We start from the raw sequence: 144,179 nt of genomic DNA on the forward strand, positions 1-144,179 counted from the left end.
TACTGTAGACACCGCCTCATGCTACTGTACCTCTAGGGGTGAGAGCAATGGCAAAATGAAAAAGTGACCAAAACAACAGCCAAAAAGGATGAGAACAGAGAAATGGTCTGTGGTCACCACCTGCAGAACCACTCCTTTATAGGGGGTATCTTGCTAATTGCCGATCATTTCTACCAGTTGTCTGTTCCATTTGTGCAACAGCAGGAGAAATTGATTCACAACCAGTGTTGCTTCGTAACTGGACAGGTAGATTTCACAGAAGTGTTATTGACTTGGAGTTACATTGTGTTGTTTAAGAATTCCCTTTATTTTTTTGAGCAGTGTATATGTAGCACCCCGAGGGCTCGGCTGCTACAGGGGTATTGCACCTCAAACCAGAGGTGTGATATTCCACTCCCAGGTAAGGATGGAGTGTGGACCAGGACTCGTTAGGCTGCATGCACCATACACACCCCATTTCCAAGGGACAGGTCAACGGTGCTCCCACTAGACAGAAGTGCAGGCACGACAGCATCTGTTCCTGGCTGGAGTGGGGAGGGGGTGGAATACCCAGTGGTGTAGGAGCAGATAGGGGTGGGTCTCTGGGCATAGGTAGGAGCCCATTGGTTGCTAGTCACCTGGGCTCACACATAGAGGGAAGTATATAAGGTGGGCACCATCTTAGGACAGGGTCCAGTTCAGTGCAGTCTGTGAGGAGAGCAGACAGGGAGCAGCAGCTCAGGCTGGGTGCTGCTCCAGAGGCAGGCCTAGAGAAGAGGCCGGAGCCTGAGAAGAGAAGGAGAAGTAGGAACTGGAACTGGAACAGAAAGGAGATAAGGAACAGCACATTAAGAGAGGCCCATAGACACGAAGGAAGAAGGAACCCCATAGGCCCAGGAGATTGCGGGTGACGGGTTGGCAGAGCAGGGTACCGGATCCCAAATTGGTGGAGGCGACTGATCCTCAGCCAAAGACCGGCGGTCGTGACTATATCTAGGTGCGACCCCTCACTACACCTACCAGGAAGGCACACCACATAGGGTCAGGGACGCAGAGATCAGCGTACCAAGAGAAGGCCCGAGGCATCCGGACAAACGTAGAGTCACTGGTGGGGCACGGCCAGAGAAGGGAAGAGAAGGGAGCCCTGTGCCACGCTCTGGAATTGCCTGGGAGTTGGTCGAGCCCCTTGCCTGGTGGACGCAGCACGGCTTGGGCAGTCACCGCCGGTACCGAGGTGACTAGGACCAGTAAAGAACTGTGAGTAAAGCATTGGAAACTGCAACCACACGTCTCTGTGCTTCTTCGCCGCACCAGCACTACCAGTGCTGGGACGCCCGTGCACCATCACTACCATCATCCACACTAGCTGCCCTGAGGCAATACTTCTCCTGTGGGGAGTTATCCCATACTCAGCTGCGCAAACAAAATCAGCCTCAGCGGTCGGCAGCGCAGCGGCGGTCCCCACTGACCGCAATCCACGGGTGGCGTAGTCGGACATTGTTATTACTTAAGACTGCCACTGAATTGACCACCCTGGGCACGGACCGGGTCAGCGCCACGGAGACTACAACCCCCAGCGATCCGGCTCCGGGTATCCCCTACACAACACAGGCCCAGGGGGCGCGTCATATATATACAGTATGTAACTATACTATAAAATGGCATTCCTTGGCTGGCCCCTCTCTTTATATTGGTTGTGTTGATAGCCCCCCTGATTGGTTGAGCTAGACCATGTAATCTGATAGTTGAAGTGCATTACAAGAAAGCCTGCAGTGCAACACTTGATGCTATTAGCACAGTCACTGAGTCTTCAGCAGTGTGTCAAATAGCGCCGGGCATATACAATACAGACCAAAAGTTTGGACACACCTCATTTAAAGATTTTTCTGTATTTTCATGACTATGAAAATTGTACATTCACACTGAAGGCATCAAAACTATTAATTAACACATGTGGAATTATATACTTAACAAAAAAGTGTGAAACAACTGAAAATATGTCTTATATTCTAGGTTCTTCAAAGTAGCCACCTTTTGCTTTGATGACTGCTTTGCACACTCTTGGCATTCTCTTGATGAGCTTCAAGAGGTAGTCACCGGAAATGATCTTCCAACAATCTTGAAGGAGTTCCCAGAGATGCTTAGCACTTGTTGGCCCTAGAATATAAGACATATTTTCAGTTGTTTCACACTTTTTTGTTAAGTATATAATTCCACATGTGTTAATTAATAGTTGTGATGCCTTCAGTGTGAATGTACAATTTTCATAGTCATGAAAATACAGAAAAATCTTTAAATGAGGTGTGTCCAAACTTTTGGTCTGTACTGTATATATATATTTTTTTCAAAAATTGAATAGTGTTCGAATTTGGGTGGAAATGCGAATTTCAGGAATTTCGACTCGGCAAATCAATTTGCTCATTTCTGTCGAAGATATGGTAGATCTTAATGACATTGGCTGCATGTTTGGGGTCAATGTCCTGCTGCTGAATAAATTTGGAGTCATTCAAACTCCTCCCTGATGGTATTTCATGATGGATAAGTATCTGCCTGTATTTTGTAGCATTGAGGACACCATTAATACTGACAAAATCTCCAAATCCATCTGCTGAAATGCAGCCCCAAACTTGCAAGGAACCTCTACCATGCTTCACTGTTCCTGCAGACACTCATTATTTTACCGCTCTCCAGCACTTTGGAGAGCAAACTACCTACTAGAACAGACACATTTTCCACATTATAACTCAGTCCAGAGCACTTACTGCCATTATTCTGCACCTATGTTCTTATGTTTTCATGTGTAGTTGAGTCATTTGGCCTTTGGTGTTTCAAGACAAGTATCCGTCACCTATGCCAATTTTTTGAAAATTGGATGAACATTCACCCAGAGAGCATGTAGCTGGACCAAGATGACAATTTCATACCACAAAAGTGTCGCACAGCAGCTGAAAGATATGCAAAATTTATTAAGAGGTAACCACCACTTAATGAATTTGGGCATTTTACTCCAATGCTCTGTACATCAAGACTGAGAAACAAAATGCCAGTCTTGATGAGTTGGCAGGGGTGGAAATAACGGGTAGATGGGGGCCCTTGCAGGGCGGCTAATACTGAGGGCAATCTGGCCTTTTTTTCAGAGCCCAAGGCTTCGGGGGGCCCATGGCCAAATTGCCCTCATCATACATGGCGAGCAGGGAGCGATCCCTCCAGCTCCACTGCTGACAGGAGGAAAATGGCAGAGGAGCTGAGGGATCCATCCTATGCTTCCTGCCCTGCGCTTTCTCGTGGACACAGGCTCACACAGCTTGATGACATCAGCTTGCAGCGTGCACCTTTGTGAAAGACAAAGTTGCTGGCAACAACGATGCTGCGGGGGAAGTGGCAGAGAGTGTTGTTGTTTGTTTTTTTACTACTACACTGGGAAGAAGTCCAGGACAATGAGGGGTGGTGGGGAAAACAATGATGGAGGTGGAGGAGACAATGATAGGGATGTGGGAGATTACAATGATGGGGATGAAGTAGAACAATGTTGATGGAGGTGGGGGAGACAATGATGGAGGTGGGGGAGAACAATGATGGAGGTGGGGGAGAACAATGATGGGGGAGAACAATGATGGAGAGGGGGGAAACAATGATCGGTATGCGTGAGATGACAATGATGGAGGTGGGGGAGACAATGATGGGGATGGGGAGATGACAATGATATGGATGAGGGAAAACAATGATTATGGAGGTGGGGGAGACAATGATGAAGGTGGGGGAGAGGACAATGATGGAGGTTGGGAGAACAATGATGAAGATGGGGAGACAATGATGGGAGTGGGGGAGATGACAATGATGGAGCTGGGGGAGAACAATGATTATGTAGGTGGGGGAGACAATGATGAAGGTGAGGGAGAGGACAAGATTGGAGGTGGAGAGCAATAATGAAGGTGGGGGAAAGCAATAATTGGGATGGGGAGAACAATGATATGGGTAGGGGAGAGCAATGATGGAGGTGGGGGAGAGCAATGATGGAGGTGGGGGAGAGCAATAATTGGGATGGGGAGAACAATAATATGGGTGGGGGAGAGCAATTATGGAGGTGGGGAGATGACAATGATGGAGATAGACGAAAGCAATGATGAGGGGTGACAATGATGAGGATGGGGGAGAGCAATGATGGAGGTGGGGGAGTTAACAATGATGGAGGTGGGGGAGAGCAAGGATGAAGGTGGGGGGATGACAATGATGAAGGTGGGGGGATGACAATGATGAAGGTGGGGGAGATGACAGTGATGGGGATGGGGGAGAGCAATGATGGAGGTGGGGGAGATGACAATGTTGGAGGTGTGGGAGAGGACAATGGTGGAGGTGGGAGAGAACAATGATGGAGGTGGGGGAGAGGACAATGATGGAGGTGGGGGAGATGAAATTGATGGAGGTGGAGGAGATGAAATTGATGGAGGTGGAGGAGATGAAATTGATGGAAGTCGGGGAGAGGACAATGATGAAGGTGGGGGAGAGGACAATGATGGAAATATTTTGATTGGTGCGTGGCTAATAGTATATTATTGGTGGGGTACATATCTGTATTCAGGGGCGCAGTGCGGGGCAGACACAGATTTTTTTATCGGACAGCACACAGACTCGTGGCCAGACTCGTGGCCACCGCGACCAATCAGCGAGATGGGCGGCAAATTTAAACGCCGCTGTGCTGATTGGTCGCGGTGGCCGGCCGCGACCAATCAGCGAGATGTCAGGCAAATTTAAACGCCGCTCAGCTCATTGGTCGCGGTGGCCGGCCGCGACCAATCAGCGAGATGGCCGGCAAATTTAAACGCCGCTCTGATCATTGGTAACGGTGGCCGGCCGCGACCAATCAGCGAGATGTCAGGCAAATTTAAACAACGCTCTGCTGATTGGTCGCTGACGCCAGACGCGACCAATCAGCATTATTGGCGCCAAATTTAAACCCCGCTCTGCCGTGACCAATCTGCGAAATAGTTGCCAAATTTTAACACCGCATTGCTGATTGCGCCCGGTCGGCCGCATACATATTCTAGAATACCCGATTCATTAGAATCGGGCCACCATCTAGTCTATATATATAATCGTCTTATCCCGTCCGTCTGTCTGTCTGTCTGTCCAGGAAATCCCGCATCGCTCATTGGTCCGGCAGCGGCCAATCAGCGCCGCGGAATTTCTGAAAAAAGATGGCGGCAGATAGCGGCTCATCTGTGGGACGGAGATGCAGCCGGGAGATGAGCGGCGCGAGGCGCTCATCTTCCGGCCGGTAGCAGCGGAAGGACCGCCAGCGTCGCTGACACCCATGCGGAAGGGAGGACCGGGGAGCGGCGCTGCGGGTCGGGATACTTCTGCTGCGAGCGCCCGCTCATGTCCCGGGTTCTCGCTGCAGAAGTACCCGCACAGGCAGCGCCGCTCCCCGGTCCTCACCAAGACGATTCGATGATTGGTCGCGGTCTTCGGACCCGACCAATCACTGATCTTGCCGCAAAAGTTAAACACTACTGTGCTGATTGGTCGCGGACCCTTAAATTGCACAGAATGCAAACAAGACAAAAAACCAAGCAATGTGAACTGAGGTCTAAGATGGTAGACATGCAAGAAATAGGAGCATGTTCACACTAGCAAAAAGAAGCAAAACCTACAAAAGACAAAAATATATCTCATACCCTACCATCATTATATATAAATGTAAAGCAAAGTTGCATAATAAATATAGGGTACTTAGTGAACTATTTTTGATCAAAAAAAGTATACAAGCCGTCCCACCAGCGGCAAGGTGACCCTAAATTGGGACGGTACCTATACTGCCTATATTAAAAACCTTACTGTATATCAAAGTTGAAGTAATGCATATAAAAGGGTAGACAAATAGGACCAGGTCCCAACTCCAGACCACCTAGGCCCGTGGTAAGCTACATATATACTAATCAGCTCAACAAAGGGGATGCCACACCCTTAAATTGCACAGAATGCAAACAAGACAAAAAACCAAGCAATGTGAACTGAGGTCTAAGATGGTAGACATGCAAGAAATAGGAGCATGTTCACACTAGAAAAAAGAAGCAAAACCTACAAAAGACAAAAATATATCTCATACCCTACCATCATTATATATAAATGTAAAGCAAAGTTGCATAATAAATATAGGGTACTTAGTGAACTATTTTTGATCAAAAAAAGTATACAAGCCGTCCCACCAGCGGCAAGGTGACCCTAAATTGGGACGGTACCTACCTATACTGCCTATATTAAAAACCTTACTGTATATCAAAGTTGAAGTAATGCATATAAAAGGGTAGACAAATAGGACCAGGTCCCAACTCCAGACCACCTAGGCCCGTGGTAAGCTACATATATACTAATCAGCTCAACAAAGGGGATGCCACACCCTTAAATTGCACAGAATGCAAACAAGACAAAAAACCAAGCAATGTGAACTGAGGTCTAAGATGGTAGACATGCAAGAAATAGGAGCATGTTCACACTAGCAAAAAGAAGCAAAACCTACAAAAGACAAAAATATATCTCATACCCTACCATCATTATATATAAATGTAAAGCAAAGTTGCATAATAAATATAGGGTACTTAGTGAACTATTTTTGATCAAAAAAAGTATACAAGCCGTCCCACCAGCGGCAAGGTGACCCTAAATTGGGACGGTACCTATACTGCCTATATTAAAAACCTTACTGTATATCAAAGTTGAAGTAATGCATATAAAAGGGTAGACAAATAGGACCAGGTCCCAACTCCAGACCACCTAGGCCCGAGGTAAGCTACATATATACTAATCAGCTCAACAAAGGGGATGCCACACCCTTAAATTGCACAGAATGCAAACAAGACAAAAAAACCAAGCAATGTGAACTGAGGTCTAAGATGGTAGACATGCAAGAAATAGGAGCATGTTCACACTAGCAAAAAGAAGCAAAACCTACAAAAGACAAAAATATATCTCATACCCTACCATCATTATATATAAATGTAAAGCAAAGTTGCATAATAAATATAGGGTACTTAGTGAACTATTTTTGATCAAAAAAAGTATACAAGCCGTCCCACCAGCGGCAAGGTGACCCTAAATTGGGACGGTACCTATACTGCCTATATTAAAAACCTTACTGTATATCAAAGTTGAAGTAATGCATATAAAAGGGTAGACAAATAGGATCAGGTCCCAACTCCAGACCACCTAGGCCCGTGGTAAGCTACATATATACTAATCAGCTCAACAAAGGGGATGCCACACCCTTAAATTGCACAGAATGCAAACAAGACAAAAAACCAAGCAATGTGAACTGAGGTCTAAGATGGTAGACATGCAAGAAATAGGAGCATGTTCACACTAGCAAAAAGAAGCAAAACCTACAAAAGACAAAAATATATCTCATACCCTACCATCATTATATATAAATGTAAAGCAAAGTTGCATAATAAATATAGGGTACTTAGTGAACTATTTTTGATCAAAAAAAGTATACAAGCCGTCCCACCAGCGGCAAGGTGACCCTAAATTGGGACGGTACCTATACTGCCTATATTAAAAACCTTACTGTATATCAAAGTTGAAGTAATGCATATAAAAGGGTAGACAAATAGGACCAGTTCCCAACTCCAGACCACCTAGGCCCGTGGTAAGCTACATATATACTAATCAGCTCAACAAAGGGGATGCCACACCCTTAAATTGCACAGAATGCAAACAAGACAAAAAACCAAGCAATGTGAACTGAGGTCTTTGATATACAGTAAGGTTTTTAATATAGGCAGTATAGGTACCGTCCCAATTTAGGGTCACCTTGCCGCTGGTGGGACGGCTTGTATACTTTTTTTGATCAAAAATAGTTCACTAAGTACCCTATATTTATTATGCAACTTTGCTTTACATTTATATATAATGATGGTAGGGTATGAGATATATTTTTGTCTTTTGTAGGTTTTGCTTCTTTTTGCTAGTGTAAACATGCTCCTATTTCTTGCATGTCTACCATCTTAGACCTCAGTTCACATTGCTTGGTTTTTTGTCTTGTTTGCATTCTGTGCAATTTAAGGGTGTGGCATCCCCTTTGTTGAGCTGATTAGTATATATGTAGCTTACCACGGGCCTAGGTGGTCTGGAGTTGGGACCTGGTCCTATTTGTCTACCCTTTTATATGCATTACTTCAACTTTGATATACAGTAAGGTTTTTAATATAGGCAGTATAGGTACCGTCCCAATTTAGGGTCACCTTGCCGCTGGTGGGACGGCTTGTATACTTTTTTTGATCAAAAATAGTTCACTAAGTACCCTATATTTATTATGCAACTTTGCTTTACATTTATATATAATGATGGTAGGGTATGAGATATATTTTTGTCTTTTGTAGGTTTTGTTTCTTTTTGCTAGTGTGAACATGCTCCTATTTCTTGCATGTCTACCATCTTAGACCTCAGTTCACATTGCTTGGTTTTTTGTCTTGTTTGCATTCTGTGCAATTTAAGGGTGTGGCATCCCCTTTGTTGAGCTGATTAGTATATATGTAGCTTACCACGGGCCTAGGTGGTCTGGAGTTGGGACCTGGTCCTATTTGTCTACCCTTTTATATGCATTACTTCAACTTTGATATACAGTAAGGTTTTTAATATAGGCAGTATAGGTACCGTCCCAATTTAGGGTCACCTTGCCGCTGGTGGGACGGCTTGTATACTTTTTTTGATCAAAAATAGTTCACTAAGTACCCTATATTTATTATGCAACTTTGCTTTACATTTATATATAATGATGGTAGGGTATGAGATATATTTTTGTCTTTTGTAGGTTTTGCTTCTTTTTGCTAGTGTGAACATGCTCCTATTTCCTGCATGTCTACCATCTTAGACCTCAGTTCACATTGCTTGACCAATCAGTACAGTAGTGTTTAACTTTTGCGGCAAGATCAGTGATTGGTCGCGGGCCAAGACCGCGACCAATCACCAATTTGTGCGGCACATTTAAATAGCGGCCACGACCAATTGGATGTCAGTGCCGCTCCCCGGTCCTCCCTTGACACCCTAGCCGCTGATGTCCCCACAGTATCCGCATGGTGTTACAAAGGTCCGGACATTTGTGTTAAAAATCGCTGATTGGTCGCCGACGCTATTTAAATGTGGCGCCAAAATCGGTGATTGGTCGCGGGCAGCGTCTGCGACCAATCAGCGATTTTTAACACAAATGTCCGGACCTTAGTAACACCATGCGGATACTGTGGGGACATCAGCGGCTAGGGTGTCAAGGGAGGACCGGGGAGCGGCGCTGCGGGTCGGGATACTTCTGCTGCGAGCAGTCGCTCATGTCCCAGCTTCTCGCAGCGGAAGTAGCCGCACAGGCAGAGGCGCCAAATTTAAACAACGCTCTGCTGATTGGTCGAGGCCGCGGGCCGCGACCAATCAGCGATTTTGGCGCCAAATTTAAACCCCGCTCTGCTGATTGGTCGCGGTTGCCGGCCGTGACCAATCAGCAGTATTGGCGCAAAATTTAAACCCCCTCTGCTGATTGGTCGCGGAGGGCAACCGCAACTAATCAACATTATTGGCGCCAAATTTAATCCCCGCACTGCTGATTGGTCGCGGTTGCCGGCCGCGACCAATCAGCAGTATTGGCGCCAAATTTAAACCCCGCTCTGCTGATTGGTCGCGGTTGCCGGCCGACATCAATCAGAAGTATTGGCGCCAAATTTAAACACCGCTCTGCTGATTAGTCGCGGTTGCCGGCCATGGCCAATCAGCATTATTGGCGCCAAATTTAAACCCCTCTCTGCTGATTGGTCGCGACCGCCGGCCGCCACCAATCAGCGATTTTGGCGCCAAATTTAAACCTCGCTCTGCTGATTGATCGCGGTTGCCGGCCGCGACTAATCAGCATTGTTGGCGCCAAATTGCCGGCCGCGACTAATCAGCATTGTTGCCGCCAAATTTAAACACCGCTCTGCTGAATGGTCGCGGCCGTGACCAATCACCATTATTGCCGCAAAATTTAAACCCCGCTCCGCTGATTGGTCACGTTGGCTGGCCGTGACCAATCAGCATTATTGGCGCAAAATTTAAACCCCGCTCTGCTGATTAGTCGCGACCGCCGGCCGTGACCAATCAGCGATACAGTCACCAAATTTCAACACCGCTTTGCTGATTGGTCGCAGTTGCCTGCCGCGACCAATCAGCGATTTTGGCGCCAAATTTAAACACCGCTCTGCTGATTGCGCCCGGTCTGCCGCATACATATTCTAGAATACCCGATGCGTTAGAATCGGGCCACCATCTAGTCTACTATATAATTGTCTAATCCCGTCTGTCTGTCTGTCTGTCTATCTGTCTGTCTGTCTTTCTGTCTGTCTGTCTGTCTTTCCTGGAAATCCCACGTCGCTCATTGGTCCGGCAGCGGCCAATCAGCGCCGCGGGATTTCTGAAAAAAGATGGCGGCCGTTAGCGGCTCATCTGCGGGACGGAGGTCAGCGGTGATGCAGCGGGGAGATGAGCGGCTAACGTCGGAAGATCAGCGGCTTGGCCCACTGATCTCCCGACAGCAAGTGTGAACGGAGGACCGGGGAGCGGCGCCGCCGGTCGGGATGCTTCTGCTGCGAGCAGCCGCTCATCTCCCGGCTTCTCGCAGCAGAAGGAGCCGCACAGGCAGCGCCGCTCCCCGGTCCTCGCTAATACGGAGCCGCACAAGCAGCGCCGCTCCCGGGCCCACACTAATACGACGCTGATTGGTCGCGGTGGCCAGCCGCGACCAATCAGCGAGATGGGCGGCAAATTTAAACGCCGCTCTGCTGATTGGTCGCGGTGGCCGGCTACCGCGACCAATCAGCGAGATGGGCGGCAAATTTAAACGCCACTCAGCTGATTGGTCGCGGTGGCCGGCTGCGACCAATGATCGAGATGGGCGGAAAATTTAAACGCCGCTCTGCTCATTGGTCGCGTTCGCTGGCCGCGACCAATCAGCATTATTGGCGCCAAATTTAAACCCCGCTCTGCTGATTAGTCGCGACCGCCGGCCGTGACCAAACTGCGATTTAGGCGCCAAATTTTAACACCGCTTTGCTAATTGGTCGCGGTTGCCGGCCTCGACCAATCAGCGATTTTGGCGCCAAATTTAAATACCGCTCTGCTGATTGTGCCCGGTCGGCCGCATACATATTCTAGAATACCCGATGCGTTAGAATCGGGCCACCATCTAGTATACTATATTCTGTAAGTAATTTGGGGCATTTGGATCCTGCTATAAAGGGATATTAATAATGGAGTTAAAGTTCTGGTCTCCGGTGTATAAGAAAGACATAGCTGAACTAGAGCGGGTGCAGAGAAGAGCGACCAAGGTTATTAAAGGAGTGGGGGGTCTTCAATACCAAGACAGGTTATTACACTTGGGGTTATTTACTGTGGAAAAACGAAGGCTTAGGGGTGATCTTATTACTATGTACAAGTATATGAGGGGACAGTACAAAGACCTGTCTACTGATCTTTTTACTCTGAGGCCTGAGACGGGGACAAGTGGGCATCTTCTACGTCTGGAGGAAAGAAGGTTTAATCATAATCACAGACGGGGATTCTTTACTGTAAGAGCAGTAAAACTATGGAACTCTCTGCCGCATGATGTTGTAATGAGTGATTCACTACTAAAATTTAAGAAGGGCATGGATGAAAAGTATAATATTACAGGTTATATACACTAGATTCCTTGATAGGGCGTTGATCCAGGGAACTAGTCTGATTGCCGTATGTGGAGTCAGGAAGGAATTTTTTTCCCCAATGTGGAGCTTAGTGTTTGCCACATGTTTTTTTTTTGCCTTCCTCTGTATTAACATGTTAGGCTATGGGTTAAACTAGATGGACTTAGTTTTTAAGATTGAAGGAAGACTATGTTACTATGTTAAAGGGAATCTGTCAGCATTTTTTGCAATGCAATCCGAGAGTAGCACAATATAGGGACAGAGATCTTGATGCCAGTGATGTGTCACTTACTGGACTGTGTTTTGCTGTTTCAATAAAATTTGTGTTTCATCAGCAGGAGATTATTATTGGGGGACTAGGTGTCTTCTGCCTACTGGTCCAACCACACAGCCACCACTGATTAGCAGCTTTCTGTCAATATACACAGTGTACACAGAAAGCTGCCAATCAGTGGTGAGGGTGGGGTTCTACACAGCTCAGCATTCAGAGAACTGCTAGAACTGCAGCAGAGAAAACTGTCATTCTATCACAACTGCTGCACCCAGTAAACTAAGTGATATATCACTGGAATCAGAGTCTCTGCCCCTACCTCATGCAGCTGTGAGATTACATTGCAAAACCTGCTGGCAGATTCCCTTTAAAGGGTACTGCCAAAATAGAAAGCTAACACATATCAATTTGGTAGGTACTAATAACTTCTAATCATTGTATGTCCAACTGTTGGGAGCCCAATCAATCCCGAGAATGTGGTTCTGAAATGCCACCTTGGAATGGCGTGGTGGTCACATCCTTTCTCTGTGGGACTTTCTAGCACTGTGAGCAATCTTCAGCAATATTCTCCAGAATAATGAATCAGTGACCTACATGCTCCATTCTGATTGAGCATTTCAAAATTTAGTTCCTGTTAGGGTCTTACTGCTGTGGATAGGTAATAATTTTCAGTGTTGAGAATGACCCTTTAAAAGGAGTTTTCTCACAAATAAAGTTCATTTTAATCATCAGATCTTGGAATAAAAATAAGTTTCACAATTGGATGTGTTTATAAAAAAAAATGTTCCTGTGCTGAGATAATCTTATATACAGTATGTTGCCCTGCTATGTACTGTGTAATGGCTGTGTCTTACCATGCTGGAAGATGGTCTGATCATACCACAGCTCCTGGGCTCTGTGACCGCAATCGATAACCCCTGCCCACTGCTACCTTAAAAATAACTTCTTGTACAGTATTAGACTATGTAACATCCCTGGCGGTGTGCTTGCATAGTGCACCACCTCCCACTATGCAAGACCGCAATCTTACCCATCAGTCCAGCCTACAAACCTTGCTCCAGTTCATGCTGTGTGCATGTCTCTTGTCTGATTGCTTAGGGCGGCGGCCGGGTTACTTCCTGATTCTTATAGCTGCTGTGGGCGCGCTCCTAATGCGTCCCCAGCCTATTGCTGTGAGTCACTGGATATTTAAACCCCCTCCACCCAGAAGGAGGAGCCTGAGAAACTCCTTCACTCAGTTGTCTTTGCAACTAAATTGTCAGGTCCTGTCCTGTATCTAGTCTGTTTCTGCCACTCTGGGGGCTGCATACCCAGACCTGTTACCTGTGACTTCTAGTCTGTTTCTGCCACCCTGGGGGCTGCATACCCAGGCCTGTTATCTCTGACTTCTAGTCTGTTTCCACCACTCTGGGGGCTGCATACCCAGACCTGTTATCTCTGACTTCTAGTCTGTTTCCGCCACTCTTGGGGCTGTATACCCAGGCCTGTTTCCTGTGACTTCAAGTCTGTTTCCGCCACCCTGGGGGCTGTATACCCAGGCTCGTTCTTGTATCTCTTTGCAGTATCAGTTCCTGTCTGAACTGTCTCCTAGCCTGTTACCTGTTTGTCTCTATGTCCATACCTTCCCTTTTCTTGCAGTGTCTGAACCTGCACCTAACTCCAACTCATTGTCTCTGTACTTCTGTTTGTGAGTTTTGTGTCCACTTGCTACTTCATAGTGTGAACAGAGTCCTGTTCTCTCTGCCTGCGCCTTCAGCCCTGTTTGGCTCTGCTTGCTCACCGCGCCCGCGGTTTCCCTCTGCTCTAACTTGTCCACCGCTCCGGCGGCTTCTTTCTGCTCTGCCTTGCCCACCACTCCGGCGGTTCCTCTCTGCACTGCCTTGACCACCGTTCCGGCGGTTCCGGTCTGCTCTGCCTTGTCCACCGCACTTGCGGTTTCGCTCTGCTCTGCCTTGTCCACCACTCCGGTGGTTCCTCTCTGCTCTGCCTTGACCACCGCTCCGGCGGTTCCTCTCTGCTCTGCCTTGTCCACCACTCCGGCGGTTCCGCTCTGCTCTGCCTTGCCCACCGCACCTGCGGTTTTTGCTCCGCTCTGCTTGCTCACCGCACTGGCAGTTCCTCTCTGCTCTGCCTTGTCCTCCGCTCCGGCGGTTTTGCTTTACTCTGCTTGTCTACCGCATCTGCGGCTCTGTTCCGGTCTTCCAGTCTGTACTGGACCCTATCCAGCCTGCGCTCCAACCTGCTAGTACCTCGCTGTCTGCACTCCAGCCGTGCTTGCCAGTATCTCCCTGTCTGCACTCCAGCCGTGCTTGCCAGTACCCACCTGTCTGCATACCAGCCGTGCTTGCCAGTACCCACCTGTCTGCATACCAGCCATGCTTGACAGTGCCCACCTGTCTGCACACCAGCCGTGCTTGCCAGTGCCCACCTGTCTGCATACCAGCCGTGCTTGCTAGTACCCACATGTCTGCATACCAGCCGTGCTTACCAGTATCCACCAGTCTGCATACCAGCCGTGCCCGCCAATACCCACCTGCCTGTATGCCAATCTAACCTGCCTGTTCCTGTATTCCCCGGTGTGGGTCAACAGCTGTGACCGGGGTCTGACCTGGAGTTGCACCTGGTCCCTCTGCTCGGTTCCTCCTTGGTTCATGGAGTCGACTGAGCTGCCGTGCGACCATGGTCGGATCGGGTTGATACTTACTTACGCCCCTCCAGGCACTCCTCGGTTCATGGTACAGTGGGATCACTAATCACGCTCACGCCAGTCAGTCCGGGCGCGAGCGTAACAGACTAAATGTAAGGGACTGAGCAAATGAACTTGTTACGTAGCTCACAATCACTTGTGGATTGTTAGTGACGTAAGGAGCGGTCTATGAAGGGCTATTCGGATGCAAGGGCCACCATACGATTCCTGAATAAGGGCCATGTCTGTCTCATCCAATATACGGTATATTACCGGTCAAAAAGTTCACAGAAAGTGCCTTAATTCACCGGGATTTTATGTCTGTTAATATTACTTTGTAAATTGCTATGAAATGTACAGAACAGAGTAAAACTACTGATGGATTCTGTATTTACAGGTGATACTCGAGCTCCCTCTAACTTTTGCCCATCATTTTGCAAGGTCCTACTTCATCGCACTGGAAGTTTGGCAAAAACTTCCCCATACTGAAATATCTCTGACTCTAATCATTGTATATAGGTTGTCGTCCTTGGAGCCGACTGCCGCATCTAAACAAAGGAAAATTAAATTGGTTGCAGCTTCTTTGTAAGGTAACAAGCTCGATACTGGCTCCCAGCTGCCGACTTATCTCAGGTCAAACAGAACTTCCCATTTCCTGGACCATACAGTGTCCGGAAGACAGACGTCAGGACTCAATCAGTGGCAGGAAGTCAATGAGCTACTCTGTTGAGTCAGAACGCAGCCGCATGATTTATGAAATCGCTTCTTTGTCTAGTGCTACAATTCATGATCTCTCTGTTGTGTGTGCATCATACAGTATGTAGCCTGGTCTCTAGGAGAAATGGGAATTCTTCATAGCACTTGAAAATGATAGTTGCTCCAATATATCTGCAATATCTTTCATATCCGGGTAAATGGAACTCATGCAAACAAATATTCAGGAGGAAATATGCAAAATTTGGTGCAGCGGTGACTGTGCAAATAATTACCGGTGCAATCAAAATTATTCAGTCCTCGCTGCCAATTAGATTTATTAGCAAAAGTTACAAACGTTGTGCTGTTTGCAATAAACCAATCAAATAGGAATAGTATACAGTGCTCAGCATAAGTGAGTACACCCTGTTTGAAAAGTAAGATTTTAATCAATGTTTCACTGAGCTCAAGACTGAGTTTCATAGAACATTTTTTGAACCATATCAAATAAGGAAGGCTCATAATATAACTTTCATTACAAAAGCTTCAGTTTTCCTCAGATTAGTTGATGCAGAAATGTATAAACCCCACGTCAAAAATGACTACATCCAGTATTTAGTGCTGACCTGAATGTCATACAAAGTCTTCTAGGCAGGGAATGGACAAATTGGCATATTGCAACATCTGTCTGTAACAGAGTGTCACCCTAGCCTGTTTTCATGGACCATACTGTAATCAGGCCTACATTAGCTTTTTCTGTCCTGCATCTGGTGGGGTCCATGTGTTTCTTTGTTCCTCTCTGCAGGGGGCCTCCCTAATAAACAACCATGCAGACAGGCTGGAGGCTGGACTTTTGGAAGCTTCTTCATCCTTTAAGTTACCTGTAATAAATGTTTAAGGCGGTGGGTTGTGAGTATCTCTGCCCAACCAGGGGGCTGATCCCATGAGAGGGAGAACAATAAACCACATGTTTGGTTTGTTCGTTGATGCTGTGTCCTGTGAAGGGTTCTGCTGTCCACATGTATGGACCATTGGAGATTGGGAATCAGTTGCCACACGGTATTGTGATGTCTTGCCAACCCTGCTAGGTTTGAGGATCTAGGCTAAGGACTGTTGTTGAATTTTCCTTGGTGTCGGATTACAGGGAGGTGCCCCCCCCGAATTTGTTTCTTTTGTATGGCCACATTGCAGACTCTAAGGAATCTATGTTTGGTGTTATATTCTCCCAGTCCCAATAAAGGTTGTTGGATTGTTCATCTGCCTGCTGTCCCTGCCTGCTTTCTCACATACCCCGTCACACTATCTTTTACCATTCTTCAAGAACGACTTTCTTCTAGAGCCTGGATGGAGAATGATCATCTTGTCTCCCTAGAATTCCCCAAGGTGTCCGGTTGAATTCAGTTCAGGAGATACTTGGCCACTGAATCACTTTCACCCTCTTTTGATGAAAGTGACTGTACATGCAACAAAGTCAGATAGCAGTGTGAACCAAGCCTTAACCACCATGAAAACATCTACTTGTTATTTGCCTGCAAGAATAAAAACTGAATCCAATTTGTATCCATTTTTAATTTGTGCGTCCGTTTTTATCATCAGTGTGGCATTTGTTTTTCTTGTGTGCATAAAACCCCCCAAACATTTCTAAGCTTCTCCTGCTTCTCAGATAATAAAAAATGGTCATCACACTGATGACACATTAAAGGCAGCCGAGCGCTGTTTGATTTTTTTGAGGGTCTGCAAAATAGGCATTTGATCCATAAATCTGTCCACAGCTCCATGGAATGAAATGGGTACAGGTTCTATACATAAAGAAAATGCATAGAAATGCACGTGAAAAATGAATGGGTGCATGTGGCCTTATTAAATGGAACCGGTCACGTCGTATAACACTATCTACTTCCATAGATAATGTTATTTACCTGCAAATTAACCCTATTAAGGTGCCCAGCCATCATACTGAAAGTGCAGCTCCTGTGGAGAAAGCGAGCTTTATTGCTCCCAGGAGCCGCCGGCTTTCAGTCATGCAGGTGTGACAGTAGCCGCCGGCTTTCAGTCATGCAGGTGTGACAGTGCGGATACAGTCACCACTCAGTACACAGTGAGCGGTGGCTGTAAGCATAGTAAGCAGTGCAGAACTTGCTGTCACTCAAAGTGCTGGAGCCAAGCTGGCACGTCTGCATGACTGAAAGCTCCTGGGAGGAATGAAGTTAATTTTCTCCCAGAAGCCGCACTTCCAGTACAAAGGCCAGGCCCCTTTCTATCCCCATTTACCTGAAGATTTACCCCAATATCTACAGATTAATAGCGTTATCCATCGTGACAGGTTCCCTTTAAGTAGATTTGATGTTTAGTGGTCTAAGTCGGTTTAGTGGGGCACTGCGGCCATCTTTGTTTTCCAGCTCTTTCAGTAACTTTATTTTTAAAATGTTCGTTTCCTATATTAAGGGAAATGTTATTTAAAGAGCATAATGGCATTGTGAATGACAGGGTAAAATACAGGGATGGATGCCGTGCAATTATAGTCCTAATCACCATTTGTTGTAGCCTTCTACTCGCATAATGTTATTTAAGGTGTTCACATACTTTGTTTGGGGAAGTGGGTGTGGGGAGAAGGAGATGAATTTCCTTTCTATTTTAAAGCACAATTTTCTATTTTTATCAGTTTTTAAAATGCGAAGGCAGCTGAGGGTGGGCGGCATATTACAGCTGGATGTAAGGAAACAGCTCATGTAGACAGTTTAATAATTCCATGAGGGGATAAAAAAAAAATGCAAATATAATGAGAAGACTTAAATACCAGATATGATGACATCTACGGTACTTAGTTGCATGTAGAAGGTCCCTTTGGATTAAAAGTATGTGCACTCCTGCTGCCCAAGAGAGAATACTAAAGCAAGTATCTGTCACGGGTGCGTCAGGTGTGACAGACAGTCGCTCTGGATCCGGCTGTAGAAGGTCACTGCGCTTGCAATTGCAGACATCTTCTTGATCCTCTCATCTCTGTAGTGTAGCGATATCCTTCTCCCTCTAGGACCCAGCAGCGACCCCCACCTTCTGCGGCTAATTAATACACCCTTGCTTAGTAGTTGAAAACTCTCAGTGTCCCCAGAAAGTCACCGGTAATAGTTCTATGTTCATCTGTTCATGCCTGGAGTACTAGTAGTCGGCTAATTTCTTCTTGGAATTCCCTTGCAGGACAGTTGGCGTTATCTCTCTGGTGTCTTCTCAAGCTAAGCATATCTTCTTTGTTTACCTTGTTGTCTTTAGTTACAGTGGGGCCTGACTAGTGTTCACACCATCCCTTCCCTACCTAGGGCCTAGCTCTAGGCACATTCAGGGATTAGGATTCCTGCTCGGCGATAGGTGCGAAACCTATATAGGGACGATAGGCAGACCTAATATCACCCGGACTACCCTAAGAGTCTCCACTCCCCCTTTCCCTAGTTGTTGGGCTCCCTTCACCCTCTTCCCATTGTTGTGCACTTATTCCTTCCCTCACCTTGTGTGACAGTATCAGTAGCTGGAACTTAATAAACTGTAAAGCTGGCAATACATCAAAGAAACTGCTCTCTCTTGGTTCTTCTCTGACCGCTCCTACAGTGTATCATTTGCCTTCCTCTTCCCCTTACTGTCCAAGTACCTCAGGGACCTCCAATGACCCCTTCTTTTCTCTCTATACACGGCCCCTATTGGACAAACCATCAGCAGATATGGTCCCAATTTCCAGTACAATCTGTATGCTGATGACACTCAAGTATACACATCTGACATCACCCCCACCTTAGGCTATGTTCACACAACTTGTTTTTATCAGCGTTTTTTGATGTTTTTGTTACGCAAATTTTCAGCTGCATTTTGCAGTACCAGCAAAATCTATGAGATTCCAGATATCTCATGCACACATCATGGTTTTTTTTCTGTTGAAAACTTTGTGCTTTGCATGGTTTTTTGCAAGATGAAATGCAGAAAGAAGTGACATGCTGTTTCATCCATCGGAAGTAATGGGTGTTGAAAAAAAACAAGTGTCAAGTTTTCATTGTTTTTTCAGCATTTTTTGTGCCTAAACCAGAAAGTTTTTTTTTTTGTTCACTGAACTTTATGTACATGCATAACAGAGATAAAAGGACAGTGAAAAAAAACACACCAAAAAAAAATAAATAAAAAAAAATAAAGCAAGATAGCAAGAAAACAGCACCAAAAATCCTTCTGGCAAGAGATCAGGTTTTGCTGCAGAAAATGAACGCAGAAAAAAAACATGATGTGTGAACATAGCCTTGACACAAAACTCCAGCTATGGTCTGTCCGCTATCTCTAACATCATGTCTTCTCACTATATGAAACTGAATGTCTCCAAAACCGGTTGATGTGTATGGGATCTAATTTTTTTTTTGCACACCCATAGACTAGTGTCATCCGAAATATGGAGAAGACTAGTGCATACCGCAGTTTTTGGCATTTGGATATTTGGTCGGTAGAGAAAAAGAAAAAAAAAAGAAGAAAAGGTCATCTGAACAGCTCAATTGAATAACATGGGTCAGAGTGGTGACAGTTTTTCTTTTTTTTCGGACTGAAATTACAGTTGTGTGAACTTGGCCTTTCAGGCATTAATATTTTGCAAATTTTTTTTATACCAATTCTTAAAAAAAAAAAAAGTTGCAAAATCTTGGAATTTCTGTAACTTGATTTTATTGTTTCCCTCCGACCCTATGATCACATCAAAATATTTTTTGGATTGTAAATTCTGTATTCTAAACTTAACTCAGATCACTATAGGGCCCAGAAGAGGCAAAAAAAAAAAAAAAAAAAAAAAAAAAAGAAGTAATGAATGGCCGACAATCAGAAGCTAAAAGGAATCAAGGACGATACAGATCATGGTCACACTCAGTTTTATTGCTGGAGAAAATATATATAAGCACACTTCTTTTTCTTTTAAATAAATATCAGATCACACTGGCATTTTACAGAAGAGATCATTCGGAAGATTTCTTAAATACTAAATGCAATTTATTAAAAGAACTATTCCTCTATTTTATCTGATCTTATTAATTGTATCTATGTTAGCTTTATAAAATCCAACTACTTTGGTCTTATTTTTCTCCAGAATTGAAAAAAATCATTCCATCACATGATAATCATTACTTTGCTTTATTAAAACAGTGACTTTTTTGTTCTATACAAATATTAAATAGGCAGGAGTGACTTGCAGTACCACATCTCACCATATTGCTGGCTGCAATGTTCATTGGAAACCATTGCAACAGCGCCACTGCTCATTTTATTCTGGAAATTTTTTTTTTTTTTTTTTTTTTAAATCTATTAACGCTAAAATAAAAGGACACACACTTTAATTGAAGGGATTATTCAGGACTATATTAATTTTTTACTGTTGGCCTAGGAACTAACAAGCAGGTAGTTGCTAACTACCCGCGCCGATCGCGGCCACCGCAGAGTTGTCACTGATCGCTCCTGTCAGGGATTCTGTGGTTTCCTCTGACATCAAGTCGACAGAGCAGCGGCTTCTCTTATGCTCTACTCCGTTGATGAGGCATGACGGACAATGTCATGCTAATTTACAGCAGGCTCTCCGCTGTCTAGCTGCGGGAAGCAAGCAGGCATTAAGAGGAAGAACTACTCTGTTGACATGGAGCAGTTGAAATTCCAAGCAGGAGCAGTCATTGACTGCTCTGAGCCGGCGCCAGATAAAACAAGTTTTTTGTTTGTTTTTTTTTTACTATGAATTAAAAAACTAAAGTTAGCTCCAGAAATCCTCTTGGACACGTCCTCTTCAACTCATGGAAATGCTCTTTTATTCATCTTACTTGTTTTAGTAAATACTTAGATCTCATTGGACACAATGCTAAAGCATCTTTTCTAGAACTCTGTTGTACCTCTATTATTCCTACTGGAAGGGAAGTATAGAAATAAATTGGCATCAAAGCATGACTACCCCACCCCCATGGTCAATCAATAGCATTTGTCTCTTTACAGTCTAAGGCCGCGGTCCCACCAGCGTTGATTCTCATATGTGAGAGAATCGGCTCAAACTCTGATCAGAGTGTCCGCATACTGTGATCCGATTCTCTCAGATGAGAGAATTAGAGCACAAGTGTAAAGAAGGTGGAGAACTTAATAGCTCCATCTTCTCCATTGTCTGCAGTTGTTTTACTGCACTCAGATGACATTGAGTGAAGTCTAGTGTTTTACAAGCACGCAAAGACTCAAATGGGTTAACGTGATCCGATTTGCAGAGCCACTCGCAGCATTCTACGATTTTTTTTCTCAGCACGAGAGAAAAGACACAGGTCGGCACTACCCCATAGTATAATGCTGGTCTGAGTGCTATACGATAAAACATTGCATATCACTCGATGTATGCACAGGTGTGAGTGAGCCCTTAGGGTCCGAGAGAATCTGGTTGATTATGCCAATCACAATCTAATCAAACTCTGATCAAAGTGATGATAGTGTGATCTGATTCTCTCAGGTGAGGAAAAGATGGATATAAAAAAAAAAAAAAAGTCTCCATATTCTCCCTTCTGTCAGTCCATAAAAATGGGACTGCACTCAGATGTCATCCGAGTGCAATCTAATGTTTTCCACTGACTCATTGACTTGCATGGGAGAGTGCGATCCCATTTTCATGTAACGTGCCGGGGCATAAAACAAGTACCTCACTAACGACTACCGCCCCGCGCAACATTACACTGGCACTGGAATTGGGGAGAGGGAGTACTATCTGAGTTGTTTTCTTTTGTTGCTGTTTTTTTGGGTGGGTACTATCTGATTTTCTTATTTTACATGAGAGGCAATATTTGGGGTCCATTTTTCTAACAGTGGAAAACCCCTTAAATAAGATGGATGTTATGAGCATGTGGAGTAGGAGACTCTGCTGCTATGACCTGGAGACAGCCTAGAAGTACGTGATGTACCGTAGCTCTCTAGGTCACAGCAGTGGAGTTTCCTTCCGCCCGTGCTCAGGGCATCGGTCTTCCGCCCGTGCTCAGGGCATCGGTCTTCCGCCCGTGCTCAGGGCATCGGTCTTCTGAACATTCCAGGACAGGTTCCTGCCAGTGTAACAAGAATGGTGGCTGTTATAACCTGCTATAATTACCTCCCTTGACAAAACTAGTGTGTTTTGCTTATTAAATACGTCATTTTTTCTATTCTTGGAGAACCCCTTTAAATAGATCTTCAGAAGCTTTGTTCAAGTAAAAGGCCGAAGTCCCAGATTCTCACCAATGATAACTTTGATAGATTGGTCTTGGTTGTCATTTTACAAACTGTAATGTCAGACATACAGATTAAAAGGGAATCTACAACCCCATGTAATAGTTTCTAGTTAGTGACCGAGAAAGTCTTATTGCTAGGAATATAAATCCTAAGGGACATTACATCCTGTGTTATGGTTCTTTGAACCATTATGTTGCGCGTTTGCCAAGAATGTTCCCTTAAAGAGGACCTGTTACTTGCCATAAAAATTTAATTTTTGACCTGGTGTAAGTGCTGTTGTTTTTTTTCCTTTTATTTTCCCCTCTGTTCCTGAGATAAGAGTTTCTTACCCCAGAATACAAATCTAGTCTTTTTAGCCAAGTGGGCGCACTCCACAGCTCTTCGTAATGGGAGTCTTTTTGAGGATCACACTCCGTTGGCTAAAAAGAACTGGCTTTACAAGTAGGAAAGAGATGGCCATATCTCAGGAACAGAGGGGCACAGGAACAAAAGAAAAACAGCGCCAGGTTCAGGAGAACAGCGACATTCACACCATGTAAAAAATTATGTCATGCGATAGGTCCTCCGTAAGGTCATCACAATTCGGAGCGCCATGAAGACTAAACCAGGCAAATCTCAAATACAAAAATCCATAATGGTCTCCAAACATTGGGAATATAAGTATGAAACATTCCTTAAAGTCTTTGGCCCTGATTCATCAAGAATGGCGATTTTCACGCCGGTCTTGAGAGGAGGCGTGCTGGAGTCAGACACTCCCAATTCATTGAGACGAGCCACAAATCTTACTCCTGTCTTGTGGTGTAAAGAACATCGCTGCTTGTCTTGAGTTTGACGAGCGGTGGTCGCCATGCCCCCTATCCCATCCAACTTTGTGGGACCTGAGTGAAAATGGTAGGAACATGCCATAAGTCACAAAATTGGAGCGCAATGTAGCATTGCGCCCAAATTTTGAGTCTTTGAGAAGCGTTTTTACACCAGAATTCTGCCTTGAAGAATCTGGCCCATATAGTACTGTTTTTATTAGTAGATTGTAAAAGTGAGCAGGACTGGAAGTCATCAAGGGTTAGTTGCAAGTACTGGACTATATTTTGTAGCTGAACACAAGAATTCGAAAAACCATCCTATTGTTTAGATCAATGAATAGTAAAAGTGCCTAGGAATCCTTGGCGAGGCCATCTTCATCGTCACTGATGTGCGTCCTCTCTTCAGACACTCCGCTTTCATCTATGTTTTCCAGCTCATCCGCTCTCTGGATGGCCAAATCTTCCAGATTAACAGTAGGTAGCGTGTTCTGCTCCGGATACACCCAAGGCTTGAAATGAGGGTCGTGCTTTCTCTTCCATTCCGGATACTTTAAACCGGCCTTGTAAATCTTTTTCATTGCCTGTACAGAATCAGAAATAATATATAATGTAGAAATGTTACACTTCTTCACTATGTCTCGCCTCGCTTCAGAATGGTGGTCTAGGCTAAACAATGATGTCGGGAGCATTAATAACAAACCATAGAGATCTGTGCCAATATCGTACTGAGGCAAAACACCATGTAAGTGCATTAACAGCTATGTACACCTTCACACACAATTTGCTTCCTAAATACAAAAATTAGGAGGGAATTTGTCATCAGGCTTTTGCTTCCAAATCTGAGAGCATCATGATGTAGGGGCAGATGCCCCGATTCCAGCGAGGTGTTACTTACTGCTTGGCTTTCTGTCATTTTCATAAAATCAGTGTTTTATCTGCTGCAGATCTACCAATCTCTGTATAACTCTGCCCACACCACTGATTGGCTGCTTTCTGCTTATGCACAGTGTACTCAGAAAGCAGCCAATCAGTGCTGTGGGTGTGGTTTGACTACATGGGTGCAGGTTTGCTAGTCCTGCTGAGAAAACAGTGATTTTATCAAAACTACAGCAAGAAGTCCAGTAAGTGATACACCGCTGGAATCAGGGTCATCAGATTCCACTTAAAAGGAAATTCAGACTTTTTAATTTGTAGGTGTGCCACTATGGGCTCCCCCATCAATCAGTGGAATGGGACAACGCTGCGATACCATAGAATACGCATGCAAAAGTCCCGCGTGTGTAAAGATGAAATACAGCTTGCCACCGCAGCGCAGTACTCCACTGTCTCCAGCAGGTTGTCTGTCCAATGGGAAATGAATGCAGTGAAATTTGAACATGTGCAACTCAGCTCCATTTAGGTCCCTGCGTTCCCTTTAAATAACAACCTCTATTTATACAGCCACCCTAAACCTAAAGTTTTGGGAGTGCTGAAGGTTTCGTCTACAGACGGATGGTGAAATAAGATATACAGTACAGACCAAAAGTTTGGACACACCTTCTCATTTAAAGATTTTTCTGTATTTTCATGACCATGAAAATTGTACATTCACACTGAAGGCATCAAAACTATGAATTACCACATGTGGAATTATATACTTAACAAAAAAGTGTGAAACAACTGAAAATATGTCTTATATTCTAGGTTCTTCAAAGTAGCCACCTTTTGCTTTGATGACTGCTTTGCACACTCTTGGCATTCTCTTGATGAGTTTCAAGACGTAGTCACCGGAAATGGTTTTCACTTCACAGGTGTGCCCTGTCAGGTTTAATAAGTGGGATTTCTTGCCTTATAAATGGGGTTGGGACCATCAGTTGTATTGTGCAGAAGTGAGGTGGATACACAGCTGATAGTCCTACAGAATAGACTCTCCTTCTTGGTCAAATAGCCCTTACACAGCCTGGAGGTGTGTTTGGGGTCATTGTCCTGTTGAAAAATAAATGATCGTCCAACTAAACGCAAACCGGATGGAATAGCATGCCACTGCAAGATGCTGTGGTAGCCATGCTGGTTCAGTGTCACCAGCAAAGTGCGCACCATCATACCTCCTCCTCCATGCTTCACGGTGGGAACCAGGCATGTAGAGTCCATCCGTTCACCTTTTCTGCGTCGCACAAAGACACGGTGGTTGGAACCAAAGATCTCAAATTTGGACTCATCAGACCAAAGCACAGATTTCCACTGGTCTAATGTCCATTCCTTGTGTTCTTTAGCCCAAACAAGTCTCTTCTGCTTGTTGCCTGTCCTTAGCAGTGGTTTCCTAGCAGCTATTTTACCATGAAGGCCTGCTGTACAAAGTCTCCTCTTAACAGTTGTTGAAGAGATGTGTCTGCTGCTAGAACTCTGTATGGCATTGACCTGGTCTCTAATCTGAGCTGCTGTTAACCTGTGATTTCTGAGGCTGGTGACTTGGATAAACTTATCCTCAGAAGCAGAGGTGACTCTTGGTCTTCCTTTCCTGGGGCAGTCCTCATGTGAGCCAGTTTCTTTGTAGCGCTTGATGGTTTTTGCAACTGCACTTGGGGACACTTTCAAAGTTTGCCTAATTTTTCGGACTGACTGACCTTCATTTCTTAATGTAATGATGGCCACTCGTTTTTCTTTACTTAGCTGCTTTTTTCTTGCCATAATACAAATTCTAACAGTCTATTCAGTAGGACTATCAGCTGTGTATCCACCAGACTTCTGCACAACACAACTGATGGTCCCAACCCCATTTATAAGGCAAAAAATCCCACTTATTAAACCTGACAGGGCATACCTGTGAAGTGAAAACCATTTACGGTGACTACATCTTGAAGCTCATCAAGAGAATGCCAAGAGTGTGCAAAGCAGTCATCAGAGCAAAAGGTGGCTACTTTGAAGAACCTAGAACAGGGGTCTCAAACTCAGCTGGGTATATGGGCCGCACACAGAAAAACATTTAATTTGGGAGGCCGCATTATTTGCATGACAAAGTGACATTTTTAGTGATAACATTTTATTTTCTATACACCTTTTGAACTGGTCCCCCATACTGCAGACATGGTCTCCCCTCCAGGTCCAGCATATTGCAGACATGGTCTCCCCTCCAGGTCCCCCATATTGCAGACATGGTCCCCCATCCAGGTGCCCCATATTGCAGACATGGTCTCCCATCCAGGTGCCCCATATTGCAGACATGGTCTCCCATCCAGGTGCCCCATATTGCAGACATGTTCTCCCATCCAGGTCCCCCATATTGCAGACATGGTCTCCCATCCAGGTCTCCCATATTGCAGACATGGTCTCCCATCCAGGTCCCCCATATTGCAGACATGGTCTCCCATCCAGGTGTCCCATATTGCAGACATGGTCTCTCATCCAGGTCCCCCATATTGCAGACATGTTCTCCCATCCAGGTCCCCCATATTGCAGACATGGTCTCCCATCCAGGTGTCCCATATTGCAGACATGGTCCCCCATCCAGGTTCCCCCCATACTGCGGTCAGGGTCCCCGTCCCCCCCATACTGCGGTCAGGGTCCCCCTGTGCTGTATTTCACATGGCAGAGAAAAAAAAAAAAGAAGATTCTCACCTGTCAGCTGCTGGAGAGAGCCGCGATCATTACGGGGTCTATGTGTCTGTGGGCCGCAAGAAGCAGCCGGAGGGGGCCGCATGCGCGTTTGAGACCCCTGACATAGAATATAAGACATATTTTCAGTTGTTTCACACTTTTTTGTTAAGTATATAATTCCACATGTGTTAATTCATAGTTTTGATGCCTTCAGTGTGAATGTACAATTTTCAAAGTCATGAAAATACAGAAAAATCTTTAAATGAGAAGGTGTGTCCAAACTTTTGGTCTGTACTGTATAACATACACACACACATATATATATATATATATATATATATATATATATATATATATATATATATATATATATATATATATATATGTATAATTTTGATCACTGCATCCTTGGATTTATTTTACTGCTTTAGCACTATAATATATATTTAGTTATGAAACCTTCTTACCTTTGGAGCCACAAATTGAGAAACTTTATTCACCACCCACTTTGGTAATGATCCTTCAATATAAAAAAAAAAAAAAAATCACACTTTACCCACAGAACTGTAAAATCCACCAGTTCTGCCATTTTTATACGTTGTAACATGTTTTTAGACTGTGAAATACTCTACTACAGCTTCAAAAAGTCTACAGGGTTGTGTTTTCTTCAAATCAACAGCACCACCTAATGGACAAATAGGTTCACTGCATGCTACAATCTGCAGACTTGTAAAAAAATTATACCCAATGTGGGTACTTTGCTCAAGATTTTCATGGCGGCCAAAAGTGCAACTAATACCCCAATGTTTATTATTTTCAGTAAAGCTTTTTGCTGTTGGGTCATAGGGGAATGTCTGTATTTAGTTTGGTATAGCCTCCATGAGTAATTGTATTGGCATCACTGACTGGCTGTAGAATTGCATATAACACGTGACTGGCATCTCATGCAAGTCTTATGTATGTCCAATTATTAGGGTGCAGTCAGACGGAGCAGGATCGGAGTGCATCATCATGGGAGCCAACGTGACACAATGATGCATGGGGTGAAAGTATTGTTTCCAAAAGTCTTGGAATCCCAGATTCACAGCTCAGCCAATATATCATGTTGTCCATGAGAACCTAAAAGTTATTTATCAATGCAAAAATATGGATTTTACAAGATTTATTATTCTTTCTTAGAACCAATACTGAGCCATGAAACGGATACAATGTCACATTACCTTTCGGGTCGACTTGTGTAAGGTAGTAAAGAACACAACTATTGTCTCCGTTGGCTTTAATTAAATATCCAGTCTGCAAGGAAACTGCTCTGACAAAGTCTTTTCTTGGAGGATGTTTCTGTAAGGGAATGGAAGTCATTGAGATAAAAGTATAGAATAAGTAAATGTTGCCGTTCTCCTGAATCTGCCGTTGCTTTACATTTGTTCCTGCGCCTTTCCATTCCTGAGATATGGCCCATTTTCCCCACATTAAAAAAAAAAAAAAATCTAAGCTGTTTGGCCAACTGGGCGTGGCCCTATACAAAAAAAGAGGGGGATAAAAGAAAAACTATCAGATTCAGGAGAACAGCGGAATTTACACCAGGTAAAAATAAAATCACAAAAGATCTTCTCTAAAGGGAATCTGTCAGCAGGTTTTTTCTATGTAATCTGATGGCAGCATGATGTAGGGACAAAGACCTTGATTCCTGCAATGTGTCACTTAGAATCACTGTTTTCTCTGTTGCAGATCTAGCAGAGCTCAGAAAGCTGAGCTTTGTATAACTCCACCCACATCACTGATTGGCAGCTTTCTGTGTACACTGTATATTGATAGAAATATGCTAATCAGTGTTTGTGGAGTGGTTAAACTAGGAGGCATGAAGCACCTAGTCCTTTAGTAATAATCTCCTGCTGATAAAACACTGATGTTATTGAAACAGCAAAACACAGCCCAGTAAGTGACATCACTAGAATCAGGGTATCTGCCCTTACATTACATGTTGACAGCTTTTTTAAAGCTCATTTGTCACCAAAATATGTTTCCATATTTATTTGCGCCACACATCATAAGGAAAGGCCTAGTGTAATATTCTCTCAATTTATACCAAAACACAGAATACTCATTAGGCATCTAGTGTATTTTCCCAGCCAGCTCACCATTGACTGTCATAGTGTATAGAGACAGATAAATAAAATAATATATCAGTTGATTTTTCTAGCTTTTAATTTGTCGATACGCGATACCATAGAACAAGAAATTCATGGAATTGGGTACACCAGAACAGAGAGAAGGCAGGAGACGGCAAGGATTAAGCAGTACACCAGAACAGACAGAAGGCAGGAGACTGCAAGGACTAAGCGTTACACCAGAACAGGGAGAAAAGGCAGGAGACAGCAAGGACTAAGCGTTACACCAGAACAGAGAGAAGGCAGGAGACGGCAAGGACTAAGCGTTACACCAGAACAGACAGAAGGCAGGAGACGGCAAGGACTAAGCGTTACACCAGAACAGAGAGAGAAGGCCGGAGAATGCAAGGACTAAGCGTTACACCAGAATAGGGAGAGAAGGCCGGAGACTGCAAGGACTAAGCGTTACACCAGAATAGGGAGAGAAGGCCGGAGACTGCAAGGACTAAGCAGTACACCAGAACAGACAGAAGGCAGGAGACGGCAAGGACTAAGCGTTACACCAGAACAGAGAGAGAAGGCCGGAGAATGCAAGGACTAAGCGTTACACCAGAATAGGGAGAGAAGGCCGGAGACTGCAAGGACTAAGCGTTACACCAGAATAGGGAGAGAAGGCCGGAGACTGCAAGGACTAAGCATTACACCAGAACAGACAGAAGGCAGGAGACGGCAAGGACTAAGCGTTACACCAGAACAGAGAGAGAAGGCAGGAGACGGCAAGGACTAAGCGTTACACCAGAACAGGGAGAGAAGGCAGGAGACTGCAAGGACTAAGCTTTACACCAGAAGAGAGAGAAGGCAGGAGACAGCAAGGACTAAGCGTTACACCAGAACAGAGAGAGAAGGCAGGAGACTGCAAGGACTAAGCGTTACACCAGAACAGACAGAAGGCAGGAGACGGCAAGGACTAAGCGTTACACCAGAACAGGGAGAGAAGGCAGGAGATGGCAAGGACTAAGCAGTACACCAGAACAGGGAGAAAATGCAGGAGACGGCAAGTACTAAGCAGTACACTAGAACAGGGAGAAAAGGCCGGAGACAGCAAGGACTAAGCAGTACACCAGAATAGAGAGAAGGCAGGAGACTGCAAGGACTAAGCGGTACACCAGAACAGAGAGAGAAGGCAGAAGACGGCAAGGACTAAGCAGTACACCAGAATAGGGAGAGAAGGCAGGAGATGGCAATAATTAAGCGGTACACCAGAACAGGGAGAGAAGGCAGGAGACTGCAAGGACTAAGCGTTACACCAGAACAGAGAGAAGGCAGGAGACGGCAAGGACTAAGCGTTACACCAGAACAGACAGAAGGCAGAAGACGGCAAGGACTAAGCGGTACACCAGAACAGAGAGAGAAGGCAGAAGACGGCAAGGACTAAGCGGTACACCAGAACAGAGAGAGAAGGCAGAAGACGGCAAGGACTAAGCAGTACACCAGAATAGGGAGAGAAGGCTGGATACGGCAAGGATTAAGCGGCACACCAGAACAGGGAGAAAAGGCAGGAGACGGCAAGGACTAAGCAGCACACCAGAACAGGGAGAAAAGGCAGGAGACGGCAAGGACTAAGCAGTACACCAGAACAGGGAGAAAAAGCAGGAGACTGCAAGGACTAAGCGTTACACCAGAACAGGGAGAGAAGGCAGGAGACTGCAAGGACTAAGCGGGACACCAGAACAGGGAGAGAAGGCAGGAGATGGCAAGGATTAAGCAGTACACCAGAACAGGGAGAGAAGGCAGGAGACTGCCAGGACTAAGCGGGACACCAGAATAGGGCGAAAAGGCCGGAGACGGCAAGGACTAAGCGTTACACCAGAACAGAGAGAGAAGGCAGGAGACTGCAAGGACTAAGCGTTACACCAGAACGGAGAGAGAAGGCAGGAGATGGCAAGGATTAAGCAGTACACCAGAACAGGGAGAGAAGGCAGGAGACTGCAAGGACTAAGCGTTACACCAGAACAGAGAGAAGGCAGGAGACGGCAAGGACTAAGCGTTACACCAGAACAGGGAGAGAAGGCAGGAGACGGCAAGGACTAAGCGTTACACCAGAACAGGGAGAGAAGGCAGGAGACTGCAAGGACTAAGCTTTACACCAGAAGAGAGAGAAGGCAGGAGACAGCAAGGACTAAGCGTTACACCAGAACAGAGAGAGAAGGCAGGAGACTGCAAGGACTAAGCGTTACACCAGAACAGGGAGAGAAGGCAGGAGACGGCAAGGACTAAGCATTACACCAGAACAGACAGAAGGCAGGAGACGGCAAGGACTAAGCGTTACACCAGAACAGACAGAAGGCAGGAGACGGCAAGGACTAAGCGTTACACCAGAACAGGGAGAGAAGGCAGGAGATGGCAAGGACTAAGCAGTACACCAGAACAGGGAGAAAATGCAGGAGACGGCAAGTACTAAGCAGTACACTAGAACAGGGAGAAAAGGCCGGAGACAGCAAGGACTAAGCAGTACACCAGAAGAGAGAGAAGGCAGGAGACTGCAAGGACTAAGCGGTACACCAGAACAGAGAGAGAAGGCAGAAGACGGCAAGGACTAAGCAGTACACCAGAATAGGGAGAGAAGGCAGGAGATGGCAATAATTAAGCGGTACACCAGAACAGGGAGAGAAGGCAGGAGACTGCAAGGACTAAGCGTTACACCAGAACAGAGAGAAGGCAGGAGACGGCAAGGATTAAGCAGTACACCAGAACAGGGAGAGAAGGCAGGAGACTGCAAGGATTAAGCGGTACACCAGAACAGGGAGAAAAGGCAGGAGACGGCAAGGACTAAGCAGTACACCAGAACAGAGAGAGAGAAGGCAGGAGACGGCATGGACTAAGCGGCACACCAGAACAGGGAGAAAAGGCAGGAGATGGCAATAATTAAGCGGTACACCAGAACAGGGAGAGAAGGCAGGAGACTGCAAGGACTAAGCAGTACACCAGAACAGGGAGAGAAGGCAGGAGACTGCAAGGATTAAGCGGTACACCAGAACAGGGAGAAAAGGCAGGAGACAGCAAGGACTAAGCATTACACCAGAACAGGGAGAAAAGGCAGGAGACGGCAAGGACTAAGCAGTACACCAGAACAGAGAGAAGGCAGAAGACGGCAAGGACTAAGCGGTACACCAGAACAGAGAGAGAGAAGGCAGGAGACGGCAAGGATTAAGCGGCACACCAGAACAGGGAGAAAAGGCCGGAGACGGCAAGGACTAAGCATTACACCAGAACAGGGAGAAAAGGCAGGAGATGGCAATAATTAAGCGGTACACCAGAACAGGGAGAGAAGGCAGGAGACTGCAAGGACTAAGCAGTACACCAGAACAGGGAGAGAAGGCAGGAGACTGCAAGGATTAAGCGGTACACCAGAACAGGGAGAAAAGGCAGGAGACAGCAAGGACTAAGCATTACACCAGAACAGGGAGAAAAGGCAGGAGACGGCAAGGACTAAGCAGTACACCAGAACAGAGAGAAGGCAGAAGACGGCAAGGACTAAGCGGTACACCAGAACAGAGAGAGAGAAGGCAGGAGATGGCAATAATTAAGCGGTACACCAGAACAGGGAGAGAAGGCAGGAGACTGCAAGGACTAAGCAGTACACTAGAACAGGGAGAAAAGGCAGGAGACTGCAAGGACTAAGCGTTACACCAGAACAGGGAGAGAAGGCAGGAGTCGGCAATGACTAAGCGTTACACCAGAACAGGGAGAGAAGGCCGGAGACGGCAAGGACTAAGCGTTACACCAGAACAGAGAGAAGGCAGGAGACGGCAAGGACTAAGCGTTACACCAGAATAGGGAGAAAAGGCCGGAGACGGCAAGGACTAAGCAGTACACTAGAACAGGGAGAAAATGCAGGAGACGGCAAGGACTAAGCGGTACACCAGAAGAGAGAGAAGGCCGGAGACGGCAAGGACTAAGCGTTACACCAGAACAGAAAGAAGGCAGGAGACGGCAAGGACTAAGCGTTACACCAGAATAGGGAGAAAAGGCCGGAGACGGCAAGGACTAAGCAGTACACTAGAACAGGGAGAAAAGGCCGGAGACGGCAAGGACTAAGCAGTACACTAGAACAGGGAGAAAAGGCCGAAGACAGCAAGGACTAAGCAGTACACCAGAAAAGGGAGAGAAGGCAGGAGACGGCAAGGATTAAGTGGTACACCAGAACAGGGAGAGAAGGCAGGAGACTGCAAGGACTAAGCGGGACACCAGAACAGGGAGAAAAGGCAGGAGACAGCAAGGACTAAGCGTTACACCAGAACAGAGAGAGAGAAGGAAGGAGACAGCAAAGACAAGGAGTTTCATCAGAACAAGGAGAAAAAGCTGGAGACTGCAAGGACTGAGTTTTATTCTGTGGAGCCTAATTTATGCCTGGGCACTAAAGCAAAATCTGTTAAAGTTGGTTCACTCCTACCATGTGAGATTTAGGGTTCGCTCACACTGATGAGTAGCCAGCGTATAACTCGGACGAGTGCTGTGCAAGGTTTCATCGGATAGCACTAGCTCCAATGTTATGCTAAGGAGCAGTGCCGACCAGCGTTTATTTTCTCGTGCAGAGTCCGTATGAGAAAAAAAATAAATTTGCCGCAAGCTGCGATTGTCAGCGTATGTGAAACGGCACACACCCATACAAGTCTATGAGTGTGTGCAAAACATAGGACTGCACTCTGATGTCATCCAAGTGTAGTCTGATATAGGGTGACTCACACAATGGAGAAGATGTAAAAATTAAAATTTCTCCATCTTCTCTGCACCTGTAATCAGATTCGCGCATGCGAGAGAATTGGATTACAGTAAAATGACTCTCAGCTCACGAGTTTGAGCCGGGTGTCATTTGCATATAGCATCCAATTCTCTACGCTAGTCTGATCATACCCTTCTAGTACTGGTGCCTTCTCATATGGTAGAGAGGTCTATAAGCCCCTCGTGAACCAGGGCCAGGCTTCAATTGGCTCCAGGAGATGCAGAGGTAGCATTGTTCTGTCTAGGTAGCTTTTGTTGTTCAGGTACTCCAATATACACCAATTTAGGGAGGTGGGTTTCATAGGTTGTGCATCTTTGTGAAAAATTAAAAATAGGCTACCAGTCAAATAGGAATTTGGGCGCGTGGAAACTTTTAATCTTGAGAATGTTTAATTCATTCTTGGCTACTTGAAAATTCTCAAGTTATTACAGAACTGTGACGAAACTATGCTAGAAAAAAACTGGTTTCTATATGAAGCAATGTGACACCTCCTCCTTAGCATGCATTGACCTTTATACTGATCTCATTAGATAAATGTAATGAGTTTCTACAAGCTTGAAACCATATTCAGGTCTTACCGGGTGCTTCACTGAGTAATTGATTATCATGTAATCACTTCCAAGTGGCAACCAGGACCTCAGGGTCACAAAATCTCTGTTCTTAAGTGGACTTGGACACTTCCCTGTAATGAAGGAAAATAAGATGATAGAACAGAGCAACATGGTTCTGGTGTTTCAGTCAAGATCATTGCAAACATGTGTATAAAATCAAGCACACAGTTATGTAATCACCATGAAAAAAGTTGGCAGTACATAAGAGTTCCGGAATTGTCTCTCTTTTATATGATGCCACCTCTGTTGCGTCAGACCTTGAAAGTCTTGTTCTGCTAGATTTGCCCCTGCCAAGTATAACTGCGTCAGACTGCACAAAATCACAGAATTGTGCCGTCAAGTGTGGATATGTAGGTCATGCAGAAATCTCCAATTTCATTACCTACTACAGAGTTACTACTAAATGATATAAAAGATAAGTCCTTTGCATCAAGCGTTTCATGGTCTGGTAGCTGCACACAAGTCAAAAATTATCATGCTCAAAACCAAGCATAAAGATGGAGTGGAGGAAAACAAATAGCCTGTGGCTTAACACCTTAAAATTGCTGATTTTTTTTTTGTAATCCTTGGGTGGGGCCACACTATTCACTCCTCCTGCTGCCTTCCAGTTATAAACTGTACTTATCCTGGTCTACTGCATGCTTTTGCACTTGTTTTTATCTACTAGTTTTAATTCCTGACTTTAGCTTCTATTTTGACTACCTGTTTCTCAATTTTGTCGCCAACTCCCCTTCTGGATTTGACCTGATGTCAAGATTATTCTGCTAGCTCACTACACCGACCAACAGCCAGATGGTGGATGTAAGCAAGGGGTTTCTGTGTAAGTAAATTTCTCTGTATTGGGCATTAAAAGTTTATGGCCATGGTTTGCCAGGAAACTGCTAAGAGAAATGTCTTGTGTAAAACCTGTCGTGAAAACCCTGATAAATTCATTGGACAGTGAACTTTGAATCGGAGTTTGGCAGATGCCAAGAATTTGCCACCTATTGAAATGCCTAGTTCCTAGCGTACAATTTGGTGGAGGAGGTCTAATGGTACCAAGCTATATTTCAGGGTTCGGGTCAGAATTATTACTTCTATTTAAGGGAATGCTTAAGTTTTTAATATACATTTTTCAATATACCAATATATTTTTGAGAATTGCAAGTTTCAAACTTCGAGCGAACAGTTTAAGAAAGGCCTTTTATCTGCTCAGCAGTCCAAAAAACAAGGCCTAAGAAAATATAGTTTGACCAGTTTAGTGTGGAGATACTTAAGTGGTTCACTTCACACCATCAGAAAACCCCTTGTAAAGACTTGGAACACTGACTACTAGTCAGGCCCTCTTGTCCAACAGCAGTGGTCACACAAATGGTCATTTAAATATACATTTTTACACATACTTTCCAATGTCTTGTGGAAAGTCTTCCTATAACAAGAGAAACTCTGAAAAAGGTGGTTCAACTCCATATTAGCCCATGAATATTGGAACAGAAGGTTGAATATATAGGTTCGGAATAAGCTCTTACATGAGTAGTACCCCACATCAGCATTGACCGTGAGTCTTCCAATGTCATAGGTATCGATCATGTTTGTATCCCATTTCTTGCGGTAGCTGGTGTCATGGAGCACATCATAGAGAGCTTCTGCTGAGACATCTTTGCAAATAATACGCATCTGTAAAAGGACAGTAGACAGGAACATTGTTTAATTGAGTAGAACTTATCTAGCAACTTTTGAGTTAAGAATCCATATCTGCAGTTTCAATTTTTGGATGCCCCTTTAGGGTCACCATTTTAAACTGTCGGGCAAACGCAAAATTTTTAGCGTGGCACTGGTCAACGTTGGCCCCCCTCAGGCATCAGATGTGAATGCTACCTTTACACCCCCTATAAAACTTTGCTTATAGCCTTCTCATGTGCTTCTTATCAGAAACTTAATAGAGAACGGTTGACTTGCGAAACCTACTTCCAGGCAGAACATGCTTCATGACTTCTAAAGGCTTTGTTAAAAAGTTGCTTTTTTATGGTTGCTCAAAGAGAAAACCTTTCCTAAAACAAGTAGTAACCTATTAATAATCTCAGAGACCTTAATGCTTGTAAATGCTGCCATATTTCCAATCTAAACCAACGTATAACTAGGAACAATAAGAACAGTCGGACCATCAGACCCCAGAGTAACTCACTGGGTCATACTCCGGTCATTGCCTGCTCTGAGGCTGCATTTCATGAAGTAGACATCACAGCAAGAGTTGAGCTCTGAGGTAACCAGAAACCATTACCTAGTAACCCAAACCGGTCCATGATATCAAATCTTCAGAGATGGATTAAATAATTCATGAAGACCTCCTCCTCTGTGTCTCTGTATCCCTCGGAGCAGGAAGTGACTGCTTGCGCAATGAATGGAATGTCAGCGGCCGTCATTAGGGTCACTTGAATATTTAATGAGCTCCCGGCTCTGATGTGGAGTAATTAGAGAGCTGCCCTTTATTTTACTGGCGTCCACTTTGTTTTGATTATTTCTCACTCTTATTAATGCAGCAGTTTAATCTCAGTGGGTGAGCGGCTGAGGATATGGTTGGAATATCAGATGCCTGTGGAGTGCTGGGAGAATAGATGACAGTTTTTCTAAGGCTCCTGACTAAGATTGGGAGGTGGGAAATGCGGGAATATGAAATATCTTAATAGAAAGTGTATCTAGAGTACACTACTATGTAAATGTAAAAAGTCACAACTATGCTCAATACTTGGGTTTAACCAAACATATTGGTAAAAATATTAGAATTCTTCCTGAAGTTTTATGAAGTGAAGGTCCAAAAGGATTAATGTTTGGACCTTCCATCAAATTTTTAACTTGTCACACGATGTATTAGTGGCTGAAGAGCGGAATAAAACTTTTAATGGTTAGCTTTTTAATGTTGCTTGTCCGTTGAGAAGAGACTTTGATTTGCTAAAGTATTTGGCACCTAATGAGTTAAAAAAAGTTACGCCCAAGTGGCAGATGGTGGAAAAACTAAGGGTGTGTACTTCTTCATAAAGAAGTTCCTCAATCATAAGCAGATAGCAGCACTCAAACGAAAGAAGAACATGCCTCTCCACCTGAGTTTAGCAGTGTCACATTACAAATCCTTATATCTGCTCTATTCCTCTCATAGCATTGTCAGTTCTACTGTATTTCCACTTTCCCCTACATTGCCAGTCTGGAGGAGAGTCACATTTTTATCTCTTATGCTCACAGCATCTTGTAATCGCTCTGCAGTGAGACCAGAGATGGATGTCATTAAATCTCACAAATGAGTAACTTGTTGTGCTCTCACTGAAGAGCGATTACAAGTTGACCTTAGCACAGGAGATAGAAGTGTGACATCTCTATTAAGCTAGGCAGTGCGCGGGGAGGAGCTGTACAGTAGAGCTGACAGTGCTATGAGAGGAGAGCTGATAGAAGGGTTTGTAATGTGACACAGCTAAACTCAGCTGCATTTTCTACTCATGAAGGAGGATAAACCAAGAGATCAGGGCTGTATCATTACATTTCACACACTAAGGAACCTAAGCTATTGTATAGGAGTGTTCTTTTTCTGCTGCGTTGCTGCCTGCTTATGATTGGGCAACTCATACAAGGAGAATTAAACACCCTCAGTGAAAATGATCCAATAACACCCACTGGCTTAAAAAAGTTAACCAAATGGGTATCAAATAATACCTTGATTGCCAACATCTCAGCAATGGAGAGTCGAAATTAAAAAAAAATAAAATAATTGGTTTAAAAGGTTCTATTTAAGGAGAGCTCCAAAATGGCATTGGTAGACTTTGAGGCCATTCAATATTTGCGGGAAAATAATATATGCAAATGGATTCTTTAGAGTAAAAAAGGACAGGGTCTCCATTGCCATCTACTGGATGTGGTGATCAAAAAACTAGTACACTTACTGCTAAAATTATTCTGCTGCTGGCCTGTTCAGTACATGCATATGGCTAGATAAAGCAGCAACTACAGTAGCATTACTGACGGTTTATACATACTTACTATATCTTTATATTTATTCGCCATGCTTTTGTATAAAAAGAGCTCATAACTTTGTCCACACAAAATCACAAGATAAAAAAAATAAAATAAAATCGATAAAGAAAATGTTTTAACTGTTTTGCTTTAATAGACATTCTTGGCATTTCCATTTTTCTTCTAAATAGTTTATTTGCTGGAAGTAATACAATGAGCAGAGCTAGCCAAGTGCTTCCAAACAAGTATTTTTGGCCAAATAAAATCTCTGGAGCTTTCGGGAATTGAATGATCCAACAAAGTTACAGAAGTTGGAGGGAACTTCCTACCCAGGGCTGCCTCTGTATAGGCCGGATACATAGTGTAAATAATTCAATTGATGTTTAGTCAGAACGCCGCTTGTTCTTCTCTCCAGTAGGATTACTATGATGGTTGTGTGTTCAGTGCAATGCACACAGGTACCTAGCAAATGGATCTAGTAATAAAAAGTGGAAAAGTTTGGAGAGACCCAAGCAAAGATGGGAACTCCATGGAAATGTATTTTTATAGTTGGCTGGTATTGCTAATTCATGTTAAAGGGTACATCTACAATAGGGGTGGAGAACCTTTTTTCTGCCAAGGGCCATTTCGATATTTATAACCTCTATTCAGGGGCTGTACAAAATTATCAACTTGAAATTTATTCTGCTATATTTGGTCAAACATTTAATTAACTCACCCCTAATGTGACGGCTGGAGCTGCTTCTCTTTGGTGAAGCTGTGATGTTAGGTGGCATGGATGATATTGCTACTCACACCTGCTTTTCCAGGTTTGCATCGGTCTTGAGAGCAGTCAACTCTTTTTGAAAAAAACTCAGAGTTTTGAACAGATGTACAGTACAGACCAAAAGTTTGGACACACCTTCTCATTTAAAGATTTTTCTGTATTTTTGTGGCACCCTGCTGTGCACAGGTACCACAGGACCCAGGGTGCATGGACGGACTTCTCCACAAGAGGCCCTCATTACATACAAACACCTCCACCCTTCCACCTCACACCACCAGAGGGAGCCCGTTAGGGATATATATATATGGAGGGTGGAGACAGGCAGTCAGTTAGTAAGGAGTCAGACAGAGTCTGAGAGCGTGCTGACGCTGAGAGCAGCGAAGACGCAGCTCGTCTGCTGCTGAGTTCTGAGGGCACCGAGTGTGGCCGAAGGCAAGAGGAGACAGGAGAGAGGAGTTGAGGGGGCAGAGGAGCGTCATAGGCTCACCCCAGTATACAAACCGGACACTGGGTCCGCGCCTACATGGTCCCTTTAAACCCAGTAGGGATCACCGGCATTCCAGGAGGACTACAAGTCCCTGGACGACCTGAAGCTAAACCCTTAACAGGACCAGGAACCACGAAGGCCCCAGCGTTACCAGGGATAGTGGTTGCCAGCAGAAGGTCCCACTACCGAGCGACAGGTGAAGGAACAGCACGACACATAAGCTAGGCCCAGTTGCAGGCTGGCCAGGAGCATACAGAGAGGCAGACACGAACCAGGAGGCCTTTTACCCGCTCACTGGCGAGAAGTCCTGAAGTGCACCCATCCTACTGAGTACCCTGGACCGTACCCGACATCCGCACCAGTAAAGGTATTGAAGCGAATCCCCTGTCTCTGTCAGTTACTCCCATCCCACCTGCACTACAAGTCCCAGCATCACCACCCACCAAACTCCACACTGCCCCAGGGGCCCACTCCGCCTGTGGGGAGCAGAAACATCCCAGCTGCCATCCCATCACCCCCCGGAGGTCTGCAGCAGCGCTGGTAAACCTTACCAGGTACCACAGGTGGCGTCACAAACTATTTACTTTATTTTTATCTCTATCCAAGTTCCAATCCCCCTTTTTGGTTGACAGCCCTGGGCCACGGACCGGGCCAGCCACTGTGACATATACCCCCCCCAGCATCCATAGGCCCGGCTGCAGAGTACCTCATTGCCCCGGGGGCGCGTCATTTTCATGACTATGAAAATTGTACATTCACACTGAAGGCATCAAAACTATGAATTAACACATGTGGAATTATATACTTAACAAAAAAGTGTGAAACAACTGAAAATATGTCTTATATTCTAGGTTCTTCAAAGTAGCCACCTTTTGTTTTGATGACAGCTTTGCACACTCTTGGCATTCTCTTGATGAGCTTCAAGAGGTAGTCACCGGAAATCATCTTCCAACAATCTTGAAGGAGTTCCCAGAGATGCTTAGCACTTGTTGGTCCTTTTGCCTTCACTCTGCGGTCCAGCTCACCCCAAACCATCTCCATTGGGTTCAGGTCTGGTGACTGTAGAGGCCAGGTCATCTGGCGTAGCACCCCATCACTCTCCTTCTTGGTCAAATAGCCCTTACACAGCCTGGAAGTGTGAACTGCTCCCCTTGCTCCCCTGAGCAGAACTCTCTCTAGAACCTTCCACCCTTGCTTTTGCTTTTATACTCTTACCCTCTGTGCTCCACTGTTCTTCCTCCACCCACCTCCTCTACCTAGTTCCACCCTCCAGCTAGGGACCAGGGACTGTGCTCTCCCTTAGGAGCAATCTCGCCCTTCCCTACTGAAGTGGAGAGTATTGGATGTGGGTGTGTGGGTCCCGGGTAGTACTCCCTCCTTACCTGGGAGTGGGGTACCACACCTCTGGGTGAGATACAGTACCTCTGTGGCAACTGGACCCGCAGGGGCGCCATACATACGCTGGGTCCTTCCCATACCTAGCATGACATTAACACTGCGTGAGCATGTTCAGTGTGTCAGGAGCAATTAAAGGACCAGCGGCTGGCGTAAAGGGAGGCAGAATCTGCCCGGGGGCTGGAGAAAATTACTTCGCTGGCCGCAAACGGTCTATGCTCTGGAGGTTCCCCACCCCTGGTCTACAACAAAGCAGATATGCAGAGTAAAATCCACACCAAATCCTGCAGGTTTTTTTCTGTTGCCTATTTTACGGGCAGGATGTTGCCGATTTGCCAGATATAGAGGTGGAAATCCGCAGTGAAATTTATTTTAAGCACATTTGCTCAAATTGGCCATCAGATTGGATTTGCTTAAAAAAATTAGACCAAATCTGCCCCCAAAAAAGATTTATTATACAGTGAGGTCTCTCTAAACCCAAAAGCATATTAAAATCAGTGGTCTGAGAAAAGGTTCTTGAAAAAAAAAAAAATATAATATAGGAATATACTTGGCAGATCTCCAGCTGCTCTTCTACTCACTTCAGCTAGTCAATGCCTGAAGATCCTAAGCCTCAAGTGGTTGCACCCCAAGTGACCACACAAGGCCTATTCAGGTCTTAAAGATCCAGTCAAAAGACCAATCCAAATTGGGTGGAGGACCAAATGTTGAGTGGCGGCTAGCTTGACAAGGGTCGGGGCCTAGAGCAGGAGAGTATAATAATATTTTTACTATCATTTTAACCCCAATGACCATATGAGCTTATACTCTACAAGAAAGACTTACCCAGTGACTCTGGGGATTGAAAATTACTCTGCTTTGCTGAAAGCTGCTGATCTGTGATGGTCCAGGTACTGATCACCACTGTACAAGGTATAATAACTCGTCAAATGACATGGCTGCTGGGAATTATGGAAAGGATACGCGATAACACGTTAGCCCACTCTCTGATGCTTCAGCAGTGTGGGAAATGGGGCAAGGTTTTTTTTTTTGGCTACCCGAATCTCAAATCATAAAGTGTTCAAACTCGTGTGAAACCGTGAATTTCAGGAAACTAGACTCAAACGCAACCCTCAACGGATCGATCCATTCAATCATTCATTTGATCATTTCTTACCTAACGGCTATCATTCATTTTGAACCTTAGGAACTGAGATTAGGGGACATTCTAAATCCCTTGCCTTCAGCTCCAATAGAGCTTGTCCCACCCATGGAAGGGTTACCGATGGCTCGGAGACCCATGCCTATGTTGAGGATCATAATAAGGTGTGAAAACTAATTAACAATGTATGCCAACTACATATCCCCCAACCATATAATCTGTATGATAATAGCATTGTAATCTAAATATACACCCAGCACCATTGTAGCGATGATTGACGTTATGCAAACGAACCGCTTGACCACAATTTTCCATCTCGTCGAGTGAAACCCCTTTGTTGTTACATCAATGGGGGAACCGAGTCTTGTCATCTCATTATCTTTCATCCATAATTAAAAGGAACAGAAAACGAGTCGTTTGAAAGCGCGGGCAGCATCTTGAGCAGCTATTCACAGCCAAGAGGAGACATTACAGAGATACAGAGAGTCAGTGTAGAAAGCTATTAACCCCTTACTGGCTAAGGACAACAATGGTTAACCACAGTACATGCAAAAAATAAATGTAGAAAATGTGCGCAGTTAGTTTATTTTCTCAGTGACTGATGGTAAAACTGTAAAGTGACCATCATGATATTTTTGTACTTGCCATGGGTCTAACTGCACTATTGCAAGATCCCTGATGCCAATAGTGCAAAACACTATCTGAACCAACAGGGGCAAACTGATTTTTTCAACAATACGGAAATGTCCTATTGAGGGGTACAGACTGGGGAAATTTGTGAAGTTTCACTGTGTGACTCACGCGCGTCCTCTGTAAGCCCTACCCTGGGAGATGGGGGACTCGGAGTCGGGTCCTGAGATGTAGAGATGGGGTGCAGCCGTGGCCCTGACCTGCTCCGTGCCCAGGGTCGTCACACTAAAACAAAAGAGATGGTATGGGCTTATCCGGGTTGAGTGGCTGATCTCGACTACGCCACCTGTGGCACCTGGTGAAGGCCACCAGCGCTGCTGCAGTCCGCTGAGGCATGGTGTTATGGCAGCAGTTGTTGCTACTACTCCCCACAGGCAGAGCAGGGCCTCAGGGCAGAGGGACATGATGGAGGGGGTAGTAGTCTAGGAGGTCTGGTGCTGCGTAGTGCGGTGTAATGCAGAATAAAGAGTCCGGAGGACATAGGGGTTAACTTCCAGGGTTTTTTACTCACGTTGAAGAGTACAGCTGCAAGGCTTCTCACTGCTCCTCGCGGAGTTCTGCGGTCACCAGAGACGGGGGGGGGGGGGCCGACAACCTCCGAGTAAGTCCAGTGTTCAATCAGGACCCCGCACCAGAGTGTTCCTAGACTTCAGGCCGAGTCCTTTCCTGTCTGTGTGTGTGTAGATAGACCGGGTCTCCTTCTGAACTCCTCTCCGAAAAAGAGTACGGGTGGCAGCTCCACTCCTTCCGATACCCGATGGGATCCTCAGGACCCACCGGTCTTTCCTGACCAGGACATGGAGTAGCAAGGTCAGGTGTCGGGGGCCGGTACCCCTCTTGCAGTCGGAATCCATCTGAATATATCAGGTTGGCGAGGACAGGTGGCGTATACCGCTCCGTCTGCATCCTCCCTGGGATCCATTTGCGGTGGAGCTACACTCCTAAGCTCCGGGCCGTCTTGGTCATGGTCCTTGACCGGGCTGAGACATAAGTTAACTCGAACCTGCCCCTCGACCCAAGGCCAGGGTGCGAGGGCCGTGTCTCCATCCGCTGCAGGTCCAGACAGGATCCACGTTCAGGGAGGGAGATGACAATCAAGAACAGTCAAAGAACCATCAAAAGAACCAAGACTAAAGACCAAGCCACATAAATTGGTTCCCCTATCTCTTGGTTCCCCTCTCTCCCAACTCCAGTAGGGGCAGCACTAGTGCATTCTAGCCCCCTCTGGTGGGAGAAGTGTGGTGTTGGATATGGAGGTGGGGTCCTGACCATCACACTGTTCTTACCTCAGAGAAGGAACACTACACTCCATTAGAGAAGTGCAGCATCCCTGTGGCGGTCGAACCCTCAGGGGCGCCACATCACATTAAAAAGGTTTTTAAGACTTATGATATTGATGACCTAGTCTGCACTGAAGTGAATAGGAGCTGAGTTGCAGTACCCAAGTATGGCCACCACACTTCATCGCTGTTGACATCCACCTGCCAGAGCTGAAAACAGCAGATTGTAGGGGGATGCGGAGTTTTGGACCCCCATGGATCTGATATGAATGACCTATCTTATGAATAAGATTAAACAACTGTTACCTTTCTTTTGTGTTTCACTCATATTTTATATCATTGTTATTGCTTTATGCATGAATATACAATGCTGGCAACTTTGGGGTTCTAACAACGCTACTCAATTGGGAGCAACCTGAGGTATCACAAGAACTGTTTCTATATAAAGTACGGCTGGTTTATTTCAGTCCTCCTAAACCACATCACGGGAAACTCAAATACCGCCCTTGTCAGCCACAAAGTAAAACAAAATATCAAGTCCATACAATAGTGCTGGTTAGCCTGCCTGCCTTACAGGCCAGCTTCTTAGTCCTTTAGCAAAGGCACTCCATCCAGGAGATCTGCACACCTCCATAAATACAGGCATGTGTGAGACAAATGGGTCTCATTGTGCCAAATGAACCACACCCAGGGGTGGGTTATGGTGAGCAGCCATTAAGCTGCTCATAAATCAACCTGTCATGGCCGATTAACCCCTTTTAGTCCTATATGTACTAAAGCATTACTTCAAGTTTATCCCCCATCCACTATTTGTCCAACAACCAGCTTACAGAGTATATAGTTTAAACTTTTTTAAATAGAATTTTGTCTCCAGGTTTCTGACAAGTAATTCAAGAGCAGAATAATATAGGACATGGAGACCACGATTTCAGCAATGTGTCACATACTGGGCTACTTGCTGTAGTTTTGATAAAATCAGTTTTATCAGCAGGAGATTATTACTAGAGGACAAATAAACCTGCTGCCATGTAGTCCTCCATATTCTTGAGCTCTATGTAACCACGATCCCAACACTGATTGGCAGCTTTCTGCCTATGCACAGTGTACTACACAAAGCTGCCAATCAGAGGTGTGTGTGGGTTTATACAGAGCTCAGCATTTAGCGAACTGGGGGATCTGCAACAGAGAAAACTGTGATTTTTAGCACAATGACAAACAGCAGTCCAGAAAGTAATATCTCTGGAATCAGGGTCTCTACCCCGACGTCACACTGCTCTCAGGTGGGATAGCAAAAACCTGGTGACCAATTGCATTTATTGGGTGGGTAAATAGGTAAAGAAACAATAGGCTACAACATTTCTGGAGGTCACAATCTAGGGATCTGTGACGCCCCGAGGGTTCGGTTGCCACAGGGGTATTGCACCTTAACCAGAGGTGTGATATTCCACTCCCAGGTAAGGATGGAGTGTGGACCAGGGCTCAGTTAGCTGCATACACACACTCACCCCATTTCCGGGGGACAGCTTGACGGTGCTCCCATTTATGCAGGCACGACTGACTAGACTCGACGGTGCTCCCATTTATATATATGCAGGCACAACTGACCATGTCCCTGGCTGGAGTGGGGAGGGGGGAGAGAACCCAGTGATGTAGGAGCAGAATGGGACGGTTTCTGGAGCATAGGAAGTAGCTCATTGGTTACAGGTCACCTGAGCTCAGATACAGTAAAGTAGATAAAAGGTGGAAGCCATCTTTAGTCAGGGAGTGTTCAGAGAAGTAGTTCAGCCAGAGAGAGCTGACAGGGAGCTGTGGCTCAGCCTGAGCTCAGCTCCACAAGGCAGGCCTAGGGTGAAGGCCGGAGCCAGAAGGGAGAAGAGGAGAAGGAGAAGGAAGAAAGGTGTAGAGAAAGAGGAGTAGAAAGGCTCCAGAAACAAGAAGGCAGAAGGGTCCCTAAGAACCCACGAGATATCGGGTGAAGGGTCAGGCCGCAGAAGGGTACCGGATTCCCAAGTTGGTGGAGGTAAATTATCCCTCAGCCAAAGACCGGAGGTCGCGATCATCTATTGGTGCGACCACCTGCTACACCCACTAGGAAGGCACCACGTAAGGTCAGGGAAACCAGCGACAGGTTTCACCAAGAGAAGGCCCGAGGCAGCTGGACAGAAGTGTGGTCACTGGTGGGGCACGAGAGGCCAGAGAAAGGATAGAAGGGGGTCCTGTGCCATACTCCTGAATTGCCTGGGGGTTGACCGAGCTTCCTCACCTGGTGGACGCAGCACAGCTTGGGCAGTCATTGCCAGCAGAACTGACTCGGATAACAACTGTGAGTAAAAGACCCTGGACTGCATCACTGACTCTGTGTGATTTCTGCTGCGCCTGCACCATCACCCCCAGCATCCATTACACTGCCCTGAGGCTATACTCTTCCCGTGGGGAGTTACACTATCTCTGCTGCACACACCATCAGCCTCAGTGGACTGCCTTGCAGCGGCGGGTCATAATAGCCGCAATCCACGGGTGGCGTAGTCGGACATTAAATCATAAAAACCCTATAAAACAGACGGCCACTGGTCTGACCACCCTGAGCCACGGACCGGGTCACCGCCATGGAGACTACAACCCCCAGAGACCCGGCTCCGGGTAACCCACACGCGTGCACACACGGCCCAGGGGGCGCGTCAGATCAAATATTTATTACTTGTCTTTCTTGACTAGGCATGAGTCAATTAGAAACGGGGCCAAACTGATAGTAATACTGTACGTGCGGAGGGCTAATAAGCGCTTACCATTGGGGCCACAGAAGGCAAATGATTCATTGTCCATCCAAAAGTTATCTTGGGTTAAAGGTGTAGGGTGCACCAAGGTCATGTGCCTTCAGTGCCGAATACCAGGAGAAGGGGACATAGGATACTTTGCTTTGTCCAGAGTATTTAGATAAAGGACTAGAGCAGCATATTAACCCTCCTATTAAAAAGATACCCCCTGAGCCATAACTAGGCTAATTCTGAATACTGCCCGAGAGCCAGAGGTGGCTCCTAGCTACTAGTTAGGGAACATTGCCCTGGACAGTTAGCATAGAATTGTATGAAACATGGTGCAGGAGATTGAAAAAAATATAAAAGGAGAAGCACTCACCACTGGTATATAAAATATAAGCATTTAATTAAGGTCTTCATATGAGGAGAGAACACGAAGGAGTAATTGAGCGACAGCTGTTTCGCATAAACTATGCTTCTTCTGGGGGTTAATAAAAGTGCTGATATTTTATAGAGCAGTGGTGACTGCCACTCCTTTGTATTTTTTCAATCTCCAGTACCATGTTTCAAAATTGCATCTCTATGAACTGAGCACCACTAGATCTGGTGGCCCTCTATAAGATTTCGCCATATTGGGCTTCCAAACTTATCTTTTGTACAAGTGTGGCAGCACCGCCATAGTTTTCTGCCTTTTTTGTTATGTGTAAGAAACATATGAAGCTGTCACTCGGGTGGGGAGAGCTGCAGAGGTCCGATCTCTGTCTGATTTACTCAGCCATCTGACTGCTCCGTTAGGGGAAAAATTCTTTCCTGACTCCAGATACGGCAATCAGACTAATTCCCTGGATCTTGAGTCTTAATAGATTATAAAATTATATCATTATAAAAAGGCCATGGCAGAGTTGACGCGTTTTGTCCGTGCAGCGGTCTTCCTCATAACTGCAGCCAATCACTGAGCTTGTGCCATCAACTTCCTTTGGAAGTGCATTGAGGTGAAGGGTACATTGCTGGAAAAGGAAAGAAAAAAAAAACTCTTTAAATCTCTTAGTTTGCGAGTGTGAACGAGCTGCGTGTGTCCGGAGCGTAAGTGCGAACGAAAGTAAGTGTGTGACTTGTTTTTCAGTGACTTTGGTTTTAGGGAGTTTGGAAGGGAGGACTTAGGACTGAATTGCTGACTGTATTTCATCTTTCTTTACTTTACTTTTTACTTAATTAATCCACCTGACCTACTTATCTGATTCCCCCGTCCATACTTGATACTTAATTGATCCCCCGCTGATATCTAATTGATACACTTGCACATCCCTAATTGATCCCCGTCCATACACCTATATATAAATAATTGTGTTTTGTACTTGTATATATATATATACTGACTGTATCCCCATATTTAGAATGACGTCCATTTTGGCCGGAGCCGTGCAGTGTACATCTTGCGCAATGTATGCATTCCGCGAGCAACCGCTCGAGGATCCATACTGCTGCGAGAGATGTGAGCATATCGTGCACTTGGAAGCCCAAATTCTGGATCTAAGTGCTCAGATAGCGGTACTGAGGAGCATCGACAACATGGAACGGAGTTTGCTGCTCACCGAGCAGACACTCAATGGGTCAATACTGGGGGTGGAGCATAGAGGGGAAGTGCAGGCTGAACAGGCAGGGAGCTGGATAACAGTTAGGAGGGATAGAGGGAAGAAGTATAGAAAGGCTGGTTCAGAACCGGCATTATTGGAGCACGACAGATCCTCTGACCGCCGGGGGAGTGTATACTCCAGTAATGAGGGGGAGGGGGGGAAGTGTAGGGCAGGCAAGACAGGTTCTGGTAGTGGGTGACTCTATTATTAGGGGGACAGACAGGGCAATCTGTCACAAAGACCGGGATCGCCGAACGGTGTGCTGCCTCCCTGGCGCTCGAGTCCGGCACATCGCGGATCGGGTTGACAGGTTACTGGGTGGGGCTGGCGAAGACCCAGCGGTCATGGTCCACATCGGCACCAATGACAAAGTGAGTGGTAGATGGAGGGTCCTTAAAAATGATTTCAGGGACCTAGGTAGGAAGCTTAGGGCAAGGACCTCCAAGGTAGTTTTCTCAGAAATACTACCAATCCCGCGAGCCACACAGGAGCGCCAATGGGAAGTTAGGGAGGTGAATAAGTGGCTAAAGAGTTGGTGCAAGGCAGAAGGGTTTGGGTTCATGGAGAACTGGGCCGACTTCGCGGTCGGCTACAGGCTCTACCGTAGGGACGGGCTGCACCTCAATGGGGAGGGTGCAGCGGTGCTGGGGAAGAAGATGGCTAATAGGTTGGAGGAGTTTTTAAACTAGAGACGGGGGGGGGGAATCAAGGAAATAGGTGGGATGTGAGGCAAGCAAGGGGGAAGGGGAGAAGTGAATATAATGAGGGTGGAGAGGGGGGTGGGGATAGTACAGTTAGATCGTTAGAGAAGAATAGGATGCTAAATAACCCCAAAGTTTTATCTTGCATGCTGACCAACGCAAGAAGCCTGACCAATAAGGCGGATGAGCTGCAGGCGCTTATATCGGAGGAGAGGTATGACATCGTAGGTATAACAGAGACTTGGCTAGACGATAGCTACGACTGGGCGGTAAATTTATTAGATTATAGTTTATTTAGAAGGGACCGGAAACAGGGGAAAGGCGGAGGAGTCTGCTTATATGTAAAGTCATGTCTAAAACCCAGACTAAGGGAAGATATAGGAGAGGGAGAAGAGGGGGTCGAGTCCATGTGGGTAGAGATAGAGGGAACTAAAAATAATAATAAAATATTACTGGGGGTCTGCTATAAGCCACCCAATATAACAGAGGAGAATGAGAATCTGCTATTAGGACAAATAGACAAAGTAGCAAAACATAATGAAGTGATTGTAATGGGGGATTTCAACTACCCGGATATTGACTGGGAAACAGAAACCTGTAGATCTCAGAAAGGAAAAAGGTTCTTGACAAATATGAAGGATAATTATCTCTCCCAACTAGTGCAGGAACCAACGAGAGGGAAGGCCGTGTTGGACTTAATATTGACTAATAGGCCTGATAGAATAACTGAGGTACAGATAGGGGGGCACCTAGGTAATAGCGACCATAATATTATAGACTTCAAAATGCCCTTCAGTAGGGTTATCAATAAGGGAACAACAAAAACATTAAACTTTAGGAGGGCGAAGTTTGATCAGCTGATAGAAAACCTTCAACTTATTGACTGGGACAAAGTACTTAATCAAAGGAATACGAATAGTAAATGGGAAACCTTCAAAAGAATTCTGAATACTCAGTGCGAGAGGTATATACCGTATGGGAATAAAAGGGCCAGAAATAAGAGGAAACCAATATGGTTAAACAAGAACGTAAAAGGGGCGTTAAATAGCAAAAAAGAGGCATTCAAGAGATTAAAACAGGAAAACAGTAAGGAGGCACTAATGTGTTACAAGAAAAAAACGAGAACCTGTAAAAAAACAAATAAAAATAGCGAAGGAGGAAACATAGAGACGTATTGCTAGGGAAAGTAGATCAAATCCCAAACTGTTCTTTACGTATATAAATAGTAAAAGGATTAAATCGGATAATATTGGACCGATAAAAAGTGAGGAAGGCAAAATCATAGAGAAAGATGAGGATAAAGCTAATCTATTAAATAATTTTTTTTCGACAACTTTCACAAAGGAAATAGAACTAACAGGAGAAATGAGAAGTGACAAACTTAATCCTCCACTAAGTATGACAAATCTAACCCAAGCTGGGGTACAGAAACGCCTCAGTAACATTAAAATAAACAAATCACCTGGACCTGATGGCATACACCCACGGGTACTAAGGGAACTAAGTAATGTGATAGACAGACCGTTATATCTTATATTTAAGGACTCTGTTGAGACTGGGTCTGTACCACTTGATTGGCGACAGGCGAATGTAGTGCCAATATTCAAAAAGGGAGCGAAAAGTGACGCCGGAAACTATCGGCCGGTGAGTCTGACGTCCGTTGTGGGCAAAATTTTTGAAAGCTTCATTAAAGAGGCAATTACGGAGCATCTTGATGCGAATAATCTTTTAATCCCGAACCAACATGGATTCATGAGGAATCGCTCCTGCCAAACAAACCTGATTGACTTCTACGAGGAGGTTAGCTCTCGAGTAGATCAGGGGGAACCAGTGGATGTCGTGTATCTCGACTTCTCAAAAGCGTTCGATAGCGTGCCACATAATAGGTTGGTATACAAAATGAGAATGATGGGGCTGGGGGAAAATGTCTGCAAGTGGGTAGCTAACTGGCTAAAGGATAGAAGGCAGAGGGTGGTTATAAATGAAATATACTCAGATTGGGTAAGCGTCACTAGTGGGGTACCACAGGGGTCTGTACTAGGCCCAATGTTATTTAATATCTTTATTAACGACATAGTCAACGGGATAAATAGTAAAATATCAATATTTGCAGATGACAAAGTTATGTAAAACAATTAATACAAAAGAGGACAGTGCAGACCTACAGAGGGATTTGGATAAGCTGGGTAGGTGGAGCATTAAATGGCAAATGAGGTTTAACGAGGACAAATGTAAGGTCATACATATGGGAAGGAAAAATGGAAGTCACCAGTACTCGCTGAATGGGAAATCATTGGGGAATTCAGAGATGGAGAAGGACTTGGGCATCTTGATTGATAGCAAACTAAATTGGAGTGCCCAAAGTCAGGCCGCTGCTGTAAGGGCAAACAGGGTAATGGGATGTATCAGAAGAGGTATAGCTGCAAAGGATGAGAACATTGTTCTTCCACTGTACAAAGCACTGGTCAGACCACACTTGGAATACTGTGCTCAGTTATGGGCCCCAATATATAGAAAGGATATAAATGAGCTTGAAAAGGTACAAAGGAGGGCAACAAAATTAATAAAGGGAATGGAGGGACTGCAATACCCAGAGAGGTTGGCAAAACTAGGACTATTCAGCCTGGAAAAGAGAAGGTTGAGGGGGGACATAATAAATGTGTACAAATATGTTAGGGGACAGTATAGAGATCTTGCCCGGGATTTGTTCAAAAGGAGGGATATTACGGTAACAAGAGGGCATTCACTAAGACTGGAAGAGAAAAGGTTTCAGCACCAGCATAGGAAGGGGTTCTTTACGGTAAGAGCAGTGAGAATATGGAATTCACTGAGTGAGGAGACGGTAATGTCGGATTCACTACACCAGTTCAAGCGGGGACTGGATGCATTTCTAGATACCAGGCAGATTTCAGCATATACTTAAAAATAAAATAAAATAGTAGGTTGATACAGGGATTTATTCTGACTGCTGGTTTCAGAGTCGGGAGGGAATTTTTCCTCAGGTGAAGATTGGCCAAATCATTTGGGGTTTTTGCCCTCCTCTGGATCAACTTTAGCAATCACAGAACTAACAGGTCGAACTTGATGGACGCAAGTCTTTATTCGGCTTTACAAACTATGTTATGTTAACATCAGCAGAACTACTGAGCACAGTAATTGGTGGCAGCAGTGATGTCACCACTCAGAGACCAGAGCAGCAATGGAGAGTTGGCACTGGACCATGGGAGGGCGAGTACCTGTGCTTGTTATGGTTTGATTACAAAAGTGTTTGGGTCCAATTTTCTTAAAGTGGAAATGCCCTTTAATACACACTGTTTTCACAATATGTTAACATGTTGATTGAATTAATTTCTAGATTCAAAGTACTGAATCTTCAAAATGGAGAGCTCCCGGTTACTATTCTTTCCATTTCACACTTCAGGAGCGCCTCTTCTGCTGACTCCGCACTTCCATCCACTCCTCTTTGTACGAAGAAAAATAAATGAGTAAACTTGTTTCTAATTAGAAGACGAGCGGTTTCTGCCAGTGCTGCAGTTATTTGGCTACAAGCGTAGACATTGGGAAATATCTCTTCAGAACATACTGTATATAGAATTAGCCTCTGGGGGAAAAACAAAACAAAAAAAAAAAGTTTTCTTCTGTAGAGAACTATCTTCTGAGACGCCCAAAGCATGATCCAAAAACTGGTCGAAAGGCTCCCTGACCATCTAGAATACACACCTCACATAATATAGTGACGTGATGATATACGTACAGCAAAGATGTCGAAGTATACACATTTAGTAGTCAGGATTAAAAAAAGCAGAAACACCGTTGTCAGCTCGGCTGATCTGGATATGTTCTTACAGGCAGAAAAACTGCTTGAGAAAGACTTTACACCTCTCAGGTCGGGTCCAGTTGTCCACACTCCCTCGGTCAGCTTTTACAGCAAGGAAAAACTGCTGCTCCTGTACATTTCATTTTTTCATGCAGTAATGCAGAAAAAAAAATGAAATATTTCATGAAAATTAATCTTTGCATCTCTTAACTTAAAAAAAAAAAAAAAAAAAAAATCAGCCTATACCCCAAAAATAAAAAAATCCGGTCCCTGGTTTGCAGTTAGAGTTATCAGTTAAGCCGTTTGCAGTTATCTCTTCAAGCTGACTCTTATCACCTATCCATTAATTACTTATTATTCTGCTCATTGGTTGGGTTTGACCCCTGAGACCGTGACCATAGAGAATGAATGGTGTCGGACCCCGGTCTCAGCAGTCAGGCTCCAGCAATCCTTACTTAACTCCTATCTAATGGATAGGTTATAACTTCAGAAAACGAGCAAAAAAAATTGTACACAAACTAGGGGTCAGTTAAACCAGAAACCATAAAGAAAATCCCCTAAAAACAATACTGTATTATGATTTTTTTTAAAAAACAAAACTAAAAAGCTATAGGTATATACTCCCAGTTAGAGACATGTGATGATAATGTGTAACAGACTGATATATATACTGGTATGTATGCACTCCCTGTGGACAACTGGACATCCAATTGTGGTCTAGTGACTATTCAGTCATTTCAGGTTGTTGTCTTTAATCATCCAAAGGCCTGGGGTAGATTCAAAATATATATTGCGTTTTTTTGTTACTTGTTTGGCACGTGTTTGTATTTTACTGGTTGGGGCCAAAAAGGGCCAGATGACGTGGAGCGGGGGCGCCACTTCGCATATTTAGGGTGCCAACCTCCACTGCAAGGTAGGGTGAGCTATTTAGGGTCATCCTAGGTTAATATTTTTACTCCTAAAGAACCCCTACTAATTAGTGTTGAGCCACCCCCGTAGTGTTCGGGTTCAGTTCGGTTCGGTTCGCCGAACACCGGCATGTTCGCCGAACGGTTTGCTGAACACCGTTAAAACCAATGGCAGGCAAACAAAAACACACAGAAACACATAGAAAACACCTTCAAAAGGTGTCCAAAAGCTGAAAAACTGCTCAGAAGACACAACTAACACATGGAAAAGTGACAAGTACATATAGTCATGCGAAAAGAAACGAGGTGGAGGAGTAAAAGGAGGAGGAGACACAGATATAGGCATGTCATGCCCTTCTAAAATCAAGAAAGGCTGGAGTAAAAATCTAAAATCAGCCTACCAACACCTAGACGTCGTGACAAGAAAATTAAAAAAAAAGAAATATCTTTAGGTAGAACGGCGGTTCCATTCAGAACACTTTCCTTACAAGACGTAGTGGTATCCCCGTTGGGAGTCGTGCCAAAAACGGAACCCAATACATTCAGACTAATCCACCATTTGTCATATCCAAGGGGCAGGTCAGTAAACGGCAACATCAACGCGGAACCAAGTACAGTAGTATATACTGTACCTCCTTTGACAAGGCAATCAGGCGGGTCAAGAAGTTGGGAAGGGGCACCCTAATGGCCAAAATAGACATTGAGGGGGCGTTCCGGTTACTTACTACCTGTGCCTCTGAATAGTGTCCGCCTATTGGGCTGCTTCTGGGAAGGAGCATACTATATAGATCGCTGTTTGCCTATGGGGTGCTCCATATCCTGCTCACTATTTCAGGCGTTTAGTAGCTTCCTCGAATGGGTCGTCACGGACGTTTCTAAGGGGGCACACATTATCCATTACCTCGACGACTTCTTATGCCTGGGCCCAAAAGATTCGCCACAGTGTGAATACACGCGGTAGTCCACCTGTGAGAAGGAGAGAGCTGGAGGGAGAGCGGACACCACAGAGCCGAGGGGTTAGATGGAGAACGGAAGTAGTAAAGAGGGCGAGGGAGGTAAGGGAGTACGGTGGAAGGCCGACCTGAGCTCCCCCACGTTCCTGCTGGGCGGGGAACAGCCCTGGGAAGAAAAGCCGCTTGCGCATCCCTTTGGAGGTTACAGGCGTGAGTGGGCAGAGGGACTAAGCTGGAGTGCAAAGCCGACACGGCCAGGCCGTTCCTGCCCGTGCGACCTCCGTGTCGCTGGGTTTGTGACAGAGCGGCGGTGGACCCTGACGGCCAGCCCCCTTCTCCCAATACTGGTGCCTGTCCGCTGGTGGGTCGAGACCCCCCGCGGTGGAAGCAGGGCTAAGCTCTGTAATTTTAATTGGCTCTGTAATTTGAATGAGTACACTTTCAATCCTTTTACAAGGATCTATTGGAGGGCAAGTCTTGTGCCAGCAGCCGCGGTAATTCCAGCTCCAGTAGCGTCCACTAAAGCTGCTGCAGTTAAAAAAGCTTTTATAAGGATCGAGCTTGGCGGTCCGCCGCAAGGCATTCTGCCGCCAGTCCCAGCCCCTTTGCCTTGGGGCGCCTCCCCAATGCTCTTGACTGAGTGTCCCGGGGGCCTGAAGCGTTTCCTTTGAAAAAATGAAGCGTCCAAAGCACAGGTGGTGTAGCTTGCTTAACAGCTGGGCTACTCCGCTGACTAGCAGACACTGCTACTAGGCCCAAAGTATTGCCTGGGCTAGATGCAGTAAAAAATTATTAGATACACAGGCGGTGTAGCTTGCTTCACAGCTGGGCTACTACGCTGACTAGCAGATACTGAAGCTTTGGAGCAGACCTCTGATTCCCAGGCTATAGTATGAGTAAACAGCTCTGCAGACTCAACCATCTGTGTTACCCCAAGCCATAGTGTATGTAGTTTCTTACGGTTAAAAGGGGGGGAGGAATTGACGATGCCAACGTCACGTAAAACACAGCAAGGGGACGCCAAAAAGAATCTCCAATTTTTCCAAAAATTGTGGCACTGACACCACTTAAGTGGCATCAATTGCCCCAGAGTTGCTTAAAATGGTTGGTGAGGTGATTTTCCAAAATCCTCAAGCTTTTAGTCTCCCCAGGATGACACAGGGGTAGAAAAGTCCTTGCTCCTTGCGGATCCATGATTTGTTCAACTTTATGAACGCGAGTGTCTACATTATCAGTGGACAACCGCGTGCGCTTATCTGTCAGCACACCACCAGCAGCGCTGAACACACGTTCAGAGAGAACGCTGGCTGCGGGGCACGACCAGATCTCCAAGGTGAGAGTGGCGAGCTCAGGCCATTTTTCCACATTGGAAGCCCAAAATGAGCAAGGGCCCAGTGACACAGTCATGGCTTCGATGTTCACTTGGAGATACTCCTGTACCATCCTCTCTAGGCGTTGACTTCTTGTCTCCTGTGGCCTTGCAAAGGATGGTCTAAAAAATTGGTGAAACGATTCCACAAAATTGCTGTTACCAGCAGATACGGTGTTACTGTTATGGTTTGAGTGATGAAGACTCGACAGTCCCACGGTTGGCAAGTTAGAACTGTGAGATTCACTACGTGCACCACTGGTGTTTTGTGGAAAAGCACATGTAAGATTCTGTAACAGCCTCTGCTGATACTCCTGCATGCGTGAATCCCTTTCTATGGCAGGAATTATTTCGGCAAATTTACTTTTGTATTGGGGATCTAAGAGTGTGGCAACCCAGTAGTTGGGATTACTTCGAATTCTGACAATCCGAGGGTCATGTTGCAGGTAGTTCAGCAAGAAGGCACTCATGTGTCTTGCGCATCCAGGAGGACCAAGTCCTTGTGTTGGTGGCGAGGTAAGAATCATGCTTCCTTCCTCTGCCTCTCCCCACAACCTCGCACAACAAATGTGATCAAGGTCTCCCTCATCTGATGAGTCTTCCATACCCATCGCCAGTTCGTCCTCTACTTCTTCCTCGGCTCCTGCACCTTCTTCAACAGTTTGCCTGCTACCATGCGCCCTAGTTAATCCCTCTCCCCCACCCTCCCATGCCTGCCGCCTTGGTGCTGCCTACTGACTGGACGTTGGAGATGTTATCCCTTCCGCATACAACTCCTCCTGTACTTCCTCCCCCTCCTCTTGTCCCACCACCTGACTCCGAATACTGTTTAAAGTGTGCTCCTGCATGTAAATGACCGGAATGGTCATGCTGATAATGGCATCGTCAGCACAAAACATCTTCATCGCCATTTCAAAACGGTGCAGAAGGGTGAATAGGTCCCTGATCTGAGACCACTCCTGCAGCGTGATTTTCCCCACCTCTGGATCTTGTTGGCCCAGGCTATACATCATAACGTATTGCACCAGGGCTCGTCTGTGCTGCCACAGTCGCTGCAACATGTGCAGATTTGAATTCCATAGTGTCGGCACATCGCATTTCAGCCGGTGAACAGGCAGGCCCAACAACTTCTGTAGAGATTTAAGTACTTGAGCTACGGGATGCGAACGGCGGAAGTGAGCACACAGCGACCATGCCCTCTGCAGAAGGCCATCTAGTCCGGGATAGTGGGCTAAAAATTGCTGGACAACCAGGTTCAACACGTGAGCCATACAAGGCACGTGTGTGATATTGCCCCGGCGAAGGGCCGCAGCCAGGTTTGCAGCATTGCCGCACACGGCCTTCCCTGGCTGCAGGTTCAGTGGAGACAACCATTCATGAAACTCGGTCTCCAGAGCTGACCACAACTCCTCAGCTGTGTGACTCACATTTCCCAGACATTTCAAAGTAAACACCTCCTGATGCCGTTGAGCCCTGCTGCCAGCATAGTAAGGAGGTGTGCAGGATTCCTTCTGCGCAGTTAGAAAGCGGGTGTCATTACCAGACAGGCTTTTGGTGCAGGTGGAGGACCGAGAGGAGGTTGAGGAGGCAGAAGCAGTGGAGGAACTTCTAGATAAAGAGGATTGATGTACAACTCGTGGGGACTGCAAGACTTGGACAGCAGCCCCTTGTCCTGCTGTCATCATAGTTACCCAGTGCCCAGTCAGCGACATGTAACGCCCCTGTCCATGCCTACTCGTTCAAGTGTCTGTGGTGAAATGCACCCTGTCACACACAGAGTTTCTCAAAGAAGCGGTGATGTTGTGTGCGACATGCTGGTGTAGCGCAGGCACAGCTTTCTTTGAGAAGTAGTGGCGACTGGGCATCTGGTACTGGGGCACTGCGACGGACATAAGGTCTCGAAATCCTTTGTGTCCACCAGGCGGAAAGGCAGCATTTCTGTAGCCAACAGCTTGCAGATGGTGAAATTCAACCTCTTAGCTTTGTCATGGCTAGGAGGAAATGGTCTTTTACTTGTCCACATCTGAGGGACCGAGGGCTGGCTGTTGTGCTTAGACGGGGTTGAGTAGGGTGTCCCCGGCAAACTGCCGGTCTGTGAGGAAGATGCAGGCGGACACGTTATGTTGCCTTGATCCAAAGGTGGTGCTCTTGATGACGGAGAGAGCTCAACACCAGCAGGTGTTTCCACTTCCAAATGAACTGACGCCCTGCCAATCACACTGGCTGTTGCGGGTAAAGAGGTGGCAGGTCTGCGTCCAAAAACATGTGTGACTGCTGTCCCCCCAGTCACAGAGGATGAAGAGGCCGCGGATGCACAAGATGGGGCAGACGTTGGTTGGCCCAGCCCGCTAGGTCGCATTGTAGCACAGTGAGCTTCCCACTGCAACTTATGCTTCATATCCATGTGACAGTTCATGCATGAAGTACTCAAACTATGGAATTTTTGGCCTCTACTTAGCTTTTGGTGACAAATGTTACAGATAACATGAGTTGGGTCATCCTTTGCGATCTCAAAAAATGACCAGGCTATGCAAGGCTTAGAGCCCATGCGACCTGAAGAGCCACCATGACTTGTGGTCAGAGGCAGAGTTGTGGTTGAGGATGCAGTTGTTGACGTGCTTCCAGTACTCCGTCTCTGTCCAGGAAGGCGCAACCTAACCTCGTCGTCAATAGCATCCTCCTCCACCTCCTCTGCTGACCTCATAGTCAACCTCATCCAACCGCGTCATCATCACCCTGTGTGTTCTCACACCCGTCATCCTCAGAGCCAACCTGTTCCTGCCCTGACAAAAAACTAAAGTTGTTACTCCAATCAGGTATTTGAGTCTCATCATCGTCTTCCTCATTGTCTCCACCAACAGGAGTTACAGTTTGGGAACGAGGGTCTACATTATGCTAGGAACCTTCTTTATCTGGGCATCAGTGCAGATCATTTCCTCGTCTGGATTCACAGAAGCTCTGGAGCAGACCTCTGATTCCCAGGCTATAGTATGAGTAAACAGCTGTGCAGACTCAACCATCTGTGTTACCCCATACTCAGACGGGCAGCTGGAGACTTGGGATCTGTGAGGAAGCAAGTGCGATTGGGGTGACACCTCTGAGGACTGGAGTATTTGTGATGTTGAAGTTGAGGTGGAGGAGAGCCCACTTGAAGGAGCACTTGATATCCATTGAAGCACCTGCTGTTTTTGTGCCTCATCTGGAATTTGTAGCGATGGGCGTGTCCGTAAGAAAGGGATCATATCACATTGTCCACGAAAAGAAGTAGACATCTTAGTTTGGCTGGAAGATGGTCATTCTTCTGCAGATGTTACTGTTGCTTTACCACCTACCCCACGGACACAACCTTTTTTTCCCTTTCCACCAGCAGCAGGCCTTTTGCCACTCATTTTGGTGGTTAACTAATTAGCAACTCTGTAGTTGTTTGCACATAAAACATTGGATGGAAACCAAGCAGATCTGAGTGGCCAAACTGTGGTACTAGCCCAAAAGGATTTCCTGGGTTAGATGCAGTAAAAAATTAGAATTAGATACACAGGCGGTGTAGCTTCCTTCACAGGTGGGCTACTCCGCTGACTACCAGACACTGCTACTAGGCCCAAAAGGATTTCCTGGGATAGATGCAGTAAAAAATTGGTATTAGATACACAGGTGGTGTAGCTTGCTTCAGATGGGCTACTCCACTGACTACCAGACACTGCTACTATGCCCAAAAGGATTGGCTGGCTTAGATGCAGTAAAAAATTGGTATTAGATACACAGGTGGTGTAGCTTGCTTCAGATGGGCTACTCCAATGACTAACAGACACTGCTACAGGCCCAAAAGGATTGGCTGAGCTACATTTTGCCAAATGCTGTGAAAAACACTTGCACAACTCTGGCACAGAGCTGCCTGGCAAAAAGTGCTATGAACTGCTGTAACCTAGCCCTCATAAGGGCTGCAATTAGAACTAGTCCCTGCTGCCTAAACCTATCTCTCTATGTAACTGTAAATTCGCTCGCAATTCACACAGTTACACTGTATAGCGCCCACAGCAGCAGCGGTGCCGTCTAACACTCAGCTGCAGCAGTGAGAAAATGGTGGCGACGGGGAAAATGGCTGGGTCATGTGACATACACAGCCAATGACACATGCCCTTGCTTGTGTGAAAAAAAGCACTTCGCTGTGTGTGTGCGCTGCTGATAGGCTGACAGACTGCACCGCCCCACTCTAAATGCGGGAAAGAAAAAAAAAAAAAATGGAGATCGGCATTATTTCTGCAGAGATCCATCCCCTGCCCCTCCCCCCGCCCACTCTACACTGAAACTGTCTATTAACATTGATTAACAGTATTACTGTGGAAAAATCCAGATACGCTTTTGGTGCATGAACAGTTATCGAACATAACCTCGAACAGCCGAATTTTGAAATTGGCGAACAGTTCGAGTCGAACACCGCTCATCTCTACTACGAATATACCTATTATTCTGTTACATGTGATCACATGTCTCTAACAGGGAGTATATACCTATACCTTTAGTTTTTAAAAAAAAAATAGTAATCAAGTATGGTTTTTAAGGGATTTCTTTTATGGTTTGTAGGTGATAACTTCTAAAGATGGGAATAACCCTTTAGAGCGAAGCGGTCATGTTCCAAAATGCTATTTGCGTGCAGATAAATAAAATATTGCATGGCTACCTTATTGGAGCAGCAGCTACAGGGAGAAAAATGTAACTTATATTCTTCCTGTAGCCGACAGTACAGAGAGCTTTTAGTCATCTCCCTTGCACTTTGATTAGCAGCAGCACAGATTTTAGGATGTATAACAAAAAAAAAAAAAAAGATAAAAATCCCACGATCCCAATGTATTGCTACCTCTCTATGAATCACTTGTGAGGCCACATCTAGAATATGGGATCCAGTTTTGGGCTCCACATTCTACAAAAAGATATTCAGAAGTTAGAGTTTGTTCAAATGCGGTAACTAGATTACAAGGCATGGAGGCCTTTCATATGAAAGACTGTAAAAGTGTTGGGAGGAAGGTTAGGTTAGTAGCACCTATGCAACATGGTGCTACTCTGCCCCTTTCAATAAGGTGTATTTCTCTACTGTGCAGAGTTTATACACCCAGTAAAAACTAATAAGACCAAAGTTAGCAACTTTGTTTAGATTTCCAGGAGGAAAATCAGAGTGACCCCATAACCAAATTCTGCAGGTTAATAGCGTTCTGAATCCGCCCGGTGCCAGTCAACAGTCAAGTGGGTGGCGCCGGCACGATTTCAGTCACTGCTCTGTGTATAGAACCCCGGCACTGACTGGTAACAGACCCTAATGCTGAGTCTGTTGTCAGTCAGCGCTGGGGGCACAATTACAGTGGTCGCACACTATACACTGAGGGGTGATTGAACCTGCACCTGTACCATCCCCGTGACTGAAACCTGAACACTACTGGGGGGGAATAAAGTTCATTTTCTCCAGACAGCAAGGGTTAAAGTGCCAGCGCCAGGCAGGTTCAGAACGCTATTAACCTGAAGATTAACATATCTCCAGGTTAATCGCGCTTTTTCAAGTGACTGGTTCTGTTAAAGCACCAGGGTTTATTTTTTTCCCCAGTGGTGGGATTAATGTAAGTTACCTGCCCCTTTTCTTATCAGCCGCTGTCTATAATTTCATGCCAAGAGACTTTCTGACCCTTGTGAAGCACAGACAGGACACCTGACTCAGTAGGTGGTCCAGATTTAAGTGAAAAAGTTCACCCCCCCTCCCCCCACCCATCAGCAGCCTAGCTGGTACCAAGGCCCTCCTGGCAGGATGAACCCCTGCTGGGAGCCCAAACTGCTTAACTGCTTGAAAAGGATTACCCCAGACAAATAGGAGCCATAATTTCATAAGGAGTTATGGAGTTATCGTATGCCCTAGCTGTATACCGGTTACATTTTTGAGATCTCGGGAATGGGCAGAACGCCTGCCTGGGTCTCAATCCATTCTAGCGCCCCTGGGTGGGAAGATGCATAGAACGGCTAGTAGAAACCAGGTAGTGAACCAGTGGTTGGTCTCCAAGCATAACTAGGGCCGGCTGCATCCAATGGTGCCAAAACCACTGCCCTATGGTCTTCAGTAGAGAAGTTATGATCCATTATAGGTTTTGGAGTTTCAGCTACCAGAGCCGGGTGGAGGGAAACTAGGAGCATCCCAGGGGCATGAAAGGGAGTGACTGACCAAGGGGTTAAGTGCTCCTGCAAGGCTGTGGCCCTTCGTTCACTTCTAAGGTAGGTCACGGTGTGTACAGTGTTGGAAGAAACTGGAAACAGCTGGCACCCCACACCTCCCTTGTGACTGCTGGCACCAAGGCCTACCATCAAGTCAATAACTTACTTGTGCATCATCTGCTTATACATATTGTACTAACACCTGTATTTACATATCCGACTATTGTATATGTATAACAATTGTGTATATAGTGTTTGCCTAGTGTGCCCTTAAGGTGCTTAAATATCCAATTTAACCTTGGCTGCTCTTTTTTCTTGATCCACAAATCCACACGGTTTAACATCACATGCTACCGGGGCTGGTTTGTGGCTCATTATAATCCCACTACTGTACCGAGATTATATCCCACGAGGAACTGATGGCAGTCCTACTGCGCTAGCAAGGCTCTGTTTCACTGGTGCTAGGGAAAGGGGTCTGTCAGCCTGCAAGGCTTGTGAGCGAGTGTTATGCCACACCAGCAGTTGCGTGGGCCATCCTCTCTCACTCCCTGAGGGGACAGGTGGCGTCTGTGTAAAACTGTGCCAAACTGACATTACGTATCCCCAGGGGGTGCGGAACGTCAGGTTGGTGAAAGTGGGGAGACCTATGCACATGTGCGCAAGAGAGATACAGAAGGGGGCGCGCAAGAGAGATACAGAAGGGGGCGCGCAAGAGAGATACAGAAGGGGGCGCGCAAGAGAGATACAGAGCATTTCTTCAAAATAGCACAGACACAGTTTGAGCAAAACAAAATGCTCCTATTTTGTATTTGAGTGTTTTTTTTCCCCCTCTTAGCGCGAAATTGCACCAAAATAACCAGTGTACACAACAATAACTTCAGACGGGGATTGGAGTAAATTTGTGCCAAATTTTGCAACTTTTTTTAAAAAAAAAAAAAAAGTCATGTAGTATGAATAGGTCTACTACACAGCTGTAAAAACCACATTGACGCAAAAATCAGAAAACGAAACAAAAGACAACTTTAAAAAAAGGCGCAAATCGTTTATTGAGTTTGTTGCAAAACAAAAAGTCACTAATTGAGAGGTAGTCACACCACAAAACTGGCAAAAATGCAATGATGAATCCGGCTCAATGAGATTTCTTTAAAATCAAACTGGGAATTTTTTCACCAATAGACAATTGCTCAAAAATTCCAGTTTTTTTGAAAAGTAGCATTCAAATAAATTGGAAAAACGGAAATATAACAACATCTCAGTGGAAAAGGCAGAGTTGCCTGAACTGCACCGACTTCTCACACAGCTCTACGACTTGTTAGAAGAGAACACTGCACAGATACTAAAAACTCCATAAAGATAAAGGCAAAATGTATCAGCTGGATCCGTACATCTAATGAAACATACGCATCTATGTAAGCACCAGCCCGTGTGGGATACACAGCTACACCAATTCCCTGAACAGTCCTGGGAACGTGACTCTGATCCTCTTTTCTGGGGTGTTTGCTTTGCAGAATATGCACAAGGAGCAATTTAATGATTTCTCGGAAGAAGCTTTTCTGCATATTCAGTGAATTCACATTGTGCTGCACTGCAATAATCTGCGACTGGACTCCTCTTTATCTGCAGTTTTCTAGGTGCATGCCACTTTATAACACTTACAGAGTATGAAGATTTTAAAGGGAACCTGTCATTTTGTCTCATCATTTTAAAGTAGCTGACACATGATGCCAAAACCACAGGCAGCAGAAATCAAAGTCTGGCTGTACTATTGCAGCCAGGAATATTTTTCTCTGAAATGCTCCGATGTGTCGGAGAGGTTGTAGTCTAAAGATCAATCAGGAAGAGACAAGATCCTGTAGAAAGAGATGAGACTAGTCCAGCGCTGCCCCTGGATGGCATTTTTCAGGACATTTTAGGTGATGGACTAATGTCTGGCTAAGTACACACATGGGAGAGACCTGTCAATCACTTGGAGAGCGTTGGGAAAAGCCGTCCATCACTTGCTTCGTCTCTCCCCATAGTCTCCGGCTGGACCTTCAAACTATATCTTTACTGAAACGCTGGAGCGTTTCAGAGAAAAATATATCAAGCTGCAATCCTGCAGCATGGCTCGGATTCATGCTGCCCGTAGTTAGTGGAGCACAAGTCAACTGGCAGATTACCTTTAAACTTCTGCCATCACATTTAACCACCTCATAAAAAATAACTGAACAACATTTGCTAGTGCTGAGCTGTCTATTAGGCATTTCCAGACCATCCTTAGTGCCAGCTGTGAGCCTGCTACGCCAGCCTCTACCTCTGATCATCCATATGAGATGTCATCCACATCAGACAGAGGAAGACTTAGCCAAGATTGTCAACACATGCCCATTTGACCACTCGGCACTCATCTTTGGAGATATTCCGGTCTGAAGTACTATAATAAGAATGTAAAGAAGTGATGAAAATGACATGTAGGATGTATATTAAATGGGTTCTCCAGGAATAGAAAAAATAATAACTAAAAAGGAAATGTCAAGGAGATGAACTTTTCTGGTTGACCGCGCTGCTGCTGGAAAAGCAGTCGTTTCACGATGTGGTAGTATTAAATAGTAGCTTTATTACGGGTTTCAAGTTTATACTGAACTCATTAAAAAAAAAATAATTAACTAAAGGAAATGTCAAATAATTTCTAAATAAATTTAATTAAGAAATCACAATCATTTTGTCTAGAGAGGTAATCAATATGGAATTAAAATGGCCGCTGCCTTGTTTCACGGAGATAAATCTGTCCTAGAATGTTAGGACAGGAGCCTGTGAGCATGTGCAGAAGGAAGCTCCGCTGCTGTGACCTAGAGATACTTATTGTTATTCAGATAGACAGGGTGGACAGCAGTGTGAGCAGCCTCTTCTTACCTCAGCACATCTGGTATCTCCAGTATTAGATCAGATAGACCGGATGGACAGCAGTGTGAGCAGCCTCTTCTTACCTCAGCACCCCTGGTATCTCCAGCATGTGAACAGCAGTGTGAGCAGCCTCTTCTTATCTCAGCACCTCTGGTATCTCCAGCAGTATTAGTGGAGCTCCTACATATGAGGAGGGTGAAGCTTCCTGCTGCACATGTTCACAGGCCCATGTCCTAATATTCTAGGACATTCTGTCTAGGATTGGTTTCTGTCAGTGAAACACGATGGCTGTCATTACTATACTGATGGCCACCTGAGATAAAACTATTATTATTTGTGACAAATTTATTTAGGGATTTAATTATGACGTTTCATTTAGTTTTTTTTCTATTCCCAGAAAATGCCTTTAACATGCATTCTATATATAGTCTTCATCACTATTTTACATGTGTATTATACTCCTGCAGCCCATTTATATCTCTGTAAATAAGTGCTGACACAACACAAATGGGCATGTGTTGACAATTCTGACAGCACAGAATGTGTCACGTAGTGACTAAGAATTGTGGGCGCCTACATGATCCCTCTGCCCTAGTCTATCCCTGTCCCCCAGAAGGTGGAGGCGCCGGGGTCACATACCTTGCTATGCTCCCATCTTAAACCTTATCTGTTTCGCCCACCCAGGGAGGTGTTAGGCTGAAGTGTATAGTTTACCCTAACTAGACAGACAAGGGTAGACAGAAAAGGATGAAAGAAAATTACAATCATACAAATATACTCACAAAACAACAGAGTGGAACACAGGGGAGGGATAGGTAGGAGAAACCAAATAGGAGAGGATGAGGATAAGCATGCAAACCAACTCCAAGCAGAAATGTTCTGAACAACTCTCTGACCGCATATTCCAAACACTGAATTTCTCCAACACCTTACCATGAAGTAGAACGATCACTGGAAATTACCAAGGGCCAGTAACTAGCATATATACCAGAGAGGAATGGCCAACACTGAACAGCTGAGACAAATCAGGAAGGAGAGCTCCAGGAGATAAACTGCTCTGATTAACCCTTGCCATGACAGAGCAAGGGAAAAACCTGCACTGTTTAATAGGATGGTGAAGCAGTTCTAATCAGTGCAGGAGTACGTGTGACCAGAGGCTGCGATCTTCTGGCCCCTCTCTGTTGTAGTATCCCCATGACAGAATGACTGTTCAAACCACATACAGGTGCTCGGTGCACCCTTGCCATAGCCAAACAGTTCAGTGCACCTTTCTACCTACTTCCACGGCTAGAGAGACCACTAACCTGGACCATGGTTACACAAAGTGTTCCACTCATCTCTAAGGCCTAACTTAATTGCCAGTATTTCATCAGTGTTTGTATGCCAAAACCAGCAAGGTCTCCAAAGAAGACAAGATCGAATAAGAATGGCTGGTGGCCCAAGATTCAGTTAAAATACAGAAAGGAAGCCGGTTTTGCTGCATATGGAGCCCGGAGGATTGGCAAGTACGGCTGCGAATTAGTGGGGACCATGAGTAAGCAAGGGAACTAAGGCAAAGTGTTATGTTGATAAAGAGCTGAAAGTCTACTACATAGATATAAATTAAGTCCTTTATGACCACCATGCTTGAAATTTTATGGCGGCTGTCAAGGGTGCTTTTTCTGATGCTTCACTTTTTTTTTCTTTTTTTTTAATTTTTTCTTTTTTATTTTAACCGATTGGTAAACAGCAAAAAAAAATAAATAAATGGAAATATAAAGACACACACACACACACACACACACATCTATATTTGTATTTTTTTTCCCATTCACACCCCGCCCCCAATTAACAATTAAAAAAGAAAAAAATAGCCCTAAATAGCATACATAAAAAAAAATAACGGCTCTCATGATACAACTCCTTAATGACTTTTTTCAAAATAAATTGTTATTTAAAGCCTATGAAGACTAGCCTATCCTGACCTTAGTAGCCTTGTAGCGGTAGGTGGCACAACACTGCTGCTGGCAGTGACTGGCTGCAGTGTTGTAGAAGGGACGTCACCCCCTACAGCTCTGTAAGCACAGAACTCCAAGAAGCAGTAGCGAGGTGTCCCTGGAGCAGCCGTCGCTTCAATAGGCAAATATTGTGTTATTTTTTTTCCTACCCATGGCCCGTTTTTTTTTTTTTTTTTTAAACAGATAAACCCTTTTAATTCATATTTATGCATAAGCTTTTGAATTCTGTTACCAAAGAATTGACTTGTATGAAATTCGATAAGAGATTGATCAGCCCAAAATATGCAGTGAATTCTAAAAACAGCGCCACCGTTATCCATGGGCTAAGTCTGGTATTGCAGCTTAAGCCTCTTGCAAGTGAAGATTAGGTCTTTGCCTAAACTTACATACAACTGTAAATTCAAGGGATTTTGTTCTGTCTTGACGGGAACATTAGAAGTGGAAGATGTTGGTCAATCTCTTATATGTGCAATCTCAAACTCTTTGTGTAATGTACTTGATGTTAATAAGAACATCTCTGGTCGTCGTCCCAGTCAGAGTTAGGAAAATCCCTGATGATGACGTCTTTGTAATGGTCACAGATAATTTAATCAGTAGATGAAGTCTCCGCAGCTCATCAGACAGATGAGACCTGTAGCATTTCATCAGCAACAAGATACCCCTGCACCATTGTTAAATATTAAATCTAGAACACTAGAAGACGGCAGCCATCTCCTGTATATAATCTGATGACTGCTGCTTGTAAAACACTCCAAGCTAACAAGATCATGTGATCTTCCCAACACTGTACACAAGATCCTAATATACAGTAGACATTACCGTTCTGTAACGACATGTACAGGACAGAAGAGGATTAATGATGAGTGAACGTGCTCACCACTACTCAGTACTCACCCGAGCATCACTGTGCTCGACATGCTCGGCGCGTATTTCCGGGTTGCTCGGCGGGAGCTCGGGTCCCCACCCTGCATGTTTGGCGCTCTTTACAGAGCCAATGAACATGCAGAGATTGCTTGCCACGCACTGTAATGCTGTAGCCATGTTGGTTGTGGCATTACAGTGATTGGCTGGCCGCATTGCGTCATCGGGTCTATTTAAGACCTGGCGCCGCCATGCTCGTCACAGTCTACCCTGAAAACAGTCAGAGTAGGGAGAGATGCTGTTGCGTCAGGGAGAGATTTGCTTGTTTATAGTTTGTGTAGGTATTCCACAACATATCTATATATTCATCTGAACTAACAGTCCCTCTGAGGAGTAATCCAGCTGCATATATTCAGTGGTGATAGCAGGAGTTAGGCAGGCAGGGTATGTGGCAGACTGCAGTGCATATAGTGCAAGAGGGTTCATTGAACATCCTGTTAGTGTAGGTATTCCACAACATACAGTTATATGAAAAAGTTTGGGCACCCCTATTAATCTTAAGCTTAATGTTTTATAAAAATTGGTGTTTTTGCAACAGCTATTTCAGTTTGATATATGTAATAACTGTTGGACACAGTAATGTTTCTGCCTTGAAATGAGGTTTATTGTACTAACAGAAAATGTGCAAACACAATTTGACAGGTGCATAAGTATGGGCACCTCACCAGAAAAGTGACATTAATATTTAGTAGATCCTCCTTTTGCAAAAATAACAGCCTCTAGTCGCTTCCTGTAGCTTTTAATGATTTCCTGGATCCTGGATGAAGGTATTTTTGACCATTCCTCTTTACAAAACAATTCCAGTTCAGTTAAGTTTGATGGTCGCCGAGCATGGACAGCCCTCTTCAAATGATCCCACAGATGTTCAATGATATTCAGGTCTGGGGACTGGGATGGCCATTCCAGAACATTGTAACTGTTCCTCTGCATGAATGCTTGAGTAGATTTGGAGCAGTGTTTTGGATCATTGTCTTGCTGAAAGATCCATCCCCTGCGTAACTTCAACTTTGTCACTGATTCTTGAACATTATTGTCAAGAATCTGCTGATACTGAGTGGAATCCAAGCGTCCCTCAACTTTAACAAGATTCCCGGTGCCGGCATTGGCCACACAGCCCCAAAGCATGATGGAACCTCCACCAAATTTTACTGTGGGTAGCAAGTGTTTTTCTTGGAATGCTGTGTTTTTTTGCCGCCATGCATAACGCCTTTTTGTATGACCAAACAATTCAATCTTGGTTTCATCAGTCCACAGGACCTTCTTCCAAAAAGAAATTGGCTTCTTCAAATGTGCTTTTGCATACCTCAGCCGACTCTGTTTGTGGCGTGCTTGCAGAAACGGCTTCTTTCGCATCACTCTCCCATACAGCTTCTCCTTGTGCAAAGTGCGTTGTATAGTTGACCGATGCACAGTGACACCATCTGCAGCAAGTTGATGCTGCTGCTCTCTGGAGGTGGTCTGAGGATTTTCCTTGACTGATCTCACCATTCTTCTTCTCTGCCTTTCTGATGTTTTTCTTGGCCTCCAACTTCTGGCCTTAACAAGAACTGTCCCTGTGTTCTTCCATTTCCTTACTATGTTCCTCACAGTGGAAACTGACAGGTTAAATCTCTGAGACAGCTTTTTGTATCCTTCCCCTGAACAACTATGCTGAATAATCTTTGTTTTCAGATCATTTGACAGTTGTTTTGAGGAGCCCATGATGCCACTCTTCAGAGGAGATTCAAACTGGAGAAGAACTTGCAAGTGGCCACTTTAAGCAGCTTTTCTCATGATTGCATACACCTGGCTATGAAGTTCAAAGCTCAATGAGGTTACAAAACCAAAAAAAGTGCATTAGTAAGTCAGTAAAAAGTAGGTAGGAGTATTTAAAACAAGAAAATGATAAGGGTGCCCATAATTATGTACCTGTCAAATTTTGTTTGAATGCAGATTGCACATTTTCTGTTAGTACAATAAACCTCATTTCAAGGCAGAAACATTACTGTGTCCAACAGTTATTACATATATCAAACTGAAATAGCTGTTGCAAAAACACCAATTTTTATAAAACATTAAGCTTAAGATTAATAGGGGTGCCCAAACTTTTTCATATAACTGTATATATAAATCCATCTGAACTAACAGTTCTTCTGAGGACTAATCCAGCTGCATATGATCAGTGTTAGACAGGAGTTAGGCAGGCATGGTTTGTGGCAGTGCATGCAGCACAAGAGGGTCCATTGAACGTTCTGTCTGATCCTGCTGTAACAGATATTTGTAGACATAGCCCCAGATATCAGGGGCCAGGGCTATTTTTTTTTAATCTTAATCCTGATTATTTGCTTAAAAATCAATCCAGAATACACAATTTGTCTGCTCCATTTGCTTGTTCTGACTGCAGAATACAACCAGATTTTTTCCATATTACAGCGATAAAAATCCAGAAATTTGTAGTGAACGTGGAAAATATTGGCCTCCATTTACAGTTTATAGCAGGGTGTCAACGAAGCTATTCACACAGTCGCTGTGAAGAATAGTGAACTACAAGGCCGCTATTTAAAACCATGGTTGTCCGTCAGACATATCACATATAACTATGGTCCAAATCCAGCCATTTGTAGTGAGCGTGGAAAATATTAGCCTCCATTTAAAATGGGCAAGGCGCGTGGCAAGGAATGGGGAAGTGGACATGATGCTGATGGTGCATGCAGAGGCCGAGGCCGTGGGCAAGCTGAAATTGTGCTACAAACACACACCCACATATTGTCACTCGACCTTCCTGTCCCAATTGCTAGGAGACCGCAGGACCACTATTGAACCCAGAGCAGTGTCAAAAAGTTGATGGTTGGTTAGCAGATAATGCTTCCAGTCACTTTGCCACCACCACTACGACTTCTACACGGTCAAGTCTCAGTAACTGAGTCTGGACCACTGATTCCTCACCCTGATCCTCCTTCCTCCCACCATGTCGAGTGCCCGGAGACAACTGATCCCACACTTGGACACTCAGAAGAGCTGTGCATGTTTCCATTTGTAGATTCGGGCCTCTCGCCCAGCCAGCTTCAAGCGGGGCAAGAAGAGAACGCGTGTAGCGATGACAAAATATTTGAGCAACTACGGTCACACGAAGACAATGGTGGGAAAGTGCAATTACTGTTGCAAGAGGTGGATGATTATGAGACAATTGAGACAATTGCCAGAAAGTCAGGAGGACCAGGGTGCGGAAGTGGAAGATGAGGTGGTGGACGATATAGTCACTGACATACCTGGAAGGGGGACATGCAGAGCAAGGACAGCAGCACACAGGGGGGAGGGAGGCGTAGCAGCACAACAGGCATCAATAAGCAGTGTGGTGGCCACAGACATAAGGCGGGCAACCGTTCCTCCGAACACCAACATGACAGAATTAGCCAGTACAACTGTTAGTCTTTAAAAAACAACCAGACTTGAGAAGACCTCTGCAGATAACCCCAAAAGAGGCCATTTACACCATCTGCCAGGCCAGCATCAGCAGGGGTAGCAAAACTAGCAGCCTGACCACCACCAGCATGATCAGGCACATGACACCAAAGCACCCAACTAGGAGGGCCGAAACCCAGGGTCCAGACACAGTGTCTGCGGGTGACACCACTGCTTCTTCCACTGTTGTGTGTACACGCCAATCCACTGTCCATGGCGCATGCGAAGATGTCTCCCGCCCTGCACCTGTTGTTGCACACTCTCAACTAGCACCATCAGCAAGCACGTCCACGTCCTTATCCCAGCACAGTGTTCAGTTATCGCTACCCCAGCCCTTGTAACGCAAGCGAAATACCCAGCCAACGCAAACGCCCCACTACTACTACTGCCTTTTAGGCTCGTGGAGACAGAAGCTTTCCGCAACTTCATGGCGGCGGCTGTCCCTTGGTACTCGGTCCCCAGGGCGACTATTTCTCTCGGTGTGCCATCCCCGCATTACACAAGCATGTGTCCCACAACATTAGATGTGCCCTCAACAACGTAGTTACAGGGAAAGTCCACCTAACCACAGACATGTGGACAAGTGCTTGTGTGCAGGAACATCTTGCTAACGGCACACTGGGTTAATATAGTGGAAGCCGGGACCCAGTTAGACCTTGGGACGGAACACATCCTCCCGACACAGAGGATTGCGGGCTCTGGGTTAATCAGGGCTGCCCCCACAGTCTATAGCTCCTATACCACCTCCTCCTCTTCAGCCTCCATCTCCGAAATGACCACATCAGTCACAAGCTAGAAGCATTGCAGCACTGCCTCGGCCAAGCGGTAAAAAGCTGTGCTGAAGCCAATATGCTTAGGTGACAAACCACACACTGCTGAAGAGTTGTAGACAGCTCTGAAAGAGCAGGCAGATCTGTGGCTGACACCGCGGAATCTACAGCCAGACATGGTTACGTGTGAGAATGGCCGGAACCTGGTGACGGCTCTGAAGCAAGACTCATGTATCATGCCTGGCCCATGTGCTTAACCTCATTGTTCAGCGGTTTCTCAAGACCTACCTAGATCTGCTTGTCAAAGTACACCACGTGTGTGCCCATTTTAGAAAGTCAGCTACAGCTTCCGCCACCCTTGCCGTGCTTCAGCAGCGTTTGCAGCTTCCAGCTCACCGACTGGTGTGCGATGTTCCCACGCGTTGGAACTCTACATTTCAGATGTTGTGAAGGATTTGTGAGCAGCAGAGGGCAGTTGTTGACTACCAGCATGAACATGGCAATCGATATTCAGGTCATACTCCACACATAAGACCTCAGGAGTGGATATGGATGTCAGATATCTGTACCATCCTCCAAAATATTGAGGACTCCACCAAGATAGTGAGCGGCGATGACGCCATAATTAGCATCACCATTCCGCTTCTCTGTCTTCTGAAACGCTCTCTGCTCACAATTAAAGAGGATGCATTGCAGGCGGAGCAAGGAACCATACAGGGTGATTACACACATTGTGCTCCGATATATACCACTATTGGTTTTAGTATATATATTATTCTGCTGTATGAATTTTCTGGGACCATGGGGACCTCTGTTGTTGGTTGTCTTCTCCAGTGAATATTTTTCTTGGCCACTATCTATATACTGTCACTTGATATTGTACTTTATGTGTAATTTTAAATGTTGTAATAAAATTTGAATGTTTTATGCCTATAAAACAACTCTGTGTTTCTCAAATCTATTATATGTAACATGAGTTGGCATGATTTGGTGCTCAGGGTTAGTCTTTTCTTCCCCCAGATGCGCCAATCTAGCTATAAAAGGGTTAAATTGTTGATGCTATTTATTTCTGTGTATTTCACAGTTTTTTCCAGACCCAAAATGGATTTTAGAGCTCAAGACGATACTTGGCTCTTACAATTGGACGAGATTTGCAATGATGGTGGCCTGAATGGAGCACTAACAGTAGGGGGGAATACTTTGTCTATATCTATTAATGAACTTAAAGACTTAATTAGGAAAAGGACTCGCTTGTGGTGGAATATTGCCTTTCTGAGGAAATATATTGAAAAGGGACTCATACCTCGTGGCCTAAGGGTCCAAATATTTCCTTCCTTTAATATAGATGATGACACAATTAAAAATAGATGGGAACAATACTCCAACACATGCTCGATTGGATACATGAATCTGTTAATTGAAATGAATCAGATATCGCTATCCACTATTGAGACTCAAATTGAAAAACTGCAACTTTCCTTTAAGAATGAAATGACTGCAGATTCACTAAAAAAGTTGAATGAGGACATTGAGGCTCTAGCTCAAAAATGGGCAAAAAGAGACACAACAAGCTAAAACAAAAAAATTTCAGAGGGATACCCAGGATAAATCATTACAAAAAGTATATAAATGGGACATCACGAGGGGACGGTCTCGTCCATTCCAAAAACATAAGTCCCAATCCAGGTCTAGATCTACCTCAGTATCGTCTTTTACCTCTACTGAAGAGACGCATGATGGGCCTCAAGCAGCAAATAATCATGGAGTGTCTGCATCTGGCACAAAAAGGATTCAAACCAGACTTACAAGTAAAAACAGGGGCTTGGCAGCACAACGGGTGAGTCGGTCTCATGGAGGCTTACGGATTGTCAATTTATCGGCACATGTTCTTTCTACTGAACAGTTGGAGGTCCTCGGTATGGGCCTAACCTTTTCTCCTACTAATAGTTTTAATTACTTTACAGCCCTAAAGGACCTCCACCTGTTCTCTCGGAAACTCATTTTGCACAAACTCCACTCCAAGAAGGATGCCCCTATTGGTGCTTTGAATGCGGCGGAGCGGGAGGCGATTGCTACTTTGGAGGAGCTTTTACTGGAACAAACTTCCTCACAACCAGGTGGGTTGCCTCAATGTGCGGTTCCCAAATCGACACGATTTCCCCCTTTGTCCCTCTGTCCAGCAGTTGAGATTTTTTCCAGACTTGTTGCGGATGATTTGAAAAAACTATCAAATAAAAGAAAATTTGATAATCTTACGGCGCGACAACGTCTGGCGATTCAGCAACTCAAAACTTATGATGACATTGTAATCAAACCTGCGGACAAGGGGGGAAATATTGTGATTTGGCAATGTGCCAAATACGAAAGAGAGGCGTTTAGGCAACTACGAGATAGCAATACGTATTGTAAATTAAATTTTAATCCGACCCACTCCTACTCCTCCGCACTTCAATCTATCCTCACCCGTGCTTGTGATGCAGGGACCATATCTAAAAAAACAGTTGAAGCACTTACTGTACGGTTTCCTAAGACATCCACGTTCTATCTTCTGCCCAAGATCCACAAAGACGCCGTGGACCCACCTGGGCGTCCGATCGTGTCCGGTATAGAGGGTCTTTGTGAACCAGCCTGTAAATGTATTGATTTTTATTTAAAACCAATTGTAGCGACGTTACCCTCATACGTTAGGGACACGACGGACGTCCTTACTCGGGTCGACGGCGTCTCTCTGGATAAGGGGGTTCTGCTTGTCACGGTAGATGTCGAGTCTTTATATACTTGTATTGACCATAATATTGGTCTGGATGCGGTCCGCCTCTTCCTCGGGGCGTCTGACTTGGGCGGCCCTATGTGTGATTTTATCTGCGAGCTGTTGCACTTTGTACTCACACATAATTATTTTTTGTTTAAAGAAAATATTTATCTACAGAAGCGCGGCACAGCGATGGGGGCGGCCTGCGCGCCTTCGTACGCCAATCTCTTCCTAGGGGCATGGGAGAGATTGATTTTTGGCGACGGAGGCGTGGGGGTCGCGGACCATGTGCTGTGTTGGCTGCGCTATATCGATGATATTTTGTTTCTTTGGCGTGGGTCGGTGCAACAGCTTGAGAGTTTCATGGCACAGCTAAATATAAATATGTGGGGAATTCGGTTGACATATAAATATGATGCATCTAAGATCGAATTCCTGGATGTCTGTCTGGAGGTGGACGATTCTGGCCGCATTCAGACGGACATCTATAGGAAACCAACGTCGACCAATTCCCTTATTCATGCAAGTAGTGCCCACCATCCAACCACAATAAGGGCCGTCCCGGTCGGGCAATTCCTGAGGGCGAGGCGGATCTGCTCATCGGACCATAAATTTGAGAAGCAGGCTATCGATCTTAAATCAAGATTCGCATCACGTGGCTACAGTAATAGGTGTGTGAGGCGGGGTTACGAACGTGCTAGGCATACCCCAAGAAACCACTTATTATACCCAAACAAAGCATATAAAACCAATGATGATGGGCAGAAGAAGATACGGTATATCTCTACATTCAATCACGAGTGGGATAATATGAGGAGTATAATGACAAAACACTGGAGTATCCTGATGACCGATGCCTCCTTGGGACCGACTCTTGGGGATTATCCCCTAATGACCCCTAGACGGTCCAACAACCTGAAAGATATTTTAGTGTCGAGCCACTACGTTGCGAAAAAATTAAACCCCTTCGGCTCCCGTGGCCCTACTTTGGGCATGTTTCCTTGCGGCCACTGTCGTGCCTGCGCCAATGTCCTCCGCTGCACCACTTTTGCGTCCTCGGATGGTACAAGACAGTTTGATATCAGACATCACATCTCGTGTGGCACAAGTAACGTAATTTACTACGCAACTTGTGACTGCTCTCTGATATATATTGGTCTGACATCCAGGGAGCTCCGGGTACGCATACGGGAGCATGTGCGGGACATTGGCGCGGCCAGGACAGTGGCTGATGTCACTGAATTAAAAACAATTCCGAGACACTTCAGGGTCGCCCATAATTGCGACCCTAGATGCCTCAAAGTTCGTGGGATAGATGTGGTTCACATGGGTGCCCGGGGGGGTAATGTAAGAAAAGTCTTGGCACGTGCCGAAACTAAGTGGATCACTATGTTGGATACTCTTTCTCCACATGGTTTAAATGAGTCCCTGTCTTTTTCCTCATTTCTATAAATTTGATTTATGACTATTTATTTAATTTAGTCTTTTATGGAATTGTTCCTCCTTGGTCTTTTTTTCTTTCTTTTTTTCTTTCCTTTTTTCTCCCCCCCTCTTGTGCTTTAAAATAATTCTGTTGCGCTTTAATATTTGCTTTTATTGTATATATGGGGTTTCCCCAGTTTCTAATTTTTATATTTATTTCTAGTTTTTATCGTCTGTTTGGAATATTTGGCCCCTATATGCCGGATTATGCATATTGATGCCTGAATTAAATCATCTGCGAATCGGTCTGATGTTGGCGGACGTAACAATTACAAATGTCATATGAAAACACCATCGCTTTGAAAGCGATCTTTCTGCACACTGCATCAAATTGGTGGACCAATTATCGACAAAGTGACCTGCTTGTGTGTCTTTTTCAAATCAAGTTGTTTATTATGAGATATGATACATCTTTAAATGCAGTGTTATATTTTCCGCCTTAATCTGTGCCCTTTTGATGTTGTGCGCATGCTCCGCTCCCTCCGCTGTGGGTCGCGCGCCCGGCTGTCTCTGCGGGGCTGGTGCGTGCGCCCGGCCTTGTCTTTGGCCGTGCGCCCGCGCTTGCGCACTAGCCCCTGACGGCCTGGCTTCGCGTCCTGGGGCGGGGAGTGGCGACGCATGCGCCGCTTACCGGCATCAAACCACGCCTACTTGCTGATCAGGTGATCGGTCATGTGTGGCCACACATGACCGACGCCATGGTTGAAAAGGGTGCCGCTTTTTTACTCCTGCACATTCCCCTTGAGGAAGCGGCCAGTTTTGGGCCGTGAAACGCGCGTCGGGGCTTGCTACAGCGCGGCTATTACTATTAGCCAGTGTTTGGCTTTTCGCTGGGTAAGATGACCTAATGTTTATATCTGTCCTTATGGCTATCCCTCTCTTTAATAGTAATTACTTTATTCTTATTACTTGATTAACTTACTGCATATATTCTGGGATCATGAGGACCTCTACTCTTGGCCATCTTTTTCAGTGTACAATTTTCTTGGCCACCACCTGTATTCTGGGGGTTTGCCATTTTGTGGCCATTATCACTGGCTTGTGATTGATCTTCACTGGGTAAGGCTGCCTAACGCATAGGACCTGTCCCTCTGAAAATCCTTTTCTTCAGCAATAATTATTTTACTCGGAAACACACTTACAATTGTGCTCCGATATATACCACTATTGGTTTTAGTATATATATTATTCTGCTGTATGAATTTTCTGGGACCATGGGGACCTCTGTTGTTGGTTGTCTTCTCCAGTGAATATTTTTCTTGGCCACTATCTATATACTGTCACTTGATATTGTACTTTATGTGTAATTTTAAATGTTGTAATAAAATTTGAATGTTTTATGCCTATAAAACAACTCTGTGTTTCTCAAATCTATTATATGTAACATGAGTTGGCATGATTTGGTGCTCAGGGTTAGTCTTTTCTTCCCCCAGATGCGCCAATCTAGCTATAAAAGGGTTAAATTGTTGATTACACACAGCGCAGCCTCATCTCATGACAAAGAGGAAGAGGAAGAGAAAGAAGAAGAGGAAGAGGAGGGCATTGTCAGTCATCCTCTTGGTGAGGACACAGAAGTCTTGCCTGTTTGCAGTCTGGCACGCATGGCTGAGTTTATGTTACTCTGCCTTTCCCATGACCCTCACATTCTCAAAATTTTGGGTGACCGTCATTACTGGTTGGTGGCACTTCTAGACCCACGCTACAAGGAGAACTTTATATCTCTTATTCCTGAGGCGGACAGGTCTACAAAAATGGGGCAGAGGTCACAGTTCATTGGACAACCAAGGAGTACAGACGAGAGAGACACAAATTCAATCCAGCAGGGGAACACTGTCAAATTTCTGGGAGAATTTTCTCAGCCCCTCCCATCGCACAGGCTCTGAGGCGCGGGGTACTCTCACAAGGAGTGCAAAGTTTGGGAAGATGCTGAGGGAGTACCTTGCCGACCGTACCAATGTCATCCGTGATTCCTCTGTGCTTTATAATTATTGGGTATCCAAGCTGGGTATGTGGAATGAACTGGCTCTCTATGCCTTGGAGGTCCTGGCCTGCCCTGCCGCCAGCGTTTTATTAGAGCGGGTTTTTAGTGCCGCTGGTGGAATTATAACTGATAAGCGCATCCGCCTGTCAACTGAAAATGCTGACAGGCTGACTCTTATAAAAATGAACAAGGGCTGGATTGGGCCAGACTTCTCAACACCACCGAATGATAGCAGCATCACAAACACAAATCCAGTGTCTTTTTTTGGGAGGTGTATTCCCATGCACCTTTTCACACCCACACATGGGAATACGCTTCCTGATTTTGGCTATTTGCTCTTGTCCTCCTCCTTCTCCACCACCATATCACCAGGGTGACCGTGGTCTGTGATGCAACACTCACATCATTTTTTTAAAGGGTGTTTATGATGCCCGTAAAAAAGTTTTTATACAGTATGTTTATGTATACCCCCCAGGGGTAAATGTTTGTCAGCCCATACACTTAGTGCATGGGCATTACAAGTATAGGAGACCTGCTCCTTTCTAATGGGAACATTTTTTTTTTTATAAGGCCCTCTAAGTCTCTTCCAAGGGGCATTGGAGTGGCTCACAATTTTTTGCAGCCCTTGCTTTCACTGCACAGGCCAACACTATGGGAAACCCTCTCCTTTCTAATGGGAATTTGTCGTTACTGTGGCCCTGTTCTATGTGTCTTTAAATTCTTAGTGGGGTTTTTCCTAAATTTGGTCAGCCCTTGCAGTCACAGCATGGGCATTACCACTATAGGAGACCTGCTCCTTTATAATGGGAACATTTTTTTTTACTGAGATCCTCCTCTGTCTCTTCAAAGGGGTATTGAGTTGCGTCCGAATTTTTGGCAGCCCTTGCAGTCACTGCATACGCAATAACAGTATAGGAGACCCACTCGTTAATAATGGGAACAACAAAGCATAGCCGGCTGATGGCCCTATAAAAATAAGCTTTGTGACTTTCAGAGTCCCTCCATCATAAATAAAAAAAGGTTGTGACGGCCTTGGCCAAGGGGTAACAGGCTGTGCTGAAGATAACATGCTTAATCCTTAGGTGACAAACCGCCCAGCGCTGCAGAGTTGTTGAAAGCTGTAATACAGCAGCTTGATCTGTGGCGCTCACCGCTGAACATACAGCCAGGCATGGTCATGTGTGACAATAGGCGGAACCTGGTGACGGAGAAATGACAGCCAGAGTAGATACGGTTTCCCTCTATGCCAGTCCTTTCACCGAGCTAAAGAATATGGTTGTGGTGAAATACAACTCCCACTGAGAAGCTGTTTCAGATTGGTGGGCCCAATGTTTTTCAGAGGATTTGATTCTGAGGGCTCACCTTTCTCCCCCGCTCAAGAGCCCCATAGCAGCTGCAAAGTTAGCGCTATCATGAACTCTCCTGAAGTAGAAGCCAGGGCACACCAGAGGATTCTCTGGTGGGACCGTCCAACCATGTTGAGAAGCAGTCCTGGCTAAGAAAAGTGTGTGGGAAGGATCCCAGACACTCTATAGCTGCTTTTTTACTGAGTGGGAAACCCACGCAAACACGGGGAGAACATACAAAATCCTTGCAGATGTTGTCCTTGCTGGGACTTGAACCCAGGATCCCAGCACTACAAGGCTTCAGTGCCAACCACTGATCCAATGTGCTGCCGTTCACCCTCTGATATCGAACAGGCTGGAGAAACTTGCACCTACTGCCACTCTATCTTCATCTGCTTTGTGAGAAACTAAAGTATTTGGGCAGCCACTGATGCTTATACTATGATAAAAAACTAGTTTCAGTTCGAAACGCGTTGTCACACGCATGCATGCGGTTGCATCCGCTTCCAGCTTTTAACCTCGTTTTTTAAAAAGATTTTTCATTAAAAGGTGTTTTTTTAAAATAATTTTTCCCCCATATTGGATGCTGGACTTTTTCTCTCCACCATTTGGGCAGCGACTCAGTCTAACCAGTAAAATTTATTGAGAAGGAAATTGGGGATGGCTTCGCTACTGGTACTGGGGGCAGTGGTAATACCATGGCGTTGTACCATAGTTTACTGTAACTATTCCAGGCTGGTAGGAGGCAAGCAAATTCCCACAGAAAAAGTACCAGCAGTAATGTTCAGGGACCCGCGCTTGTAGAGGGCGGAGACAACACCGGAGAAATAGTGACGGCTGGGGACCGAATATGGACACGAGGCATGAGGTTGTGAAAAGCTTCCGCCTCCACGAGCCTAAAAGGCCACATTTCAAGTACAAGCAGCTGTCCATAAATCTGGCAGTTTAGTATTGCAGCCTGTGGGTGGCTGGCTGCATACTTGCGCTTGCATTCCAAGTAACAGAAAACTAAGCAGATGGTGGTCTCTACCATCATCATGGCCTCACCTCAGCACTATGAGAAGCCAGGGCCCACCGGAGGAGGGTCCGTCCAACCCTGCCGAGAAGCAGCCCTGGCTAAGAAAAGTGTGGGGAAAGGTTCCCGGACACTCTATGGCTGCTTTTTTAATGTGGATCAGACGTGCTTATGCATGCGATTTCTCAAACCGCATTGCAGATCAGGCCATTGCCCAACTCTGTAGTCATGAAATTAAATGTGCAAAGAAACATGTGTGTGTGTCAAAGCACCATCGACAAGTGCGAGTTGATGTTGGATGGGCTGCCATTTCTTCTGCAACAAGCAGCATTAGAAGACTTCCTGGGAGAAATGACATGCAGGGTAGATATGGTTTCCCAAGTCCTTTCACCAAGCTAAAGAATATGGCTGTGGTGAAATACAACACAGCAAAAAAAGCTGTGCACTGGCTCCGTACCGTCCCTGGCCACATTCACCTGTCCACGTGTTTGTGGTTAGGCAGTCCTTCCCAGTAAGTGCACTAGGGAGGGCACGAGTAATGTGGGACCCGTGCTTGTGGAAGGTGGAGACGACACTGGGACAAATAGTGGCAGCTGGGGACCGAGTATGGATACCCGTTCGCCGCCGCCATAAGATTGTGAACAGCTTCTGCCTCCACGAGCCTGAAAGGCCACATTTCAAGTGCAAGCAGCTGTCAAAAATTTGGTAGTATAGTATTGCAGCCTGTGGGTGGGTGGGTGGCTGGCTGCATACTTGCGCTTGCATTCCAAGGAATGGGGTAGGGACAACTGAACCCTGCACTGGGACAAGGACGTGGACGGTGATTGTTGCAAGTCTGCAACGACAGGTGCATGGCGGGAGGCATCTTCGCATGCGCCAAGGATCACTTACAGTGGTGGCCAAAAGTATTAGCACCCCTGCAATTCTGTCAGATAATACTCAGTTTCTTCCTGAAAATGATTGCAATCACAAATTATTTGGTATTATTATCTTCATTTAATTTGCTTGCAAGGAAAAAACACAAAAGAGAATGAAGCAAAAATCAAATCATTGATCATTTCACACAAAACTCCAAAAATGGGCCAGACAAAAGTATTGGCACCCTCAGCCTAATACTTGGTTGCACAACCTTTAGCCAAAATAACTGCGAACAACCGCTTCCGGTAACCATCAATGAGTTTCTTACAATGCTCTGCTGGAATTGTAGACCATTCTTCTTTGGCAAACTGCTCCAGGTCCCTGATATTTGAAGGGTGCTTTCTCCAAACTGCCATTTTGAGATCTCTCCACAGGTGTTCTATGGGATTCAGGTCTGGACTCATTGCTGGCCACCTTAGAAGTCTCCAGTGCTTTCTCTCAAACCATTTTATAGTGCTTTTGGAAATGTGTTTTGGGTCATTGTCCTGCTGGAAGACCCATGACCTCTGAGGGAGACCCAGCTTTCTCACACTGGGCCCTACATTATGCTGCAAAATTTGTTGGTAGTCTTCAGACTTCATAATGCCATGCACACGGTCAAGCAGTCCAGTGCCAGAGGCAGCAAAGCAACCCCAAAACATCAGGGAACCTCCGCCATGTTTGACTGTAGGGACCGTGTTCTTTGCTTTGAATGCTTTTTTTTTTTTCCTGTACACTCTATGTTGATGCTTCTTCCCAAAAAGCTCTACTTTTGTCTCATCTGACCAGAGAACATTCTTCCAAAACGTTTTAGGCTTTCTCAGGTAAGTTTTGGCAAACTCCAGCCTGGCTTTTTTATGTCTCGGGGTAAGAAGTGGGGTCTTCCTGGGTATCCTACCATACAGTCCCTTTTCATTCAGACGCAGACGGATAGTACGGGTTGACACTGTTGTACCCTCGGACTGCAGGGCAGCTTGAACTTGTTTGGATGTTAGTCGAGGTTCTTTATCCACCATCTGCACAATCTTGCGTTGAAATCTCATCAATTTTTCTTTTCCGTCCACATCTAGGGAGGTTAGCCACAGTGCTCATCAAGAGAATGCCAAGAGTGTGCAAAGCAGTCATCAAAGCAAAAGGTGGCTACTTTGAAGAACCTAGAATATAAGACATATTTTCAGTTGTTTCACACTTTTTTGTTAAGTATATAATTCCACATGTGTTAATTCATAGTTTTGATGCCTTCAGTGTGAATGTACAATTTTCATAGTCCTGAAAATATAGAAAAATCTTTAAATGAGAAGGTGTGTCCAAACTTTTGGTCTGTACTGTACATGTCATTACCCTGGAAAGGATGTTTCTTAACATATTTCCCAGGAAAATCCATTTTGGTTTTGTTTTTGTATGTTTTATTAGGAGTCCGTAAAAGTGGCGTAATACCTCTGACAACGTTATTGACAGAAGTGACCTGGGAGTCAGAAATGCTTCTAGGGGTCTTCCCCATGCTGTCCCCATGTCATTTGAGCACTGTTCCCATGGATTTGGGCAATTTTTAGGCCCTCTGCAGACAGCCGGGAGCTGCCTGAAGAATGCTCGAGTTTCCCATAGACTTACATTGGGCTCGTTGCTCGGGTCGAGCACCCAAGTATTCCAATTTGCTCGACTCGAGCATCGAGCACCCGAGCATTTTAGTGCTCGCTCATCACTACTAAATACTTGTAAAAACACACAACTTTTCAACATAAATGTTACTAAAAACCTTCCCCGTTCAAGAACAGAGGGATTTCTCATTTTATAGTTTATAGCTTGTTGCCTAGGTTATCATCTACCTTTGCAATCTGTCATTGGCAAGGAGCGCTTACGAGCTCTTTACTATAGAGCTTGCAAGCGATCCTCTGAAGCTGGCCAGTTGGTTAAATCCGGCCAACTTTAGTGCCATTGTGTTCCTCCAATACTGCAGAAGTGTTACAACCATGCTGATAGATCTTCCTGATTGACAGTTTGTACTATGTTGACCTTTTAACGTGTTTTTGCATTAAATTGATCATACACGGCATAAGGGCTGTGGAGTCGGAGTAAAATGGACCAACTCCAACTCCTAAAATATATAATAAATTGGGTACAGTAGTTCAATGGAGTTTGTGGGGAATATTTTTTCATAAGAATTTGGGAAAGTTATGAAATGTCCTATAAATGTCTGTCCTATTCCTGATCTAAGGGTCTAGACTTTTAGCTGAGATGAATCTGTGCTACAGTAAATGTATCACTTAAACATGAGCCATGTATGAGGGAGTCGGAGTCATGGAAATTGAGGAGTCGGGGGTTTGGCTTACCGACTCCACAGCCCAGCATGGCATGAAAGAGAGGTGAGGCTAGGTGGAAAGGGAAATACAAAAACAAGGCTTCATAGAGCAACACTGTTGGTATAAGAATAAGTAAACCCAAAAGTGAGTTACCTATTGTAATGTCCCCTAGAGTTACATCTGCTCACTTCTTGGTGTTAAATTCTGTGTACCATGCCAGTTAGTGAAACCATTGCAGCCACCGCTTCCCAGATTTGTAGAACCATGGTTATCTAGGGATAATATGAGGAGAATAAGCTTGATAGATGCAGTGATGGAACAAAATTTCTCAAAGATGTGTAGAATTCATAAGAATGAATTTCATTGACTAGTCAGAGTGGTTCGGGATCAAACTGACCTCTTCATCAGGACAAGTCTTCCACTGCACCGACCATCAAGCCTATTTTTCATATATTGTCCTTGGTTTTAAGAAGGGTATTCTTGCCATCGCAGAGGGTGCCCACCTGAGATGTTTGAGGTTTTTTTCTATGTTCAAGATGTCTGCCTTTTCTGTATTTCCTGTGTCCAATGTCTAAGTGGGGTTAGAAGAGAGCCAGACTTGTGCTTGCAGGCTGTGTTGAGGATAGGTGAGGAAGGAGGAGGCAGTTGTGTGCAGGTGACACAATTGGCGCCAGGGGGATAGAGCTGTGGACACCTTGCATCATGTGGCCCTGGACCCTGTTACATTGCTATTCTCCATAAAAGGAGAACGTGGAGTTTCATACGGATGCCTGAAGATCTACAAGCTTCATGGAAGACCTTGGGGATCCAGCAAATCGAGGTTCCCTCTTGAATGCCACTAGATGATGCCTCTACCTTCCCATAGCTCCAGAGACCTAAAAAATGGTCGGTGCAGGGGAGGGGCTCCCTTTCCAGGGCTGGAGGACAACCATCAAAGTTCCTGCCTCCGTGATATACAAAAATGGGGACTAGTCTCTTCTATCCTTTTCATTAACCCATGCTGGAGCTACACTCCAACCTTGTGGGCGATTTATGTTTAGCTTGAATGACTGTTCTTACTTGAGTTTTTTGTTACTAATAATCTTTTACAAATAATCCTTTATAATTCTTGAAGGTATCACCTCCTTAATTTCCTTGTCTGCTATACCTTGGGATGCTTCCCCCTCACCCTGCTGCAGACAAGGTGTATATTATTGATAGTTTAAATGTTTAGTTCTAAATGTTTTTGTTTATGCCTAGGCTGTTGGACCGCTTTCCAGATACTTCACTTGGTCAAGACATCTTATGATGATAGGACACCCCTGACACCTCTTGAATAAGAACCACACTTCTATAGCTTTTATTCAAGAGACTCACTTTAAAGTGGGACATGCCCCTGACCTTACTAGAACTAAATTTCCTGTCTGGTTCCATAGTTGCAGCGTCTCTGCATCTAAAGGGGTTAGTATATACCATCACAAAAATTTGTCAGAGGGAGAGAAGGAAAAAATAATTCTATTAAAATTATACACGCCATATCTTATGCTAGGAGTAGGGGGATCCCTCTGACTTTGCTGTCCACAGACGCGCGGAGAAGGCATTTGACAGTCACTTGGCGCTTTTTAGCTTACACTTTAGAAAAATTTGCCTTCCCGCCAGTTTTTGTGAACGCCGTTCTCTCGCTATACTCTACACCCTCTGCTCGTGTTAGAATTAATGGCACGCTGTCAGGGAGTTTTGATATTCAAAATGGGAAACGGCAGGGGTGCCCCCTCTCTCCTTCCCTCTTCATCCTACTTATGGAGGCGCTTGTACAGAAAATCAGACAAGATCCAGATGTCCAGGGTATTAAAATCAAAAATATGAAGTTGTTGGCTACGGTGTTCGCAGATGATCTCTTCCTAATGTTATCTAATCACATGGTAGCAATCCCCAGACTTCTAACGATATTACAACAATTTGGGGAATCAAACTTCAAAATTAACCTCGAAAAGTCTGAGGCTCTTAATGTGGCACCCTGCTATTACAGGTACCACAGGACCCAAAAGGGTGCATGGACGGACAAGAGGCCCTCATTACATTACAAACACCTCCACCCTTCCACCTCATACCACCAGAGGGAGCCCTGTTAGGGATATATATATGGAGGGTGGAGTCAGGCAGTCAGTTCAGTTCAGTCTGAGAGTCAGACAGTGTGCTGGCACTTAGACCAGTGAAGAAGCAGCACGTGAGCTGCTGTGTGTGTGTTGAGGGCACAGAGTGTGGCCGAGGCAAGGAGAAAGAAGAGAGGAGTTGAGGGGGCAGAGGAGCGTCTGAAGCTCACCCCAAGACACAAGCCGGACACCGGATCCGCGTCTACAGGGTTCTCTACACCCAGTAGGGACAACCGGCATACCAGGAGGCTTCAAGACCCCTGGTCATCCTGAAGCTACCAACAATAACAGGACTAGGAACCACGAAAGCCCCAGCATCCAGAGATAGTGGTGGCCAGAGAAAAGTCCTACTACCAAGCGGTCAGGTGAGAGAGCAACACAACATAGAAGCTAGGCCAAGTTCCAGGCTGGCCAGAAGCTTAGAGAGAGGAAGACAAGGACCAGGAGGCCTACAACCCGCTCACTGGGGAGAAGTCCAGAAGTGCACCCTTCCTAATAAGTACCCTGGACCAGCCGTTACACCAGTAAAGGTACTGAAGCGATTCCCCCGTGTGTGTCTTGGTCATTCCCCCTGACCCGACCGGGCCATCTCTCACCTGCATCCCTTCCATCAACCCTTCCCCGGGGGCCCGCTCCACCTGTGGGGAGCAGAAACATCCCAGCTGCCATCCCATCACCCCCCGGAGGTCTGCAGCAGCGCTGGTAACCATTACCAGAAACCACAGGTGGCGTCACGAGACAAACTGTTAACAAAACCCCTTTTAAAGAGTGACCCAGAGGATTGGCCCAGGTGCCGACTGCCGTGATATCCTACAAAGAAGGTAAAGGCCTGGGTACCGAGTCTCCCCAATATATCCCCCTGGGATATACGTCATTAACATTTCGACTCCTTTAAGCGACGTAAAATTACTCCAGAGAACTGCACCCTTCAAATGGCCAGAAGTCATTATCAAATACTTAGGAGTGCAGATTACTAATAATCCCGACCTTTTATACTATAGTAACTTTATGCCTCTTATTGAGAAAATTAAAACCCTCCTTAGAACATATGATAATCCTTTGTTATCCTGGATAGGTAGAAAAAAATTTAGTCAAGCCGTATATCCTCGCCAAAATTATTTATCACATGAATATGCGCCCTATAAATCTTCCTGTAGCCTTCTTTTCCTCAATAAAACAGGTCCTATCTCAATACATTTGGAAGTATAAAAAAATCTAGACTTCTTTATAAAATCCTAACTCTACCTAATCATAAGTGGGGTATTGGCCTTCCTAGTGTCCTAAACTATTATAAAGCAATCCACTTAAATAGATGGCTCAAATTAGCCAGTGCATCCAAGAGAAGGGATGCCTCAGACATTGATCTTCTACTCCTGGGTAATAATCCACACAAATATATATGGGCAAATGTTGTCCCCACTTCCGAGGCCATAAGTGATATTGCTATTACCACTTCCCTTAAGAGTAAACGAGACTTAGATAAAGATCTAAAAAAAGAGCATACTTCCCTCAGCTCAGGCCCCCATTTCTACCATTCCGTACTTTCTAGACCCAAATTATTAAGATCCCTATAATCTCTGGTCGGATTTGCAGCACTAGTCAAACAGTTCCTGACCAATAAAATCCCATTGCTGGATTCATGGCCAGTTAATTCCTCCACGCGCCTCATTAATTTCTTACAACACAAACATGTCACCCACATTATTTTGATGTTTAAATCTAAATTCCCTGGTGCGGGAGGAGGTTCATGGGTGGACATGCTATGCAAACATCAGCTGATATATGCTACTTGAACCACAGGCTGCATGAATCAGATACCAGCTCCATTATTGCAGTCAGGTGTGTTTCCCTCTGAAGCACTTCAGCATTTCAGAGAAAACATGCTTTGAAACAGGGACCATGTGGCTAGGAGGATTTGTCCAAGAAAAAGATCCTCGGCAGCTTCTTTCAGCTCTCCTCACTTTGTCTCACAGGTTTCTCTCTAAGGAAGTTAAAAGGAACCTGTCACATGAAAAAAAAAAATGCAATTAACCTTCAGATATGGGATTAATCTGATGGTTAATAGCGTTCTGAACCTGCTTGAAGCTTAGACCCCCACTGCTGGGAAGAAATTAACTATATTCCTCCCGGTAGTGTTCGGCTTTCAGTCACAGGGATATCTAGAAGTGATTGTTTACTGCTGCCGCCACCTTCATACATGTGTCTGTGCTAGTTCCACCCTTTTGCATGTATTTTAAGAAGCTTCATTATATTTGATAGAACTGAATAAAGATCTGTTTAATCTATTCTGACTCCATAACTGAGCTGCAAATGTGGGGCTATTGAGACAGCATTTCTATGGATGTCTCTATAAACCAGTACGCACACCAAGAACTTCATCAGATAACTTCAATGTGACTGCAGAGGCATGTGTAAAAAAGTTTATTCTCAGGCTGAATTCTTGTATTATACACAACAGCAGCAGCTGCAACAACAGCGGCAAGTAAAAAGACAATTTTGAATCAGAGATGTACTGTACATAGATGAACCTAGCAAGATGGCTGAAAAACACTAACTGGGAAGAAGAGAGAGGTCATTTACATCAGAGCAGGGAGAGAGCCAGGACAAACTTCTAAAAAGCAAACCTGATTGCATAGCAGTATAACAGCAACAATACTGTGATAACACAATTCTGTATAATTCCCAAGTCATGGAACATGACAGAAGCTGTTGTAAGATGTTACATTTTGTGTAATAGTTTCGATTTTGATCTGCGATGGTGCTTTGTTCATAGCTCACTATTTTTTGCATTATACTCATAAATGTACCTTAGATTGAACGAGTCTTGTCTCAGGCTCTAACTACACAGAGTTTTGTGCCATCCATATACGTGTCCCATTAGGTTATGTTCACACATCATGTTTTTTTGGCATCAATTTTCTGCAGCAAAACCTGATCTTCAAGGGCATTTTGTTAAGGATTTTTCTTGCAGATTTGGTTCTTTTTTGATGCTTTTTTTCACCACCCATTACTTCCTATGGGTGAAAAAACGTTGAAAGAGGTGACATGCTCTATTTCCCAAAAAAACCTTGCAAAGCATACTGAACAAAAAAAACAAAAAAAACAAACAAAAAAAAAACACACACACAACATGGTGTGAACAGAGAATTCTGGTTTCTCAGACTTTGCTGGTACTGCAAAAGGCAGCTGAAAATTTTCATAAAAAGCTGCATTAAAAAAACATGGTGTGAACATAGCCTTACAATTCGCCTCCATCTAAACCCACCATGAGCGAATAGATTGTTTATTAAACATATAAAATAGTAATAGCAGTTCCATAATACACATCATTAAAAGTAAACTGTATGTATAACAGAGACAGCAATTCTGCAGCCGGTAATTCTACCGAGAACAAGAAAATAACTATGTTCTGTGTAGCTAGAAGAAACTACTACACTAGCATTTATCAGATGACGACAATTCACTTTACCAGTCACCACACAGGAATTTTATAAAAGTAGGTTCAAAAGTTTAAAAACAAAGACCCACATTTATTACGACTGATGTTATATCAGCAATAAAAAGTAATGAACTAATGAAAGAAGAAAAATAAAAAATTATCACCATGTCCCTTGCCCACTGTAGGCCCTTAGGAATTTTGTGATTAACCCCATAAGCACAATACATGCCTGTCCTATGAATAGGGGCTAACTTTTTTTTTTTTCTTTTAAGGAATAACTTTTGATAGGATATGTTCACATGGAGTATTTTACCTGGATTTTGAAGAGGATCCAAACCAAAAAGTATTTGAACAAATTGCTTCAAACTCATCAAAGAACATTGTGTCAACAAACCTTTGTTCTAAGAATGTTCCCACTGATCCCTTTACATGTTCACCCCCCAAAAATGTTTTCTGCATTTCCTGATTTAACCCCTTCAAATTCACCCTATTTAAACATTTTTGTTTTAGCTCTAGATAAATTTCTGATGTTAATCAGAAGGTGGGAGAAACAACTACAAAAATTAAAAAGCTCAAGGGATGAAAAGGGCATCTATAGCTGCATGGTTATGGTCCAGCTTGAACTGGCCCACAGAAGAGCAGGAAAATCCTCCGGTGGGCCCCTCTGCAGGACCATCCTTTAATATGAGCAGTACTTGACACTATGTATTTGATTCACTATGTACAAAGGCGGCATCTTATTCATTTAACAATCTGCCCTGTTTATTGTTATATAAATTTGTGATTGAGGATAATGTCACATTTGCATGTAGCTGAGAAGTGGGGCCCTGGAGTTGGTTACTGGTGGGCCCTTGGCACCCCAGTCCAACACGGTTTATGGTCAGTGTACAGAAAAATTGCTGTCTAATAGTACATAGTTTAAATCGGTACACATATGGTATATATTCATATATAGAACCAAGTTAAAAAGACTGCAATTATGCAGTGTGATCTCTATAAATGTGTTACAAAACCAGTATATGAAATAGAAAAAATAAAAATAAAAGTGTGGAAAATGTCCAGTTGGTCAGAGTAACAACCATGTAAGGTAGTTCAAAAAGTGACATGTGCCTAAATGTAAACATATAAAAGTATATATCTGGTACAGTCACAGTGTGCATAGGTATTTTAAAAATAGTAAGTAGCAAAAAGAACTGCAAATGTGTAGAATAGTCACAAACGTGTGTATAGAACCAGCATTCGTATGAATATGCATCGTAACATGGGCAAGAAATACATTAACCCCTTAAAAACTGCCGATACGCATTAAAATGGTGGTCATTAAGGGGCCTTATTCCCTAATCACAGTTTTAAACAGTGATCTGGAAGAAGGGTATAGTGTCCTCCAGAGTCAGAAACTGTCCGGGGTTTCAGCTACCGGGGGTAGCAGAGACCGCAAAGAATGTGACGCGCCCCCTGGGCCATGTTGTTAGGGATACCCGGAGCCGGATCAGATGGGGGTTGTAGTCTCCGAGTGGCTGTGACCCGGTCCGTGCCCAGGGTGTCAAGCTCAGTGTGTGGCAGTCCTACAGATGTTATTAGTTCTTTTTGTCGACTGCGCCACCCGTTGATTTGCGGTCAAAAGGCCGCCGCTGCAGCAGGGTCCGCTGAGGCTGTTGGTATGTGTGCAGCTTTGGTAGTATAACCCCCAACGGGAGGGGTATAGCCTCAGGGGGTCAGCCGTGGAGGATGGTGGTTGTGAAGGTGCAGCAAAGAGACTCAGAGGCATAAAATGCAGTTCCAGGGTTTTACTTACTGGTGTTGCTCGGGTCACTGTGTACAGCAGTGACCACCCGAGCCGTGCTGCGTCCACCAGGTCCTGGACTCGGTCAACTCCCAGGCAACTCCGGAGTGTGGTCCTGAGCTCCTTTCTGACTCTCCCTTCTTCTGGCCGTTCCCACCAGGGATCCACCTAAGTCCGGCTCCCTCGGGCCTCCTGTTGGTAAACCCTTGTCTCTGGGTTCCCTGACCCTATTCTTGGTCTGCCTTCCGGGTGGATTTAGTGGGTGGTCGTGGCAGATCCTGCCCACGACCTCCGGTCTCTGGCTGAGGATTAGTGCTGTGGCCTCCACCAGCTTGGGATCCGGTACCCTGTTGCCGACCCTTCACCCTATTAGCTCTCTTATGGGCTCTTGGGGTCCCCTCTTCCTGCGCCTCTGGGTCCCTCTTCCTTCTCCTCTGCTCTGCTTCTCAGGCTCTCAGACAGACTGACTGACCGACGTCTCACAGACTGACCCTGATCTAAGATGGTGCCCACCTTATATACTCCCTCTATGTGTGAGCTCAGGTGACCAGCACCCAATGAGCTCCTAGCTTTACCCAGGCTGCTCCCCCTATCTGCCCCTACACTACTGGGATGTTCCACCCCCCTCCCACTCCAGCCAGGAACAGACACTGTCGTACCTGCACATTTCTCTAGTGGGAGTACCATCGGTCTGTTCCTCGGAAATGGGATGTGTGTAGTGCATGCAGCCTACTAGCTCAGTTCCACACTCCATCCTTACCCGGGAGTGGAATATCACACCTCTGGGTTGAGGTGCAATACCCCTGTAGCAGCCGAATCCTCAGGGTGCTACAAATGCGATCAGGACCGTTTTTTCCTTGAACGCCGTTATTCAATTAATAACGGCAATCATGTAAAAAAGAAAAAAAAAAAAAAGTGATCCAGTTAATAATGTCTCTATCCTCTGACATGTTATAACATGTCAGAGAAGAGAGAAATGATGTTCCCGAGCCCTCCTCGCGCTGAAAGAACATGGTGGGCAAATGCGCAGTTCGCTTAGCAAGATATGCCTTCCGGCATCGGCAACCCCAACGGAGAGCGCAGGATAAATGTGAGCCGAGCCTTATTCCAATTTTAGGAAGGTGGAATGAACAAATAGATAGCAGTACAAGAATAGTTCTCAATTATATTGTTGTCTGCTTCACCATGTGGTATAAGTGATTGTTTGGGTCGGTGCGTTTACAGCGATACCAGATTTATATCGGGTGTTTTTTTCTAAAGTTTTGATACCATCTCACACTAAAAAAATACTTTTTTTTAACATACAACTTTTTGATCTCTTTTTATTCAGGTTTTAGTCCATATGATGAAAATAAGTGTCATTTTTGTTGTTTTTTTTTTTTATGTTTGCTGTACGGAATAATTAATGTGCCAATTTTATAGTGCGTGTTCCAGAGGCGTCAATTCCAATTATGTATACTTTTTTTTTTATTTTTGTTTTAACACTTCCCAACCACTTGATCTGACAAAAAGAGATACTCATTAAGCAGCCTACGAGCATTCTCCAAAGCTGCAAAATTTTGACCCATCATCATTAAGTTATTGTTTAGTTTTTGTTGGGACAGTTCTTGGAGAACAGGTGATATTTGTAGAGGGGACAGCACCGCAACGCTTCCACCCCAAGTTGGAGCAGTGCGACTAGAGAGTATTCTCTCTCATCTAGCCAAATCAGTTCTCATACTTTGCACTGACGAAAGGCAATACCCCGAAAGACCGTGTCTGCAAATTGAGATTCTGATTTGGCTTTTATCCTAAGTCATATTGCACGACTTGTTAAAGGGTTGATTGTGACTTGTAGGATTGCTGCTTCCAATAGGTGGCGCTATAGAGTTCAAGTCCTCTTTTTCTCCGAAGAGGCAATTTGCATGTCTTATTTGTTAATGCCGTACATGCTTTACAATTCCATAATCATGTGATTGCCATAATTCCACAACTTTTTTCCATTGGTGCTGCAATTTCAATGCTGAGGAGTGTATTTAAAAAAAGGAAAAATTATATGGTTTAATACTTTGTGTTTTTTTATTTTATTTTTTAAAGAAATCTTCAAAACTTCTAGATACACTTGTGGCCTGACAACTATTAAATAAGGAGTCGTTTAAAATTGCCTTCCCTATTTATTGCAAAATACAGTGCAAATTGAATCATTTGTTGGGTGAGATTTAAAACCAGCATTTCATTGCTTGCCTGGAGCAATGTAGACATATTGCTTTGGAAAGATACTGTATGCGCTATGGTAATAGAGAAGCAAATGGATTTAGGGAGGTGTAACATGCATATATCACACATCTTGAAGAGATGCAAAAAGTCCCATCTGTGGTGTGGAAATGATAGGAACTAACTTATGCACATCCCATACTCAGACGCCCTAGATTTGTCAAAGCTGAAGTATTTTAAAAGCAATGTAATAATTTTCAGCCTCAGAGTTGTAGTTACTAACACTGAGCTACCTGCACACCGTTACCGCCAATGAGGAGACACTGACTCAATAGTGTTTGATCTCCTAGAAATACCCTGAAAGCCAAATGTTTCAAGTGTCAGCATCACAGATGAAAGTTATTCTACTGACTTTCTGCTGAAACTCGGCTAAAATTCTGAAAATAAGTTTATTACCGAGGCAGAAACAAAAGTTTGTGTCATCAATGTAGGTCACAAACATCTAAAACCATACTTTCAGGTAAGGGCCTACGGGAGGCCACTAGTTGCAAAGTGACACATGTTGCAGATGTTTTCCTGTGGCCAAGTCCCTTTCCAGACCACACCAATTAGATATCTCATTATTCACCACTAGTGATGAGCAAGCGTTTGTTTAACCCCTTCGCCGAGCACGCTCGGGTGCTTTCCGAGTATCTTTGGCGTGCTCGTATATTAAGCTCGAGTCCCGGCATCTGCATGATTTGCGGCTGTTAGTCAGCCTCAACACATGCAGAGATTGCCTGTTTGTTAGGGAATCCTCACATGTGCTGAGGCTGACTAACAGTCATAAATCATGCAGACGCAGGGACTCGAACTTAATATACGAGCATGCCGAAGATACTCAGAAAGCACCCGAGCGTGCTCGGCAAAAGGATTCAACGAACGCGCTCGCTCATCACTATTCACCACCTGAATGTACATCCCATTGTCAAGCATGAGAAACTCTTCTTTCTTAAGAGTTTAAGCAACACCTGGGAGATTTGCTAACTACTCTGGCAGTATGGGAGATTTACCATTTTTCAGGGAGCCTATCAGACAGTCTAGGAGAGATGGCAAGAATGATATAGAATATAAGTTTAATGCTAGACTAAAGGAATGGTATAGTCAGAATTTAAAGGTATTGGATTATGCAGGTAAATTTAGAGACATGTGGTACTTCTCCCCATAAATAACTGTAGTTTTAATTAAACACTAGCCATTGAAAGTAACAAGAGTCTATCAGCACAAAATGTCTGTTCAAACCAAGCAGTTATTGTACCATTGGCATCGCGAATCAGTTCAGTGCACCTTCCTTCTGTAACAGCACACTGTCAGTGGAAGGTTTACAGCACCTTAAAGGTCTTCCACCGACAGGCTGTGTGTCAACTACGCCTTCTTGCATGTCATAGGTGAACCTTTGCTTTCACCATTTAATCCCTGTACAAAAATCTGGACTTACGCCGGGATCCCTGGGTTGAGTTCATGAAGTGGTTGCTGGTTGATGGAGCAGTCTGGCAGAGGATGCTCTAAAAAGCAGAGTCAGTGCCAAGGACCATAACAAAATCAACAGGCTGTAGAATAGTCAAAACATGAGCGGAAGTCAGTAACAACATATCACACAGATAAAAGGAAGCAGAGGTAATAGGAATGAACCAGGTCATGTTAAACCTATAACTGACGCTGGAAAAACAGCTGGGGATTTAAGGCTCAAACTAGGGAGTTAACAGGACACAATATGAGTAATTAGCGCATGTGCTCCCAGCCTGGATGGCAGCAGAAGCTAATCCCTGGAATGCCAAACAGAAGCAGAAGGAGCATGCATGGGCATAGATGTTACATCTGCCTCCTTGTTTTTCAACTAGCGTCGTCTTTCTCTTCTTTGATTGACAACTCTAGCTTTACAGGAGCCAAAGAAGGGCAAGGATAGATGGAAAACAAGTGGCTGGGAAGTTGCACTGAACTGTTTGGCCCTGTCAAGAGTGCACAGAGTGTACGGTGCATCTGTGCTTTGTTTGAGCAGTTATTTTCTGTTAAATTCCCCTTAACCACTAAAAAAAGAAAAATCAAGCTATAAGATCAGAAATCTTTACTTATCACTTAACTATTCTGCGACTACATCTGAGCAGCATTTTTGAGGTTTTGCGTGAAATTGCGATGTCCAATTTGCCTTTTTTGCCTCTGTTATTTTTGTGTTGTTCCAATAAGTAAAGGAAATAAACATGTGTATAGCAAAACATATGTAATTGCAATATTTTTTTTTTTTTTCCGGAGAAATAATCATTTTCTGGAACAATTTCAAGGATGCCAACACTTTCGGCCATGACTGTATATGCTTAAAACTAAGTTTTTCAGGCCTGGAGAGCAATGAGCATGGATGTAATAGCTAAGCTCATTACTGTTCTTCTGCATCTGTGTTTCCATAAGTAAACTTCATTGGAATTTAGTCTATGTTTCCAGTACGTCCCCATGACAGCACCATAGGAGGAGTAATCCCATATCCTGTGTAGGGACAGGAAGCACAAGAGGTTAAAAGCCCTCCCACCCCCTCAGTGTTTTTCCTGTCCCTACACAGGACAGGGAGTACAGGAGGAGCACTGGTGCGAAGTTTACCTCAAGGGACCCCAGGGGGATTGTGGGGGGGGGGTGGGTGGGTGCGGCTCTCCTTCCCGCCGTCAAGAGGGTCCTGGGCCAACACTCCCGGGCCCAGGACCCGGGAGTCCCTCAACCCTCCAGTGTGATGGAGCCTCCGGGTGCCGCTTCCCCATCGCTGGGGCTCTCGGCGTCCTGCTCTGGGCGGGTCCGGCTTCTCCCGGCTCCAGGACCGACCGGCGTCGAAACTGGAAGTTTGGAGATGACGAGTTCCGGTGGCGGTCGCGCGGGAAATTCAAATCGTGGTTAGACCAGATGAAAAATGACAGGACGACCAGGTAAGGTATAAGAAGGGGGGGGGGGGCTGGGGAGCATCAAAGGCAGGCTTACAGCTTGGGCACCCCTGACAGCAAAATGGCAGATATGTCTCACCCTGATACATGACTGTGGGGCGATCCAGGGAGGGTAAGTGTACCATTACCTTTTTTATATGGCTAATGGAGCTTGTGCTTACCAGGCCCTTCATATTTTTTATAGGATGTCTCTGGGCAATTACCACCTCCTTCTGAGAAAAAGAAGGATACAGGGAAAAAGGCCACAGTGAAATCCAAGAGGTGCCTGGATTGTAACTTCAGACTTCCCGACTCGTATACAAAACGTCTAAAAGGAGGATCATGGAGCTTTATTAAATGATATGCGTAGTATAATCAAAGAAGAAATTCAGGCTTCTATTACGTCTCTGCAGCCCCCAGGTTCAGGAGTCCAGGATGTCCCAGGACCCAAAACACCCAGAGAAGATATAATACCATCTTCTGAGGGTGAAATCGACCCATCTGGCGACTCTGACAACAGTGAGACCATTAGTCCACCTCAGGGTGGGGAGCGAAAAAAATATATGTTCCACTCAGATGGTATGGATATTCTTCTACGAGCAGTCCGAAACACGATGCAAGTAGAGGAAACGGAGAAGAGCAGTAACATTCAGGATGAGATGTATGGTGGTCTTAGAACCCAGAGATCCATGGTTTTCCCTTTTAATGCTCATGTGAAGGACATGATACTGGAGGAATGGGAGGATGTGGAGAAGAGACTCTATACCACATTACTTCGCGCCCAACTAGCTTTTGACCCAGAGGACACCAACGTGTGGGACACTATTCCTAAAATTGACGTCCCAGTGGCTAAGGTGGTCAAGAAAACCTCTATCCCCTTTGAGAACTCGTCAGGACTTAAAGATCCTATGGATAGGAAGGCGGATGGACTTTTGAAAAAAGCCTGGGAAGCTTCGGCTGCAATTATTAAATCTAATGTCGCTGCTACATTACCAGATCCATGAGAGTCTGGCTAGAAGAGCGAAAGAGTCACCTATGGGATGGCACCCCGAGGGAATCTCTCCTTCAATCTCTCCTATTAAAAATGGCAACAAATTTTATGGCCGACGCTGCGGCCGAATCGGTCAGATTTGCGGCCAGTAATAGAGCTTTTTGGTTAAAAACATGGTCTGGAGATACAGCTTCTAAGAACAAACTGTGCTCCATTCCATTTTCAGGACTCAGAGTATTCGGACCAGTATTAGACGACATTCTAGAAAAAGCGTCTGATAAAAAGAAGGGCTTCCCCGAGGAGAAAATGAAGGAGCAGCCCTTTCGCAAACCCTTCCCCTCTCGTAAATATAACACTCAGAAAAAAAGGGGGGGGTCCACAAGCTAGAGTTTTAATAAGGGGAACAAAGATAAGAAATACCAGCCCAGTACTAGCTCCCGTCCAAAACGGCAATGACTATGTTAGAGTAGGGGAGCGATTAAAGTTTTTCAAAAACAGTTAGTATCCAGGGATTTTGAGTGACCCGATGCCAACAACTATAGCGCAGGGTTACAGGATAGAGTTCTCAAAATTCCACCTAACAGAGGGTTCCCCTACCTCTCTTTCCCGTCGACGGGCAGACAGAGTAGCTGCTACATCAGAGAGTTATTGTGCCAGTTCCAAAACAACATCGGGGCCATTACTCCTCTCTGTTTTCAATAAAGAAACCATCGGGGAGTTCCTTACAATTATCAACCTGAAACCCCTAAACCGATGGGTCCGCTACAAAAAAATTGCGCATGGAATCAGTAAGATCAGCCATTCCTCTAATAGACGAAGATGCGGTAATGTGAACCCTGGACCTCAGGGATGCATACTACCACCTGCCAATACATTCCTCAAGTCAGCAATATCTGAAGTATGCTCTACCATCAGGCAGTCAGATTCTACACTACCAGTTCCGATGTCTTCCCTTTGCCCTGTCATCTGCTCCCTGAATTTTTACGAAGATCATGGCAGAGGTAGTGGCCTATATCCGACTCAGGGATATTACCATCATTCCGTACTTGGACGACTTCCTGGTGGTGGCAGGATCTCCTCCAAGTATGACGCAACATCTGGAACTTGTCCTATAGACATTTACCAGCCTGGGTTTGAACAAAGAAAAATCCAATCTTGTCCCCAGTACTTCACACATCTTTCTGGGAGTCCATTTCGACTCCCGAATGCGAAGGTCTTATCTCCCGGAAGACAAGATGCTCTCAATTCCACAAAAGGATTCGTTCTTTTGCAAGAGAGAAGAAACCTTCGATCCGAAAGTCAATGAGTATTTTGGTAATCGTGACGTCATGCATCACCTGCATCAGATGGAGCCAATTCCATTCCAGGCCTCTACAGAAATGCATCCTGGAAGTGACAGACGGACATCCGAATTACCTAGACAGGAAGATGTCTTTGTCCTGAGATGCCCAGGACTCTACACTAGTGGCTCGACCAGAAGAATCTACAGAAGGGAGTGCAGTGGATTCTGGAACCTTATCTTTTAGTGACCACGGACGCAAGTCTCTCAGGATGGGGAGCTTGAGTGGGAGATTCTTATCTCCATGTAACATGGTCCACAGAGATTCAGACCCGATCATCGAATTTTCGGGAACGACAGGCGATCTGGGAAGCCCTACAGAGAAGCCGGGCGGTCTTAAGAGACAGACATGTAAAAATCTTGTCGGACAACATCACAGCAGTCTCTTTCATCAGACATCAGGGCGGACCAAGATATTCACTTCTCCAGTCCCTGGCCAACAGGATATTCTTAGGTATAGAGAAGATAGTGAGCTCCATTTCAGCAGTTCACCTTCGGGGATCCGACAATCAGGAGGCATATTACATCAGCAGGCGTCAGATGAAGACTTCAGAATGGGAACTGAACGAAGAGGTGTTCCAGCGACTAACTCGCAGATGGGGTCAGTCGCACCTAGACCTTTTTTGCATCCAGAACGAAGGCAAAGACGACATCTTTATTCTCTTTCGACCCAGGAGATCATCCTCAGTGGATGCTCTCTCACAATACTGGGGAGAAGGCCTAACATTTGCCTTCCCATCTGCTCCCCTAATTCCGAGAATGCTGTGGAAAATTCAGGAACATCGGGCGACAGTCATAGCAATTGTCCCGTTCTGGCCAAGGAGGAGTTGGTTCTCCCTTCTACGTCATCTAGCGTTGGAAGACCCAATCATTTTACCATTTCAGGAAGATCTTCTGACGCAATGTCCACTGTTGCATCGGAATCTTCAAGAACTCCAGCTCTCAGCTTGGCTTCTGAAGGGGAGATCCTGAAGAACAAGGGCTTATCTGCCAGAGTGATCCAGCCTATGCAGGCTAGTAGAAAACCTGTAACCCAGGCCATATATAAAAAAATTCTGGAGGACCTTTTGTCAGTTCCACAGGACGGTAGACACCTCTCAGCCAGACATCCCTGCGATCCTTGATTTCTTGCAGGTGGGATTTGACACAGGTCTTACACCAAGTACCTTGAAGGTGCAGATTGCAGCACTAGGTGTTTTCTTCGACACATCATTGTACTCGCATCCCTGGATAATCAGGTTTGTCAAGGCAATCCAGAGACTTAGGACTACCCAGAGAATTTCTTCCCCTCCGTGGGATCTGAATCTTGTCCTGAGAATCTTTTGCAAACCTGCCTTCGGCCCAACTAATGAATTCGGAATAAAGAACTTGACTCTGAAAACAGATTTATTGGTGGCAATCACCACGGCTAAACGGTTGGGTGAAATCAAGGCTCTATCTGTTGTCGAGCCTTGTATGCAGATTTGGGATGATTGCATCATTCTCAAGCTGGATCCAAGTTTCTCCCCGAAGGTTTTGTCATCGATGACCTTAAACCAAGAAGTGGTTCTTCCATCATTCTGCGAAAACCCTAGGAATCAGAGGGAGGAAGAGTGCCAGCATCTCGATGTCCGCAGAGCAGCGTTGGCCTATTTGGAAGCCACTTGGAACTGAAGATTAGACTCTAATCTTTTTATACAGTTTGGGGGGAAAAAATAGAGGCAGGAAGGCTTCAAAACCATCCTTAGCTAGATGGGTCACATCCATGAATAACCTAGCATATCTTTCAGAAGGACAGCCTCCCCTGAAATTATCAAAGCCCATTCCATCAGAGCAATTTCCACTTCATGGACAACTAGAGCAGGGGCTACCATTAAACAGATATTTACCGCAGCCACATGGTCAGGACATACTACTTTCTGCAAACACTACAAGCTAGATGTTCTCTCACAGCAGAGATCTGCGTTTGATAGGAAGATACTTCAGGCAGTTATCCCACCCTAAGCTATGAGTTCTTGGGTATACTCCTATGATGCTGTCATGGGGACATACTGGAAAACCGGAATTATTCTTACCGGTAATGATGTTTCCAGGAGTTCACATGACAGCACCCTTATTTCCCTCCCTATATTGCTACTGTATGTGACTAACATATGTCTAAGCAGTCTAAAATAAAATTTTGTTGTACCCAGCCAATGTGGTTCTTGGAAAATCACTAAGGAGGTTGGGGGTGGGAGGGCTTTTAACCTCTTGTGCTTCCTGTCCCTCCTATGGTGCTGTCATGTGGACTCCTGGAAACATCATTACCAGTAAGACTAATTCCATTTTTTTCATCACAATTTTTTTTTTTTTGCCGCAGATTTAGGCTCTTTTTGGTATGACAAGCTTTTTCTTGGAAACTTCCTGTTACTTAGCTTTGATAAAACTTCATTGATAAAGTCATGTGTGGATTACATGAGTTTCTGCTGCGGAAACGCAATAAAAGTGCATATGCATTTTTTATCTGCGAATATTCCACATTTCATTCAAGTCTATGGGGAAAATATGCACATAAAATTAATAATTTCCTTCAAAAGAAATTACGATGCTGTGGATTTTAAAAATCATAACACAGGTAAGCTTATAAAAAAAACAAAAAAACAGTGGGCATGAGAATTATGTAAATCCCAGACAAATATGGGACTGTAATATGCTGCATGTTTTTGTGCATAAAAATATGCAATGGAAAAATAAAAAAATAATACAACAAATATTCATTGTGGGTCCTTACTGGGTTTTGATGTCTTCCAGCAGCAGTTTTCAGTAAATTATAAGGAGGTGCTTCATCTAATGTGTGATTAATTTAGCAATATCACTACCAGTATGTGTGCGAAATGTATTTTTGGGACCACATCACATTTGAAGTGACTTTGAGGGGTCTATATGACAGAAAATACCTAAAAAAAGTGATACCATTCTAAAAACTGCACCCCTCAAAGTGATCAAAACCACATTCAAGAAGTTTATTAACCCTTCAAGTGTTACACAAACATTTTTGGTATGTGGGGAAAAAAAAAAAATGAACATTTCAATTTTTTCACAAAAATTTTACTTTAGACCCAAATTTCTTTATTTTTGCAAGGGTAATAGGAAAAAAAAAATGGACCCCAAAGTTAGTTGTGCTATTTCTCTTGAGCATGCAGATACCCCATATGTGGGGGAAAACCACTGTTTGGGCATACGGCAGGGCTCAGAAGGAAGAAGTGAAGTTTTGGAATGCAGACTTTGATGGAATGGTCTGTGGGTGTCAAGTCGCGTTTGTAGAGCCCCTGATGTGCCTAGACAGTGTAAACTCCCCACAAGTGACCCCATTTTGGAAACTAGACCCCTCAAGAAATAATCTCAAACATGTGGTGAGCACCTTGAACCCCTAGGTGCTTTACAGATTACATTGATCTGTGAAAATGAAAAATATATATATACTTTTCACACAAAAATGTTGTTTTAGCCCCAAATTTTTTCATTTTCACAAGGATAGGAGAAAATGGACCCCAAAATGTGTTGTGCAATTCCTCCTGAGTACACCAATACCCCATGTGTGGTCAAAAACTACTTTTGAGGCACAGTGCAAAGCTCAGAAGTGAAGAAGCGCCATATTATATAGTGCAGATTTTACTGTTCTTGTTTGCGCATTCTATGACGCACTGGGAGAGCCCCTGAGGTGCCAGGACCCCCCAAAAAATGACCCCATCTTACAAACTATACCTCTCAAACTCATCTAGGGGTGCAGTGATCATATAGACACTATGGGTGTGGCACAGAATTTTATACCATTGGGCAGTGAAGAAAAAATAATTACATTTTTATCACCAAAATTTTGTTTTAGCTACAGATTTTACATTTTCACACTGGGAAAAATGGCACTTCTATTTGTCCCACAATTTCTGCCGAGCGTGGCAATACCTCATATATGGCTGTACAATATTGCTTAGCCACACAGTGAGATTCGGGAGGGACGGAGCGCTATTTGCCTCCTGGAGCGCCGATTTTCCTAGAATAGTTTGCGTACTCCATATACAGAACACCCAAGTGCTAGAAGAGCAGAATACCCCACCCCCTCCCCCCTCTAGTGATCCCATTTTGGAAATTATACCCCTTTAGGAATTTTTCTACCGGTGTAGTGACGATTTTGACTCCAAGGGTCTTTTCCAGAAACAAGCAGCAGTGGATATTGCTGAGTGAAAATTGCAAACTGCAGTTGTAGTGACCAGTACACTGTAGTGTACAGCTCATGCGTCTGGAGATATGCACCCGTAAATTAGGCGGGATCTCATTGCTACAGGAATACCAAACATGTGGACACTAACTGTAGTTTAGGCACACTCTGGAGCTCAGAAGGGAGGGGGACATTTGGATTTGGAAGCGCAGAATTTGCTGGATTTCTTTTGGAAAGCGAGGTGCCATTTAGTTTTTCCAGAGCCTTTGTACTGCCAGTAAAATGGAAAACCCTATATTTCCTTTAACAGATGACAGACCTGAGTGGGACTTGCTTTTTTTGTGAATGGAGTTGAAGCTTTCATTGGGAACATTTTACATTTGGGATCACATATATCCAGCGCTGTACGCTGAGCACTTACTTTGGGGTTTCCATCTAAATTGCCGAGTGACATGATTCAGATGAAATCCTTGGAGGGATTCATTCACTATAAATGAGGCAGCTGAGTTACTCTGGACTCCGTCTGGCCTCTGTACAGTGTTTTTATTTTCGGAGGTGCACAAAACTGTTGCCGACGGCACTTTTATGTATGCCTAAAAAGACGGACACCGCTGGATCATAGGCCAGATGGCGTTCACAGTGTCTTTATTTGCCTCATTATAAGGAATCTTCCACCGAGGGTTCCGTCTGAATCACGCATTTCAGAGATTTACTTGGAAACCCCGGCGTAAGCACTCAGGATAAATGTGCCTTACTGCGATTTTTGGGAGGCAAATTGAACAAATCAACAGTAAATCAAGAATTTTTCTTTTTTTTAACACGGTTCCTCATGTAGTATAAGTGATATGATGACTTTTTCTGCGGGCGGGTCGGTGCGATTACAGCGATATCAGATTCAGATCGGGTTTTTCTGTTTGGCTGCTGTCACACACACTAAAAGACGCTTTTTTTTTTTTTTTGCATTGCCATATTTTGAAAGCTATAATATTTCCATATTTCAGCTGACAAAGTCATGTAAGGGCTTGTTATTTTGAGAGACGAGTTGACGTTTTTATTTGTACCATTTTCGGGCACATGACATTTTTTGATCGCTTTCTATTCCAATTTTTGGGAGGCAGAATGAACAAAAAACAGCAATTCCGGATTTTTTTTAAGTCGTTCCGCATTTGGCAAAATTGATAAGACAGCTTTATATGTTTACAGCGATACATTTATACAGTTTTTTATGTTTTGCCGATTTTACACAAACTATTTTATAGAAAAAAAATAATTATTTTTGCATCACTTTAATCTGAAAGCTATAACTTTTATTTTCCCACTGATGGAGCTGTTTAGCAGCTTTTTTTTGTGGGATAAGATGTCTGTCAGCGGTACCATTTATATTTTCATTCGTCATTTTGATGGTGTTTTATCGCACTTTTTGCTCAGCAGTATGATGATAAAGCATAGTTTTTTGCCTCGTTTTTTATGGTGTTCACTAAAGAGTTCAACTAGTGGGACAGTTTTATAGGTCGGGTGTCTACTCCCCCACCCCCCCCCCCATAAAAATATTTATTTATGGAGATATATCTCATATATATATATTCTATCTATTCCACCCCCCCACATAAAAAGTGCTGTGTGCAAACACCCAAAGTTAAATTTCCACGATGAGCTTTTAGCCAACTTTTGATGCTGCGTATTTTTGTTGCACAAAAACATGGCGACTTGGGCTACGTTCCCATGAGGAGTTTTTGGTGAGTTTATGACCCAGCAAAATCGATTGCAGCATTTACAGAGCCAGGCAGAGAGAGGAAGCCCCCCTCTGCCCTTGGATCGGCGCCCCCGTCATCGCGGGGGGGCGATCGTTGCTATGGTGATCCGGTGTAGTCATGACGACATCCGGGTCACCAGAGCTAGCAAAGTTGCTAGATCATGCTCCCTACATAATATAGCACATTTGCCTGTGAGGGACAAAATAAAAAATTGGAAAAATATAAAATTTTATATTATTTTTCCAATTTTTTAACTTTGTCCCCGACAGGCAAATGTGCTAGATCATGCACGGAGCATGGGAACGTAGCCCAAGTCGCCATGTTTTTTGTGCAACAAAAATACGCAGCGTTAAAAGCTGGCTAAAAATCCATCGTGGAAATTTAACCTTTGGGTATTTACACACAACACTTTTTTTTTTTCCCCCAGACGGGTCTGCTTTGAAACCCACCTGAAAAAGTGTAAACTAAACACTCAAAAATGATGAACATATGCAATGTAATAACGAGTTGCTGTTCATTTCTTTAATCTTTTGAGTGTCTTAACCGCTTCAGGTTACCAAAGAAGCCAAGCATTTTCTTCAAGGGTTTTTAACTCTGAAAACACTCCATACATCCGACACAAGTCATTGGTAAGGCTCAAAAAAAGCCTGGGCTTCTTTTTGAGCAGTTTACCAACATTTTTGATTGAAAAACTGCTAGAGGTCTCTTCATTGTTAAACTAAAATAAACATCTGGAAAATGCCAGGAAAAAGTTGCCCCAAAAACGTTGGAAAAACGCTAAACATCCCCTTCAATTGGCCAAAAACCTAAAGGGATCAATAAACCAAAAAAAAAAAAAAAAAGCTAAAACGCTGGTGTTTTTTTGGAGCGCCTGCCTGGAAAAGACGTATTTAGCAGGAAAGACTTGCTTTTGCTTTTATAACATATAATCGCATTATAAAGAAATTTCCACAATATTTGAAAGTAGGATCAGCTCAGATGACAGGTAGAGTATTATGGAATAGAGTGAAAGCAATGGGTTGTTGTGACGTGGCACCTCAGGACGACCATAAATCACACTTGTATTAGAGCAGGTGCAGATGACCGTGCTTTCAGGCCGAGTGCAATCCGTCAAAACATTGGATCGCACTCGCAATGAGGCAGTGCACATGTCCGAGTGCGGTCTGATTTTCAAGGACTGACAGAATGGAGAATTATTTTTTTTTTTTTTGAGAAAAATGCATCCCACTCTGATCAGCATAATTTTCTTGGATGGAGAACATACAGCCATGTGTACCCAGCCTTATGTTCATGGTGCCAGGAACAGCAGCCATAGGCTATGTCTTTTCTCCTTTATTTTTTTCACTTATGGATAGGAGAAGTAAATGTAGCAGAGCGGAGTTTGTCATTCAGCACAACTTTTTGTGACGTCTTGATGCGATCTCAGCAGTTTCCTATTGAGCTGCAGCAAAAAAAAATCATACTGGGTTATTGTAGCGCAATACATTATTCAAAGAAATCATTAGATGACTGATCCAGCTCTGCTCCATCTGTACGTAGTTTCTGACTAATCTCATCTTTATGGATGCACCGGCAGACATTTCCCCTTAGGATCCTTTAATGCAGGGTTCCCCAACTCCAGTCCTCAAGGCCCACCAACAGGTCATGTTTTCAGGATTTCCTTACTATTGCTCAGGTGATAACTGCATCACCTGCACAGGTAATAATTACACCACCTGTACAATACTAAGGAAATCCTGAAAACATGACCTGTTGGTGGGCCTTGAGGACCGGAGTTGGGGAACCCTGCTTTAATGAGTGTACTAGATTTGCTTTATTCCCGTAATATTTGTTATATTCCTCCATCTACAATATAACAAGTGCCGACACTGTCGTAGGACAAAAAAAAAGCCGCAATATTACAGTAATGCGCTTATTAAGTAATAAACTGTTAAGAAAGTTACATTTACTTTACCTTGAGTTTCTTTACAGCCTTGCTGGTGTCTTGTTCCTGGCTCCAGACCGTCACTCCTCCCTTGTTGTATTGGCACTGCCAGCCATCTGGACTCTCGCACTGCTCCCGGAAAGAGTTAAAATCTGCATCGTCTGGAATATGCACCATCTTCCCAGCACTTGTCCAGTATCTCAGGGGGTTAACGCTGACCTGTCTGTACACTGCACATTAAACGAACGCCTTCCTTACGTGTAGCTCTGCTCTTCGCTTTGCGGTTGGGTAGAGAATTCTTACCTTGCGTTAAGCTTTGCAGAAGATAACTCTCTGGATTTCCATAGTCCCTCAGTCCGGTTATTAGCTTTTAAGTATATTCACTTCTTACTTTTGTTATAAGCCTTGCAATGAATTTCCAAGGATAAGCCCAATATTTCGGTGCCTTGTCCAAGACTCGGTGATCCCAGAACTGCACACCTCCAGCACCTCCAGGCTTCTATTCCAATAAGCTCAGCTCCTTGTCTCTGGTTTCCTACAGCCGAGCTCTCCTAGTGTATATTATTTAGCAGGTAACATCATACAGGTGTCTTGGATTCCTCACCCAGCCCATTGCATCCACTCCCTCCTCTTCATTCCCAAGCATCCTCCCCTCTCTCCCAGCCTAATCTCCATCTGTTTGACTTTGCAGCAGTTACGGTTTCAGCTCATCATCACCAGGCAGCTTTATCATCAGGTCCATTAAACAGGCCCGGAGCATAGGTCTTAAGTGTAGCTTTAACTAAAGGCTTGTGTCAATGAGAGACGACGTGAGCAATGCAGCAGTCTCCAGAGCGGCCTTGTACTGCACTAACACTGCAGAGGATGGAGCAAGATCTGCAGCCAGAGAATCTCCTAAAGTATTCGGAAAAGACATGATCCATGAAATAGGTCAATGCAGCTCGTATATGGGCTGCAGCCGCTGCTGTAGATCATCCTCACTGCAGTGCACTGCATACAAGTGGTGCAGAGAGCTGAGTAATGGATACAGCTCAGTATTATCATAGCAGAGTGCACTGGAGATGCCGCTGGATAATGATTCCAGGAGGGGACATAATGTTAAATACGCGCGGAAAAAGTAAAGGTGTAGTCATTAACGAACAGCAGAAAACTGCAGACTACACATTTTTCGGCTGCGTTCCCATGATGAGCATTGACGTTGCATATTTTCTGCACCTATTGAATTTGCACTTTTATTTATGGCCATTTTCTCTTTTTTGATTTGTCATATTTAAGAGACATGTGGCAGATTTCAAACAAGTTACAAAAAAAACCACAGTGGGCGTCGGATTTCTTTAAATCCCATCCACTTTGCTGGAACTGTGAGACGTTATTTTTGTGCAGAAAATATACGCAGTGTCAAAAGCTGATCAAAAACTAATGGTGGAAATTTACAGTGGTATTTCCATCTCCAAGATCCTATCCTAATATGTCAGAGTTGTAATAATTATAATAATATTAGCAAATACCTCCAAATAGAAATGTAGTATGGTTCTTCTGATTCACTATGTTGCTTACCCCATGTGCAGGGCATTGCAGTAGCTTAGGTATCCATGGTAACAACCCGGAGTGGGATTCAAATTTTTAACAACAGATTCTGTGTTTGTGTGTAGGAAAACCACACCCATTTTTAAAACCACACCCTTTTTAAGCTACACCCATTTACACACACCTTTTCCTCAAACATAGGGTAGCAGGGTCGCAGTCAAACAGTAAGCCGAGGTACCTAATTTTACAACAAAAAAACTGGGAAAAATTATTGACTCAAGTATAAGCCTAGGCTGGGAAATGCAGCAGCTACTGGTAAATTTCCCCATCCTAGTGTGTATGGCACCCCTCATCCCCAATCCTGGTACATATGGCGCCCCTCATCCCCCAATCCTCATGTGCATGGCCTCCTCATCCCCCAATCCTGGTATGCATTGCCTCCTCATCCCCCAATCCTGGTATGCATGGCCTCCTCATTCCCCAATCCTCATGTGCATGGCCCCTTCATCCCCCAATCCTGGTATGTGTGGCCTTCTCATCCCCCAATCCTGGTATCTGTGGCCCCCTCATCCCCAAATCCTGGTATGTATGGCCTCCTCATCCTCCAGTCCTGGTATGTATGACCTCCTTATCCCCCAATCCTGGTATGTATGGCCTCCTCATTCCCCAATCCTGGTATGTGTGGACCCTTCATCCCCAATCCTGGTATGCGGGGCCCCCTCATCCCCCAATCCTGGTATGCGGGGCCCCCTCATCCCCAATCCTGGTATGCATGGCCCCCTTATCCCCCAATCCTGGTATGCATGGTCCCCTCATCCCCCAATCCTGGTATGCATGGCCTCCTCATCTCTCAAACCTGGTATGTATGGCACTCCTCATCTCCCAATCCTGGTATGCATGGCCTCCTCATCCCCCAATCTTGGAATGTGTGGCCAACCTCATCCCCAATCCTGGTATGTATGGCACCCCTCATCTCCCAATTCTGGTATGCATTGCACCCCTCATCTCTCAAACCTGGTATATATGGCACCCCTCATCTCCCAATCCTGGTATGCATGGCCCCCTCATCCCCCAATCCTGGTATGTATGGCACCCCTCATCTCCCAATCCTGGTATGCATGGTCCCCTCATCCCCCAATCCTGGTATATGTGGGCCCCCTCATTCCTCAATTCTGGTATGCATGGCCCCCTCATCTTCCAATCCTGGTGTGCATGGCCTCCTCATTTCCCCAATCCTGGTATGTATGGCCACCCTCATCCCCAATCCTGGTATGTATGGCACCCCTCATCCCCCAATCCTGGTATGTATGGCACCCCTCATCTCCCAATTCTAGTATGCATGGCACCCCTCATCTCCCAATTCTAGTGTGCATGGCACCCCTCATCTCTCAATCCTGGTATGTATGGCACCCCTCATCTTCCAATCCTGGTATGCATGGCCCCCTCATCCCCCAATCCTTGTATGTATGGGACCCCTCATCTCCCAATCCTGGTATGCATGGCCCCCTCATCCCCCAATCCTTGTATGTATGGGACCCCTCATCTTCCAATCCTGGTATGCATGGCCCCCTCATCCCCCAATCCTGGTATGTATGGGAACCCTCATCTCTCAATCCTGGTATGTATGGCACCCCTCATCTCCCAATCCTGGTATGCATGGCCCCCTCATCCCCCAATCCTGGTATGTATGGCACCCCTCATCTCCCAATTCTAGTATGCATGGCACCCCTCATCTCTCAATCCTGGTATGTATGGCACCCCTCATCTTCCAATCCTGGTATGCATGGCCCCCTCATCCCCCAATCCTTGTATGTATGGGACCCCTCATCTCCCAATCCTGGTATGCATGGCCCCCTCATCCCCCAATCCTGGTATGCTTGGCCCCCTCAGCCCGAAATTCTGGTACACATGGCCCCCCTCATCCCCCAATCCTGGTATGCATGGCACCCTTCAACCCAATCCTGGTATGTATGGCCTCTTCATCCCCCAATCCTGGTACGTATGGTCCCCCTCATCCCCCAATCCTGGTATGTATGGCACCCCTCATCTCCCAATCCTGGTATGTATGGCACCCCTCATTTCTCAATCCTGGTATGCGTGGCTCCCTCATCCCCCAATCCTGGTATGTATGGCACCCCTCATCTCCCAATTCTGGTATGTATGGCCTCCCCAAATCCCCAATCCTGGTATGCGTGGCCCCCCTCATCCCCCAATCCATGGTATGCGTGGCCCTCCCTCATCCCCCCAATCCTGGTATGCGTGGGCCCCTTCATCCCCCAACCCTTTTATGTGTGGCCTCCTCATCCCCCAATCCAGGTATTTGTGGTTCAATCACTTTACAATTAAAAAAAAAAAATAAACACTTATACTCACCTTCCTTCCTTACCTCTGCTCCAGCACTGCTGTGTCCTGTCTGCCAGCAGCTCATGTCAGCATTAGTGATGAGCGAGCATGCTCGCTACTGCTCGGTGCTCGCCCGAGCATCTCACTGCTCGAGATGCTCGGCGCTCGCCGAGTATTTCCGGGGTTGCTCGGCGGGAGCTCGGGTCCCCCCCTTGATGTTTGGCGGTCTTTAGAGAGCCAATGAACATGTAGGGATTGCCTGCCATGCACTGTAATGCCGTAGCCATGTTGGTTGTGGCATTACAGTGATTGGCTGGCCGCACAGCGTCATCAGGTCTATATAAGACCTGGCGCTGCCATGCTCGTCACAGTCACTCCGGAATCAGACAGTGTAGGGAGAGGTGCTGCTGTGTCAGGGAGAGATTTGCTTGTGTATTAGGTAGTGTAGGGAGAAAAACCGTACATTACACATATCCATCTTAACAAACAGTCCTTTTGAGGACTAACTAATTCATCTGCAGAGATATCAGGCAGGCAGTGTATATAGGCAGGCAGGCAGGCAGGGTATATAGCAGACTGCAGTGTGCATAGCACAAGAGGCTCCATTAAAATTCTGCCTTCTGCTGATGTTAGATATTTCTATACAAAGGCCCAGGTCTCAGGGGCCAGGAATACTTTTTTTTGGATATTAATCATCATTATTTGCTTAAAAAGCAATCCAGAGAACACCGTTTTTCTGCGCCATTTGCTTGTTGGCACTGCAGAATACAGCCAGGTCCTTTCCATATTACAGCGCTAGAAATCCAGCTATTTAAAACTGTTTTCCCAACCACACAGATCACATATACGTTGTCAGAAAATACTGCCATTTCTGACCTCCATTAAAAATTTCTTTCAGTGTGTCAGTGAAACCATTCACACCAGTTTGCTGTTCAAACTACTTACCTACAGGCCAGGTATTTAAAACTCTGTTTTCTCCATCACATGGATCACATATAAGTTTGCTCCAAACTCAAGTCATTTGTAGTGAGCGTGGAAGATACTGTCCTCCATTTAAAATGGGCAAGGCACGTGGCAAGGGATGGGGAACTGGACGTGATGGTTATGGTGCATGCAGAGGACAAGGCCGTGGGCAAGCTGAAATTGTGCCACAACAAACACCCACATCTTCTCGTCTGACCTTCCTGTCCCAATTCCTAGGGGACCGCAGCACACCACTATTGAACCCAGAGCAGTGTCAAAAGGTTGTTGATTGGATAGCGGATAATGCTTCCAGTCACTTAGCCACCACCACCACCACCACCCTGTCTTCCACGCGGTCAAGTCTCAGTAGCCGTGAGTCTGGACTGCATATTCCTCACACTGATCCATAGCTGCCACTATTTCTCCCTGTGTGCCGTCCCCGCATTACACAAACACGTGTCCCAAAACATTAGCCGTGCACTCAACAACGCAGTTACCGGGAAAGTCCACCTAACCACGGACATGTGGACAAGTGCTTGTGTGCAGGGACGGTACATCTCGCTGACGGCACACTGGGTTAACATAGTGGAAGCCGGGATCCAGTCAGACCTTGGGACGGAACACATCCTCCCCATGCCAAGGATTGCGGGCCCTAGGTCAATCAGGGTTGCCCCCATGGTCTACAGCTCCTGCACCTCATCCTCCTCAGCCTCCTCCTCTTCTTCAGCCTCCATCTCCGAAATGACCACATTAGTCACAAGCTGGAAGCACTGCAGCACTGCCTCGGCAAAGCGGCAACAGGCTGTGCTGAAGCTAATATGCTTAGGTGACAAACCGCACAATGCTGAAGAGTTGTGGACAGCTCTGAAAGAGCAGGCAGATCTGTGGCTCACACCGCTGAACCTACAGACAGGCATGGTCGTGTGTGACAATGGCCAGAACCTGGTGGTGGCTCTGAGGCATGGCGAGCTCACACACGTACCATGCCTGGCCCATGTGCTTAACCTCATAGTTCGGCGGTTTCTCAAATCTTACCCGGAGCTGCCGAATCTGCTTGTTAAAGTACGCCGCCTGTGTGCCCATTTTAGAAAGTCAGCTACAGCTTCCGCCGCCCTTGCCATGTTTCAGCAGCATTTGCAGCTTCCGGCTCACAGACTGGTGTGTGATGTCCCCACACGTTGGAACTCTACACTGCAGATGTTGGGCAGGATTTGTGAGCAGAAGAGGGCAGTTGTTGAGTACCAGCATCAACAAGGCCGTTGGTATTTAGTTCAGACTCCACACATAAGACCTCAGACATGGATGTCAGACATATGTACCATCCTCCAAAACTTTGAGGACTCCACCAAGATGGTGAGCGGCGATGACACCATATTTAGCGTCACCATCCCACTTCTCTGTCTTCTGAAACGCTCTCTGCTCACAATCAAAGAGGATGCATTGCAGGCGGAGCACAATGAGATGGAGCAAGGAACCATACAGGGTGATTACACACAGCCAAGCCTCATCTCATCCCAATGTGGATTGGGTGACAATGAGGAAGAGGAGGAGGAGGAAGGACAGGAGCCAGTTTCATGTACTACAGCTGTCATACTGTCTGTTCAGCGTGGATGGCAAGAGGACAGAGAGGAGGAGGAAGAGAGCATGGTCAGTCATCCTCTTGGTGAGGACACGGAAGTCTTGCCTGTTAGTAGTCTGAGTTTATGTTACGCTACCTTTACCATGACCCTCGCGTTTTCAAAATTTTTGGTGACAGTCATTACTGGTTGGTGACACTTCTAGACCCACGCTACAAGGAGAAGTTTATATCTCTTATTCCTGAGGCGGACAGGTCTACAAAAATGGGGCTGTACCAGAAGGCCCTTGTTGCGGAACTATTAAAAAAATTCCCATCTGAAAACGCTGGCGGCACAAGGCACACTTCGTTGGACAACCAAGGACTACAGGCGAGAGAGACACAACTTCAATCCAACAGAGGCAGGGGAACACTGTCAAAGTTCTGGGAGAGTTTTCTCAGACCCTCCCATCGCACAGGCCCTGAGGCGCAGGATACCCTCACAAGGGGTGCAAAGTTTTGTAAGATGCTGAGGGAGTACCTTGCCGACCGTACCAACGTCCTCCGTGATTCCTCTGTGCCTTATAATTATTGGGTATCCAAGCTGGATACGTGGAATGAACTGGCTCTCTATGCCTTGGAGGTCCTGGCCTGTCCTGCTGCCAGTGTTTTATCAGAGTGGGTTTTTAGTGCTGCTGGTGGAATTATAACTGATAAGCGCATCCGCCTGTCAACTGAAAATGCTGACAGGCTGACTCTTAGAAAAATAAACAAGGGCTGGATTGGGCCAGACTTCTCAACACCACCGAATGATAGCAGCGTAACATAAACTCAAATCCAGTGTCTTTTCTTGGGAGGTGTATTCCCATGCACCTTTTCACACCCACACATTGGTATACGCTTCCTGATTTTGGCTATTTGCTCTTGTCCTACTCCTCATCCTCATCCTCCACCACCATATCACCAGGGTGACCGTGGTCCATGATGAAACACCCACATAATTTTTTTAAAGGGTGTTTCTGATGCCCGTAAAAAATTTTTTATACAGTATGTTCATGTATACCCCCAGGGGTAAATGTTTGTCAGCCCATACACTTAGTGCATGGGCATTACAAGTATAGGAGGCCCGCTCCTTTCTAATGGGAACAATTTTTATGAGGCCCTCCTCCATGTCTCTTCCAAGGGGCATTGAAGTGCCTCCAAATTTTTGGCAGCCCTTGCATTCACTGCATAGGCCAACACTATGGGAGACTCTCTCCTTTCTAATGGGAATTTGTCGTTACTGTGGCCCTGCTCTATGTCTCTTTAAATTGTTAGTGGGGTTTTTCCTAAATTTGGTCAGCCGTTGGACTCACTGCATACCCTATAACTGTATAGCAGATCCTCTCCTTTCTAATGGGAACATTTCGCACTTGTTACTGTGGCCCTGCTCTATGTGTCTTTAAATTCTTAGTGGGGTTTTTCCTAAAACTGATCAGCCGTTGGACTCACTGCATACCCTATAACTGTACAGCAGATCCTCTCCTTTCTAATGGGAACATGTCATACCTTGTTTCTGTGGTCCTGCTCTATGTGTCTTTAAATTCTTAGTGGGGTTTTTCCTAAATTTGGTCAGCCGTTGGACTCACTGCATACCCTATAACTGCATAGCAGACTATCTCCTTTCTAATGGGAATTTGTCGTTACTGTGTCCCTGCTCTATGTGTCTTCAATTTCTTAGTGGGGTTTTTCCTAAATTTGGTCAGCCGTTGGACTCACTGCATACCCTATAACTGTATAGCAGACTCTCTCCTTTATAATGGTAACATGTCGTTCTCATTACTGTGGCCCTGCTCTATGTGTCTTTAATTTCTTAGTGGGGTTTTTCCTAAATTTGGTCAGCCGTTGGACTCACTGCATACCCTATAACTGTATAGCAGACTCTCTTCTTTCTAATGGGAACATGTCTTACTCGTTACTGTGGCCCTGCTCTATGTGTCTTTCAGAGTCCCTCCATCATCAATGAAACAGGATGTGTCTGATGATGTGTCACACAGCACATTGCCAGATAAGGTTGTAAAATGTTAAAATGACATTTCCTGGTGAATGCATTTGCCTTAAAAAGTAACATAAAAAAAAAACAGTAGGATCTTTCCTTAGTATAAAAACCGCTGAAAATACAGCCAGGCATGGTCATGTGTGACAATGGGCGGAACCTGGTGACAGAGAAATGACAGCCGGAGTAGATACGGTTTCCCTCTATGCCAGTCCTTTCACCGAGCTAAAGAATATGGCTGTGGTGAAATACAACTCCCACTGAGAAGCTGTTTCAGATTGAAAAACATTGTGCCCACCAGAAGATTTGAGTCTGAGGGCTCACCTTTCTCCCCCGCTCAAGAGCCCCATAGCAGCTGCAACATTAGCGCTATCATGAACTCTCCTGATGTAGAAGCCAGGGCACACCAGAGGATTCTCTGGTGGGACCGTCCAACCATGCCGAGAAGCAGTCCTGGCTAAGAAAAGTGTGTGGGAAGGTTCCCGGACACTCTATGGTTGCTTTTTTACTGAGGTGGAAACCCACGCAAACACAGGGAGAAAATACAAAATCCTTACAGATGTTGTCCTTGCTGGGATTTGAACCCAGGATCCCAGCGCTGCAAGGCTTCAGTGCTAACCACTGATCCAATGTGCTGTTGTTCATCCTCTGATATCTAACAGGCTGGAGAAACTTGCACCTACTGTCACTCTATCTTCAGGTCCTTTGTGAGTATTTGGGCAGCCACTCAGTCTACCAAATAAAATTCCTGGGAAGGAAATTGGGGAAGGCTTCGCTATTGGTACTGGGGGCAGTGCCCTCGGTCCCCAGCCGCCGCCGGCATGAGGTTATGAAAAGCTTCCGCCTCCACGAGCCTAAAAGGCCACATTTCAAGTGAAAGCAGCTTTAGAGGACTTCCTGGGAAAAATGACAGCTGGGTAGATATGGTTTCTCAAGTCCTTTCACCAAGCTAAAGAATATGGGTGTGGTGAAATACAACTCAGCAAAAAAAGCTGTGGACTGGCTCCGTACCGTCCCTGGCCACATTCACCTGTCCACGTGTTTGTGGTTAGGCGGTCCTTCCCAGTAAGTGCACTGGGGAGGGCACGGGGAATGTTGAGGGATCCATGTTTGTGGAAGGCGGAGACGACACCGGGAGAAACATTGGCGGCTAGGGACCGAGTATGGACACCCGGCCGCCGGCATGAGGTTATGAAAAGCTTCCGCCTAAGAGGCCACATTTCTAGTACAAGCAGCTGTCAAAAATTTGGCAGTATAGTATTGCAGCCTGTGGGTGGGTTGCTGGCTGCATACTTGCGCTTGCATTCCAAGGAATGGGGTAGGGACAACTGAATGCTGCACTGGGACAGGGACATGGACGGTGATTGTTGCAAGTCTGCAATGACAGGTGCATGGGGGGAGGCATCTTCGCATGCGCCAAGGATCACTTATGATGGGCACACTTTTAGGCAGTGACCTGGGAGTCAGAGATGCTTCCAGAGGTCTTCCCCATTCTGTTCCCATGTCTTTTCAGCACGGTATGCATGTGTCTGATGATGTGTCACACACCACATGGCCAGATAAGGTTGTAAAATGTTAAAATGACATTTCTCGGTGAATGCATTTGTCTTGGTTGAAAGCAATGCAAAAGTGCAAAAACGCATCAAAAACGCTACGTGTGAACATAGTCCAAGGTGTGGAGGAGTATTTTTGTTTTTGGTTATTTATTTTTCCTTATATACAAGTCAATACCCTGGAAAGGATGTTCCTTAACATATTTCCCAGGAAAATCCATTTTGGCTTCGTTTTTGTATGTTTTATTGTGAGTCCGTAAAAGTGGTGTAATACTCTGACCACGTTGTTGACAGCAGTGATCTGGGAGTACGAGATGCTTCCAGGGGTCTTCCCCATGCTGTTCCCATGTCATTTGAGCACTGTTCCCATCGACTTGGGCAATTTTTAGGCCATCTGCAGACCGCCAGGGGGAGCCCCTTGAAAAATGCTCGAGTTTCCCATAGACTTATATTGGGCTCGTTGCTCAGGTCGAGCACCCGAGTTTGCTTGACCCGAGCAACGAGTACCCGAGAATTTTAGTGCTCGCTCATCACTATTCAGCATCTGAGCAGCACACACTCTCAGAGGCCAAGGTGAGCTGTCGGCACATTCACTCTTCTCCACGCCGAGACTATGGGCGTGGAGAAGTGTGAATATGCATTCTCTTTAGTAATGGGCACTGACTGCAGGAGCGCGGCTCAGCGCTCCTCCATGCGCGCTACTTAAGAGAATGAATATTCCCTCTTCTCCACGAATATTCATGTCCCTTTAGAAGCGAGCACACGTGGTAGCTGCAGCAGCGGCTACTGCATGTGCCCGCTCCTCCGCTGCCACAGCCCCCCTCCCACCCTCATCAATACTCACCTATTCTCCTCCTTCTCCCGCTGCTGTGGGGCCCGATCACGGCTCTGGATCTTCCCTGTTCAGGGAACCGGCTGCTCTTCTAACAAGCGGTTCCATTGAACCGGGGAGAACCGGCCGAATCCCACCCCTTGTAACAACCATTGCTATAGTGACAGTTAGCTAGCTGTTAGGGTGATTTCACATTGCGTTTTGTCACCCGTTCGTTGGTCCCACAAAATGGGATTCAGTGTATCTGCCGACGGGGTTATAGACTATAATGGTGCCGACAGAGTGAACATGTGCTCTGTCGTGCATCATTTTCGGGCTTGTGCTTCTACTGGAGGAAGACATCCAGATGCAGTTTACTACGCAGTCTACTATGTTCTTAGAGCATTTAGGACGCTACAAGCAGCCATACATCTGACCAACATGCAGGGGAGGGAGTCCATAGTCCCCCTGGGTGAATTCTGCACTGGGGCCCATCGGACTCTAGTTACGTCATGTGTGTGTTGTTGTGTTAATATGCATGTGAGATCGAGAAGGGGTATTTAGTTAGCGTTTCCCACCGGGGGGGGAATAGGTCAATGTGGGGAACTGTGTTGTTATGACAAAATCGGCATAAGGACAAGAGAATGAAACCACTGCAGCTGCCAGGCCGAGATTTATTTTGTGACAGAAATGGATTGCCTTCAAAGTTAGGTCCGGGAAGTTAGATCAGACCAGTGTGGATGTGCGGTGACTAAAGTAGCTTCCATAATCAAATGAGTAACCTGGAAAGGAAAAAACGAGAATCTCCACCTGAAGTAGCCAGAAGGCCAAAGACTGGTGGGAGCAGCAAACTTACCAGGAGGGAACCTTCTTGTTGTGGGACTGAGCACTGCGAGGATGAGGACTTTCAGTGCAGTGCTACTAGTAATTAAGAAGGAAGTGTCCAGTTGTTGGAGTGGGCACTGTGAGGACGAGGGCCTAGAGTATTGATGACTTATGTGAGAATGGGCCAAGGAGGTGGACCACAGTAAAAAAGGGCCCTGAAGTGTGAGATTGTCAGTGATGTGATTGCAAGTCTGGTGTATGCAGAAAAGAGCCAGTGTGTGACTACATAGTGGCAAAACAAGCTCAGACGTGCCGGACAATCTTGGAGTCCAGAAATTGTACATCACTTGTGTGAACTTACTATTGTTATGCAACATTCCAAGTACATGTGCCTCCATTTGGAAGTGTGCAATAAAAAGTCATTGAACAGTCCCTGTCGAGTTGTTATCTTGGTGGGGAGCCAAGTATAAGCTCAGTCCAGCTGCAGAAGATGTATAAGTTTTGGTTTAGCCCTTATAAATGTGTACTTTATATATATGTAGCAAATATTTACTTGACAGTAAATTCTGCACAAGCTATGATACAGCAAACCTTAAAAGGGTATTCTGACAAGAAAGCCATTATCTCTCTGTAATGGAGCTCATTTCATGGTAGCCTGGAAGCTCATAATAGGGCTTCCATGAACAGGCTTTGTTTAAACCACTCTTTTAGCAGGTCCCAGGGCAACCCTGGTTTATATCCTTTAACCCATGCACAGGAATCTGAGTTATGCTAGGCCTGATTGGATACATCCATAAAGTGGCTGCTGACCAGTGGAGCGAGCTGGCTGAGAAAAGCTGAGTTGTTACTTGAAGGTCAAAGTCAGGAACAAAATCAAGAAATAGTTGGGTAGTCAAATCACAAGCTGAAATCAGGAATGAAGCGGCAGAAAATACAGAATACTAGGACTAGATAAGCAATTTACCAGGATGGTTACAAACTATAACTGGCAACACTGGCAGGCTGCAGAAGATTTAAAAGGAACCTGTCATGTCCCCAAATGCTATAAATCTGCAGATTTGTAGTTAATCTACAGGCTAATAGTGTTACAAAGCTGTGCAGCCGCAGTACTGAGTGCATGGCTGTCATACGGAAATGAACTTTATTCTTGGTTACCACCCAAATAGTATTTTTAATTCCAGGGTGACCTGCAAGTGCTGAATCATGAGATTTGTGACATGCAGAAGTAGTGCTGTTGCTTCAAAAGCATCCAGTAACTGTTACAAATAACACAAGCACAGGAGACAGGAAGTGTTGTCCTGCAGAAGCATCCAGCAACTAGAGGGGTTAACACAGTCACAGTAGACAGGGAGTGTTTTAGCAGAGCCCCAGGGAGATTGTGGGGAACTAATTATTATAGCCTGGCTGAAGCCGAAGACAAAGGTGGTGTGTTATCTAGATCTGACAGAAGGCAACTGAACAGGATTCAGATCAGGGAGAAACTAAACACAGGTCAGTTAAACTCCCTGAACTAACAGTGCATAGTATTATTGGGAAGGAAGATAAGGCCTGGAAGAAATTGTGTCACAGGGATCATCTCCCTCATCAAGCCCTCCCCCCTTCCATCTCCATGCAGGATAAAGAATGCTGTGTACTATTGAGTCCTTGTGAATTAAATGCATAGAAGTGTGCTGCTAAGAGATCTAATCTATGCTGAATTATGCTACTGAAGAGACTGTAATACTGTGCCTTGTGAAGAAACTACAATATTGTTACTGGAGCCGGTTGCTCAAGAAACTCAGACTGTACTGTAATGAAGATTGTTGCTGTAACATCCCAAATTGCACTGGCCATGCTTCAAATTAAATTCCACTGTTAAACTGTTGAAAAGGACTCTTGTCAGATGTGTCTGGTCAGCAATTGAATCTATTGTGTGCCTGAGAGAAGCTGCAGCCTATGGTCGCCCTGAGTAATGGCTCCCCCATGATTCCAAAGAATTCATGAAACCCGCCTCGCCCTATCTGAACCTAGCGGTATGCGTGTAACAGATTCCTGAAGAAGTAGAAGATGAAACTGATGAGGTACAAATAATTTTGGGGTGGGAGAATTGTCAGGAGCTAACTCTTGAGATTTACGTATCTGCTCAAAAAATGTAGCTATAAAACTTTTAAGCCAGTCTCTGTAGCCAGGGTGTCTGGTAGTTCTCGCCTTGCTATAGCGCAGTGCTTCCACCCGTATCTTGCTAGGAATGTAGCTCTCTAGAAATGTAGCAGGGTCTACCTCTTACGTCGGTGGTCGACTTGTCCAAGCTCTGCACACATTCACAAGAGATGAGATCAAAAGAACAACAGGTTTATATTAAGGTGTTACATGGTGAAAAAGGCAGGGCAGTGAACAAATAACAGCAAATCATATAATACAGCACAAACTCAACTTCTATACACGTGGTGGTATGGGACTTAGTATGTCCCGGGCCTGGCTGGGTTGCCACCATAGAATAGTCCCCCTGGGGTGAAATACAGTATGGCTATATGAAAAGGCTTTTGTTACACAATCTTTCACATACACTTAAAGGGAATCTGTCACCACTTTGAAGTTATCAGACCTCTACTATGGCCATACAGGGTATAGAAAAGTAAATCTATACAAACCGATATGGCCCATAGCAGAGGTCTGATTGCAGAGAAATCTGTTTTTATAAACTCCGTTTTTCACAGGCTTGGCGTCCGGGGGATCCCAAGCAATCCCCGCCTATGTGCTTATTATTCCCCCAAATCCCTGCCTATATGCTTAATTATCATATTCCCCCCCCTCCCCTGCATGTCACAGGACTCTGTGACAGGCCCTGTGATGTGCACTGTGCTCCCTCTTGTGCCGGGCATGCAAAATGCGCCACTCACATAGAGCTCACATAGAGTGCGCTTTACTTCATCCCTCCCCCGTCTGTCTGTGCTCTGCGCTGCAGGGTTTTATTGCGCAGGCGCCGGGAAGTGGCAGTGACTCCCCTGCGCCTGTGCAATAGAAACCTGTGGCGCAGTGCACAGACAGACGGGGGAGGGATGAAGTAAAGCACTCTCTATGTGAGTGGAGCTTTGCGCATGCACGGGAAGTCAGGGAGCATGGGGGGGAATATGGAACATGGGTGGAATATGATAATTAAGCAGATAAGCGGGGATTTAGGGGAATAATAAGTACATAGGCGGGGATTTGCCAAGTCTGTACAAAATAGAATTGATTAAAGCATTTTTCTCTGCAATCAAACCTCTACTATGGGCGATACAGTTAGGTATATATGTATAGATTTACTTTTCTGTAACCTGTATGCCCATAGTAGAGGTCTGATATCTCCAAAGTGGTGACAGATTCCCTTTATGGATAACAATCGATAATGACACACACTGCAGGTGACAATGGACACACACCTTCTAACTGATAACATTGGGGCCCAGTTGCTTTGGATGTTGGTACTTGCAAGAACCGATAGTGCAAGTCAATATTACAATCAAAGCAAGATTTTCTTAGCAGCAGTTCTATCATAAACGTCTTGGTAGTTGAAGCACAAGTCCCAGCAATACCTGCTCAGCAACAGTTCTGTCATAAACTCCTTAGCTTGTACCAAAAAAAGAACCAGACTTTGATATAAATCATGCTAACTCCATTATTAAGCATTTTACTTAGAGAGACAGAGTAATTACACATGCAGCAATTTTTATGAAAAAGTATAAATCCATTTATTTCACATATATGCTGACAAACAATTAAAAACAATTATTTAGCAGACAGTGAGCCATAGTAAATAATGAACCGATCAATTGGGGTGGTTTGCAGGTTTACAAATATATATCCTGAGTGGTATTAACATCAGTTAAATCACATTGCAGTAAACAGTTTAACACCAGTCTTTTTAGTAATCAGAAGGGCTTTATCTTCCCCTCTCCACGGGAGGTGGCAAACAGAGCAGAGAAAACACAAGTCACAGTTTAACAGCACGCCATTATATATATATATACCTCAGTCTATGCCTCAGGTGCAATCATAAATGCAGGCTGCAGACTATCAGTGCTCATGTGCCCAGTACACAGTTACCCTGTGCTGAAATCTCAGACCCCAGTTAGTGTCACCTCACTGAATCAAGCAAGAATATCTCATTTTGTGGTGTTAGCAGTGTTGAATCATGCTATTACCAGTCAGGAAGGCTGTTAGGACCCACTTACCACGTAACCCCTGGCCCCAATGCGCATTTCGCACTAGCTTCCTCAAGGGGGCTACTCCTTAGCTGTAGAACTATAAGTCCCCACAATAGACACTCACTTCCTGATGCAATGATCGCATCGCACTGAACGGACTGGCCAGCACCTCTCCTGACCTGAGCATGAAAGTGTGATGTATTTCTATGCAGCTATCCAGCTCAGGTTAGGAGTTCAGACAGCCAGTGTGAGGTTTACAATGCGATCCTCGCACGAGAAATATAGCAGTCTGTCTCTGCCCTAAGGTTTAGTCTCCAGGCTGATTCTAGATAAGAAGATTTTTGTGATCTGTAATAACAGTGACCTTATGTTTGGCACCTTCTAGGAAGTTGCGCTATTCCTCAAAGGCCCAATGACTGCCAACAAATCACGACTATACATATCATATTTCCTCTCTGCAGATGAAGACTTTTGCAAAAAGAAGGTGCATGAATGGAGTTGAGTGAGAAACAACGTATTTTGCAATAACACCGCTTTAACTCCAACCTTGGAGGCATCAACCGCCATCACAAAAATATCCTCTAGATCAGGCTGGACCAATACAGGGTCAGATGACAAATATTTTGTTAACCCAATGAAGGCATGGGCTGCCACAGGATTTTATTTAATCACAATGGTCCTTTTCTTAGTTAAATCAGTCAATGGTTTGACAATCTAGGCATTTTTTAAAAGAAATTTACAATAGTAATTAGTGAAATCAAGTAAGCTCTGTAAAGTTTTCAGAGGTGTGTGTTGTACCCAATCCTTAATAGCTTGGACCTTAGACGGTTCCACTCAAAAACCTTTGGCCAACATGATATACCACAGGACGTCTTGAACCAAGATAACACATTTTTCAGCTTTACCAAATACGGAATTGTCTCTGAGTCTTTTGAGTATAGTACATACATGTTAGGTGAATGACTCATAATTGACTAAATAAACCAAGAAGTCACCTAGATGGACAATCACAAATTGACCACTTATATATCTGAATATTTCATTAACAAATTTTTAGACAGCTGGGGTGTTACTTAGCTTGAAATACATCACTAGATAATCATACTCTTAGGTGTGTTAAATGTTATCTTCCACTTTATTTCCAATCTAATATGGATCAGGCTATATGCCTCCCTGAGATCAAGCTGGTGAATCAATGGACTCAAAACAGCTGGTTTTAGAATACAAGGATAAGTGGCAGAGTATAGTTATTCTTCACAGTAATTGTGTTAAGTTCCCGATATCAATACAAGGTCATAGACCACCATCTTTTTAACAAACAAAATAGAAACCTGTGGCTACTGGTGACGTGGAAGGTCTGATGAACCCTATTTTGCTGACTGTCTACTATATAATCTTTCATGACCTAATATTGTGGACCCAAAAGAACAGGGCCGCAACTGCCGCTGCGACTGGGTCCAGTGGGTTAGGGGCCCGCCGACGCCAGCAGAAATTGTAACTGGTTGTATGTTCTCGGACACATCAGGTCTGTGCATGACAATACACGCTGACAGCCAATCAAAGGACAGCAGCTGACGTCGGTGTGCACGCATGTGGCAGTGACGTCATACGCTTCCGTCACACACCGAAGTCAGCTGCTGGTTTCACAAGAGGATGCTGTGCAGCGGGGAATGAAGGGAAGGTGAATATTTATTTATTTTTTTAAATCAGTGGCCATACTAGTACACGGATGACTATGGGGTGCATTATATTTTATAGATGACTATGGGGTGCATTATATTTTATAGATGACTTTGGGCTGTGCATTATACTACATGGATGCATATGGATTGGGCAGTATTTTATATGGAGGACTATGGGATGCATTATAATTAGTGTTGAGCGATACCTTCCGATATCGGGAAATATCGGATCGGATTGGATCGGACCGATACCGAAAAAGTATCGGATATCGCCGATTCCGATACCGGAAACCAATGCAAGTCAATGGGACAGAAATATCGGAATGAAAATAAACCCTTTCTTTCCTTGTAGGTTAATTCTACATGAAGGAAAACAACTAAGAATAATGTAGAATGTATTGGGGGAGGTGGGGGAGACAATAAAGGCATAGATGTTTAGCCCAATCAAATGGAATAGCAGGAATTAATATTTTTTTGAAGACGTTCAGAGTTACGGAAATATTGACTATGTTAAGTATTTTTATATTTTGTCAGATATTTATGTTTCACTACTTCCATGCTCTTCACCTTCTTTTTTACTTCTCCCACACTTTCTCCTTCATCATCCTCAGCATCAGCATCTTTTTCATCCACTTCTTCTTCATCTTCTTCTTCTTCTTCACCTTCTTCGTATTATTCTTTTTTTTTACATTCTTCATATTCTACTTCTTCATCTTCTTCATCTTCTTCTTCTTCATCATATTCTTATTTGTGGCAGGCATTCCTGTAGTTGTTATCTCTAAAAGGTTGGACATTACACCTTTCGTTCTGCCCGTCACAAAAGATTTACAACAGGATTTGTCCGCGTTCAGTTTGGCCTGCAGCAGCAGGTCTTTTCCAGGGGCACCACGAGGAGGAACGGACTCACCCCCATACACTGCTTAGTCATCTTCTGCTTATAATTTAGATATTATCTTTTGCTCTGATTTTTAGTCTTATGCTTAATGTTTTTCCGCTTTTTGTTCTGCAGCTTCTTGTATTTCTGCTTCTTGGTTTTCTGTCTCTTGTTCTTCTGCATCTTGGTGCTTGTCTTCTCTTCTTTGTCCTCTTCGTCAACTTCTTCAGGGTCATCTTCTTGGTCTTCTTCGGGGTGGTCTTCAGGGTCGTCGTCTTCGGGGGTCCTTGTCTTCGGGGTCCTCGTCTTCTTCGGGTTGGTCTTCTGGGTCCTCGTCTTCGGGGTCCTCGTCTTCTTCGGGGTGGTCTTCAGGGTCCTCGTCTTCTTCAGGGTGGTCTTCAGGGTCCTCGTCTTCTTTGGGGTGGTCTTCAGGGTCCTCGTCTTCAGGGTCGTCGTCTTCGGGGTCCTCGTCTTCTTAGGGTTGATCTTCAGGGTCCTCGTCTTCAGGGTCCTCGTCAGGGAGATCTAGAGTGATTACCAAGAACCATTTCAAAAAGCTTGAACTTGGAAATGTAGCAGAAGGTACAAGAAAGCTGAGGAACTACCGAGGACCAGCTGACGGTACTGGAACCCGGATGGGTAGCAGAAGGTACAAGAGTGTCACACTGTCACAGAATACTGGAGGTAGGGGGCCTAAGCTGACCCTAAGCTGGGGCCCTGACTAATCCCTCATCCTGGAGGTACTGTTAAAGGTACAGAGGTCCAGGCCGCCAGCGTAACCCCTACCTCCTGAGGATCCCTGCACCACAGTAATCTAGTCCTGAGAAGGACCCCGATCACAACAATTGGGAACCAGCGATAATATGCCCACACACAGTATTTAGACGAACGAGACAGTACAAGGGAAAAACCAAAACCACCTTGCATACAACTTCAACAAAACTACAACAGAGGGAACACCAACGGGAAAGGAGATAAATGATAAAGCGAGGAAAGGGAAATAACACTTTCAAATACACTTATCTCAGCAACTCCAAACACCACGATCCGCTCTGTAAGTCTGAATGAAAAGCTTTCACCGACACCTCACAAACAGACCTGCAGGAATATAAAGGAGTCTCACTAACGAAGCATTGATTGCAGCTGGGCGAGGCTGGACCTCAGCTAGCCCAGAGAGAGAGAGAATTAACTCCTTCACTGCCGAGAAAACACAAAGCACCAACAAGTCAGCTGCGAGAAGTCAGGCTGTGTACTCGTGACGATCTTCGTGGCAACACACCCGTGACAAAGAGCCAATGGAACTGCCGAAGACCAGCTGACGGTACTGGAACTCGGTTACTAAGCAGGAGGTACCTGTGCCAGAAAGCACTACCAAGGACCAGCAGACGTTGGTGGAACTTGGATACCGAGAAGGAGGCACCTAATCCAAAGGCACTGCCGAGAACCAGCTGACGGTACTGGAACCCGGATGGGTAGCAGAAGGTACCCATGTAAAAAAAAGTTCAAGGCTGCGAGCCGGCCGCAGTTACCAAAACCCACAGTCCTACAGGGGGTGCTTGTCCTATTGGCACTATGGAACCAGCCTTCATTGCCAGATCCCGCAGCCCACATAGGAGTCACCTAAACTGCAGGCACCATAGAGTCGGCTAACCCGACCGCAACACGACAGGACAACGCATTGGAGGCAAAGTGACGTTGACACTACCCGGAAACAGCTGGCGTGCTGGAACCAGACTGGGCAGGAGGGAGTACCCGTGCCAAAGTCACTGCCGAGAACCAGCTGACGGTACTGGAACCCGGATGGGTAGTAGATGGTACAAGAGCAAATGGAACTACCGAGGACCAGCTGACGGTACTGGAACCCGGATGGGTAGCAGAAGGTACAAGAGCCAATGGAACTGCCGAACACCAGCTGACGGTACTGGAACTCGGTTACTAAGCAGGAGGTACCTGTGCCAGAAAGCACTACCAAGGACCAGCAGACGTTGGTGGAACTTGGATACCGAGAAAGAGGCACCTAATCCAAAGGCACTGCCGAGAACCAGCTGACGGTACTGGAACCCGGATGGGTAGTAAAAGGTACAAGAGCAAATGGAACTGCCGAGAACCAGCTGGCGGTGCTGGAACCCAGGGTAAATACTAAAAACGGAGGAGCCAGAGGTATAATTGGAGCAAGTTTTAAATCCGTAGTACAGTGGGTGTGGACAAAGCAGGAGAATTTGCCGGACACACAGCTGGGGATCAGCTGACGTTACTGAACCCCAATAACACTGGAGCAAGCGTTGACTGTGCAGACGGCACTTCTGAGCAGCAACTAGCGGTATTGGAGCCCAGGGTAAATACTAAAAACGGAGGAGCCAGAGGTGTATTTGGAGGAGGTTTTAAATCCGTAGTACAGTGGATGTGGACAAAGCAGGAGAATTTGCCGGACACACAGCTGGGGATCAGCTGACGTTACTGAACCCCAATAACACTGGAGCAAGCGTTGACTGTGCAGACGGCACTTCTGAGCAGCAACTAGCGGTATTGGAGCCCAGGGTAAATACTAAAAACGGAGGAGCCAGAGGTGTATTTGGAGGAGGTTTTAAATCCGTAGTACAGTGGATGTGGACAAAGCAGGAGAATTTGCCGGACACACAGCTGGGGATCAGCTGACGTTACTGATCCCCAATAACACTGGAGCAAGCGTTGACTGTGCAGACGGCACTTCTGAGCAGCAACTAGCGGTATTGGAGCCCAGGGTAAATACTAAAAACGGAGGAGCCAGAGGTGTATTTGGAGGAGGTTTTAAATCCGTAGTACAGTGGATGTGGACAAAGCAGGAGAATTTGCCGGACACACAGCTGGGGATCAGCTGACGTTACTGAACCCCAATAACACTGGAGCAAGCGTTGACTGTGCAGACGGCACTTCTGAGCAGCAACTAGCGGTATTGGAGCCCAGGGTAAATACTAAAAACGGAGGAGCCAGAGGTGTATTTGGAGGAGGTTTTAAATCCGTAGTACAGTGGATGTGGACAAAGCAGGAGAATTTGCCGGACACACAGCTGGGGATCAGCTGACGTTACTGAACCCCAATAACACGGCAGCAAGTGTTGACTGTGCAGACGGCACTTCCGAGCGCCAACTGGCGGTGTTGGAGCTCAGGGATAATACTGAAAACAGAGGAGCCAGAGGTGTAATTGGAGAAACTTTCAAATCTGTAGTAGTGAGAATGTGGACAGAGCAGGAGAAATTGCCGTCCGCACAGCAGGGGAACAGCTGACGTTACTGAACCCCAATAACACGGCAGCAAGTGTTGACTGTGCAGACGGCACTTCCGAGCGCCAACTGGCGGTGTTGGAGCTCAGGGATAATACTGAAAACAGAGGAGCCAGAGGTGTAATTGGAGAAACTTTCAAATCTGTAGTAGTGAGAATGTGGACAGAGCAGGAGAAATTGCCGTCCGCACAGCAGGGGAACAGCTGACGTTACTGAACCCCAATAACACAGCAGCAAGTGTTGACTGTGCAGACGGCACTTCCGAGCGCCAACTGGCGGTGTTGGAGCTCAGGGATTACAGTTCAGGTGGTAGAAACATGAACAGAACAGGAGACCTGGATACTGTTGCCAACCAATTATTTATTCTGGAAGAGGACTGGCAAATTCATGAGAGATCCAGGCCTTGTTCATTTTGAGAAAAGTAAGCCGGTCAACGTTATCGGAGGATAGTCGCATGCGACGGTCTGTTAGTACACCACCTGCGGCACTAAAGACGCGTTCCGATAATACACTAGCAGCAGGGCAAGCTAGCACCTCCAATGCATACTGACTAAGCTCTGGCCATGTATCCAGCTTTCAGACCCAAAACTTGAAGGGAGAAGAGCCGTCTGGGAGTACACTAAGAGGGCAAGACATGTAGTCTGTCACCATCTGACGGAAACGTTGCCTCCTGCTGACTGGAGCCGTCTGTGATGGTGTAGACATTTATGGCGGCGGGGACACAAAACTTTGCGACATTTCGGCCATACTGGTCTTGCCTTGTGATGAGGCGCTGCTTCTGCTCCCTCTTTGTGCAGAGCTTCCTCCACTGCCTTGACGCACTGAGCTGCTTTGTAAAGCACTAGCAGCACTGCTCTCGGTTGGAATGGAGAACATGATGGAATGCACCAGTGCGTCTTGGTACTCCCGCATTTTACGCTCCCGGTTCAACGGTGTTATGAGGCTTTGTAAGTTGTCCCGGTAGCGAGGATCTAGGAGGGTGGACACCCAATAATCAGCCGTGTTGAGAATGTGGGCGATGCGGCGGTCGTTTCTCAGCACTGCAGCATGAAATCAACCATGTGCTGCAGACTGCCAACTGGCCAAGAAACACTGTCCCCTGCTTGAGGCGTGATCTCTGCCTGCTCTGCATCACCCCACCCTCGCTCTAGATACTGACTACTAGAGCATTGTGTACCTCCCTCCTCTGGACAGATGTCTTCCTCATCCATTGACTCCTCCTCATCCTCCTCACAAAGTGTCCCATGCCTAGGCCTTTGTGAGGAACCACGTTGCGCAGACTGTAGAGAAGCAGATGGCATTTGTGACTCCTCATCCTCCACCTCTTCCAAAACCTCGTCCCTTAGTGCTTGCAGTGTTTTTTCAAGCAGGCAGATAAGGGGGATAGTCATGCTGACTAGTGCATCATCTGCACTCGCCATCCGCGTGGAATAATCGAAGGCACGCAAAACGTGGCAAATGTCCTTCATAGAGGCCCACTCAGTGGTGGTGAAGTGTGAACGGCGCGCACTGCGACTTGTTTGCGCCTGCTGCAGCTGGTACTCCATTGCTGCTGCCTGCTGCTCACACAACCTCTCCAACATATGTAACGTTGAATTCCACCTGGTGGGTAGGTCACATATGATGCGATGTTCCGGAAGACGTAATCGGCGCTGCAGAGCTGCAATGCGTGATCTTGCATTGCTGGAACACCGCAAGTGAGCGCACTCTATGCGGACCTTGTGAAGCAGTGCATCAAGATCCGGATAGTCCCTCAAAAAACTCTGCACGACCAAGTTGAGCACATGTGCCAGACATGGGATGTGAGTGAGGTTGCCTAGGCCCAGAGCTGCCACCAGATTTCGGCCATTGTCACACACTACCATGCCTGGCTGGAGATTCGCTGGCACAAAGCACACGTCGCTCTGCTGCTTGATGGCATTCCGGAGCTCCTGCGCTGTGTGGCTTCGATTCCCCAAAGAAATTAATTTTAATACGGCCTGTTGACGTTTGGCCACGACTGTGCTCATATCGGTCATCATAACAGGTAACCGTTCACGGGTCGATCTGGAGGTAGACCGTGACGGCTCCTGCAGCGCTGATTCAGAGGAACTGGAGTATGAGGAGGAGTCAATGTGTACAGACTGGATTCCTGCAATCCTTGGAGTTGACAGAACACGTACAGCGCCACTCTCAAGATTTGTACCCGGCTCCACAACATTTACCCAATGGGCAGTGAGGGAAAGGTATCGTCCCTGTCCATGCTTACTGGTCCACGCCTCGGTGGTCAGGTGGACCTTGCTACTGACGGCGTTTTGTAGCGCATGTTTAATTTTTCCCTCCACATGATGTTGCAGGGCAGGGACGGCTTGCCTGCTGAAATAAAAGCGGCTGGGCACGTTGTATTGTGGGACTGCCAATGCCATAAAGTTACGGAATGTGTCAGTCTCCACCAGCCTGAATGATAGCATTTCAAGGGCCAGTAGTTTAGCAATGCCAGCATTCAGAGCCTGTGCTCGGGGGTGGTTTGCCGAGTATGGGCGCCTTTTCTCCCATGCCTGTGCTAACGATGGCTGTAGACTGGCCTGGGAGTGTGAGGATGACTGGGAAAATGGTGCTGTGGGTGGAATTACACTGTGTCTCTGTACAACAGTGCCAGAGATTCTTCCATGGCGATCCTGTGAGGAAGCCGAACCAGCTGTGTGTGAGCTGGAGGAAGAGGCTACAACACGAGCTGAAGAGGTGGTAGGTGGCGCTGTAGGTTGGCCTAGGTCTTCAGTGTGTTTTTGTAACTCCACCACGTGCTTGGTACGCACATGTTTCCACATATTTGTGGTATTGAGGTTGCTGACACTTTTCCCTCTTTTCACCTTCTGATTACACAGCTTGCATTTGACAAAGCAAATGTCATCTGCAACTGTGTCAAAAAAGGACCAGGCACTGCAAGTCTTGGGAGCGCCCGCTTTGGATTTTGGAAGAGCCATGCTCCTAATGGGTGCCGAAGTGTAGGCTACAGGCAACCAAGTCTGCCCCCTCCCTCTCCCTCCTTTTTGGGCCGTTCGGGGAATCTCTTCCTCAGAGCTGCTCCCACCACCTTCCTGTCCCTCACGCCATGATGAGTCAAGGACCTCATCATCTACACCACCCTCTTCAAACAACTGCTTCTCCTGGGTAGTCTCGACAGCACAGTACGCACCAGAAAGTGGCACCTGAGTCTCATCATCAGATGCGTACTGAGGTGTGCTGCTGACCATAGGCACTCGCCCACCCGCCTCTTCAGATTCAGAGAGACAAAACGGTTGCGCATCACTGCATACTACCTCTTCTTCAAATTCTAGAATTCTGCTTGGCTGGCCCCCTCTTTCCAAGCCAAGAGATTCAGAGAACAGAAGTAGAGATGGCTCCTGTCCAGGGCTCTCTGACTGCCTGGGCAATTTGGCAGGTGGTGAAGAGACAGATGGGTGCTCTTCAGTGCTCAGGACCTGAGAGGATCTGGAACTAATTGAAGTCGATGCGTTAGCTGCCATCCATCCGACAACGGCTTCAATTTGGTCCTCGCGCAGCAGTGGGGTACGGCTAGCTCCTACAAAGCTGCGCATAAAGGACTGTTCCCTGGTAAAACTGGGGGATGCTGAGTCACTGGTGCCCGCAGCAGGCACAGAATCCCCACGTCCTCTCCCTGCAGGCACAGAATCCTCACGTCCTCTCCCTGCAGAAACTCCACGCCCACGCCCACACCCACGACCACATGCCTTACTCCCTGCCTTCTTCATCTTGGTAGACTGATAAAGATAGGCAGAAAAGTACTAAGGGCTTAGTGTGCTTATTCCTGAACAGCTGCTAACAGGTATAAGAAACACAAATTTTATAAAGTGTGGACTAGACTTTAATATGAGCTAATGTGGCCTACACAACTGTAAAGTGGAGTGTTTGGTGAACTTTATTTAGGTTTTTTTTGTCACAAAAAGACACTGGATGTGCCTAAAGATGTAATAACGATAGTATCACAAACTTTTTGTAGCTATTACAATGTAGGAAGGTAACCTACAATGCAATAGATGAGGCTGCAAAAAATAGGCTAATACTAATCTGGCTGGGGCTGCAGGGCCCAATGCTGCAGAAAGGCTCCTCTATCTACTCCTATATAGTGTGTTTGGAACCAATTTAGCTGAATACGGATGGAACCACCACACTAATAGGAGATATCAGGAAAAATTATGAATTGGCAATAAAGGACAATGTATGAGGCAGTGACACACACTGAGTGCACTACAACCAGACGGGGTTGAAGCACACACTACAGGGTGAGCTGCACTCACACACCAGACCTTGCAGACAGCGGTGAACAGTACAGATGCAGAGCACTGTGCACTAGCGCTGCAAGACCAAAAAAATTTCTCTATCTACTCCTATATAGTGTGTTTGGAACCAATTTAGCTGAATACGGATGGAACCACCACACTAATAGGAGATATCAGGAAAAATTATGAATTGGCAAAAAAGGACAATGTATGAGGCAGTGACACACACTGAGTGCACTACAACCAGACGTGGCTGAAGCACACACTACAGGGTGAGCTGCACTCACACACAGAGACCTTGCAGAAAGCGGTGAACAGCACAGAGAACTGTGCACTAGCACTGCAAGGCACAGCGATTTATAAAGTAGCTTGGGTAAAGCAGAATAGACCAAATAGGTAGCTAAAACTGTCCCTCAGAACAACAGCGTCCTATCCCTAACTGAATTCACAGCAGAGTGAGCTCAAAATGGCGGCGGCGGCTTTTATAGTGCATCATGACATCATTTCAGCAGCCAATCACAGCCATGCCATTAGTTAAGATGCCTACATGCCTAACAGGATGTGCCCACACTTCTTAGGATCCTCATTGGCTGAATAAAATGAAAATGGCTCATTGCATTATGGGAACTTCCGATTCCGGTATACGATATTGCAAAAGTATCGGAATTAAGTATCGGAATTCCGATACTGCGAATATCGGCCGATACCCGATATTTCAGTATCGGAATGCTCAACACTAATTATAATACATTGGTGACTATGGGCTGTACATTACAGTACATGGATGACTATGGGGGTGCATTATACTTTATGGATGACTATGAAGTGCATTGCACTATATGGATGACTATGGGCTGTGCATTGAACTTTATGGATGACTATGGGGCACATTATACTCAATGCATGATTATTATTATTATTATTTGTTATTATAGCATTTATTCCATGGTGCTTTACATGTGAAAAGGGGTATACATAATAATAAACAAATACAATAATCTTAGACAATAGAAGTCAATGACTGGTACAGGAAGAGAGAGGACCCTTCCCGCGAGGACTCACACTCTATGGGGGTGTATTATACTTTATGGATGACTATGGGGGTGTATTGTACTTTATGGATGACTATGGGGTGCACTATACTGTATGCATGACTATGGGGTGCATTATATTTTATGGATGACTATTGGTTGTGCATTATACTTTATGGATGACAGTTGGGTGCATTATACTTTATGGATGACTATGGGATGCATTATACTTTATGAATGACTATGGGTGTGCATTATACTCTATGGGTAACTATGTGCTGTGCATTGTACTTTATGGATGACTATGGGGTGCATTATACTTTATAGATGACTATGGGGTGCATTATACTTTATGGATGACTATGGGGGTATATTGTCCTTTATAGATGAGTATGGACTGTGCATTATACTTTATGATAGACTATGAGCTGTGCATTGTACTACCTGGAGGACTATGTGCTCTGCATTATATTATGTGAAGGATATTGGCTGTACATTATACTTTATGGATAACTGTGGTCTGTGCATTATACTACATGGATGACTATGGGGTGCACTATAATACATGGTTGGGCAATATATTATATGGAGGACTATGGGATGCATTATACTATATGGGTGACTATGGGGTGCACTATAATACATGGATGACTACGGGCTGTACATTATAGTACATGGGTGACTATGGGGGTGCATTATCCTTTATGGATGACTATGAGGTGCATTGCACTATATGGATTACTATGGGCTGTGCTTTGAACTTTATGGATGACTATGGGGGGCATTATACTCAATGGATGACTATTATTATTATTTATTATTATAGCATTTATTCCATGGTGCTTTACATGTGTGTATTGTAAATAAAATGGAGACGAGTGTCTCATTCAGTGTCTGTGGCTGGAGGTGTGGAGACCCTAGAGTGTTTGTGCTAAAGGACACTGACCGTAAGCGGGTGAACCCGCCATATTGCATGGACTGTTAATTTTTTGTTTTTGTTACTCTGTGCCGGACAAGGCTGTCTTTTGGTTTACTTCTAAAAGTGCAGTTTATGAAGGCATAATAAACCTGCCTTGACCGTTTTTAAAGAAACCGTTTCCTGTGCCTACCTAACGCTGCTGAGTAAGTACCAAACCCTACAGCACCTAGTATTATATAGGACATATTGCATATGACAAGGGATGCTTGTATCTTATCATGATCTGACATATATGATATTCATTATAATTGTATGACTTATTATCTAAAATCACATCCTTGTTAGAGTTTTTTATGTGTTGTTCTAAATTGTCTCACTCTGCTGCACTCAGAGGTAGACACGAAACATTGTCTCTTTAAATTTCTTAGTGGTTTATTTAAAACAGCATAAACCATGGTAAAGTTCATAAAATAAACACGGCCCTTCTGGCTTAACAGTAAAGAAAAAGAAAAAGGTACAGAACAATCCTTATGTCGGCCGGGGTCCGGCCACTCAGAGTTAACAATAATACACAAAACACAAGCTTCTCTCTCTCAGAAGCTAGCCTCTCCGTACACTGAACAACTCTTGAGTCAAAAGGCTGGCTATATATAGCCCAGACCACACCCTGGGGTGGAGATATGGTGAATGACCTCCCACCCGCACTACTGTCATTCACAAAAGCCAAGTCCTTTTAAAATGGCGGTTTAACTCCCCAGCACATAACATGCTGGAGAAAACTTCTAAGTTTCTATTCACTGAAGCTAACAGACCGAGTCTAAGAACACATGTAGTGTTCGAAACTTGTTCGGTTTCCTCATTTCTTTGCCTGTATCCTCCTCCCCAATAACATTCTTACAAATGCATTATAATTATGCCATGAAGAATTTTAAATTGATACAATAAAGTTTTTTCATATTTTTTTACCGAAGTTGGATCGTTTTTTCTTGTGCAAGTTCAATCCAAGTCTGGGAGAGACGGTATCTCGCTCTTTGGTTATGGAACCCAGCTGGAGTCTAATACAGGGTTGAGCTGAATTTCTTTCCCTTTTATACTAACACCAATACCCAGTCTCCAGGGCTGAATTGTCTTAGCTTTGCGGCCCGATTGTAGACCCTTGTCTGGGCTTCTTGTGCTTGAAGGAGGCTCTCTTTCACAATCGGCATCACCTTAGCGATCCGGTCCTGCATCTGGGTCACATGCTTAATGATGCTCTGGTGCGGTGTAACCTCTGCTTCCCAGGTCTCCTTTGTTATATCCAGAAGTGCCCGAGGGTGCCGTCTGAATAGCAGCTCAAACGGTTAGAATCCCGTAGAGCTCTGGAGAACTTCCCTGATGGAGAACAGTAGGTATGGCAGTAGGCAATCCCAGTCTCGTCCATCCTTCTCCATGACCTTCTTCTGCATAGACTTCAAGGTCTTGTTAAATCTCTCCACCAGGCCGTCCATCTGTGGATGGTATACCAACAGCCAGTCCGACCAGTTCATCGGCATTCCAGGGATCACCCTAAGCAACCCAAGTCTGTATCGGCCTCAGAAGGGAATGCACAAATCAGTCCATCATCACTCGCTCTACCATCTGCAAGAGGTAGCAGGATCAGTGCCCACATTATCCACCACCTGTGGATAATGCGGTAGATTGCTACCTCTGCAGCATTTGGAGGTAGACACGAAACACTGTCTGTTTAAATTTCTTTGTGGTTTATTTAAAACAGCATAAACCACCGTAAAGTTCATAAAATAAACACAGCCCTTCTGGTATACCAGTAAAGAAAAGAAAAAGGTACAGAACAATCCTTTCGTCAGCCTGGGTCCAGCCACTCAGAGTTAACAATAACACACGGTCCAGGTTAGCACAAAACAGAAGCTCCTCTCTCAGGAGCTAGCCTCTCCATACACTGAACAACTCCTGACCACACCCTGTTGTGGAGATATGGTGAATGACCTCCCACCCACACTATGGTCATTCACAAAAACTAAGCCCTTTTAAAATGACGGTTTAACCCCCCCAGCAAATAACATGCTGGAGAATACTTAAAGTTTTTAACTCACTGAAGCTACAAGCCGCAGTGAAACATATCTCCTCTCCAGTACCCTGCCAGTGACTTTGTCACATTGTGTTATCTTTATCTGACATATATTGCTATCTCAGTGTTTGGTGTATATTGCCTTGTGTACACTCATATGGCCATTGCTGGGAGTTGTATTGTAAATGTATGATACACCATCATGTCATGACTAAATATTGACCATAATTGTGGCCCATGTCTGCACTTTACCATATGGTTTTCAGGTGTTTGTACTTGTTTTTAAGATTTTACCAAATGGTGTATTAATAAAATTTGTTTATTTAAGGTGTACACATCGCAATTGTATGTCTTTTTCTTTTCTTAATAATATACCAAGATGGAGGGCGTATATATACCAGATGGAGGGTGCATATAGTTACGCCACTGCAAAAGAATATATATTTTACACTTTGGTGAGTGGGGAGTTAGGTACCGGATCAATGGAACAATCATAACCTCTGTGCACGGATAATTATTTAGATTCAGACACAGAAAAAAATATAAGCAAAATTTCTAAGTATGTCAGGTAAACTACTGAATATGGCTGTAGACAAATTCAAAGAAAAAGACATACATTTGTTCTGACACTCAGGGTTCCTGCTTACTATATTACCCTGGTGCCAGTCAATAACCGGATTATGTTTGCGTAACCAAGGCATGTCCAAGAACACACCCAAAGACAAGTTTTCAAGGACCAAAAAAATAGATTGAAAGGTGTAAGAAAGAAACAAGCAGGGACACCTTCATGATATATTTCACCACTAGTAATGGGCGAGCACTAAAATGTTCGGGTGCTCGATGCTCGGGTCGAGCAAATTGGAATACTCGGGTGCTCGACCTGAGCAACGAGCCCAATGTAAGTCTATGGGAAACTCAAGCATTTTTTAGGCGGCTCCCCCCGGCGGTCTGCAGGGGGCCTAAAAATTGCCCAAATCGATGGGAACAGTTCTCAAATTACATGGGAACAGCATGAGGAAGGTCCCTGGAAGCATTTCTGACTCCCAGGTCACTGCTGTCAACAATGTTGTCAGAGGTATTACGCCACTTTTACGGACTCACAATAAAACATACAAAAACGAAGCCAAAATGGATTTTCCTGGGCAATATGTTAAGGAACATCCTTTCCATGGTAATGACTTGTATATAAGGCAAAATAAATAACCAAAAACAAAAATACTCCTCCACACCTTGGGCTATGTTCACACGTAGCATTTTTGCATTGCTTTCAACCGTGACAAATGCATTCACCGGGAAATGTCATTTTAACATTTAATAACCTTATCTGGCAATGCGGTGTGTGACACATCATCAGACACATCCTGTTTCATTTATGATGGAGGGACTCTGAAAGTCACAAAGCCTATTTTTATAGGGCCATCAGGCGGCCTTTACTATTCTTAAAGAGCCAGCTGTCGGCCCTCACTATTCTTAGAGAGCCAAAAGCTGGCTATGCTTTGTTGTTCCCATTACTAAAGAGTGGGTCTCCTATACTGTTATTGCGTATGCAGTGAGTGGAAGGGCTGCCCAAAATTGGAATGCACCCCAATACCCCTTTGAAAACTTGGACGCACCCCAATACCCCTTTGAAGAGACTTAGAGGAGGGCCTCCTGAAAACAATGTTCTCATTATTAGGAAGTGGGTCTCCCATTGTGTTGGCCTATGCAGTGAATGCAAGGGCTGCCAAAAATTGGGAGGCACTCCAATGCCTCTTGGAAGAGACATAGAGGGCCTCATGAAATTTTTTTTCATTATTAGGAAGTGGGTCTCCCATAGTGTTGGCCTATGCAGTGAATGCAAGGGCTGCCAAAAATTGGGAGGCACTCCAATGCACCTTGGAAAAGTCATGGAGGAGGGCCTCATAAAAAAAATGTTCCCATTACAAAGGAGGGGGTCTCTCCTATATTTGTAATGCCCATATACTAAGTGTATGGGCTGACAAACATTTACCCCTGGGGGGTACATGAGCATACTGCATAAAAAATATTTTTCATCATAAACACCCTTTAAAAAATTATGTGGGTGTTGCATCATGGACCACGGTCACCCTGGTGATATGGTGGTGGAGGATGAGGATGAGGAGAAGGAGGAGGACAAGAGGAAATAGCCAAAATCAGGAAGCGTATACCCATGTGTGGGTGTGAAAAGGTGCATGGGAATACACCTCCCAAGAAAAGACACTGGATTTGAGTTTATCTTACGCTGCTATCATTTGGTGGTGTTGAGAAGTCTGGCCCAATCAACCTGCCAGCATTTTCAGATGACAGGCGGATGCGCTTATCAGTTATAATTCCATCAGCGGCACTAAAAACCTGCTCTGATAAAATGCTAGCAGCAGGGCAGGCCAGCACCTCCAAAGCGTAGAGAGCCAGTTCATGCCATGTGTCCAGCTTGGATACCCAATAATTATAAGGCACAGAGGAATCAAGGAGGACATTGGTACGGTCGGCAAGGTACTCCCTCAGCATCTTCCCATACTTTGCACTCCTTGTGCGATGGGAGGGGCTGAGAAAACTCTCCCAGAACTTTGGCAGTGTTCCCCTGCCTCTGCTGGATTGGAGTTGTGTCTCTCTCGCCTGTAGTCCTTGGTTGTCCAACGAAGTGTGACCTCTGCCGCCAGCGTTTTCAGATGGGAATTTTTTTAATAGTTCCGCAACAAGGGCTTTCTGGAACTGCCCCATTTTTGTAGACCTGTCCGCCTCAGGAATAAGAGATAGAAAGTTCTCCTTGTAGCATGTGTCTAGAAGTGTCACCAACCAGTAATGACTGTCACCCAAAATTTTGAGAACGCAAGGGTCACGGTAAAGGCAGCGTAACATAAACTCAGCCATGCGTGCCAGACTGCTAACAGGCAAGACTTCCACGTCCTCACCAAGAGGACGACTGACCATGCTCTCCTCCTCCTCCTCCTCCCTGTCCTCAGGCCATCCACGCTGAACAGACGGTATGACAGTTGTGCAGGTAGCCGTCTATAGCACATGAAACCAGCTCATGTTCTTCCTCCTCCTCCTCCTCCTGGGCTGTGTGTAATCACCCTGTATGGTTCCTTGCTCCATCTCATCGCACTCCGCCTGCAATGCATCCTCTTTGATTGTGAGCAGAGAGCGTTTCAGAAGACAGAGAAGCGGGATAGTGACGCTAATTATGGCGTCATCGCCGCTCACCATCTTGGTGGAGTCCTCAAAATTTTGGAGGATGGTACAGATGTCTGACATCTATGTCCACTTCTGAGGTGTTATGTGTGGACTCTGAACTGAATACCAACTGCCTTGTTGATACTGGTAATCAATAACTGCCCTCTTCTGCTCACAAATCCTTCTCAACATCTGCAGTGTAGAATTCCAACGCGTGGGGACATCACAAACCAGTCAGTGAGCCGGAAGCTGCAAACGCTGCTGAAGCACGGCAAGGGTGGCGGAAGCTGTAGCTGACTTTCTAAAATGGGCACATAGGCGGTGTACTTTGACAAGCAGATCCGACAGCTCCGGGTAACTTTTGAGAAACTGCTGAACCACGAGGTTAAGCACATGGGCCAGGCATGGTACATGTGTGAGTTCGCCTCACTTCAGAGCCGCCACACGAATGCCGATACAGTGGAAAGCCCCTCGGCGTCTGACGTCTCAGTGCAGTGGGCGGGGTGCCGTCACTACATGGCGCCCGCTGCCCTGAGATGTGAGGGCGCTTCGAAATGCTTGCTACAGAGACTGAAACAGCGGGGGAAGGAGGAGGAGAGGTGAGTATTGTATTTTTCTTTTTAAATCAGTGAGTACATTGCGGTGGCCATAATACTGTGTGGAGGACTATGGGGTGCATTCACTAAGCCATACAATTTAGCAGGTCCCATGAAACTCTGACCTTCACTCTTTTTTCCATAAACTTAAGGCCCCGTCACACTTAGCGACGCTACAACGATCCCGACAACGATACGACCTGTCAGGGATCGTTGCTGCGTCGCTATGTGGTCGCTGGTGAGCTGTGAAACAGGCAGGCTCACCAACGATCAGGGGAGCAGCGACATCGTGGAAAGATTCTTTCCACTATGTCCTGCTCCTGCTTCAGCAGGCTGGTAACCAAGATAAACAGCGGGTTACTAGCTTTACTTAGCTGCTTTTTTCTTGCCATAATACAAATTCTAACAGTCTATTCAGTAGGGCTATCAGCTGTGAATCCACCAGACTTCTGCACAACACAACTGATGGTCCCAACCCCATTTATAAGGCAAGAAATCCCACTTATTAAACCTGACAAGGCACACCTGTGAAGTGAAAACCATTTCCGGTGACTACCTCTTGAAGCTCATCAAGAGAATGCCAAGAGTGTGCAAAGCAGTCATCAAAGCAAAAGGTGGCTACTTTGAAGAACCTAGAATATAAGACATATTTTCAGTTGTTTCACACTTTTTTGTTAAGTATATAATTCCACATGTGTTAATTCATAGTTTTGATGCCTTCAGTGTGAATGTACAATTTTCATAGTCATGAAAATACAGAAAAATCTTTAAATGAGAAGGTGTGTCCAAACTTTTGGTCTGTACTGTACATGTACAGCGCGACGATCAAGCTGTCTCACTAGCAGAGCTGGCAAAATCATTGGCTGGTGTCAGCTATACATCATAGCTGACGCCCCGCAGTAATGCCCACGATTGGTGCTAGGTTTAACTCCTCTGATGCCGCTGTCAGTAGTGCCAGCTTCCTCAATCTGCTTGCTAGAGGGAGAGGGCTCCCTCACTGCTCTGATCGGCATGACGTGATTATGATTGAGTCATACCGATGGTCCCGACTTCCCATGGTGACACTAGGTCGAAAAATGGCAGCTAGGTCACCCAGGTACAGTGGCTTTTAAGGTCCTGCCTCGAGCAGGACCTGCCTGTGTCTGATTGGCAGATCTAATACCCTGCAATGCAAAAACATTGCAGAGTATTAGATCAGTGATCATACCAGGGAAAATTAGTGCTCACTAACATGAGAGATTAACTCGGGTGAGTGCTATCCAATGTTTTATCGGATAGCTATAGGGCCAATGTAATACTATTGGGCAGAGCAAATCAGCATTTTTTTCTACAGATTGAATCGGTCTGTGGAAAAAATTTCAGTATGCTACTAGTGACTCCGCAAATCGGATCAAGTTCACCCATTCATGTCTGTGGGTGCGTGTAAAGCATCAGACTGTACACGGATGTCATCCGAGTCCAGTCCGATTTACGCAGATGACGCACCCAGGGGATGATGGGGAGGCGACTCGGCTCCGGGCCTTGTTGTTGGTTTTGGGGGATGTCGCTGTGGCCGGCTCCCGGGCCTGTACCCTGGGGTCACTCTTAAAAGCAAGGGAAAAGGGGGAAAAAGGTGTATGGGAAAGGAGAATGTTTGTGACGCCACCTGTGGTGTCTGGTGAAGGTCACCAGCGCTGCAACAGTCCTCCGAGGCAGGTGTCAGGGCAGCTATGGATGGTTCGGCTCCCCACATGTGGAGCAGGCCTCAGGGCAGCGTAGAGAGCAGTGAAGAATTTGAGCATTGGTGGGTGCAGAGCCGCGGAGGAAAGAACAGACAGAGGCAGTAGTTGAAGTCATCCAAGTCTTTTACTCACGGTAGTGTTTTCTCAGCTCAGAGCTTCTCTCTGCTGTCACATGGCGAGCTGCGGCCGCCGGGGTGGGGTTCAGCACACTCCAGGTAGTTCAGAAGCACTTGTCAGGACCCCCGCTCTAATGTGTTCCTCTCTAGTTGAACTTCTCCCGCCTTGTGTCCCCCACTGAGTCCAGTACGGGTACTGCGATGTCCCTTGTGTGTAACGTGTAGTTCCCGGACCGACTGGGTGACCTTTTTGGGTGACTTGTGGTGAGAACGTGGCGTAAGGCCGGGTCCCTCTGGATAAACTCAGATTAGGGCATACTGGTGGCGACTCCGCTCCCTCCGTATCCCCCTGGGATCCACATAAGCCTCCGGACTTTTCCGACAGAGACGTGAAGTGCAAAGTCAGATAATCTGGGACCGGTATCCCCTCTTGCGGCAGGATCTCTCTGGCTGGGCCAGAATAAGGCATGCAGGTGGCGACTCCGCTCCGTTCGCACCCCCTGAAATCCTTTCGCCTGTGGAGCCTATCTCCTCTGCTCCCCTCCTGGGCCTTCTTGGTTGGACTCCGACCGGGGACAGAGCCGGTTGTAACTCTGCCCCAATCCCCCGTCTCGAGGCCTGAGACCGGGAACCGTGGACCCTCAGCCGGCTGCAGCCTTATGCTGACCTGCCGCACCAAGGACCCACGACCAAAGACACAGTTCTTAAAATGGCCTCCAGTTATATGTGATTCTATTAAGTGCTTAGGTAAAGTGGTTCCTCCACCCTCGCTCACTACATGGTTCCCCCTAACTTTGGTCCCCCCCCAACTCCTCCTTTCAGGCCCGGGGCAGCACTATGGTGCTTTAGGCCCCCTTCAGAACTGGAGTGGTGTAGTGTTGAGTGTGTGTGGTTGGGGTCCTGTGTGGTACTCCATCCTTACCTAGGAGAGGAGATACCACACCTCGTTCTGAGGTTCAGTACCCCTGTGGCGACTGAACCCTCAGGGGCGCCACACAGACACAAACAATGGAGAAGATAGAAAAATTAAGTTCTCCTTCTTCTCTGCACCTGTGATATGATTCTCTCATTTGAGAGAATCAAATCATAGTAAGCTGACACTCAGCTCAAACTTGGAGAAGAGAGAATCTACGGCCGTGTGAGTGATCCCTTAATGTCCCATACTGGGACCAAGTAGAAAAGCTTAAAAAAAAAGTGAAATAAAGTTTGTAAAAATATAAAAAAACGAAAGGGAAAATACAAAAAAAAAAAATGGAAAAATGCAAGTTTTTTCTGTAAAAACTAAGCTAAAGAAAAATATTTGGTATCACCACGTCCAGATTGAACCAATCTATAATGCTGCCATATTATTTAATCCGTTTGGTGATCTCCATAAAAAAGATAAATAAAAAGCACACCAAAAATACAGCTTTTTCATCATGCTGCCACACAAAACATAGAATAAAAAGTGATCCAAAAATGGTATATAAAAAAACATCTTGTCATGCAAAAAAACAAGCTTTCTATAGCTCCGTCAACAAAAAATTTAAAAACTAACAGCTATCAGAGTTTAACGATGGAGAAACAAATTATTGTTTGAAAAAAAACGTCAATATGTATGGCATTGCTGCAGAGGGAAAACGCACTTAAAGAGGATCTCCGGGTCTAATCATGGATTATCTTTCTGCTGGATAGTTCTTCAATAGGACTTCGATGGGGGTCTGAAACCAGTAAGCCCACCTATTAGCTGAAAA

The 144,179-nt window shown here is 45.3% G+C and overlaps 1 protein-coding gene and 1 long non-coding RNA gene across 3 annotated transcripts; one reads left to right on the plus strand and one right to left on the minus strand.

The window, feature by feature from the left end:
* Nucleotides 1-20,610: 20,610 nt before the first annotated feature.
* On the minus strand, nt 20,611-107,982 carry LOC141164449 (START domain-containing protein 10-like). The gene is made up of 7 exons (XM_073649738.1): nt 107,254-107,982; nt 106,981-107,173; nt 35,942-36,089; nt 34,401-34,504; nt 28,152-28,269; nt 27,399-27,451; nt 20,611-23,939 (listed from the first exon to the last, which is right to left on the minus strand). Exons 2-7 carry the CDS (start codon nt 107,125-107,127, stop codon nt 23,709-23,711), a joined length of 801 nt encoding a protein of 266 aa, XP_073505839.1. The 5' UTR covers nt 107,128-107,173; nt 107,254-107,982; the 3' UTR covers nt 20,611-23,708.
* LOC141164450 (uncharacterized) lies at nt 35,026-77,666 on the plus strand. Of its 2 annotated transcripts, none has more exons than XR_012250909.1 (3): nt 35,026-35,253; nt 74,474-74,626; nt 76,907-77,666. It is a non-coding gene; the product is annotated as an uncharacterized lncRNA (long non-coding RNA). The 2 variants fall into 2 exon arrangements; XR_012250910.1 differs by lacking the exon at nt 35,026-35,253 and adding an exon at nt 74,106-74,346.
* Nucleotides 107,983-144,179: the final 36,197 nt, after the last annotated feature.

This window comes from Phyllobates terribilis, unplaced genomic scaffold (assembly GCF_046119375.1).
Source record: "Phyllobates terribilis strain yellow unplaced genomic scaffold, ASM4611937v1 Scaffold_10__3_contigs__length_209671492, whole genome shotgun sequence".
NCBI classification, from domain to species: Eukaryota; Metazoa; Chordata; class Amphibia; order Anura; family Dendrobatidae; genus Phyllobates; species Phyllobates terribilis.

Bases quoted from the DNA above. Each gene is read 5' to 3' on its own strand.
- LOC141164449 (XM_073649738.1), bottom strand. From the start codon at position 107,127: ATGGTGCATATTCCAGACGATGCAGATTTTAACTCTTTCCGGGAGCAG. The intron at 36,090-106,980 runs GTAAAGTAAATG...GTCCTTTTACAG, and splicing joins AGGCTGTAAAGAAACTCAAG to ATGCGTATTATTTGCAAAGA. The intron at 23,940-27,398 runs GTAAGAAGGTTT...GATTCTGTACAG, and splicing joins CTCAATTTGTGGCTCCAAAG to GCAATGAAAAAGATTTACAA.